The sequence below is a fragment of the Monodelphis domestica genome, chromosome 6 (genome assembly GCF_027887165.1).
Source record: "Monodelphis domestica isolate mMonDom1 chromosome 6, mMonDom1.pri, whole genome shotgun sequence".
In the NCBI taxonomy this organism is placed as follows: domain Eukaryota; kingdom Metazoa; phylum Chordata; class Mammalia; order Didelphimorphia; family Didelphidae; genus Monodelphis; species Monodelphis domestica.
Window position 1 is genome coordinate 191,573,466 of NC_077232.1, and position 132,651 is coordinate 191,706,116.

Here is a 132,651-nt window from a genome sequence, read left to right on the forward strand (position 1 = left end):
AACTCAGTTGATCCCCAGGAATCTAACAATGACGAAGGTTTTTGACTGATTAAATAAACCAACTGTTCTGTATTAAAGTTCTGTGAAATGGAGTAGGCAATTTGGATGCAGTGATCTTTCAGAAAATCAAGTGGCATTATTATTATTTTAATGAATAACACAGAAATCCTTTCAATTGATATGACCAGAGGATGCACTATCTCTGGAATCAAAGGACCTGTGCCCAATTCTCACTTCTGTTCCTTATTTCCTTTGTAACCTTAGACAAATCACTTAGCCTCTCCAAGACTCAATTTCCTTTTCTGTTAAATGAGGGAGTTGAAAAGGGGGAGAGGGATTGGATCAGATAGTCTCTGATTATTGTTTCCAACTTTAGAGCTATGATCTTATCTAGATGGTAGATATAAAGCACTGGTGAGGGACTTAGAAATCCATATAGTTCAACATCTTTATTTTAGCTTTGAGGAAATTTAGGCCCAAGTTTGTTAAGTGACTTGCCTTATAAAGGAAAAAAGTACCAGAAGTGAATTTGGAACCCAGAGGAGTTCAACGATGTGCTCAAGATTACATATTAAAACCAAATTAATTCTTGTTGGTTTGATAGCTTAACTTCGAGTAGACCAAGACCCTAGAGAATAAATTGTGAAAAGTAATGGGAGAAAGGCTCTTCAAATAAGGGAGATGAAAGCATAGAATTACACCCATAGTTGACCCAAGAGTGGGTTACTAGCCGACAACGGCCCTCTTATTTATCCTTGCCAACTGGCCCCCCGCAAAGTATTCCTCCCCGGAAGCAGCAAGTATCCCGAAGTCAGACTTCAGACATTTACTCTATGACTACAACCGCCTCTTCTACAGTTCTTGGCAGCCTAAGACATTAGAGGTGAGGGTGGGAATACTTAAACCAGCTTCGTTTCAGGGCATCCGAATTCCCTCCTCTAGAACGGATTGGTCTAGAGGCAGAGGACGGAGAAAAAGCAGCCCCACGGCCCAACTCTCCATTGGCCACTAGGAGGTGGCAATCAGGGCGGAGCGAGGAGGATCCGCTTGGGCTCTGGCTGCTGCTGTTGCCGCCGCCGCCGCCGCCGCCGCCGCCACTGCTTGGTTGCGCTTTGCCTCTTCCCCTGCCGCCGCTACTGCTGCGGTCCTTGCAGTTTCTGTGACTGCCAGGATCGCTCAATCCACGCAGCTGCTAGGGAAGGCACACCGGAGTGGCCGGCGGGGGAAATCTAAGGCCCGGCTTACACCATGGTAAGTGCAGCTGCGTTGGGGGCCTATGTTTTCTCTCATCTGGCTTTGGGGCGCGAGCACTTCTGGACTGAAACAGTGGCCCGGTCTCAGCTCCCCCTCTGCGTCCTCCCAGGTCTACATTGGAAGGAGAAGCGTATGTCAGGGCATACACGGAGCTCTCTTTGCAGTGAGGATTAAAGGGGTGGACGTAAGTGGGATGGTGGTGGTTTTAAGTGGAAATATGGGAAAGAGAGGGGAAAATGGAAACAAGTAAGCAAGAGATCTAATTCTTCCTCCTCTCCCTTGCCCCATTCCCTTTCTCCTCCCTTGCCTCCCGGGCTTGGGAAAGGATTAGGAATTTGCCCAGCTTGTGCCATAACTGGGGGGTAGGGATGGTACAAGGAAGGATGGGTGCTGCACCGTGGCGGGGGCTGGGATGGGGGGAAGCGTGCTCACCTCCTGCTGCTCTGTGCGGATGCTCAGCTCCGCAGATCGCAGTGGCAGCAGGTGAGCGGAGGAAAATAAGGGAACCCTCTGGCCTGGATGAATTTGGGACCTGGCTTTTGGTGTCCTTGGATGCATCCGGCTCTAGTCGTCTAAGCAAGCCTCCTGTAGAGAACTGTACCCAAGATCCAGTCCGAGGAATCCCACGGGCACAGGCTTGAAAATAGATTAACCCCCGGCGTTCCGGGAAGTGTGAGGGGAGGTTGAAAGAACGGAGAAGATGGTTTCTCCTTACTCTTTTCTGTCTATTGCGTCCTATGGCCCTCTCTCTGTATTTGCAGTACGGATTCGTGAATCACGCCCTAGAGCTCCTGGTAATACGGAATTACGGCCCTGAGGTCTGGGAAGATATCAAGTAAGTGTGGCACTTTTCTCCCCCCATGACCCAGAGAGGGTGGCCGAGGGGAGTGACAGAGAGAGAGAGGGAGAGAGAGAGAGAGAGAGAGAAAGAGAGAGAGAGAGAGAGAGAGAGAGAGAGAGAGAGAGAGAGAGAGAGAGAGAGAGAGAGAGAGAGAGAGAGAGAGAGAGAGAGAGAGAGAGAGAGAGAGAGAGCTGAACAACACCCTAGAGAAACCCCTTCCTTCTGCTCCCAGCTGCTAGCAGTCCAGTCCCAGCAGGGCCTTAGCCCTGGGTTCCCACGCTCCAGAGAGAAGGATGGAGGCAAGGGAGGCAGTGAATGCTGCCGCCGAAAGGACGCAGTTCAAGGCCTGGGCAAGGGAAAGGGAGGGAAAGGGGAGGAAAGAGGTCCTGGGGTCACCACCATCTTCCTACCGAATCTGTTCTACTGTACTTGTGGTCTGGCCGTGGGAAAGAGCTGCTAATGCCCCTGTGACCCTAGAGCTGGTCAGTTCCTTCTTCTCCTATACCGTTGGGAGCCTGAGGGACACCAGCCTTTAGCTAAATCCTGGCAAACTATGGACTCTTTTGCCTCCAAGGAGCTGTTTGTTTTGCTTTTTTTTCCCCCTTAAGGATTTTGCCTAAAGGAAAGCCAAGGCCCACTTAGGGACGGGGAAAGGGGATGACACCATCTTTGTAGAAACAAGAAGAGTCATTTTATTGTGATCCTAGAGCCTAGCACACTTGATGTCTAATTTCTTAAGCAACTCGGATAACATTCATTGCTGATTCTGAAATACTTGAAAGTGAGATATGCAGGAATTTCTGCTTCCTCTTATCAAACTTTTCACAGAATAATTACACAGCTAATAATTTACAGCCTTGACCCTGGTCTCTTCTATAGGACTATCAACCATTCATCCAGGTCCTCAACAAGCATCTATTAAATGGGTCTTCAATGTGCCCAAAGTATTTTGATTCTGCCTCAATCATAGAAATTGGTATACAGCACAGAAATAGTGATTAACCCAGAGGCCTTCTGCTGTGACAACCACCACTTAGTAGAGGCAACAGCAGTCACTAAGACCTTCCTTCAAATGATTCGTGGGGATGGGGGTGGGGGCAACTAAGTGGCTGAGTAAATAAAATGCCAGGCCAGGATACAGGATCTCAGATACTTCCTAGCTGTATGACCCTGGGCAAGTCACTTAACCCTAGCTCTTAGCACTCTTCTGCCTTGGAACTGATACTTACTATTTAAAAAAAAACAAAACATTACTATCCATCACTGTGTATTGGTTCCAAGGCAGAAGAGCAAGTAAAGGTTAGCCATTGGGGATTAAGTGACTTGCTTTGGTCACACAGCTAGGAAGTATCTTTGGCCAGATTTGAACCTTGACTCCTGGCCTGGCTTTCAATCCACTGAGCCACCTAGTTTACTCCACTTAGTATCAATTCTAAGATGGAAGGTAAGGCTTTTTTTTTAATGGATCTTGCAACTTGTGGTTACTGTATAGAATAATTAACCCTTACCAATAATATCAATCATATATTTATAAAACTTTCACAGTTGAACTGAGTTAAATATTAAGATGCTGCCTAGTCCTCTCATAAATTACTCCTGATCTTCTCTGAATGATGTATTTTGAGGATGTTTCTTTATGAAAGATTTTTTTAGTCATTAATACTATGTAATAATTCTGTTGTTTTCCAAGCATTTCCCAGCTATAATTAATTAGTTCTTATCTGATTTAGTATACTGTGAAAGGGTCTTGTGTTCTAACAAATTCTGTTTTCATGGGAATGACTAGGGTTTCCAATTGAGCCTTAGCAAAGGATAATTTTGTAGTTAGAAGGTTTTTTCCTCCCCAGGGTTCTTTCTTTACCATTGCTCCCTGAGTGAAAAAATATTTTATCTTTGAATCATAAAGAAAAAAATAGATTTGGTAATTAATCTTTTGAATCAGCTGGACAAATAAAATCCTTAGGTCTACATTGGACCTAAGCTTCATGAATTTGTTATCTACATTGATAAGTGGATAATTCTCTTCTAGCTTATAACTACAACCATGGAGACATAAGACATTAAAATGTAATTATTTAATAATATGAGACCAGAACATTATTGAAATTATTTCAATATTAGATAAACTAGATAACCTTTATTGAGTAAAGTCACTTCATCTGTAAGATGGGTGTAGAAAAAAAATTTCTTGATTCTGAGGTACAATTAAAGCTAATCATTGTTTGCCTTTTTTTTAACCCCTACCTTCCATCTTACAATCAATACTATATATTGGTTCTAAGGCAGAAGAGCAGTGGGGGTTAGGCAATAAAGGTTAAGTGGCTTGCCCAGGGTCACACAGCTAGAAAATGCCTGAGGCCACATTTGAACCCAGAACTTCCTGTCTCTAGGCCTGGCTCTCAATCCACTGAGCCATCTAGGTGCCTCATCACTGTTTGCTTTTTAAATATCTTCTTGTCACATGGGGCATTCTGTCTCCATACCCTTGCACAGGCTGTCACTTATGTCTGAAATGCCCTTACCTCCTAGAGTCATTTCTTTCTTTTATCGTGCAGTGTAAATGCCACCTACTATGTGAGGTCTTTCCCAATTCCTCCAGATGCGCTTTGTGACCCTACCCCAAGTTATGGTGTAATTAGTTTGTATATGTTTTGTCTATGCCTATAAGTGTACAAATTGCCTCCTCTGATAAAATGTAAGCTTCTCGAGGGCAAGAAATATTTGTTTAAACCATTTTTGTTTTTGAATCCCTAATGCCTCCTACAATCTCCTATATGTTGTAGGCATTTAATAAATGCTTGCTGATTGATATATGAAAGAGCACTTTTATCATCAAAAATACAATATGACCTAAAAACACTGGGCTAGTAGAAAAAGCCCTGGTGTGGTAGTCAGGCAATCTGGGTTCCATGAAATCCCAACTTTGTGGCCTCAGGTAAGCCAGTTTTCAGGACTTGGTGTTCTCAATAAAATTAAGCTTTTGAGTGAGATGATTTCCAATGTTCGTTCCAATACTGACATTCTCTGAGTTTTTTTTTATCTGAATGACGAAAACAGAAGTAAGATTCACACATTTCCAACGGTCAGTTCTGACAGTGATGAAGATGGTGAAAAGACACGTTTTAAATACAATTTGCTTCTAGTTAAATTTTTGGTAAAAAGAAGATTGATATTGCCATTGACCAACATTTAAAGTTTCCCCCTAGAGAATATTAAAAATCTCCAAAAGCAAAAAAAGACTACACATGCAAGACTTTGATTCAATCAGATGAGGCTAAAACCAGCCACACCCCACATCTTTAATAAACTGAAACCTATTTCTCTGTTTCTTTTTTAAAGAGCAAATGGTTTTGAACCCACTAATTCTTGTTACGTTGGTGTTAGTGATATTCTTGCATTCTGCTAAAGAGATTGTGTTTAAACAGCATAAGAAATGCTTTGGATCATGTGAGAAACCACATCAGTATTTTTCATGCATAATTGACTCAAAGATTATGTTGCCTTGGAAAGGAAATACTGTGGCTTAAAATAGAATTCAGAAAATGGTTCAGTTGCTGATTGGTCTTATCATTCCAGAGAAGATCTTCTCTGTTTATGAAAGTTAAAATCTTATTTAAAAAATTAGGCACACATATTGAATAAAAATGTATGAAAATAAAAACATTTCCAACATCTCCTCACCTATACCCTCATATTTAATTAAAGCTTTTCCTTCTCTCTCTGATCTGCTACAAAAGCTTACACAAATGTATATACTATTATAAGGCTTTCATAAAAGCTTACATATTTCTGTTGAATTTAGTAGAATAAAAGCACCAGATATTCAAATATCTCTTGGATCAGAGAGGCTACCAAACATTTAATAACAAATGAAACCTAAGTGACTGGTTCCTGACAGAAAGCTCTAAATGAATAAAAGCTCTCATGTTTTATTCTATTAATTTCTACTTTCTCTCTTGGCCACTGTGTAACCTTTTCACAGTTACTTTTATTGTCCTTTTCTGGGGAAGGGGCCATCTGGGAGTAAGGCAGGAAAAAGTACCTATGCCACCAGGGGCCAATGTAGACAGAATGTAGTTTAGCCTCTGGGTTTTGTTTGTTCCTTCTGTACATTTCACTGTTGCATTGAAAACATCATGGTTTTTCTAGGAGCCATTGTTTCTCTTTGGTAAAAAAACAATGAACCATTATTTATTTTATTTGTGAGGACTTAGGTATAGTAGAAAAAGAAAAATGATTGTTCTTGAAGCCTGTAAGACTTGGGTTCAAATCGCATCTTTGATGATGACTGACTGTGACTCTGGGCATGTCTTTTTAACCTCATTAAGCCCCCATTTCCTTATCTATAAAATGGGGATAATGGTATCTCACAGAGATGTTTGGGAGTTCAAATAAGGTAAGAAATATATAGCTTCTCCACATTTTCTTTCATGGGTTTTCATAGATCAAAGATTGTTTTCTAATGCCCTTCCTGCTTCCATAGGGAGAAGACCAAGCTAGTCATGTCTTATTATGTAATTTAGGAGTTACAAATGTAACTCTAAACTACCAGTCCCAGCTGTCTCTTCCCAAGTATTTTATTTGTAACTTAAAGATAGAATAATTGTCTTAGTTGTCTCTGTGGGAGAACTTAATGAAATAAGTGTTACATATATAAAGAGCTTTAAGAACTTTAAACTGTTACATAAATGTCAGCTAATTTTATTTTCATAAGATCCTACCTTCCGAACTTAAAAGGGCCTTCCTTAGAGGCCATCTAGACCAACACTATCATTTTATGGACTATAAAACCAAGATGGAAAGTGGCTTGCTTATGATTATATACAGATAATAAGTATCAGAGGTGGGATTTAAAGAAAAGCTCTTTCACACCATATTTTCATCCCAGGATGCACAAACAGCATATAAAAGCACAGGAAGTCATCTTAAGAAACAAGGGTTCCCCAAGTAACAAAGTCATTATCTTCCAGAAACTATAGGTTAGGTTTTTAGCAAAGTAATGGGTCTAGTTTGAGATTACAATGTGTAAGTGTACATGGCAGAAAGCTCAAGCAAATTAAAGTGTTGGTGAATCAGAACTTTTAGGAAAACTCAAAGCTTCTGGAATTAGTCTGCAGACTATAAGACTGAGGGATAAACTAAAAATTACTATATATGCAACAATAATCATCTGTTCTCTCTCTCTACAGAGGACAAAGATTTCCTAAATAGAGTTTTGTATGAGGTAGTTAGGTTTGACATAATGAAAGGTCATAGATTTGAAATAGATTGGATTTCTCCCAGTGGTTATAGAATTACCTTAGCTTAAGGCCAAGACTTCTCACGTGTGAAATGGTTTTATGCCTGTTTTTACCTAAAGGCAGCAGAACGCACTACCTTGATTGTACAAGAGCTTATTTAGGCCTATAATTCCAGTTTTTGTGTCCTGTAATTGGCTGGCTGGCTGGCTGGCCATGGAAGCTTCCTGATGAATGAAGCTTGATCTCTCTCTCTCTCTCTCTCTCTCTCTCTCTCTCTCTCTCTCTCTCTCTCTCTCTCTCTCTCTCTCTCTCTCTCTCTCTCTCTCTTTCTCTCTCTCCCTCCCTCCCTCCCTCTCTCTCTCTCTCTTTCTCTCTTTCTCTCTCTCTCTCTCTCTCTCTCTCTCTCTCTCTGTCTCTCTCTCTTTCTCTCTCTCTCTCTCTCTTCCTCTCTCCCTCTCCCTCTCCCTCTCTCTCTCTCTCTCTCCCTCTCCCTCTCTCTCTCTTCCCCTTCTCCCTCTCTTCCTCTCTCTTCCACCCTCTCTTTCTCTCTCTCTTCCCCCTCTCTCCCTATCTCTGTCTGTCTGTCTGTCTGTCTGTCTCTCTCTGTCTCTCTGTCTCTCTCACACACACACACACACACACACACACATCTCTCCTCTTTCCCATATTACCTCTGTCCCTCTCTCTAGTATATTCCTATAATAGCTAACTTTGCTATTCAGGAATAATTTCTATCCTAATAAATGCTATCACTGGGAATTTCTAAACTCTTGCCACTTTGAAGGACATGGATCCCTCTTACCAAAAGAAAAGCAATAATCATCCACCTAAATGTAACCATCACACTTCTTGGGATCTATCAGGTTAAACTAGACTTGACTGTTGTCTTAAGAAACAGATGCTGCTCAAACCACAATTCTGGCCAGAAATCATTGCAAGCTATGCCTAAAAAAACAAATAGCAGAAAATATGTAAGAGGAACAAGATTCCCATTTATTTGTCATCTTAATTAGCCTGGCTTTTACCTATAATATTACTCTTCTTTCAGTCTTTCAAGATAGAAACTGTCTCTAATGAGTTCTTCACCTTTTGGCGAAGAAGGAGCTAGCAATATGGTACATATCTACATAGTAGATATAGTACTAGTCAAGTGGACCAGCACTAGACTTAGAGGACTCAGGTACTTGATGACCCTGAGCAAGTGACAACTTCTGTCTGCCTCAGTTTTCTCCACTTTAAAATGGAGGTAATTACACTTATCTTCTAGGCTTTTGTGAGGACAAAATGAGATGTTTGTAAAAGGCTTTTGTAAAGTGCCATATAATAATATAGGTAACTTTATATGGTACAGACTGCATGGCAGACACTGTTTTAAGCATTTTATATATGTTATCTCATTTTATTCTCATAAGAACCCTGGGGGTAAATGCAATTATATACTCATTTTATAGATGAGGAAACTGAAGTGTTTGAGGCCATATTTGAACTCAGGTCTTCTTGACTTAAGGTTTGACTCTCTACTGTGCTACCTAACTATCTTATATTAAATGCTATAAAAATATAAATGCTAGCTATTATAATTATTTATCCATTCTGACAATCCCTGTGCTATCTTCCTTTTTAAAAATATCCTTACTTTCTGTCCTAGTAACAACTCTTAAGGTAGAAGGGCAAGGGCTAAGTAAATGCCCAGAGTCACTCAGCCAGGAAGTGTCTGAGAGCAGATTTGAATACAGGTTCATATGATATCAAGCCTGGTGCTCTATCCAGTGTACCACCTACCTGCCTTATGTCTTCCTTTGAAATATCTTTTAGATTCACAGTTTCCTTCCTTTTTCCATTGCTACTACCCCACTTTAAACCATCATTGCATCAGTCTTACTATTGCAAGGTGCACTCTTTGTGCCTCTGGGTTCTACCCTATCTAATAAGAAATCATATTACATATAGAAAGAGCACTGGCCTTGGGATCAGGATGTCTGACTATGACATTAGCATGGCTAGACATCTCCCTGAGCAAATTCTTTCATCTATAAAAAAGAGGATGAGGATACTTGTACCACCTACTACTTCACCCAGTGAGTGTTGGGAAATATTTTGCAAATCCTCAAGGGTTATATAAATGTATGTTATTATATCCAGACTGCATGCTATTACTAGAACAAGTTACATAAAATAATACAGTCAGCATGTCACCTCCTTTCTTAACATTCTCTGATTCATTCCCTCCCTCATAAAATCTAAACTCCTCTGCATTTCTTTTAATGTTCTCCATAATCACACCTCATCCTACCTACCTACTTAACCTTATTTTTGCTCTATTCTCTGAGACATCTTCTTTGCTGTAGTTGGGCCACTCCACTCAGCCTCCACAATCTTTTGAATTCTGCCCACTCCCAGCCACTAAAATGCCCTCCATTTCCCCCTCCAACTCTCCAAATCCCATTTATCCTTCAGGGCCCAGCTTAAGTTCCAACTTTCTCCATGAAGCTTTTCCCACGATATCTTTTCTGAACCATGTTGTTCTTCACTGATTTATTTCTCCATTTATTTACAAGTTCCTTGAGGGCAGGAATCTTGCCCTATATCCCAAGGCATGCAGAGTATAGGTCAATAAATACTGATTGGATCAGGATGCATCTTCCTTTATTTTTAAGAGAATAAATTTCAGATGTTTATTTTTCTTCTTGCTGTCAAGTCTTGGAGGAAACCATAAGTCTGGTACCTGAAGAGCAAGAGTCTGCACTGTTCTCAGTTTGTCTGGATAGCTCTCAACCAACATTCATAAGACCCATAGTAGTAGGTATACAAATAAGCTTTTTTCTAACTTGATTATATATATATTTCTTCTTGCCCTGCCCCTTCCCTTCTCCCTTCAAAATAAAATATAAGTTCCTCAGTGCTAGGAGTATTTCTTTATATCACCAGTGCCTTGCCCTAGGCCCTATACACAAGAATCATTTTAAATGAGTCAAAATACCCCCACTGTGTTTGAAATAGCTATTTGTGAGTCTGAGGGCCTGGGTTATTGGAGCAAGCAGATCATCCCAAACGAGTTTTACCCTTAAAAATACTAATGTCTGGGTGCTCATTGGCCAGTATCTCAGGATCACCTGTACATTACTGCAGATATGAAATATTAAGAATTTTAATATGAAAAGATCTTTTATTTCTTCACATTTAATATCACATCTAGGGGTCACAATTTATTCATCAAATGAGAGGTCCTAATACTTTTAAAAGACACTCACAATTACCCTTTTGTTTTATTTTCTCCTTTAAATGATAATTCAGTGATGAGATTACTTGGTGTAGTCAAAAGAGGACCAACCTTGAAGTCAAGGAGACCCAGTTTGAAGTCCTGCCTCTGATGCAAACTTGTTCTCTGTCCATGGACAAATAAATTGTTTAACTTTGAAGTACCTCAGTCTGCTCTCTAACTTTCTGGGTTCTTGACAAGTTGTTGCTCATCATCAGTGGAGGGAGTTTCCAAACTGGGAGGACCCCAAACAAATTTAATCATTGATCTAAACACACTGACACATATACAAGTTAAAAGCAACAGAAACTGAAGCAGTGAGAGGAATTGGCTTTGAAGGCTTTCCTTTTGATTATTGATTTGGGTTTAAATCAATGTATATTTGAGTAGATTCTTATCAGGCATCAATTTCTATTTTTATTCTGTACAATAATACAATTGGATTTTTGCTGATATTCTGGATATAATATTTGTTCAAGCTCAATTCTCACATTATTTTTTACTTGTTTGTTTGGGTCTTTCTTATAAAAATCCACTGATAAAAACAATAATTGATAATGTGTTAGAAAGAATCCTCTCAAAGACAATGAAGCAGTTCTTCCATTTCCCAGGCAAATGATTGTATTTTAGATTTTTCTGTCCTGATCTGTCAACATATTCTTTAAGTGAGGTTTTAGTAGTTCAAAAATACTCACCATAAGGTCCTAATCATCTCAATTCCTTTACCAAATAACCTCTTTCTCTAATGTCCATCCACATCTCCCAGTGTACCTAACAGAAAAGCATGTGGGATCCAGGGCTATCCTCTTTCTTTCTTGCCACTCCCCCCCTTCTCCTTTGTGTGGGAATGCTTAGCTCTCTGATCTCTCAGCTAACTGTGTAGTAAAAAGGAAGCCAGTAAATGACAATCAGCAATGGTAGTCTATCTCTCTTAGTCTATCCAGGGCTGTATTTTGGCTATAATGTGCTAAACCTGAACTTAACAACGGTGCCCAGGACAGTGCCCATGCACTTAATAAATGTTTATTGAATTGTACTGGCCATGTCAACACATGCAAAATGAAATAGGAGATGAAGGCAATTCTTTTCAGAATTTCAGCAGATATGATTTTGAACAGAGATAACCTCCTAAATATGGATAGGGAGAATACTGAAAGTATTCATGGTCTAGGTAAATCTTGCACTTATCTCCTTTTTTCTGAATGAATGAAACCCTTAACATACCATAAGGTTGCCTTTTTTGAAAACATTTCATTGCTTTCATTTATGTAGAGAAACAATGACATATTGTTAATTAGCTGGTTTTTGTTGATGTATAAAAGGGAAGAATACTAGGCTGGGCCAGATCTACCACTTATTAGCTAGCTCATCCTGTTGAATTCATGCAACCTCTTTTTATCTCAGTTTCCTCATCTATGAGCAGGAATAACAACAACTGGCTATTTTATACCTTAGTATTATTAGGTGGGTCCTATGAAATGATGTATGAGAAAGAGCTTTAGGTTCCAGCATGCAAAAGAATAAATCCTACATTTCTCCAGGCTCCAGCTGCTCTTCCCTTGGAGATAACCTCTCATTTACACTGTATGTATGTTGTATATAACTAGTTATTTGAATTCACTCTCTTCTATTACAATATGAGCTTCTTAGCCAAGACCATGAGATACACACACACACACACACACACACACACATGCACACACAAACCCCTATATGTATTGTGTATATATACACACATACACATGAGTATTTAGATATATACACACAGATCTGCATGTATACACACAGATATATATGTGTGTGTGTGTCTGTGTATACACACACACATACATACATACATACATACATATTTAAAATCCCAAGATCTCAGTATGGTTCCTGGCTCATAGTGCCTAAAATGTACCTGTTGTCTGACTGAATTAAGTAGTTCAAACAGTAAATGAAAGAAGAAACTTAAACTTGAATCTTCTAATCCCATTCCAGTGTTCTTTCCACTGTACCATTCCGGATACAGTTTAAATCCTCATAAAATTTTATTAGATGGAATTCTGTCCATATAATTATTCTCTAATCAAATTGTCTTGAAAGAGAAACATAAATATTTTACATAACAGACTACAAGGAAAACCAGGAAGATGTTAGTACCAAGCAAACACTCACAATATAAGAATAAAAATTGATGGAGAAGAAAGGAAGAAAAAGTTATTGATTTATAGAAAGTAAACTAACCTTGGGCTGATGGATGATATGAGAGGTCATCCATTAGATTGTAAACTCTCTGAGAGAATGGACTGTCTTTTGCCTGTTTTGTATTCCCAGTGCTTAGCTTAGCACAGTGCCTCTATGCACCTAGTAGGTACTTAAGAAATGTTTATTGAATTGAATCTGAAGGCTGAACCAAAAGATCATCAATTGGAAGATTTTGTAACTTCCAAGAGCATTTTTTTGTTAGAATTACAATATTCTAGAGTGTGTGCATTTATGCTCCTTTCTGTAAATGCTAGTGTAAAAAGTCATCTAGTATAGTAGTAATGAGAGTCGATTAAGAATCAGGTGATGTGAATCCTAGTGATTACTTTTTCACTCATTAGCTGAATGAACTTAAATCATTTTACCTAGGAGAACTCCTTTTCCTTATCCCTATACTAAGGAAACAGACAAGAAAGATAATCTCCAAAGTCCCTTCCAACTCTTAAAAGCCCAGGTTCCCAGATGGGTCTTTGATGATTTCCTGAAGATAGGTCAGCACTAGCTTCCCCAGTCCAACTCAGATGGCACTAAGTAAGATCCAATAAATGAGTCATGGTTAAATGTATTTGGGAAGGAAAAGATAGAAGGCTTGATTGAAGACCTATTGGACAGATCTGAGCCTTTATCTTTAAAATGAGTTATGTCTGCCTCCATTTTCTCTTGAAATGCTGGCATTTTCTGGAAGGAAAATTCACTAGACTAAGTTTCCTGCTTCTACAAATTAGTGATGAAGGAATGTATAGTAAAAGAGCATTAGCTAGAAGCAGATAGATGGTTCAGCAGATAGAGCCAGGTCAGGAGATGGTAGGTCTTGGGTTCAAATTTAGTCTCAGATACTTCCTAGCTATATGACTTCAGACAAGTCACTTAACCCTAATTGCCTACTCCTTATCACTCTTCTGCCTTGGAATCAATATTCATTGTCAATTCTAAGACAGAAGGTAAGGTCTAAAAAAAAAATAGAACATTGGTTGGAATCAAGAGAACTGAGTTCTAAGCCTCCCTTTGTCATTAAATAACTATACGACCTCAGACAACATAATCTCTTTGGGCTTCAACTCCTTTCTATATAACAGGAGTTGTCAAAGGATTGAGGAAAGTTGGAGCAGATGAACTCTCATGTAGCCTCCAAATCAAAAATTCTGTGGTACTACACTATCATTAAATTAGTCAAGACTGGGATCACTGGTATATGTTTCTTGGAATTCTTGAATTAAAAAACATTTCCTTTGGTATCTTAATTATTAATTACAAATTAGTCTGTTGAGTCAAAAACTTAACAAAACCAAAAAGTTTACTTTAAGTGAATGAGACAAGCATTTCCTAGGTGCCATCTATTAGGTGCCTGGTACCATGTTAAGCTCTTTATAAATATCTTATTTGATCCTTATAATAACTCTGAGAGGTAGGCACTTTTTTGCCCCAATTTTATAGTAGGAGAAACTGAGACAAACATAAGTTAAATGGCTTGCCTAGGATTTTATGGCTACTAAGTGTCTGGGGCTGGATTTGAACATAAGTCTTCCCAACTCCAGGTCCAGTGTTCTATTACTGTACTACCTAGATACCTTAAAGCTTTTGCCATTATTAAGAGAATACCCAGAACAATGTCATTCATTCATTCATAGTCAAGTTTTTTATTATTTAGTTAAATTCAACAAATTTTTAAGCTGCTATCAAATATATGCAACCAATTGCTGTCCTTTGCCACTCCCTCCATTGCTGAAAGAAAAGAATAAGAGAGAAGGAAATATTGAAAGTCTATACTTATGCCTTCCATAAAATAAAAAGAGATTTATTTGGCAATGTTGTTGTGAAGCAGCAAGTGTACTAGTTGGAGGCCCAGATTGGAGTCAGGAAGGTCTAGATTCAAGTTCTGTCTTTGGCATCTACTAACTGTATAATTTTATCACTTTATTCCCCAGTATTCCCCAGGCATAACTCTCAAAGACTCTAAGTTACTGGCCAATTTTTAGAGATTGGTAGAGAGAGTCTGCTGCCGAGACCTATCAGTTTTCCCATAGTCACATCTCTCACTTAAATCCCCTTCTCTATTCTGGTGCTTTAAGGGCTATTGACATCCTGTGCTGGTTGATCTCTATGTCTCAAATCTCTCTTTACTCCAGTTTTTCTTCCCTTCAGATGTCAAACTGATCTTCCTGAGGAGTAGCTATGTAGTTTGATGGATTGAGAGCCAGTCCTAGAGTTGGGAGGTCCTGGATTCAAAACTGACCTCAGAAACTTCCCAGTTGTATGACCCTGGGCAAGTCACTTAACCCCAGATGTCTAGCCCTTACCACTCTTCAGCCTTGGAACCAATACCTAATACCGATTCTAAGACAGAAAGAAGGGTTTAAAAATAATCTTCCTTAAGTGCAAATCTGACCATGTCGTTTTCCTATTGCATAAACTCCAGAGGCTCCTTATCATCTCCAGGATCAAATATAAAATCCTCCATTTGACATCAAAAGTCCTTTATAACCTGGGCCCCTCCACCCTTTCTGGTTTCCTTTTATCTAACTCACCTTATTGTACTATGAGAACAAGTGACATCGCTCTTCCTGCTGTTTCTTGAATAAGACACTCCTCCCAAATCCATGTATTTTATTTTATTTTATCTTTAAATGCAATTTTATTTTATTTGCAAGTCTGAATTCTTCCCCTACCCATGTCTCCCCTCCCTCACAGAGAAAGCAAGAAAAACAAAACCCATTACAAACTGGTATGGTTAAGCAAAACAATTCCTATTCCAGGCATTTTCCCTAACCTTCCCCCCAATGAATTGGATTCCCTCCTTCTTCATCTCTCCTTCCTGGCTTTCCTAGCTTCCTTCAGGTCCCAGCTAACATCACGTCGTCTTCAAGAGGCCTTTCCTCATTCCCTCCAATGCTAATACCTTCTTTCTGTTGATTATCTGCTATTGATCTTGTATCTAGCTTTTTCATAGGTAGACAACATGCATGTTGTCTCTCCCCCCTCCCTCCCCCACCCTGAGATTTTTTGCTCCTGGAGGACAGAAGCTGTTTTTTACTGTGCCTGGCACATAGTAAGTGCTTAATAAATGTTTATTGACTGAAAGAAATAAATTATAAGTACAGAAATCCTAAAAATAATAGAATAGCCTTTATGAACTCCAAAATGGGACGTGAAACTACAGTTTCCCTTAGTTTCAAGGGAATTTTTTTTCTCAATGCAATTGTGGACCCAGTTGAAATTTCTCAGCAGATCGCCATCTAAATGACATCACAACCAAGGCAGAGGCGTAATGGCACAATTTCAAAGGTGAAAGTGCTTCCTTAGTACAACTTAGCCTCCTCTGAGGGTCAAGCACACTCACATCTGTCTCTTCTGCATTCTGGGAAGAGATGATGATGAGAGTCCTTGATGTTGTGCAGTCATGAATAAGAAAATATATTCAAGGAAATAAACACTCAAGAAATATGTAAAATTGGCTCCCATTCAGAAAAGGCCAAGGCTGAAGAAGTACTCCCTAACTTGTATGTTTCCATGCATTTAGCTCATCTCTTTGCCCCTCTGTCATTCTCCAAAGTGCATGCATGTTTCTAAGCATAAGATAGCAGAGATTCAGTGAGCTCTACTAATGCCATTTACAGGTGAAGCTGTTTAGGGATTAGTAGGCTGAAAGACAAGGTCCTTATAATGGTCAGAGAACAATTTACTCATGTTTTCTCATTGGAGATTGTCTTCATTGGTTAAGAAGACAGATAAAGGTGCTGATCCGTAGTTATCTAGGACTCAGACACCAGACCTCTCACTACCCAGTTCCCTGACTTTCTTCACTAGTTTCAGGCTGGAAACAATTATATTATTCTCATTTCCTTATTATGCAATATCATTATGTCTGCTCTACCATTCTGTAAGATTGTAGAATTTTTTTCTTATAAAGATATTTTGCTTTACCAATTACATGTAATAACAAATTTCCATATATGTTTTCCAAAGTTATATGATCCATATTGTCTCCCTCCTTTCTTTCCCTCCCCCTTCCCAGAGCTGGCAAGCAATTCAATCTGGGTTATACCTGTATTATCATGCAAACTATATTTCCAAGTTATTCATTTTTTGTAGTTTTGTTTGCTTTTGATGCCCTTTTTTGCTATTGGTTCACATGAAAAATTAAATTGATTTTAAACTCGAATTAAGTCCTGGTGTTCTCAGTCAAAATCACTTATAGATGGAAACCTATTATCCTTGAACAATTCACAGAACCCCAAAATTTGGAAAGACAGATATCATTTAGATTAATTTCTCTATAAGCAGGAATCCCCTCTCAAGCATTCCTAAAAGGCACTTGAAAACCTTCTATAGACAGAGAACTCACTACTAAATGAAGCAGCTCATTCCACTTGAGGACAATTATAATCATTGGGAAGTTTTTCCTCACATCAAAAGTTAAAATCTTCCTCCCAACAGCTTTCATCTAATTTGTTGTTCAGTCATGTTTTCAGTCATGTCTGACTCTGTGATCCCACTGGGTGTTTTCTTGGCAAAGATACTAGAGTGGTTTGCTATTTCCATCTCCAGCTTATTACACAGATGAAGAAACTGAGACAATCAAGGTTAAGTGAATTGCCCAGGCTCACCTAAATGTCTGAGGCCAGATTTGAACTCTGGAAGATGAGTCCTCTTGACTCCAGAACCAGTACTCTATCAAATGTGTCACACTAGCTACCCTCCCATCACTTGCTCTTCCTTTTACCTTCTGGGATCAAGTAAAGCAAGTCTAATGCTCTTTTATGTGTCAGCCTGCCATGTACTTGAAGAATGCTTTTATACTCTAGCCTCATCACAGGTTTTAAGACTATCAGACTGCAATTTCTCTATTGCACTTCTCAGGGTCCACTTCTTAAGTCATCTTGAACTCCTCTTTATAGGATGTGCTATCATTGTTTTGAAAGGTTACTGTGTATGTGATGTTATTAGCATAGGAAAGAGTGAATGATGAACTCCTCTACCAGTACCTGCTCTTCAATCTGTAGTTTTAGGTATTTATTTGGGGACCCTGAGAGGTTCAGGGGACTTACTCAGAGTCATGGACATCACACACACACACACACACACACACACACACACACACACATGCTTACATTTAAATGAAGGGCTCTGTTCAGGAGTATGTCAATTACACATATGTGTGTATGTATATACCATTAACTCTTCAACATCTCAACTTTCCCCATTGCAGTTTTGATATGTCAGGAGTTGACATAAGAAATTAAATGGGAATTTTTTTAGAGTTTTGCAGAAGTTGTAGATGGCACACAAAAGCAAAAAGACAACACAGAAAAATTTAGAAACTCAGAAATGCATGCTTAACTCCAAATTTATAATAAGACACTGTAAATACTTCATAGAATAAAAAAGAAAAATTCAGACTTCTTTGGTATGAAGGGTGACTAGAAATTTTTACATGGATTTTCCAAATCATAGTAGTGCTGCACCTGTAACCATGGTTTGTATATAGACCCATTGTATGTACAGATATATTTGCATATATACATACATGTTCATATGTGTATATCTACCAAGTATATAGGTATAGCTGTTCCAATGTATGTTATACAGATACAGATATATATTCATAAACATGTACACATATGTATTCAGTGTGCACACATGCATTCAACATTGCCCTGAATAGAACTCTCCTTAGAAATCTGGAGACATTTACTTCATGCTGTCCTATTACTATCATTTTTTTAAAAATATGCTACCAATATTCTGTAAAGACAAATCATTATATTCAAAAGCTGAGTCGGCTAGAAGCCCCTATAAATTGTAGGAGCTTTGTTTTATGCATCTTGATCTTGATCTATATTGTTATCCTTCACCACGATAAGATCTCTTTTTCTAGTCTTGCTTTAAGCTTTTGACCCTCTCTATTTTCAAGAGCACTTAAATTGGCTGAACGTTATCATACAAGGCAAAGGAAGATAAAATAGAACAGAACTCATCACCCAAAAGAAAAAGAAAGAATAAATGTTACCAGGAATGTGAAATGAACCAGTCACTACAATTAGGCTTTCCAATTGGCTCTTGAGTTTTCTGGCAGCTATGACAAAAAAGAAAATGTGTTAGATTACAGAGTGGTGACTTCTGACAAAGAAAATATATCAATTAATTTATGATTTTCTTCAACTAAATCTTAACACATGGGTATTTGTATTCTCAGCATCTACCACTTAGCAAGTGCTTAATGAATAAGTGCCTGTTGAATTGTATAAAAGATATATTATATTCATTTACAGCCAGGATTCTTAACCTGAGGTCCTTCAACTTGTTTTTTTTTAATATGTTGATAACTATGCTAATATCATAGATTTCCTTTTATAATGATTTTTCTCTGCCTTTACTCGCTCAGAGTAAAATTGGCTACATTGCTCCCTTACTGGGATTGTAGGGATGAGAGTAATCCTGAAGATTCATGGTTATCTTTTATCAAACGCTAACAGTTCAAGTTCCTCCTCCCTGTGTCCATCATTAGATACCTGTGACTTGACTTCAGTTCAATAGGACTATTTATTATCACTTAGCTTTTTTTCTTTAAACTCTTAAACCCTGTCTTAGAATCAATACTAAGTATTGGTTCCAAGGCAGAGTAGAGGTAAGTGCTAGACAACTGTGATTGTGATTTGCCCAGAGTCACACAGCGAGAAAGTGTCTGAGGCCAGATTTAAACCCAGCACCTCCCATCTCCAGATCTGACTTTCTAACCACTGAGCCATCTGGCTGCCCCTCACTTAGCTTTTACAAAGGTACATATGTTTTTTCTTCCTCTCCCTTATCCCACCTTGGTCTCTTGGGAGAGCAGAATCAGTTTTTCAATTCAATTTATTAAGTTGAATTATATAAAAGATGTATTCAGATACAACCAGAATTCTTAACCTGGGGTCCTTCAACTTGGTTTTTTAAATATGTTGATAACTATGCTAATATGCTAATATAATAACAATTTATTAATGCATTTATTAAGTTCCTACTATATGCTGAAGACTATGCTAAATGCTGGGGACACAAGTAAGAAAAAGGTAGACAGTTCTTGCCCTCAAGGAGCTTACAATCTAATGGAGGAAGACTATACACAAAAGGAAGCTCAAAAGGGGTAGGGGATGGGACACCAAGGGGCAGCTGGTACTAGAGAAGGAGAAGGGAGCAGTATCTTGTTCTGTGGAATCAAAACCAAGCTGAGCTACACAGTTTCTACCTGGTCTCATAAAATTTATGTCCAGGTATGGCATGACTGTGGATGAGTTCTCATCTGAGCTGGCTCCCAAAGGTCACTCCTAATGGTCATTTCTTGCTCCTCAAAGCATTGATGAGATTTTGCTACAAAAACTTGAATACTTGGGCTTTCATACCCCACTATTCCTTTGCCTAAAATGGAAAAAAAAAAAAGACCAACGCAGGCAAAGAAGCTAAACCTATATTCACAGGGTTATTTTTGAGATCCTCAGGTTTCTCCCCCAACAGTATTGTTTCTGACTGGATACTGTCTAAGAGTCCAAGAGTTCCACCAAGAATGCAATCAAATAGAAAATGGCCAAAGAGAATATGCCAAGGTTGACTGGGATCTTTTTGAATTTTCCCCAGTTCTGGCAGCATAGCAATAAAGGTTTGAAAGAACCTTGGAAGAATCCTTGAAAAAGGCTTCCCCAAACCACATGGTTAGCAGACCAGTTCTAGAATGGTCATTCATGCTTCACAGTTTTTCCAATACATTTACATTTCATATCCATCCTACTCTTTTAGAAAGGGACTCCTTAGCTTCCTTCCTGTGGGGAATTTGTATTACTGAGTACACACTGATGCATTGTTCATGTATGTCAGCCTTTGTTACACTTGCACTCTTATGAATTTTAGTTCATGCGTTCCAAAGTATTATTCTGAGAAAAGATCCATAGGCTTCATCAGACTGACATAGGAGTTCATTATACACCAAAAGGTTAAGAATCATCAATAATATTTTACACTTACCACTTCTGGGCCTATACCAAAAAGGGATCAAAGAAAGAGGAAAAGTACTGATTTATTTAAAAATGATCTAGAGCAGCTGTATTTGTAATGGCAAATTACTTGAAACTGAGGGAATGTCTATCAAATGGGGAATGACTGAACAAATTATGGCATATGAATATGATGAAATACTATTGTACCATAAGAAATGGTGAAAGAGACAGTTTTCAGAGAAATGGAAAGATATATAAGCAAGAAGAGAAATTTCTATATTAATAACATTTTAAAGAGAAATAACTTTAAAAGACTTGAGAATTATCATCAATGCAATAACCAACCATGATCATGGAGAATGAATAATGAAACAGTCTATGAACTCCTAACGGAGAAGTGAGAGATTTGGAAAAAGCATGCATCTTTTGGATATGGCCATTGAATTGGTTGAAAATGATTTTCTGTTGTTTGATTTCATATTTTTACAAGGGTTTGAGTTTTCTTTTTCTCTCTTTTTTTTGGAATTTGGAAAAGAATTTGGAATTTGGAAAAGAATTGGTGAAAGAAGAGAACATTTTTAATAATTGAAATGTAATAAAAGATTTTTATAACTATATTTGTAGTCCCCATCCCCAATTTGGAAATCAATACAATATTATTTTATTTTTCCTGTAAACACAACTTAATGGTATTTTAATAAAACATTTAATGAAACTTTAATGAAAGTTCTCATATTATTTAAAAAATAATAATTAATAGAATTTATTCCCAAGTATCTCAGCTCTTCCCACCCAACCATACAAGATATCACCCAACAAAAAGATATGTATATATAGATTGTGGTTTTTGTGTTTCTGTTTTTCAGTTCATTCTCTGAAGGTGGACATTCACAAACTTATTCAAATATTAATTCTATAGCTCTTTATATAACATGCTTTTGGTTCTATTTATTTAACCATTATTTCATGTAGATCTTTCCAACAAGAATTCAGAAAAATTAACCTGCTCATTGTTTCTTACAGTGCAGTAATATTCCATCACAGTAATATAAAACAGTTTGGCCAGCCATTCCCCAGTTAATGGACGTCCCCTCAATTTCCAGTTCTTTGTTCCAGAAAGAGAGCTAATATAAATATCTTGGAACATACAGTTTCTTTCCTTTTTTCCCTGATCTCATTTTGGGAAACAGACTCAGCAATGATATTGCTGGGTCTGAAGGTAGGCAAACAGTTTTATAACTCTATGGGCATGATTCCAGATTACTCTCCAGAATAGTTGGATCAATTCACAGTATCGCAACAACAATGTTATCAGTGACTGTTTTTCCACATCCCCTTCAAAATTTGTCATTTTGCCCTTTTATCATTTTAACCAATCTCATGGGTGTGAGATGATAATCTCAGAATTGTTTTGGTTTGCATTTTCCCATTAGTAGAGATTTAGAACATTTTTTCACATACCTACATATATATATATATATATATATATATATATATATATATATATATATATGGCTGCAATATTTATTTTTAAAAGTAACAAAAGACATAAATATGTTCAAATGAATAGTTCTTATGTCTGTAAACTCTATAAAGGCATAATATGAAACTAATTGAATGAAGACATTCTTTTGGAGACTGAGATACTATTGTTCAGGTTCTTAGCTTTACAATGATCTAATTTGCCACAAAGCTAGAGCTTAGGAAAGCAACATAAATGGATAGTTCCCATATTTTTGAGCTTGCTTGAAGTGTAGATATTCTGTGTTGCTTGTTAAAATCATTTAATTATTATAGGTTGCTGTTGTGTTGTGAAAGTTTTAGTGCTGGACTTAAAATTTTTGTTAAGAGAGGATAAATCCCTTTAGTGGGAGATAAAGATAGCTGGAGATACCTGCAACAAAAACTTTTTCCCCAGCAAAAAAAAAGGTTTTATATCTTTTTAAATATTTGACTAAGTTCTTGGAAGGAACTGTAAATGTTTTTATCAAGCAATCTGTAATTTGAACATTATTATGATGTAAGTTGCCAGATGATTATTCTATCCATCACAGAATCTGTTTTGTTCCTCTGAATGCCTTTTTAAATTTTTTTTAATGTATTTGTTTGTTAAATTAAAACACCCAGTTAACTCTCTATCCCTCCCCCACCTTAATTATACAGGGCATCATTTGACAAAAAGATATAGATGGACATAAAACTATGTCTTTCTTATTTCTATTTATCCATCTTTTCTCTGTAGATGGACATATATAAGTCATTTTACACCCAGATCTCACCAGAGTGAGACAACTGCCAAATGCAAATCTAAATGTGATGACCAGATGAATGAAATGATTTCGAATTAGTCATTTGGATGTTGCTGAAAGTTTAAAAGTTCACCAATTACATAAATATACAGATATGGGGGGTTGTTATAATTAATTGGAAGTAGCCATTTTGAGAGTTGTACATACATTCTTAAATAATGCATTATTGCTGATGAATATTGACAGTTCAAGTGTCGTGTTAGTCACTTTGGGGGGATCATTTAGTGCAGTGGGAAGAATACTGGTTCTGGAATCATATGAGTTGGGTTCAAATTTTGACTTTAATTTGTATTCTCCATATGATCTCAAACAAGTCTCATCCTCTCTGGGCTCCTGTTTTCTCATCTGTAATATGATACAGGAGCATCTAGGTGACTGAGTGTATTGAGAGCCAGGCCCAGAGATGGGAGATCCTGGGTTCAAATTTGAATTCAGACACTTCCTAGTTGTGTGACCCTGGGCTTACCCCCCCCCCCATTGCCTAGCCCTTACCTCTTTTCTTCCTTTGAAACAAAACATAGTGTTGATTCCAAGACAGAAGGTAAGGGTTAAAAAAATAAAATAAAATGATATAGTTGATTAGATGGCCTCTAAATTCCTTCCAACTTTAAATCTCTGATTCTATGGAAATTCTTCTTTCTGCTTTTCATGGTACCTGAACAAGCCAAATACATGAATTGTATGATCTGTGATGGTAAGGAATCTTAAAATCCATCTAGTCCAGATTCTTCATTTCATGGATCAGGAATTTAGGGACCAAAGCAATGAAAAACCTGCCCATGGTCACACAAATAGCAAGTAACAAGACTTATGCCTTTTTTTTTCAATCTGATGCTTTTTTTATATATCATTGTTATACCCTAGTAGGCCATCCCCCCACTTTCAAAGATTCTTCAATTGTAACAAAAAGAATCATAAAGATAACACTATCACATCAGCCATAACTATGCAACATTTCATATCTATCCTGTATTACCTTTCTTCCAAGAGAATTGTGTATCATCATTGGTTTTTTGGCACTAATTGGTCTTTAGATTTTATCTGAATTCTGATATATTTAAATATTCTTTTATGTATATTATTGTGGTCTTCATGTATTTTGTTCACTTATTTATGCTTTCTTTTCTTTGTATCAAGTGATATTCCCATTCCTCTCTGAATTCCTTCTATTAATTTTTTCATATGGTATGGTAAAATTCCATTATGTGCAAGCATTTCTCAACTATTGCCATACATTTTTGACACTCTAAAAAATAATGATATGGACCCTTTCTGTCTTGCCATCCCTACCTTTTAGATATGATCTTCTAGCACTAAGTCCAGTGTTCTTTCTAATAGATTATGTAATGTATAATGCCTTACACTTGCCAAATGCACACGGGGAGAAATATACAGACTAATAAAGTTGAATTAGGGAGCATTCTTCCTGCCCTGTTCCAAAGTATTATTCAACCCTTGTTTTCCCATGAGATGTTCAGCCTTTATAGGTAAAGTGAATGAATCTTTTTCACAACTAATAGTTCTAATATGACCCAAATAATGGGCTTTTCACTATGCAATCCCTTGCATCCCAGACTGATTCAGGGTCAAATACTAGGTTTCATCTCCCTCCCATATGGTGAAGCATTAGTTTAATCATCATCAAAACTAAGGCTTGGTGCTGATTTACTCTTGCTTACAGTGGAAGCCTGTGCCAATCTAAAATTTCTTGGCTAGCAAATTTTCTCCTCTTCCTCTTGTAATTTTGAGTTGCTGGCTGCCTAAGTCGATCCTCCAGTTTCCTGTTACCAGTCTCCATTATCCTATCCTTATCCACATAAGCCTTATTTCTCCAATGTCCCCACCCCCTTCTGCCTTCCTTCATTTTGTTTTCTAGTATCCCCATCCTATTTTGTTTGTTCACAAACTTTCATTCATAACTTCCATTTCTTTTCATACTTCTTCCACTTCTTTGGAATCCCTGAAACTTGACTTTTTCTGGAAGGCACTGGCATAATTCAAATACTTTATACAGGGATCAGATTTATTCTAGAGCTTGTGACATCAATAGCTAATTACCATACCCATCAGATGTCTCTCTTAAATATCCTCGACCACTTTCTCCAAAACTAAATATTCCTTTTCCCATTACCTCCAATGCTGGGTCAAGAGGAGAAGGAGGCCTATTTCTTAATTACTACCTCCAGAACCTTCCCCTAATACCATAACTTAGGAAATCATCATCTTTTGAGGTTCATAACCACCTGAATTATTACCTTATTCAGATCCAGATCTATGTGACCTCAGCCTTTCTCCTATAACTCAATACCTTCACCTACTTCTTTAATTCCCATTAGCTGTATCTTTTCTCCATACTAGCCACACCAAAAATGACCATAGCTGTGATTTCATGATCATCCTGAAGTATTTTACCTCCACAATTCTATACTGAAATTTCTCTAACCACCATTACTTCTCCTGTGCTTACTCCCTCTTAAACCTATTATTCATCTTTACCATGAGCTCTACTCACTGCATCCCCTCTCTGCTTTCCTGGTCTATTAACTTCTACTCTGGTGTCACTCTCCTTTCTTAGAAGTTGTATTTTTTTAGGAGTGCTACTGCACTGGAAGGACCAGAATTTAAGAATGCTTTGAAGGACCAAAGTTCATCAATTAACATATACTAGAGACATTAGGATAAATAAAATTATAATATTTGCTTGGAGTTCTTTGTATTTATGGTAAATCTGGACATATAGGAGAAATAACAAATTAAAGCAAAATTATTTTTAAAATTTCATCAATTGATTCATTTGATATCTCTAGTCCTTCTGAGTTCAACTTGATATTGTCCGTTGTCTTCAAACTCATTGCCCCCTTGACCCAATCTACTCTATCCAAATTCCTGTCTTGAAATACCACTTCTACTTGCTCTCTCTGCTTCTACTTAGATGTTGCTGATCAGTGATGGAAGAAGTTCACACAACTCTGTTGATCAAATCCAGTACGAAATTATTTTGTCTAATTTTAACTAAGCTCTCCCTGCCACATGCCAATTCCTTTAGAATTCTTTGATTACCCCCTTGTCACATACTTTAGCTCTTTCTGTTCAGATGGGGACTTTACCTAAGACTTTACCAAGGATATTGTGAACATTTATCTTCTTTCCATTTTTATACCTCAGAATTTCTCAAAATAACCCCCTGCCCAATCTGCTTTTCCTGTGTTCCAGTATTAGAGGAAGAGGTGACCCTTCTCCTCAAAAAGGACAACCTGTATGATTGATCCCATCACCTGCACTCTCCTACCAGAAACGCAATCTACTTAATTCTTTGACCATGTCCTTTCATTGTCCACTGACTCCCTTCCTTAATTCCTTCAAATATTCCCAGATCTCCTCCATATCTAAAAGGCTTCACTTGACTTTGACCTCCTTTGAAACTATTTCTTTTTTTTTCTATTGCCAGAAATGCAGAAAAAAACTACCTACACTTGTTACTTTTGTGTCTTCACCTTCTGCTTACTTATCAATCTTTTACAATGTGACTTCCAACCCCAGTACCCTGCTGAAATTGTTATTTTAGTGATTTTTTAACTGGTAGATCTGAGGACTTTTTTCTTATCCTCATCCTCATCTCTGTGTCTTTTAGCATTTTTTATTTCCCCAAAAAATTTCTTCTCTCTCTTCTTTGCAGGATTCTCCTCCATATTCCAGGCCTCTGTTCTGGGTGTTCTCTTTTCATTTTCTCTGTGATACTATCAGATTATATGGATTCAGTTATAACCTTTATTCAGATAACTATCATCGCTATTTTTATTTCTTGTACCACAGTCCTATGTCACCAAATGCTAGCTAAAAATATTTTTGTTTTGCTTTTCAATGCAAAATACATTTCATATTAACCATATATTTTTAAAAAGAAAAGAAAAAGAAAGCAAGAAAACTGGACTTCAATTTGTACTCGAAATTCTTCAATTCCCTTTCTGGAGGTGGTTAGCATTTTTTTTTTATCATGAGGCCTTTGGTATTGTCTTGGATCATGTATTGATCAGAATAGTCATCTTTCATCATCATTACAATATTGCTATTCCTGTGCACAATGATATCCCAGTTCTCCTCATTTCATTTTTCATTAGTTCATATAGTTCTTACCATGTTTTCCTGAAACTGTGCACCTTAACATTTCTCATAACATAATCACAATCCTATCCCACAACTTCTTCAGCCATACTTCAATTAGTGAGTATCCCCTTGATTTCCAATTCTTTTGCCATCACACAAAAAATAGACTTATTATAAATTTTATTTTGGTATTTTCTCCTTGATCTGAGTGCTCTGGAATTTGGCTATAATATTCCTAGGGATTTCCATTTTGGGATTGCTTTCAGAAGAATATCAGTGGATTCTTTCAATTTTAATTTATTCTCTTATTGAAGAATATCAGGGAAGATTTTTATGGTGATTTCTTGAAGTATGATGTCTAGGCTCTTTTTAAAATCATGACGTTCTGGTAGTTCAATAACTCCTAACTTATTTTTTCTCATTTTCCAGGTCAGTAATTTTTCCATTGAGTTATTTAACATTTTCTTTTTTCTTTTTGTCATTTGTTTGACTTTTTGTTTCTTGATGTCTCAAAGAGTCATTAGCTTCTCCTTTCCCAACAATGGATTTTTGTGCTTTTTTTTTTAACCATTTGACTAATTTTCTTTTTTAAGGTGTTATTTTGAATTTTTTGTGCTTCTTTTACAAAATATTATTTTCTTACATAGTTATCCAATTTCATTTCCCAATTTTCCCTTTACTACTCTTTATCTTTTTAAAAAAAAAACTTTTCTAGGAATTCTTATTGGATTTAGGTACAATTAACATTTTTCTTTGAGGATTTTTTGTGGCTGTTTTCACATTTTTATCTTCTGAGTCTATGTCTTGATCTTCCTTATCATTGTAGTAACTAATTTATGGTCCAATTACTTTTTATTAGTATTTGTTCACTTATCCAGATTTATTTTTACTTGATTTAACTTTATGTTAAAATTGCTCTCTACTCACCTGGGGCTGAGGAGGCACTGTCCCAAGCTTTGGGCTTTTTCATGCTGCTCTTTTCAGAACTAGTTATGGGGATCTGAATGTTTTTGATGCTTCCAAGGTGGTGTTATCCTGGGAGAGGTATAGATACTGCTTGCCTTGTCTGTACTTTGGTCTTTGCTCAGGAAGGACCTCTGGTCCCCAGCAGCTACCACTGTTCCTCTTTGCTTTGGAATTGTGACTGGTGCCCAACCTCCTGGTGACAGAAACCTAACCTGCCTCCAAACCCTATAACCATGACCTAGAACTGTTTTTTAAGCAATAAAGTTTCCAATCAGCACCAGCCAGGGCCAGAGAAGGGTTCCTTGTAGTCTTTTTCTGATCAGTTGTCTGACTTTTTTACTGCCTGTGGGCTGAGAGATTCTGAAGCTGCTGCTACAACCATTATTGCTGATTCTTTATGTGTGGGCTCTGGACAGGCCTCCATCCTGGTGATACAGACTTCTCCTGCTAAGCTCTTAAGTCTTCTGAGGCCAGAAAAATGTCTTGTCTCAACCTTTTGTTGGTTGTGCTGCTCCAAAAAATTTTAACGCATTATTTTACAATTCTTTTAGAAGGGGATGTTGAAGAGTTCAGCTGGGTGCCTTGCCCCTAATCTGCCATCTTGTTTGCTAAACATTTCCATTTGAATGTGTCCTAGGCATTTCAAACTCAATTTCAAACAGATCTCAAAAAATGTAAGTCTGAATATGTTACTGCTTAAGATGCTTTAGTGGCTCACTATTCCCAATAATAGGATAAAATATAAACTCTTTTGTCTAACACTTAAAGCCTTTCACAGACTATCCCCAAACTACCTTTCATAGTGCCAAACTCCTATTAAAAACTGCCTGTTCTTATTCCCCTTTGAAAATGTTATAAATCATTCAAACTAATCTCCTTACTGTCCCCCATACATGATGCTTTCTCTCATCATCATGTCTTTGTGTATAGCATGTTCCCCATTCCAGAGTTACCCTTTTTCCTCTCTTTTACTTCAAAGAATTCCGAACTACCATCAAAACACAGCCCTAGTCGTACCTCCTACTGGTAGCCATTCCTAATTGCTCAGTTCTCTTTCCCTGTTATTAGTTCTCTTTCCCCAAAATTACTTTGTATTTATTCTGCATGTACTTTGTATATACTTATCTGTATACATGTCATTTCCCCTATCATTTGAATATAAGCTCCTCAAAGGAAGGAATTCATTTTAGTCATTAGTTGCAGAAAATTCTTGCATAATATCTGATTATAGGTACTTATCCTTTTAAAAATTTTTAATTGATTTGATACTTTGTGAGAGTTCAATGTTCCTAGAATTTTGAAAGTGATTTGAATGTTGACATTGTATCATCTGTAATAAAAAGGTCTTTAATATATTTCAAAGAGATGAATCTTCTTAAGCAAGTTTTTAATTAATTAATTAATTTGTTTAGCAGTCTTTCCTCCTATGCAAAGGAATGAAGACACAAACACTTCTCCCTGGTCTCCTTTTTTGGCTAGTATATTTTTTCATCACTTTCTTGTTCTCCTCTCTTCCCATTATCAGAATACAAGGAAACATATTAGAAGCATTTTATTTTTAATTTTTAAAATATAATTTAATTTAAAAAATATTTTTCCATGCTTACATGATTTTTTGTTTTCTCCCTCCCTTTTTTACTCTCCCCTCCCAGAGCCAATAAGCAATTCCACTGGGTTATACTTATATTATCAATCAAAACCTATTTCCCATTATTCATTTTTGTAATAGAGTAATCTTTTACGCAAATCATATACCCATATAAATAAGTGATAAATCAGATGTTTTTCTTCTGTGTTTCTACTACCACAATTTTTTTTCTAAATGTGGATAGCATTCTTTCTCATAAGTCTCTCAGGATTGTCCTGGATCTTTGATTTGCTATTAGCAGTAAAGTCTATTACATTTGATAATCCCACAATATTTCAGTTACTGTGTGTAAGAAGCATTTTATTTTTTTAAAAAAGGAATTGAAATAACAGAACAAAATTAATTGAAAGATTTAGTTATAAAAAATGATCAAAAGGAAACAAAACAAAATGGTTTCTAATATTTTAATTTTAGCCCTCAATTATCACATATGGCTGTTACGATATTCATTAGGTTTTGCCATAAAAATGTTTTTTTTAGTTCAATTAGTGGGATTCTACCAAGATTCTTTTATACAAATTATAGAGTATACTTATGACAAAGTAAAACATGACTTCTAAATTATCTTAGGTCTTTCTTTTCAGCTTGTCAATTCTTTTTCATAGTATGTGTAGAATTTTAGAGCTGAAAAGAATATTAGAGATAATTTAACTCAATCCCCTAATTTTATAGGTGAGGAAACTAAGGCTAAAAGAGTGTACTTACAAGAGTTAGAGCTAGAAGTCCAATTCAAGTCTTCCCAATGCCTGTATTCAAGTTTACTCATTTAAAGTTTGCTGTAGATAACTAGCTCTTCTATCTATGATTGTGGTAGACCAGCTGCCATTGTTTAAAAAAAATAACAACACTCACTGTGAAAAGCTTGTTTACATTTTTGGGTCTTCACTTATAGTAATTAAGAATGAAATACCTTGCCTTGTTTCTCAAATCCAAATTCATTAATCACTTTACTGTTCTGTTTCTGTTTAACTTGGAAGTTGCTTTCAAAGAACTGCTCCCACATGAAAGCTGGAAGTTTGGATACTATTGTACTTTACTTGTGGGTGTATTAGAGAACTCCGACAATTGCATACTCTTTCTACTCAAGTTCCCTTAATGAGAGAAGAAAGCATCTTTTTTTTTTTGGTGGTATGCACTTTAATAAAGTATCATTAAACATCCCTCTTTAAGCTATGGTATTGTAACAGCATGGCCTCTTTCCCCCTTTTTGAGCAATGTTGATGTTACAGTAGAAAAAGATTACCCTGACAGACAGATTTTGCAGAAGAGGCACAAGTTGTGATAGAATCAGCAAGTTAAGGGAACTGCTGTAAGTCATCCAGGAAACAAAGTCATTATGTCTTCCAGGACACTAGATTTTTTTGGGGGGGTTTATATCTATATCTATACCACCTGAACCCATTTTAAACCAGTTAGCCCAGGAAACTCGATTTGTATCATCCCCAGCCCATTGATTAAAAATAAAAATTTGACATCAATCTTTCCTCCTACCCAGTATGAAATATCCACTTATAATCATTGGCCTTACTGGAAAATTTCTAACAGTGTTATCATAGAAGTCTATCATTTTTTAAACCCTTACTTTCCATCTCAGCATTAATATTGTATATTGGTTCTAATACAGAAGGGCAGTAAGGGCTACACATCTGGAATTAAGTGACTTGCCCAGGGTCACACAGCTAGGAAGTATCTGAGGTCAGATTGGAATCCCATACCTCTCATCTCTAGGCCTGGCTCTCAATCTACTGAGCTACCCAGCTGCCCCAAGCCTACCATTTTTCGTTACACTATGACTATGCAGGCTTATTCTGGGTTATATATGTATTATCACTTGATACCTATTTCCAAGTTAGTAGTCTTTTGAAACCAAAACCCCCTTCATATACCAATATAAACAAGTGAAAAAAGCATGTTTGTTCTTCTGTGTTTCTACTCCCACAGTTCTTTCTCTAGATGTGGATAGCGTTCTTTCTCCTAAGTTCCACTGGGTTGTCCTAGATCAGTACATTGCTATTAGTAGCAAAGTCTGTTACACTTGATCATCCCACAATGTTACAATTTCTGTGTATAATGTTGCCCTGGTTCTGCTCATTTAACTCCACATCAGTTCATATAGAAATCAAGCAGTTCATCATTCCTTCTAACACAATAGTATTTCATCACCATCATATACCACTATTTGTTCAGCCATCCCCCAATCACCAATCCTGAATTGGATTTTACCATCTTTTATTATCTCTTTGGATAAAACAGCATTTCAGAGGCCAGTCTTTTTTAACAGATGTTATACGACTAGAATTTTCTTTCTACAATCTATATCCTTTCCTTAGTGCTTCAGAGGAAAAAAAAATACACATGCTAATTAAAAATGTGTCTTTTTTATTATCTTCCAGAACATTTTCAGCACTATGCTGATCCTGACTAGAAACTAATTAGCTACAGATAAAAACTAGTAATAAATTGAGAGATACTTTGCCTGTTAGGTGTGTTTTTAGCAGCTCAGAAAAAAAAGGGAAATAACAAGTTTTTGACTCAGCTCTTGAGATTTCCCCCTTCCTCTCAATCTATCTCTAGACGACTGTCTAAGGATTGTAGGACATTTTATAATAGCTACCATTTATATTGTGCTTGCTTTGTGCAAAGCACTGTGCCAAGCATGCCACAATTATGTCATTTAATCCTCACAGCAACCCTAGGAGGTAGGTACAAATATTATCCCTCTTTTATAGATGAGGAAACTGAGGCAAACTGAGATTAAGTGAGTGACCCAGGATACTATCAAAGCCCTATCAAAAAAAAAAATTAAAGGCTTATCTTACATTTGTTAAATATGTTGCTTTGGATTGGTAAATGGAATATCCTTCCTTTAATGCTGGTATTTTGTTAACCATTTTATTTAGGAGGTTAGGTTTGCGGTGTTTTTTTTTTAATAGTAGTGAAAATTTAGACTTGAACATTGTACTTTTAAAACTATAAAGAAAAATATTTGTACAGTGATCTTTTTAACATATTTTATTGATACCTTTTGTTTTTATATCACAGTCATTTCCACCTATAACCTGCTTTCCGCATCCAAAATTGATTTCCTCATAAGGAGGAAAAACAGCTAAGCAAAGCCATATGATATATTGATTGTCCCCACATTCTGGATCCATTGTCCCTTACCTTAGTGGTAAGAATAGGGAAGCATGTTTCAACATCTGTTCTCTGTAATCAAATTTACACATTATAATTACACAGAATGCATGATTGTAATCATTGTGTATATTTTTCTCCTGTTTCTCCTTTTATTGTTCTACAGCAATTCATACAAGTCTTTCTGTGGCTCTCTCTTTTTTTTAACATAATATTGTATTACAATGAGATTCTTGTTTAAAAGGACAGAATGGTTTGTGGATAAAAATGAGGATATATTAATTATCATGCTCAGAAATCCAGTGTTTGCAGTTATCATTATCAATAGATACATTTAATGTATATGCTTATATTTTGCCATTATTTATAATGCAATAATCCCCTTAGCCTTAAATTTGTAATGATGAAAGGGAAAAAGGAACATGGATTTATAGGGGAAATTATACTAAGATATTTCTTATGTATACCAGTCTGTTTTCTGTAATTTGACTTAGTTTCTCATTGCTTTCTAGTGTTTCAGTTCCATAATGTTGAGTTTAACAACTTTTTAAAAATTGGGTATGTTTCAGATATTTTAGAACTAGTGCTTATTTTTATAAGTGTAGTACTTTAAACTTTGCCTTGGCTGTACTTATGTTTTCTTTCCTTTTTGTGGTTTTTTTTAAAATTTTCCCCCAGAAAAGAGGCACAGTTGGATGAAGAAGGGCAGTTTCTTGTCAGAATAATATATGATGATTCCAAAACATATGATCTGGTTGCTGCAGCAAGCAAGGTTCTCAGTAAGTACACATCATTTCTTTTTAACTTATTAACTTACCTACTCACCTGGTATATTTGGGGAGAAAAAAATGTCACTATTTCTTTTTTATGCCCACAAGCCCCTTGTACCTATGGAAAATAAGAATTCAATTCAATTCAATTAAGCAAAAGTTTACAAACTGTCTTCTATGTGCAAGACATTATTCTAGACAAAGGAGGTATAAAATGAAAAAGATACTTTCCCTGTCCTCAAGAAGCTTAAAATCTACAAAGTGGGGTTAGAACATAAAAAATAAATATAATACTGGAAGCGTATGATAGTAACACAGGAAGGACATAGACAATATGTGTTGGGAAAATTTCAGGAGAGAGAGAACCCTTTAAGCCAAGGAAGTGGCCTGATGAAAAGATTCATGCATAAGGTTTTTACCTGAGCTGAATTTTGTAAGAAGGAAGGATTCAACAGCTGGAGTTCAAGTGTGTTCTAGAAGTGAGAAGGTACAACAAAATTGAAATCAAAGATAATAGCACAAAATCAAGTAGCTAAGACATTAAGTAATTTTCAAAGGGGAGAATTTAAACCTATGGAATTTGACAATATTGCTAAGATACAGTCTTTAAGAGCCCCAAACAAAGCACTAGCAATTTGTATTACAAACAGGGCTTTACATGTAGTTGTGCTCAAATATCTCCAAAAGGCTTAAGAAAGCTGCAAAAGTTGGCACAGAGTGAAAGAATACCTGCCCAAATGTCCCCAACTTTGTTTCTACCTAATCTTGTGTTACATACACCCCTTTCTGAAAATATTTTGAACCAATCCTTTCATGCATTGGTAAGAACAGTGACTTTCACCACTCCTGTCATCACAGATGTAAGTCTAGTTTTGAAAAGACTAACTGAGAGTACAATAAGAAAATGATTACCTCTGCTCCAATTTTTATTTTTTTAATTTCTTTTTTCATTTTTAAATTTTTATTTAATTAATTAATTTAGAATAGTTTTCCGTATTTATGTGATTCATGTTCTTTTCCTCCCATCCTCCCAACCCCACTTCCATAGCCAACAAGCAAATCCACTGGGTTTTACATGTGTCATTGATCAAGACCTATTTCCATATTATTGATATTTGCACTAGGGTGATCATTTAGAGTCTACATCCCCAATCACATTCCCATCGACTCATGTAATCAAGCAGTTGTTTTTCTTCTGCGTTTCTACTCCCACAGTTCTTCCTCTGAATGTGGATAGCGTTCTTTCTCATAAGTCCCTCAGAATTGTCCTGGGTCATTGCATTGTTGCTAGTAGAAGTCCATTGCATTTGATTGTGCCACAGTGTATCAGTCTCTATGTGCAATGTTCTCCTGGTTCTGTTCCTTTCACTCTGTATCAGTTCCTGGAGGTCTTTCCATTTCATATGGAATTCCTCCAATTCATTATTCCTTTGAGCACAATAGTATCCCATCACCAACATATACCACAATGTGTTCATCCATTCCCCAATCGGAGGGCATCCCCTCATTTTCCAATTTTTTTGCCACCACAAAGAGTGTGACTATACATATTTTTGTACAGGTTAAATTCTTTCCAATAAGAATAAATATGCTAATAATTGAAAAACACTTAGTGGCTGGCACATAGTAGGAACTTGATAAAGGCCTATTACCTTCCCTCCCCACTTCTCTTTCAAAATATGGCTTCTGCAGCATTCAAAATTTCCCTTTATGCAAAAAACCTAGCCAGCACACACAGTATCACTGTATGTAATTTACTTTCTGCATAGATTTTAATTTTTCTAAATAAAACAGCAAGGAATGGAAGGAGATGAAAGTTTAAAACTTTGAAACTTGGTTAGAAAATTTAGTTATATCTGAGTTATTAATTTCCAATTTTTAGATTGAGTAAAACAAAAGAAATTAGGAGGAGACTGGGAAAGGACTGTTTCTGTTCCTTTTTCACTCCTAGACTCTCATGGAGGCTCCTATACCATCACATATCTTACAAGTTCAGTTACAAATTCTCTCCTCCTTATCCTCTGACCCCAGTGTTTCACTACAGAGCTGAAAAACTTTTTTAAAGAGTCAAACTTTGGTGATACTTAGTGGAAACAAGGTCTTAGGCCCCTAAACATCATCTCAGATAGCCCTTTTTACTCATTGAGTGCAAAGACCACTCTACTACTAGGAAAGAAATTAATTCAGACTGACTAAAACTTATTGTTCATTCCTTGTGCAATGTAACTGCTAAGGCACTGAAAGTAGATGAAAAAGACAAATTTTAAAAACAGCTTAGGGGATATAAATTATACCCCCCCCCAAAAAAAAGTCTAAGGCAAGGTATTGTGGTAGAAGCAAACAAGAAGTACAGACGCCATAGGAAGGAAAGAGAAAACTTTCATTTTAGCAGTGTATGTGAGGGTGGGTGGAGGGAAAGGACAGAAGGCTTTGTTGAGGAGGTGAATTCCTGCATAGAGGATGCTATAACCTGTCAGTAAGATACCTCCCAACATCAGGTTGTGGTTTATACCATTCTATATTCAAAGGAAGAGATAGGTTTCGTGTATCTAAAAATCTCACGCTCTTTTATGATATCAGCATTTTTATTGTTAACTTTCAATTCAGAACAGCAGTTAAGCTCTACTGCTTTCTGGATATGTCTTAAAGCACGTTGTCTGCAGTGATCATCTGCAACTTTAAATGACATGATGATGGAACGTGTTTCCCTTCTCTAGGCAAAGAAGCATTGACCTTTTAACATATGGCAATGTTTACTAATTCTCTTTTTTCCCCTCAAGAGAGTTCTATTGGTTCTATAAGCCACTGGGGTTAGTTGTGTAGGAAAGATACACTGTCTTATCTGTATTTAAGAAAATGTACTGTTTCAGTGTATAGAATGAACTGCAGTGGTGAACAAAGGGTCCAGTTAGAGATTTATTTATTGGATGTTAGAGTAGCATTAAAAAGAAAAGATTATCAGTTTAAAATGTTTATTGTTTGTAAAGGAATTTGCATTGGCATGTAGTCACTGAGATTTAAAAAGCCATTGAACCTAAATTATCAACAACCAACCAGCATGACCATTAATAAGAACTTACTAATTTTTACTATATCCCAGGCTGTGCTAAACAATGTATCTACAAGAAAAAACAACCCTTACTCACCAAGACATTATATTTATTAACTTTACATTTTATATAACTTATATAGAGTTAATACACACACACACAGTTGTTAAATATAAGATAGTGTGGCAGGAAGGGCACTAGCATTTAGAGGATCAGAAAAATTTCATGCAGAAAATAATATCTCAGTTACTCGCTTAAAGGAAAACAGGTCTCTTTGAGGCACTGGTGAGGATGGAGTGTGTTCTAGGCATGGGAGGTGGGAAAGACAGTTTGGTTGGATGGCAATGGGAGAAGGAGATTAAGGAATGTCCAATGAGACTATAAAGGTAGGATGGGCTAAGTTGTATGGGACCTTAAAAGATAAGCAGATGTGTTTATATTTTATTCCAAAGGTAATGGGAAGCCATTGGAGTTAGTTGTATTGGAATGCCACATGTTCAGAAAAATTACTTTGTGCTCATTGTGTAGAATGAATTGGATTAGTGAGCAAAGTGTCCAATTAGGAGATTATTGCAATTATCTAAGTGAGAAACGACAAGGCCCTGAACTATAATGGAAGCTATGTGATGGAGAGACATAAAACACAATGGATTTTGAAAAGCAAGAAATGACAAGATTTGACAAATGATTGGATATTTGGGATAAAGAGAAGTGAACAATTGAGGAGAATGCTGAGATAACAAACCTGAGAAACTGGAAGGGTATCGGTGCCTTCAACAAAAATGGGGAAATATAAAAAAATAATTAGTTTCAGACATGTTGAATTTAAATTATTTCCAGTTTGAAATGTCCCACAGGCAATAGATGATATAGGATGAAAGTTTGCTGGAGAGACTGGGACTGAATATGTAGAATGTGGGAGCAATCTGCATATAGATGATAATTAAACTCGGGGGAACTAATTAGAACCCCAGTGGAGTATAGAGGTGGAAAAGAAAAAGAACAGAGCTTTGGGCAACACCCACAGTTAGTGGGAGTGAGGTGGGTGATTCAATTTTTACCCAAGTTCAGGAATAAAAGAATTTTTTAAAAAACAAAACTAAATCCTTTTCTTAACCACCTTATATTCTAACTTCATAGGAGATGTACAAGAAAGAGATAGTAATACAATGGGGGAAATACGACCAAAATAGAGTCATAGATTAAAGAAACTCCAGGAGGAAAAGAGAGCTCTCTAGTGGTCCAAAATGAAATCCAAACAAGCCTGATTTACAATCAGATTGCACTTTGGGAGAGGGAGCAGGTAACTCAATAATTTTTTTTTCAATCTAGCCAGGAAGACAAAGTTATTGAAAAAGCCAAATCTTTGTAAACTTAGTGATTCTTTGATTATGAAGATTACTTCAAAATGGTAGACTTTAAAACAGAATGACTCTTTAAGCAAATCCTGTAGAATAATATTTCCCAATATTCATTCCAAATTTATTCCTTTTAAGTAAAATAAATTCAATGTTAAAATAAAATCAATTAGCAAAAACCAAGATGAGTGTTAGAAAACTTTGATGGGCCAAATGAATTAGAAATGTACTCTTTAAGTACAGGATCATGGATTCTTTTGAAAAAAATACAAACTTTCATTTTGATTTTCTTGTATGACAAATTTGTTCTTAAGTCATATGAATATTGAAGACACTTTAATCCATTTTAGCATTAACCATTTACTATGAAAATTTCCCATGTCAAGACCTCTTCTAAGTAAGTAAAACTTTTCCCCCTAAACCTTTAAATAGATCTCAATGCGGGAGAAATCCTCCAGATGTTTGGGAAGATGTTTTTCGTGTTTTGCCAAGAGTCTGGCTATGATACCATTCTTCGTGTCCTGGGCTCCAATGTCCGAGAATTTCTACAGGTGAGAAATATGTGTCTTCTTTGTACTGTGTTAGTTAACTGCTGATTGATGCAAGATTAGACCTTTTTTTTCCCCCTCAATCTGCTTGACTAGCAAGAAAAGTCGGGGCTCTCTCATTAATATCACTTAGGCAGTTTTTCTAACAAATGGAAGTCTGTACAAGAGGGAACTATTTCTAGGTGGAGTGGGCTATTTTAAGTACCCTCATTTGTGAGAGAAACTCTCTTCTGGAAATGTGTTAGCTTTGAAAGTGATGTGCTTGTTTACAGTTGGTATTTCTGACCTGACTGTTGTAAGATCTTGGTGGAAAGTGATGTCAGTGTGTGACACCAGCGAGCTGAAACCCAGCTTAAGAGAATGTAAACCAGTTCCCATCCAGCCGCATTACTGATTTAACAACCACAGTAAGAACTCGAATGTTTAATCAAAATGGCTTATGTTTACATAGTAACATTTTTTTTCCACTGCTGAGCTTAAAACAGTATTAAATCAGCATGGAAACTGGTTTGCCCTTACCACCGTGGATTTGCCAAGCTACTGGTGTCACAAAGGCTGCTGCTTCTTCGTGAAGTAGCTTCTTGCAGAAATGTAAATTGAAATTAAACATGCCATATCATCAAATGAGTTTGTTTGGAGATTTAGTCTCTGGTAGTATTTTTGGATTTTGAGTAAATATTCTATGTCTTGCTTGTGCAATGACTCTACTGTACTCTCCTTAAACTAATGTCTCCTTGCTTGCCAAGGTGACAGCTTTAATTGTCCACTAAGTCATTGCAGGTCTTGCTGAGTTTGGACCTAGAACTCTGATATATATTTACCATGTATTCATAATACAGAGTACCTAGTTGCATTGTGTTATTTATTGCAAGATTTCTTGTGGTTGCCTTCATGTAATAAAACAGTGAGAGAGTAAACAATCTTGAAGGGTGTATTTATTTATTTTCAATTGAATTATGCTATTCCCCCAACCAATAAAACTTTTATTTAAAAAGTTAAGATAAACATTAACAAGTAATAATAGTCTAAATTTAAATAAGTTTTTTACAGAACACAGTACTTAAGCAAAAAATACCCATAGGAAGGGAAAATGTGATACCTTTCTCACCAATCTTTATCATAAGTAACTACTGAATATAATGATTAATTTTTTAAAAATTTTCTCTTTTTTTTATTTAGAATATTTTTCCATGGTTACATGATTCATGATTCCCCCCACCCACCCTGACTTTTTCCTCCCCCATCCCCAAAAGCTGACAAACAGTTCCACTGGGTTATACATGTAAATGCCTGATTTTCTTAAGGGGGTACATATATAAAACATTGAAGTGTTTGAAGTAGATTCCTTTAAGAGAAATCCTGAAAGTTTTGGCAAGTAACATTTTAAAATGAAATAGAATGATTTTCAGTAATGGTGGAAATAACATTATGAATATTTTATTTTCCACTGAATTATGGTGATTTAACCGCTTACTTACCAACTGTTGGCACTGGAGGGTTATCAAAACTTGTGGGTCATCAAAACTAATCCCTTCACTTTACAGTTGGGGCAACTGAGGACCAATGAAGTGAACAGAGCTGTTTGATGTCACACTTGTATTAGTGAATGGCAGAGCTAAGACTTGAATCTATGCCTCCTAATTCCTAATCATGGTCTTTTTATCAAGCAAGGCATTTTTACTAAATTATGCTCCTTTGTCAAACAAGATTTTTCCATGTTCTTAATAGCTTCTTTTCCTGGCCAGGGCATTTAAATGCATGCAAATGCTATTTCCTTAGTGGCAAAGCATCATGGAGGAAAAAGAGTAGATGCATCTGTTATTGTAGGATTCTTATCGATCTTTGAGTCATGCCTCTTAAAAATGCTTTGTGGGAGTTTGGACAAGTTTCTGGACAGATGAAATAATTCCTTCATTCCTAAAATGTTGGGGTTGGGCTAGATCACAGCAAAGTTATTTTCTAGCCTTAATTTATGTACTCAAGTGGCTGATATACTTATGTTCACAAGCCATGTTCACTGGTTAGAGGAAGTCCAGTGTCCATACAGTATAGCTGTGACTTTAATTAGGATGATTCTCATGCATGGTTTGTAGGACCAGAGTCACACCTCATAAGGGGACATTGATACATTTTCAGAAATCCTGAATTATGAAACTTTAAAAAAATTTTTCAATTTCTTCTGTTTTTGCAGTCCTTGATGCTCTACAATGCTGCTGTCACCTTTGAGGACTTAGAAATTATATTTTAGACTGAACACTTACAGTAGCCACAAATTACCCAGGCCAGGATTGTCACCAAAATTAATTGCTTTTGCAAGACATATTTTAAACATTCAACACTGAAGTCTAACTCCATTGCCTCATCATGACCTGCAGATAGTCCAGGCTTCTGGAAGACTATTCCAGGCAAGTACAGAGCTTAGAAAATCCCACCCAGTTAGAAAAGCTTCAGGTATAGACAGAGAAAACTGACTCTCATGTCTACAGTTTTATGGCCACAGCAACTTATGCTTATTGAGAAAGTGCCACTATCTGTATTGATGGGAGGACTGCCCACATTGGTAAAATTCAGAGATCTTTGAAGTATTAAAATACAAAGGTCTTAAAGTATAGGTGTTTTTGAGAGGAATATTTAAATTGTGTGGCAGTGACAAGGGTGCTAGCCTTAGAATCAGGGATGCCTGGGTTTAAGTTGCATCCTGGGTAAATCCCTTAACCCTCAGTGAAACAGACAAGTATAAGTTAGGGGACAACTTTAAAGAATTCATTAAGACAATGAAATCATACACATGATCAGCAAGACTTGGTATCTAACTGGATATAAGTATGGAAGACTGAGTCAAAGACTTGCACATTTGCAAACCTGCATGACTGGAAGGAGACTGATGCTTGCTACAGAAAGAAATGGGGGAAGGGTCAGTGGACTGAGAACCAGGACTAGAGATAGGAGGTCCTAAGTTCAAATGTGATCTTAGCACTTCTGGCTGTGTGACCCTGGGCAAATTACTTAACCCCTATTGCTTAGCCCTTGCTGCTCTTCTGCCTTGGAACCAATACCGTGCTTTGGTTCTAAAACAGAAGGTAAGGTTGTTTGGGTTTTTTGTTTGTTTGTTTTTAAGAAAAATAATGGAAAAGTTAGTAAAAGTGGTGGGTTTGAGGAGAAATACAATTAGGACACAATAAGGTTAAGAATAATACTAATATATGAACTGATATTTGAATAAAGTTTTAAGATATAGAGAGGGCTTGACATGAGAGTTCAATTAATCTTATAGCTATAATGTGGCATATAGGCTGCAAGTATTTTTATTTTCATTTTACAGAGGCAGCTAATGGTCAAGGAGGTTAAATGGCTTGTTTATAATGAAGTAGCTGTTAAGTGTTAGACACAATATTTGAACACAAGTCTCTAGATTTCAAATTAGTATACTTGAATATCTTATTTTTTCAAATTTTTTTAGACTTTTAATACTAGGTATTACTTCATACTAATGAAAAAAGTGGATATACAAAGGAACTAAACAACTCAGTTATGATTTTTGAGGAACAAAACTGTTTGTAAACTATAGAATTATGCAAAGTGAGTTCTTTTCATTCCATGAAACTTTCTCTCTAGTTTCTCCCTTGGGATTCTTACATTATGTCCGCTGACTTCAGTGATTGAGAGATTGAAATTTTGTCATTGAAAAAGAAACACAAATTGTGAAGATTTTGTTTTCAGCTTTTAAATGGCACATGTTTTATCTAGAGGTGTTCTGTTGTAAACGAGTCTGTAATTCAACAGTTCTGCTTCTATATTGCCATATTTCTTCTCAAATTAGAAAAAATAAGGCAGCCATGCTGTTGCTATAGCAAAACACTATTTGAAACCTCTGGTATATTATTGCTATAAACACCAGAGAGAAAAGTTGGAAGGCTGATACAGAAAAAATACAGCTGGTCAGGAAGGTCTAATATGATAGGGAGACTCCCTTGTGTATCTCAAGCCATGACTACACTAGATAGATGTTTTCCTTTTGTCTTATATTAGTCCCATCCTTCCTCCTCTTATTTTTTTTTTTGGTAAATTTGACAAGGAATCGAAATATTTGAATTAGATAATAAAGCAGGACACCTGGGAATTCTGCTCTTTATAATCCAAACGGGACCTTCCACAGCCTCTCTCAAACACTGAAGGCTTCCAAAAGGATTCTGGTTGAGACAGGTTTGAGTTAAGGAAAGACCTAGGGAATATTTAAGACTTTTCTCTTTGAGGCTTTTTGATTCCTGCATACAACTCCCCTCCCAACTCATCATAATTGTTTACGCCTAATAATATAGCAGAAGTTACTTCCAAAGTGAACCCGGAATATAGTCTCATCACCTAAGTAAAGAAAAAGCCATCCCCATAGTACCCTTGATGTCTATACCTAAGGCCATCTCAAGGGAAAATCTAGGATTGGAACAGAACCCAAGACATGTGGCTTGCCCCTCTCCTCCATCACTGTTTTAAAGCAGGTCAGATAGAATAATATGAAAGTAACACCTGCTTTTCAGGGAGGAAGTCTCTAAAAAGCATGAGATGGCAGTGTGAGGAAAAGGAGAAAGATTTCTTCCTGGTTTGAGGTAAATCCTGGAGACCTTTTTCCCTAAGAAATTCTCTGGCAAACTCGCCATCCTTTTCAGCCAATTTTAATGTGAAAGTGTGATTTGGCCAGGCATACCAAGAGCTGTCTGGAATTGATGACCTCTGTCAGACACAATGCCTAAGTGTTCATGGGAAGTGCTATTTTGGGAAATATGGTCATTTTCCCGAACAGCTGTAAAAATCTGTCACTTTGGATTACTTACGTTCCTTAGAAAAAGGCAACATTCCCCTTACTTTTAACTTGTAAACCTCAAAGGAAACTGCTTTCTCATGACATAGAAAGCCTGCCTTTCAAACCCAGGAGTCCATAAAGGGCAGGAGGAAGCTTAGTCATTGAGAGTACAGGAAAAGGAAACAGTAAACAAGCCAAGCAGAGATCAGTAGCACATGACATGCTTTCTCTCCTCTCTGAACAACTACCCTATGTTTTCCAAGTCTTAAATAGTGTTGAGGACCTTGATTCATTATGAGGTCTGATGAATGTCATCTAGGTTGTTGGAGCCTTTTTTTTTAAATTTGTTTATGTTTTTTAAGGTTGCCTGGGTGAATGTGAAAACACAATGAAATCATCCCCTTTCTTCCCTCACCCTTTGTGTTCCTGAAAAGAATAGCTCGTCCTTAAACATATGACATGGGTCTATAACAACTTTCTTTTCCACTTAAACTTTAGAGAATATTTGCAATGCCTTATAAGCACTGCCATTGTAGTGTTTGGGGTTTTTTTTGGTTTAGTTGGTTGGTTTTCTCCCAAGGGATCCTCTTAAAAGCATGCCTTTATGGTCCCCTCTCTTGAGATCGTACATTTAGGGAGTTTAAAAAAAATTACTGACCCATTGAAGAGAACCCATTTCTTTGATAGTCCCATCACAATGACTAATCTTTATTACTGATGTGTCTCTGGGCTTTTGGTCTTGATATTTCAAGACTGGAAAATACTCCCTCCTTTTTTATCAGGTGAAGGCTTATTGATCTTTTAAAGCCCATAGTATTTTGTTTTGTTACTTTCTAAAGCACTTATCCTTCCATTTTGTATTTTAGAGTTATTATTTCTGCCTCTATCTTAACCCAAGGGGCAGCTAGCTATGTGGTACAGTGCATAGAGTGCCAAACTTGAGCTAAAGAAAACTCATCTCCCCAAATTCAAATCTAACCTCAAACACATATCAGTTATATGACCTTGGACAAATCACTTAACCTCATTTGTCTCAGTTTCCTCATCTGTAAAATGAGCTGGAGAAGGAAATGGCAAATCACTCCAGTATCTCTGGTAAGAAAACACCAAAAAAGGTCATGGAGAGTCAGAAACAACTGAAAAATGACTAAACAGCAAAACGATATCTTAATCCTAGTCATTAGAGTAGGAAATATGCATAATTGTAAGGTTACTGACACAGAAACCATGTCTTTTAGTTGGTGCCCCACCTGCTTGTCCTTTCTCCTCTGGGATTGCCTTTTAGCAACTCTCTCAATATCTTATGAATCTAATTATTTATATGTTTTTCTCCCATGAGAATGCAAACTCCTTGAGGAGAGACTTATTTTTTTGCCTTTCTTTCTATCCCTAGTGCTTTTCCCTATTACTGGCACAATAGTCAATACCTAATTAATACTGATTAGCTGACGGATTGATTTATCTAAACTTTATTTCTCCTCCTGGGTCTATCTAGCGTAGTACTTTTCACCCAGTAGGTTCTACTTGATTGTTTGTTAAATAAGTGTTAAATAGTTAGAATTATAGGAAGAGAGGAAGAAAGGAAGAAAGGAAGAAGAAAGTGACCAAAGGCTCAACGGTTCATTTGACCCTGTTCTTAGTCCTGCTTACTCATACCCAGGCTTCCTTCTGCTGAGGTCTACCACAAAAATGAAAAAGCACAAACAAGAAAGGGAACCAAACCCAGGCAGAACTGAGATGCCATCAAATATAGATCTTGCTAAAGATGGTTACTTGTTTTTAGTTTTAAAGATTTTTTTCTAAGAATCTTAAAGAAAACTTGCTCAACTTTTTAAATGAACTGATACAAAAAAATCTATTTCTTTGTTTCAAAAAAGATTGCAAGCTGAATTCTTGGCATGTATGCATTCTTTAAAAAGGAAAGTGTGCATTGCTAAACATAGAAAAATTAGTTCAAAGAAAGAACTTATAAAAATGAGTGCAATCATTCAGTTTATCATATTCAAGTTTTTATCCATCCTGTGGGGAAAGCCTGAAACTCTGCTTCCATTATGAGACTTTGTGGTACTTTCCTATAAATTTCCTAGATTAGGTGCTAAGCACTCTATTTGACCCTAGTTCTGGGTATTTATTTTTTAAAAACTGTTCTATCTAACCATTCAGTCATGAGTTAATCAATAAGCACTTATTAGGCACCTACTATATACCAGGTATGGTGCTGAGGACAGAAGATAATAAAAAGAGACTAATGAAACAGTCCTTGCCCTCAAAGAACTTGCATTCTATTAGATGATACATTTGCACACATGCATCCTTGTGTGTGTTGGGGTATGCAAACATATGTTCATGTGTACCTATGTAAGAATATACATGCTATTAAGGGCAAGGCCTAGGTGTTTCATTTTTTTAAATTCCCAATGATAACTAGAATGTTTTCCTCATAATCAATATTTAATTATTTTTGTCAAATTCAATTAAAATGAGATGACCCATTATATAATACATTGAGTCTCTTTTGCTCAAGGATTTTAAAATAAGGGCTCATGAATTTATGGATGATGACTTAAATATGTATACCCAGATGACTGGTGTCAGAGAAATGGTCTAGATAATTCTTGGAGATCTCATTTTCTTTTTGGATCTGGACTTATATATAAGCTTACTTTTAGTGTACATGTATAAATAGAGAAACTATTTTTTCCTGGAAATATCCTGAAGGAATTGAAAAACCTGAATCTTTCATGCATTTCCCATGGGCATAAAATACTGTCATTTGGTTGTCCTGCCTTTAAAAATAGTATCCTCTAGAGTGCAGTTTCTCAGGATATGAAAAATAATTCTCATCTATAATTGGTGATCTCCAGGTTAGGTCAGAAATCATACTGAACTCATGGATAACAGTAACCCTGAGTAAAAAATAAATTCATTTGGCTTATGGAAGATGCAAGAAAAATCAGAGCAAGCCATCAAAAACTTTCATAGGAACCCCTAGGCTGACCTCGTGGTTTTCAAAGAATGACAAAAATGAATGTTGTTGCTCTCTATTCCCTAGTTCCAAATTAAAGTAGATGAGAAAACTCCATCAGTTATGAAGTGGGGGAAAAAAAACATCAAAGAGTATTTGCAGCTTAGTTCTTGCTAACTGGTGGTCCATTTGAGCTGCAGTTGCTTAGGTCTGAGTTTATTTCAATACTCATTTGAAAGCATGAATATATGTACATATTTTTTCCTATAAACAAATATTTTGCTGATAAGATTGGGACTTTAAAATTTTAAATTCTGTTTTGATATGAAAGTCTTATTAATCATAATTTTTGAGTAGAACTATTAGTAGCCACTCTAGTGAATAATAAATTATGTTATAGGCAATATTGTAAACATAGAATGGGTTTTTTTCTTTAAGGCTTGATAAAAGAATCCAGGTTAGGATTATAATCTCTTTTTATAATCTTCAAAGTTCCTGAAAACATAATCTAAGGTGGCTCAGTGGATTGAAAGTGTAGAGACGAGAGGTTCTGGGTTGAAATCTGGCCTCATAAACCTCCTAGCTGTGTGACCCTGGGCAAGTCATTTAACCCCCCATTGCCTAACCCTTACCATCTTCTGCCTTAGAACCAATACATAGTATTGACTCTAAGATGGAAGCTAAGGGTCTGAAAAAAAGAAACCCTTTGTGCTCTTCTACCTTGAAGCCAATACACAGTATTGATTCTAGGACAGAAAGTAAAGATTTTAAAAAATACATGATCCTTTCACATCAGTATATTTTGTTTTGGTTACATATGAGTGTGCTCTTACTGCAAGGATCAATATGGAAATGTGTTTTGCATGATAATAAAAATAAAAAATTTAAAAATATGTAATTTAACAGTGATGGTTGCAGAAAGAGGTGGTCAAATGTAATAGAACTGAATTCTTTACTTCTCTTGATAATCATTTCCAAAATATCAAGAGAGAAAGGAGAAGTGAAACTGAGGCAGAGACAGAGAGAGAAGGATGGGGAGAGAGAGAGAGAGAAAAGAGAAAGAGAGAGAGAGATTGGAGAGAGAGTTTAAATGGAAAAAATCTTGAGTGCTTTTATGTGAGGAACTACATAAAGGAAATCAATACTACACTAAAGTGGTGTGTTATTTCTTATGTGCTCCAGGAGATTACTTTATTCATCCACTTAATTAATGGAAAACTCAATGACACATTTGATGTTTTGAGGTTTGGTTTCCTCAGATGACCATACTTAGTACTGTCTGTTGACATCTTGGAGTCATTTACTTTTAGCTGGTAATATAATCCAATGATCCCACAAGCATTTAATAAGTGACTACTATTTGTGAGACACTACTCTAGGCTCAGGGGATACATCTGAATGAAAAATGGGCCTTTCTCTCAAAGATCTTACATTCTATGTCATATATTTCTAATTGTAACAACTAGTAATAATGCTGTCAAATAATGTCTGTGGTTTTGCTATCTGGGGCATAATAGGCGTAATCACCTTGGCTGGCCATTGATTATCCCCTTATTCTGTCCACATATACTCATGACAGGTGAAGCTAATTTCATCAATCCTGAAGATGCCTGATGGGAAATGTTTCTGACATGTCATCTGTCTTATTTGAATATAAACTGTTGGTAGGAAAATATATGTAGGGGCAGGTAGGGGGCTCAGTGAATTGAGAACCAGGACTAGAGACAGGAGGTCCTGGGTTGAAATCTGGGCAAGTCACTTAACCCCCATTGTCTAGCCCTTACCATCTTCTGCCTTAGAACCAATACATAGTACTGATTCTAAGCTGGAAGCTAAGGGTCTAAAAAAAAAGAAATGGGGATCTTGTCCTCAGTCCCTGGGAGAACAGGACTAAGTGATGTCGCTCTGATCCTAAAAGAGGATATATGAGCCTTGGATCCTAGGTGTGAAAAATATATCTAGTGAAGAAGAAGAGCATTTGTATGAAGATAATACTTTTAAAACAATAACAACAACAACAACACCTTGCAGGCAGTGAGATGGCACAGAGCTCTGGACTAGAATAAGGAAGATTTGAGTTCAAATCTGTTCTCAGTCACTTACTAGCTGTATGATCCTGAGCAAGTCACTTACCTGCTGCCTGTCTCAGTTTCCTCATCTTTAGAAGAAGGATAATAATAATAATATTACCTACCCCTCAGGGTTGTTGTGAAGATCAAATGAGATATTTGTAAAGTATTTTGCAAACATTTAAGTGCTATATAAGTGCTAAATAGTGTTAATACTTTGGTATTTCAAAAGGTACATAATTTCATCATTGTGGGTATCCCAATCCCAACATCCCCATATCCCAGTAGGCAGTCTTCATGAGTTGCTCTGTTAAATCTCCCCATCCCCCACATCATTACCTATTGATAGTCTCCTAATGGTGAGCCTCTCTGACTTTAGCCAGGCTAGGACACTCACTCAAAGTCAGAGAAAGCCCCCTGTGGGACTAATGTTTGAGAAGATGGGAGTTTCCTCATGCCATCAGAAGGCAGCTGAGTAGAATTTTACTGGGAAGACTTAGCATAATCGTTTTTGGTACTAGAAGAGCAGGATTGCTTGTCTTTTCTTTTTAATGATGGATCATTTGATGTACCTGATCATTATTTGAGCCATTTCTCTATCCTGTCAGATAGATAATAAGGAATGAAACTGATATAGAATTTTTCCCAGAGCTTTTCTTTGCAGTGATCATGATAGTCTTTGTATTCTGTGTTTTATTTTTATATTTGCATTTATATGTGTATATAAATATCTGTGTGTTTCATACTCCCTCATCACCCAGAGCCTACAAGCTCCTAGATAACTGGACTAGAGCCATGTGTGTCTTTGTATTTTCACTACCCAAATCTGGGAAGGATTTGTGAAATGTAATAGAATCGTACAGTTGCCCCCTCATGGTGATAGGGTTTCTCTATTTTAAAGAAACCCAGCAGCAGCATGAACCTCACTCAGGTCTAGAAAAAAACAACAAAACTACAACTTCCTCACTATTGTTTTCTATATATTGGAAAGAAGAGGAGGAAATAATCTCTGAGTATGATGGCTAATTACCATAACTCATGCCCCAACCCTTCCTCCTTCTAAACATTCCTTCCTGAAGGCAGAGGCTACATAATTCTAAGAACATAGGGTTAAACAGTCATGGGAAAGATTGATTGCCACCCCGCCCCAGTCAAAAGGAATTTTCTGAATACCAGTCAGAGAATAGAAGCTGCCTATTCCAAAACAACAGCATCCTCTAGTGGCAATCGAGAATAAATAAAAGCATTTATTAAAAATCCAGTCTTTTTCATTATGACGAGCAGATATTTTGAGAGCCAAGAAACACTGCCCCTAACTTGAGCAAAAAAGACTGACTCAATCAAATGCTTCTTTGAAATGTTGGCTTTGGGGTTAGTGTGTTGGGATGGTGGAGGAGATGGAAATTACACAACATTACTGGAAATAGCCCAGTTCATCCTTGGGATTACCTAAGATTGTCTTGATATTCTATTCATTGTCTTGAAAAACATACATAATTTTTTAAGGTAATGTCTACTGGTTTGCCTGGAGACACAGCCTTTTAGGTTCAGTCTGTCATATTTCCAGTGATTTGGGGTAGGAGGAAGGGAAGAATCTGACACTTCATAACTGACCCTAGAAAATCAACTTCATCTGTCTGATCTCATTTTCCTTATCTGTAAGGTGGGGAGAAGAATACTGACAATACTTATCTCACAGGGTTGTAGTGATGGAAATGCTTTATAAAACCTTAAAACACCCTATAAATGTGAGCTATTATATATTTGATATCATTGAAGCAGAGGCATCAATCTTAGAGTGGCCATGTTTTGCCAAAATATTTTCTACTCTATTTCACTGTGCATTGCATAGACTGAAATTAGTTTACTTTTTTAAAAAGTGAATCCAATATTAATATATTTGTCTGAGGCAATTGCTACTTGAATTTTGTTTTCTCCAATGTTTATATCTTCATTTCTTTTGAAAAATCCCTACCCAAGGAGAAATGTATGTGCCCAAGAACTGAAGAATGGGTAAACAAATAGTGATATGTGAAATAATGGAATATCATTGAGTCATAAGGAATGGTAACTGGAGCATTCAAAGAAACAGGAGGGCATGAAGTGATCCAGAGTAAAAAATGCAGAGGTAAAAGTATTGTATGATATTAGTTAATGTAGACACTTACACACAAATATGCATATATTGTTAGGCATACTTATGTGATGTATATCCAAGTTTACACAGTTGCATATGCCTTAGGCTATCTTTTTTAATTAAATGTTTCATTAACAAATTTCAAGTTAAATATTAGTATGATATACCAAGTTTACTTAGTAACTATTTACCTTTAAATTAATTTAAATGAATAAAAGTATCATCATAGCTTTTTAGGTATCCCCTGAATATCTATCAAAATTCTTTATTTAAGGATTCAACTTATTCACATTTACTTTTATTGGGTTGAAACCAAGTATGTAATCCAGTCTTGTCATTCTGGGTTTTTTTTGTTTGTTTGTTTGTTTATTTGTTTGTTTTGAGTTACTTAGAGAAGCGTTTCTAAACTTTTGGGGGAGCTCAGGATTACCTTTTTCCAGGTACTCAAGTGGGAAAAACCTTATTTTGCTATTCTCCTATGTAGCTTCTTTTTCCAGGAAACATCCTTGTTTGTTTACCCTGCCTCTTAAATATGCTTCTGTCATATTCATTGTCATGCTTCACTTGTGATTTATTACAAATATCCTTTTGAAGAAAAGAAAAGTTATGCTATGTGACTCTTCATTCTAAAGGTATGCTAAGAAGTCAAATTCCATTCTTGTGTAAATCAAACCTGAGACTTGTATTTGGATATCATTTTCTCTCAAGCTATTTATACTTTCATGGTTCTGATGCTTTCATTCCTCTTTTCCTTCTTTCTATAGAACCTTGATGCTCTCCATGACCACCTTGCTACTATCTACCCAGGTATGCGCGCACCTTCCTTTAGGTGCACTGATGCTGAAAAGGGCAAAGGACTCATTCTGCACTACTACTCAGAGAGAGAAGGACTACAGGACATTGTCATTGGCATCATCAAAACTGTAGCCCAACAGATACATGGCACTGAAATCGACATGAAGGTATATTCAGCCCTAGAATCCATTTTGAATATAGATGGCACTTAGCCTACTAGAATAATAACTGAGTCATGGTAATAAATGGAAGTAATGGCATATATGATACAAAATTCAATATAAAACAATAATCTTGTGTTTTTATCTTTGAAATGCATAAATTTCATTTTTTGGGTAGAAAAAAAGTTATGTTAAGAGCAAGTAAATATATATATAGGAGTAGATAATTTATACTTTTGCTTAGAATTGGTTTAAAGGTAATATCACATTTAATTTTAAGCCCCAAGAATATACTGCCTGAAGAAACTAATCTAGAAGGAGGAATTATCTAAGAAGATGAAATTAAGTGAATTTGTCTCTGCCAATGGATCCCAGAATCAGCGTGCTAGAGATTTAGAACTGGCTGGGATTTTAAAGTTATCGAGTCCAACTCAATATGATAAGTGAAAAGACTTCTTTCTATATAGTCAGATGGTCTAGGATCAAATCCCACTTCAGAGCCTAATATTTTGTGTGACCTTTGGCAAGTCATATGTAATCTCTGTAGGACTTACTTCTTACATCTGTAAAATGAGAATATTAAACTGATAACCTAAAAAACCCTTTCTAGTTCTAGATCTGTGAAACCTCCATTTTATCGATGAGGAAACTGAGATCCACACACAGCTAATCAATGATGATTCAATTCTGTCTTTTTCGTTATGATGAATATTCCTTTTTTGTTCCTTAATAGTAAAGTAGCAGTTCGAAGGTGACATTTTGTAGTCTGACCTGTTTTCTTTCAACATGTAGAGTACTTTTTGGTGAAACAAATTCAAATATGAACCTTGAAAAAGTAGAAATATGGCTACTCTTTCAGTTTGTGTTGTTGCTAATCATAAAGAAAAGCATTAGGATTGAGAAAATAGGTATATTGTCATATTTTTTTCATTTGGCTACATTTTTATTGCAAGTGATTATTACTCAGTGCAATACCAAAAGGTATTTTGATCATCTTAACCTCTCTACTTTAATTGAAGAAATAGCCAACTCAAGGCCAAATAAGAGAAATTAAGACCAAAGAAAGACTTAGCTTTTTTTTTTTAATTGGCTATTCTATCTGTTCCCTGGATTTTCTTGAAAGTTAAATCACAAGAGAATCTCAGCAGTATTCCTCTTGATACCTCAACTAGAGCAGCTACTGCCTGCCAGGATCTCTGCTCTGGTGGAACCGAATGAAGCTTGTTAGCAAAAAACATTTCAACTATATATATGAAAATTTCATATTTTGTTGACTAGCTCAGTCTATTTTTCTAAACGAAATTCAGGTGGCATTGTTTGCTTTCTATGCATAACTTATCCTGAAGACCTCAAGACCAGTGATGTCAAACTCATCAGAAATAGGGACCATTAGACTACATATGTACTTTATACACATCATTCCCTGTAGGTTACATATTGATTTAGGAAATTATATTTTAACATTATTTGTTCCATTGTATTTTATTTATTTTGATAATTATTTCCCAATTACATTTTAATCTAATTTTTGCATACTCTAGTGTTACATGTTTGATACCTCTGCTCTAAGAAATCTAAAAAACTCTTTATTATCTATTTCTTCACTTTCTGGAGTCTTCTCATAAAATAAATAATGATTACAAGAGAGAATTATATTTCCTAGAAGCGGGTATCCAGACTTGTTTCTGCTAAACGTAGACCTGAAGACAAAAATATTTGGGTCTTCTTGGGGCCAGTGGTGCTCAAATGCACCTCTTGTGTTTACCCTTACTTGTTATCCTGTCCACATGTGGAGCCACTTTAGGAAGGTATGACAAAAAAGCTCATCAAGTTCATAGATATCTCTCAGTTACCCTGTGCCTAAGAAGAGTGAAGAAATAGCCTTTTCTTCATAGAAACTCTCATAGATATTGATAAGAAATTTTAGTAATCTGCTCTAGCCTGAATGGAGGGAAGACTAAAACATTATTTAAAAAAGAATGCCTTGGGGGCAGCTAGTGGCTCAGTGGATAGAAACCTATCCTTGGACATGGGAGATCCTGGGTTCAATTTTGGCCTCAGATGCTTCCTAGATATGTGACTCTGGGCAAGTCACTCAATGTCCATTGTCTAACCCTTCCTACTTTTTATATAGTATCTAAGATGGAAATTAAGGGTTTACAAAAAAAAAAAGAATGCCTTTCATTAAAGATCCTTAAAGGTCATGGCATTGGAGCGGAAATGTTTATAGATTCTACCAACCTGGAAAGGTACCATGCATGGACATGAGAACTTGCTATGTGTCTGTTGTCCGGGGAATAACTTCATTAATCATAGAGAGGCTCCTCTCCAGAAGGCTGACCGCCAATACTTGAATGTTTTTGACCACAGCAACTATAGAAAAGCCATCTCTTATAATCTCTGATATCATTAAAGAAGGATGCAATCTTTACTGGTTGAAGTAGAATCTCTATTGATGGGAACTGACAGAACTTTTGAAGTATTAGAGGAAGTAGGAGGATGTGATACATCGGTAGAGCAGGACTGATCAAAAGGTCCTTTGATCACTGGCAAAATCATAGCATGTAAGTAAGCAATGGTTCTGCCAAAACATAAAGTCACTAAAAGCAATGAGTTCTGTAGAAGACAGAGACACTTCTTGTGCAATGGTTTCCTAGCAGTCATTGGTGATGACATTCCAAGGAGGGTCTAGATTTGAATCCTGCCCTAGCTCAGTTTACTCATTTAAAAAATTAAACTAGATGCTTAATTAGGCTTTTTTTTTTTAGTCCTAACTATGAATCAAGATCCCAAGTCTTAACTTGCCTATGGCTTTCTGACGTTGCAGCCTTTGTTCTTTAGCACTAATTTCTATGACTGGTCAAGAATATCAATATGGTAAATCATTAGCAAATCCAGAGATCTGTGAGGCAGTACTCTAATACAAATGACCACTCCTAATGAGCTGGTGGATAGTCCCATATCACAGACATTCATTTATCTCATCCTTTATAGGAGTAAAATTTATTTTTAAAGAGATTACTGCAGCAGCTGGAGCCAAATGAAAAATAGGAGACAGCTCTTGCTATCTGTGTATATCTAAATTAAATAAGTAACAGCATAGGGGCCCAGAATTTCAAATATATAATGTCTAAACTTAGAGTTTCATTGTCTTTTTAAAAATATGTTCAGTTACTGTTATTCTAAAAGCATACATTATTGATTTATAGTTACTGTTTCAATGAGAAACTTACTTAGATAGAGGAAAATATTATCAAGTTTATTTAAAACTCCATCTTGGTAAACCTGGAACTCAATTCTCCTTTTTGGATATAATGGGAAGCTGAATTACACAGCTTCTCTACACTCTGGTGCAGTATGAAAGGATATTCTTGATGGCCATTCCCCTTTTGTCTCCAGCTTGTGTATATTTAGCATAATGTGTAGGGCTGAACATCTTCACCATTATCTAAAGAATGCCCATTTTTTAATCCACAAGAAATGAAAAGACTTTTGTCATAATTGGAACTACATAATTTTAATTTGATTCCAAATACAAAAATATATAAATGAAAGTGCCCAGTAATTATTTGCCAAAATACAAAATGTTGATTCTCATTAGTAGTTTTTTGTGCACCTTTCAATTTGGCCTCACCTTGGAATGTATACACTTGATTCTTGATCATCTGCACAGTGCCTGGAACATAGTAGGTGTTTTATAATTCATTGTTAACTGACTAACTGGGGTAACATAGCGGGGTAGAGATGTAACCAATGTAAAACTTGAAATTGTCCAAAGAATGTGTTTGTAGGGCCCTAGAGCTCCTTCAGGTTAAATGTTGATTTAAACTTAATCCCCCAGTTTAGCCATTGAGCCTCCTGCTTCTTCCTGTCTTCTGAGACTGCCTGACTTCCTGAACTCTGCTCTTCTGACTCCTGATTTCCTCACCCCCTGTGCTGTTTAGTACTTGCTATGACCTGCACTGGACCACCAGAAATATGTTTTTCTAGAGCCGAGTTCTATTGAGGAAGAGAATATAAAAATGTAGAACTAGAAAATATCCAAATTTAGAAACAGCACTTCAAGGTCATTAGAATTGGGAGACACTGTAATGGGAAATCTTGTGCCTTTGAACTACATTTCTCATTAGCCCACTGACTTCCTGTAGTTACATGCTGACATAGACAGGAAGTAAATTGGATGGTCGTCTGTGGCTAGCCCCTTTTCCTTCCTGGGTCAGAACACTGGTGGAACGAGCTGTTTCAACAGGTAGATTAGCCATGGGCATGTGGTTTTGTTACCTTTTTATTTTGCTACTTCTAGTAATTATTAATAAATCTTATAAAATACCAAAAAACAAAGAATTGGGAGACACTGTGGGGTGGTAGAGAATACTGGGTTTGGAATATGATGGTTTGGGTTCAAATCCTGAATCGTTTACTTCTTTTGTGATTTAGGGCAAATCATTTAACCACTCTGGGCTTGAGTTTTATTCTCTATAAAATGAAAGAATTGGACTAGATGACCTCTAAGGTCTCTTCCAATGCTATGATACAATGGCGCTATTAAAGAAAAGCTCATTCTCAACTGTTCAAGATGGCCCTTGATGGTTGGTTTGACTTGTGGTGTGTGCTCTGCCCATATTATTACATATTTTATTAGCTAACAATATCTAATGACCTCTTTTCTCCAACCAAAGAACTTAAAGAAATATGCCGTGTAAAGAGGGCAATTCTCATGCTATCACAATAAAAATTAAACCCATTGAATAGGTATCTCCCAAAATCCACAACACATCTTCCTGCCTTTATAGCATAAACCCTCAGAACATGACAGTGAACTAATATTATTGCTGCCCTGGGGAGGTTTCACATAAAGGCCTTGGAGAAATAATGAGAAAGTTATTTTTTTCAAGTTAAATCCAATTTTAAGATTTTTTTCTTTATTATTGTTCTGACTTTTCAATTACCTAAGCCAAATAGGCCCAGGTGCTTGCACAACACAGCAAGGGGAAAAAATAGCTTGAAATCTCTGAAAGCCAATAATTTATCAAGATTTTCGTAGCTGTTGCTATGGTGATTAGACATGGGAGAATGATGTCATTTGCCTGGGCTACAGAAGAATTCCTCTTGATTCCCAGTTTCATCAGGGCAAATATTGCAGATTTGTTTATTACACATGTGACAATATGTTTGACTTCTAAAATATATCCAAGATAGTGGAATTTTGTACCATAAACATAGAATATTTAAAAGGCAGTTTCCATAGTAGAGTGGAAGGAGGACAGGCTTCAGAGGCAAAAGACCTGGATTCACATCCCATCTCTGCCATTCTTTGTGTGATAGGGTTTGAACCCCAGTTTTCTCATCTGTAATATGAAGGAGTTGGACTCCATGACCTCTGAAGTTGTTTCCAATTCTAGATCTATAAACCTGGTTCTCTGCAAATTTTCTTAACTTCTCATAGAATGATTATCACAAGATGCTGGAGAATTGCTGAGATAATCTGGTGGCAGGAGGGTAGCTAGGTGGCTCAGTGGATAAAGAGTCAGGCTTGGAGATGAAAGGTCCTGGGTTCAACTCTGGCTTCAGACCCTTACTATCTGTGTGACCTCCTTTGCCTAGCCCTAACCTTTCTTCTGTCTTGGAACAAATACTTAATATTCTAAAACAGAAGGTAAGTCTTTGAGACAGACAGATAGACAGACAGAGGGAAACAGACGGACAGAGAATCTGGTTTATTACTTCTCAATTAAGCCTACAGGAATAGAACATTCCCCTTTACTGGGTGATACAAGTGAGATTGGGTCATATAGCTGATAAAATCCTGAGAAGTGAGGATGAGGACTCAAGATCAAATACCAATCCATTTTGCTCCATAGTATGGCCAATTCAAGGCAGAGAGTTAAGCAAGTGAAAATTGACTATGTAAACTATGAATTCACATAAATTAGGTAGCAAATTCAAATAGGAAAAATAAATAAGAAATAGGAAAAATAGAAAAAATAAAAATTGGAACTCTTTTAGGCATGAGTTAACAAGATTGTCACCTATTTGTTGTTTAGTTGTTTCAATTGTGTCAGATTCTTTGTGACCCCATTTGATGGTCACACCACATTTGTGACCACAGATATTAGAGTGGTTTGTCATTTCCTTCTCCAGTTCATTTTTCAGATAAGGAAACTAAGACAAGCAGGGTTAAATGACTTGCCCAGGATCACACAGCTAATAAGTGTCTGAACAGATTTGAACTCAAGAAAATGAATCTTTCTGACCCAGGGTCAATAGTCTATCTACTGTGCCAACTAGCTGCCCCATTACCTGCCTATATCCTTTCTTAAATTTACTAGATCATTATGTACTCTTCCTCTATTTTAGCTGTGTAGATCTGGCTTTAGTTTGATTTTGGAAAACTGGTCTAACCTCTAGCTATCTACTTTAGCTATTTAATGAATAAAGACATCCATTATTTGATATGAGTTAATGGAAGACAATACAAATCATTTTTCACATGTTCTTTTTTCATAGTTGACATCTTACTGATGATATTGAGACCTGGGATCAATCGTAAGGCATTTCAGTGAGATCAATGGCTATTTAAAAGAGAATGAGCTACCAATCTACATGGGGAAAAAAGACCCAAGACTAGAAAATGTTCATTGCCCAGGACTATGGCATGCATTTGAATGGAAAGTCCAGTGCATGTGTGTGCGTGTGTGTGCGTGTGTGTGTGTGTGTGTGTGTGTGTGTAAACATGTTGCAGATAAATAATGACTGAGTCCAAAATTGAATAAGAAGAAAAGATTTGGGAAATCTCATTAACCTTTTGAGGATTCCAAGCTCTTCCGTCATAGAAGTGTGCATTTTAATGACAGCATCCCCTTCAGTGCATATTATATAACTAAGAATCAAGAATATTTCAGAAGAATCAAAACTGTAGGTGAATTAAATGGTAGCAGATGGCAGCGGATTTCCAGGGATGTGAAAAGTGGTGTATGAGTCATTTTGAATGGCATCTATGTCCAGAAAAGGAGATTAAGCTGGTTATTTTGCTAAAATAGGAGAAAATTGAGTCTTGAATAGGAGATCTTGTATCTTTCCTTATTACTTCCCCAGTTATTACATAAACAAAGAGTAAGTCCTCCATCATGGAAAGGACAGATTCTCTATGGAAATTTTACAGGAGGAAAAAATACACAAGAATTACACAGAATAATAAGCATGGAAAATAGCAGAAGCTTAAGGCGAAAACATATAGGCAAGCCAGTAAATCTGACCCATGAACCTATTTATTCACTAGAATAAGTAAATGACCCAAATGAGATATTGCTAAAGCACTTTGCAAATCTTGAAGGGGTATATAAAGTGCTTTTATTTATTAACTAGTTCTCATTCATTTAAGTAACATTCATTATCAAGATGCAAATAATTTCATAATGAATAATTAATAATACTCATTAGAGTTCTTTTCCAAAGTCATATTTATGTCCATAATTTCAGAACAATTAAATGATATTAAGAAAATTATTTAAGCTTTCTACAGATTATTTCTCTAGGATAGTAGCAACTTATAAATATTCATTATTAATCAAGAATTTTTAAAATAGGTAATGAATTCCTGTATTGATCATATTCCAAACAAAACATACTAAGATCATTCCCGAGCCTATAGTGGCCCTTTCAAGTAAACAGAGAATGTAGAAATAGCTGTTTTTCATTTGGAGATCTAGATATTTGTAAATGTAGGTTTTCCTCAAAATTGCAATTATAGTTTGAATGTAATTATTTAATTAAATGTATTTATTCTACCCCTCATTGGTTGTCTATAGAGGGGGGAAAGCAAATACCTATTTGCTTGAATTTGAACAAATTTCTTGTTTCAAGCATTATCAAATTTACACACATTGAGCTATACATTTTATAAGCATTTTAATTCATATGCAAAATCTTATTATCATCTTTATGTTCCAGAAAATTTGTAAGTGTTTTAACTATGCCACTGAAAAGCAGATTGCCAGTACTGTCTATCCATCTAGCTAGCTCTATCTATCCATCTATCAACTTTCTTTTTTCTGTTGAATAGGTTATTCAGCAAAGAAATGAAGAATGTGACCACACGCAATTTTTAATTGAAGAAAAGGAATCTAAAGAAGAGGATTTTTATGAAGATCTTGACAGATTTGAAGAAAATGGTACCCAGGAATCCCGCATCAGCCCTTATACTTTCTGCAAAGCTTTTCCTTTTCATATAATATTTGACAGGGATCTAGTAGTAACTCAATGTGGAAATGCCATATACAGAGTACTTCCCCAGGTAAAATTATATAATTCTTTCACAGTGCCAGAGGATCTAAAAATCAAATGTTTCCTTCTAACATTTCTTTTCTTGGTCAAATTTTGTGGTGCTTTATGACATGTATTTTTTTTATAAATACATAAGGCATGTATTTTGAAGTACACTGTTATTCTCCCTTGTCAATTTATTCTCACTTAACAATTCCTCCCCAATATCTATTTAACTTTTCCATTTGAATGGTCTGTTAAGACAATGAAAAAGTGAAGCAATAGTGGATAATTTTAATTATTAGAGAGAATGATACTTCTATAACAAATCCCTTTGAGACAGATGATTTAAAACAAAATCTCAGGCTATTCTAGCAAGAGAATGAAAAATATTGAGGAAAGTAGTATGAAATAACAAGAGCAAAGTATGAATTACTTCGAGTAGTGTGGAAACAGAAGCTAATCTAACAGCTTGCTGAAAGCTTTCTTCAGGGCACCATTTCCAGTTTTTGGATTTCTTCTTGCCCTGGTTTCCTGTAGATTCATTGGCATTGGTAAAATCTCAGCTCATCCACTGTAAAAACTGGTTGCCATAATTGGATACCAAACTGTTCAATTTGCTAAACAATCAAAGTCAGTGTTGATTACAGATAAGAAAGATTAGTGCTTCCCCAACTCTGTTATTTTCATTAGAGATCCAAGGATAATTAACATAGTCAAGAAAGGGATCATCTAAAATTTGTTACAGTGTATTGTTAAAATTTTGTTAAAATCTAGCTTAAAATGGTAAGCACTAAAACCCCCAGCTCACTCATTAAAAGACCAAGTTTTCTCTCCTCTTAGGTTCATTTTGAAGTCAATTATATTTTTAATTTAATAGAAATGATCCCAATTTCATTTGGTTCAAAACATTCTGACTCCATGCTTATATTATTGTGTTGATTCAGACTCCGACCCAGAGTTGAGTTTTTTTGGTTTGGGTTTTTAATTTCAGGACAATCTAGCCTATGAGTGATAATGTGGCTAAGAACTAATATACTATAGGTTAAGTAATATGATGATTTCTGATTATAGAAAATGTTTCTCTTAAATTACTTGAGTACCATTTTCTTTCCCTCCTCCATTTTAGCTTCAGCCTGGAAATTGCAGTCTATTATCTGTCTTCTCTCTGGTTCGTCCTCATATTGACATCAGTTTCCATGGGATCCTCTCACATATCAACACTGTATTTGTCTTGAGAAGCAAGGTAATCAAAATATCGTATTGGTTAAAGTAAAGAAGTTTGATAAATAATAAACTAAAAGTTGTTGGAAAGGGAAAACAGAAGTCATTATATGCTAGGAAATGGGTACTATAGTTGCAAAAACAATACCCAACAGTAATAGATTTGTATTGGTATTGTTCATCCACATGATAGATACAAATCCCATTGGCAAGAAACCTTCTCTACTCTCAGATAAACTTCATTTATAAAAAGTAAATTCTGTTAGAACTTAACAGTTTTTGTCACAGCTACTTTTCTTCAAAATGAATATTGGACAGGAATTTTTTCTGTGTGCAGGTTGTATCATTCCCTTGCTTCCTTCTCTCCCCTGCAACCCTAAGTAGAAATTAAGCCCCTTGATGGCTGTTCTTCTATTTGTTTTTGTATCCCATTATCCAGTACAATGCCCCTCGTATAATGAATATTAAATAAACCTTGGTGTATAACATCACAGGATCATAGATTTTAGAACTAGAAAAGACCTCAAAGTTAGTTTAATCTACTCTTTCTTCAAGAAATTAAGGCCCAGAGAAGTTGAACTGAACTGAATTGAACTGAATTGAATTGAATTTTTTTCGTGGCATTCTGGTTTTGCTTTTTATAAAAACAAATTGATTTTAAAAATCAATTCGCCTCTTATTTTCCTAACTGGATTATTTGTTATCAATTTCTTTTTGGAAACAAGACAGGGAAAGTACTGAAACTTCCAGTCTGTTTACAAGATACAATATAACATTCAGTTTCTCTTCCCAGAAGGGGTTGATTTTCCCAAATACCTATTCTAGTGTTCTAATGCACACTTACATATAGGAAGAACATATACTCCCTCTCTTTTCCATAGTATCCCTCCAAATGCACTGATGAATGGCCATTAGTTATGAATTTGGGACTTATAGGCATGTAGCCCCCAAAAGAGGTATAATGAAGATGCGAGGAGCCAGAGTTGAACAAAATGCTTGTTTTCTATTGCATACTCTTATTTCTCTCTCGTCTAGCCAAAAACTTTCATCAGAGGTCTTTAGCAATGTATGCTTTAGGTACATACAGCTGGTCCCATTTCTGATTGCCCATATGAAATGAAGAAGGCTGCTGGCTTGCTCTGTGGTGTAGCCTGGCATGAATCTAGTTGTATTAACGAATGAGTGCAAGTGGAGGGAAGAATTTAGTCTTTCTTATCTGACAGATAGCAGAACTAAATTATCTTGCACTCATGAAAGAGAAAGTTAACCAAATCACCTTCAAAATTTGTCTAGTAGCATGGTGGTTAGTCGAATGCAAAATTTAAAAATGCAAAACCAAAAAGCAAACTTCGAAACCCTCACCTAACTAATATTCTTTTAAACATTATACATTTATATGAGAAATGCTCTATTTGGGATCTTCTAAAAGAATGGTTAAATATAGGTGCCCCAAGGACAGTTGGATTGATGTAAACTAATAGTCCTGGTTTGTTTACTGAAGGAAGGATTGTTGGATGTGGAGAAGTTGGAGTGTGAAGATGAGCTGACTGGGACTGAGATCAGTTGCTTACGTCTAAAGGGGCAAATGATCTACTTACCCGAAGCAGAGAGCATTCTATTCCTGTGTTCTCCAAGGTATTGCAACAAATAATTGTCATTAAAGCAAAGTTGGACTCTCCTCCTTTTATCCAGTTCAATAGAATTTCATCAGCATGTGGCCTCACACTCCGAAATTGCTATTACATATTTATGACTTTAAAGCCAGGACCCTCCACCTACAATTAGGAAACTCGATGTCTAAATTTACTGAACTAAAAAGAAATCATTTTAAATATGTTTTGTTTTCTATATCCTAATAGTTGTGCAATGGGACTTAGATTTTTAGATTTGTGAAAAACGCAGTCCCCCACATGAGAGCAGCATCAGGAAAGTAAGCTTAAAGAAAAGTAGTCACAAAACAATTATGGTGTTTGTGTTATATATACATATGCCTATACTGGAGCAAATGCAAGGAACTTGAATGCCCAACAGACAAAGATTTCTTGCTGGGAATATGTTAGTTTAGCTTCCAGTAGTTCAGTCATTTTTCAGTCATGTCCACTCTTTGTGTCCCCATTTGGAATTCTCTTAGCAAAGATACAAGAGTTAGGTACCATTTCTTTCTCCAGGTCATTTAACAGAGGAGGAAACTGAGGAAAACAGGATTCAGTGACTTGTCCAAGGTCACATAGCTAGTAAATGTCTTGAGGCCAGATTGGAACTCAGGAAATTGACTGCCTGACACCTAGCTCGGCACTCTGTCCACTGTACCACCTAGCTCCCTATTAAAATATCTAGGCCTATTTTAATACACAGTATTTCAGAAAACAAATAGTTTTAAATTTAAAAAAAGAGCAGTACCTGATACAGCATCAAAGTTTCCATAGAATTGAAATTCAGTTAAAATAATGTATTTGGGATAGGTATTTGTGATACATCTAATTTGTTTACAAATATCAATGGGAGATATGTCAGTTATTTTAAAGTTTACTTTCTTAGTTAATGTGGAGGGATCTATGAAACTTTCCTAATAAAAATAATGACTATGTAGCAGTATTTATGTTTTCCTTTCTTTTTTTGCCATTAAGTTTATTAGGGAATACTTAATGCAAATATAATCATTTTACTCAGTAAAAATCTGTACAACTTAATGTAAAACAGGTGAAAATATTTGGGGGAAAGAGGTTTAAAGACATGATTTTTAAATGACTTTTTGGCTAATAAAACATTCTTTTATATAAGGTTCCTTATAATGGTCATAGTAAATATTATAATTTATGTAATATATCATTTTTAAATTACTTTTAATTTTTTGAACTTGAAGATACTAAATTGGCTTTCTCATCTTTTGTCTAAACTTGTGGTAAAAACATATAACATATAACCAAAACTCTTTGGAAAAGTAAGCATTAAAAAAAAAACATAATATATCCAAACTAGCAAAGATAATTTCTCTTCAATAAAATTTTCTAAATAGACAACATATCTTTAGGAAAATTTGACCAAATAACAGAAGAATCCACTTTCTTCTTGATGATGGCTCCGAAAAGTCCATAGGGACTTGGGGATGCTTCTAAGCCATAATGTTTTTAAAATAAAGATACATGAAAATAAAATATGGCCCTCCTCAAAATGTGACAAAAGTTTGATTTTGTATTAAATGTGGCAAAACTTTTGCTTTTTGATTTATTACTATAATAAATTTTTTTAAACCTTACCTTCTGTGTATTGATTGGTTCAATCCTAAGTCAGAAGAGAGGTAAGGATAGTCAATCAGGGTTAAGTAACTTGTCCAGGATCACACAACTAGGAAGTATCTGAGATCAGATTTAAACCTAGAATATCCCATCTCTAAGCTTAGCTTTCCATGCATTGAGCCATCTAGTTGCCCCTAATAAATACTTTTATAGTTTTTTTTTTCCTATGGTAGCACACCAGTCCTTGTAGTGAAAATCTGGTTTTAGTGTAACTCCACAGTTAAAATAAAGCCCAGTTAAATTAAACACAAATATTCTCATCCTGTAATCAAACAGATTGTTCATGAATAAGTTTGATGCCCACTTTGAGCTTGAGGCTCAGCTGAAATTGTCCTCCAGCATTTAGTTAAGAACCTTCACGTAGAAGATGTTTAATAAATCTTTGTTTATTTGGATTGGCAATGACCTTTGATATCCTTCCCTTTAAGATCTTCCTTTCCCACATCTGAGGTAGGAATTCCAGTTGGTTAATTTGGAACTAATCTATGATGCTTTCCTTTTGTGATAGTGTGATGAATCTGGATGACCTAACAAGGAGAGGTCTCTATTTGAGTGACATCCCCCTGCATGATGCCACCCGTGATCTGGTACTTTTGGGAGAACAGTTCCGAGAGGAGTATAAGCTGACACAAGAACTGGAAATCCTCACAGACAGACTACAGCTCACTCTGAGAGCTCTGGAAGATGAAAAGAAAAAGACAGACACGTAAGAAAGAATTCATGTTTGGGGGCAGCTAGGTAGATCAATGGATGGAGAACCAAGCCTGGTGATGGGACATCTGGGGTTGAAATCTGTTCTCTGACATGTCCTAGATGGGTGACCCTGGGCAAATCACTTCGCCCCCATTGCCTAGTTCTTACCACTCTTCTGCCTTGTAACCAATACACAGTATGGATTCTAAGACAGAAGGTAAATGTTAAAAAAAAAAGTGGGGAAGACATAACCATTATACATTACAGGTGTTGCCTGTGTTAGATTAAAATTATTTATCTCCAAGTAGAAAAGATAGATAAGCATAGATTTAAAGTCTCTTTCTTACTCTAAGTCTGACCATGTGTAGCTCACCCTGCAGGATTCTCCGTCTGTCTCGCCTGCCTGCTCAGGGAAGTAGAGCAACCGGTAGGGTCCAACCACACCCTTTTATTTATGTTCATGGATGCAATGCTGGCATGTAAAAAATGGGATGAACTGGGTTGGCAATCCAGGGGGGAGGGGATGAAATTCCCTCTACATGCCTGTATCATATTACCTGCCTTCTTGGGAGGAGTAGAAGGGAGGGATAAAATGAAGGAGGAGTAAAAATGCAAATTAAATTTTTAAGAAAATTAACTGATTTGAGAGGTACATAACTTTAAAGTGTCCCCCTTAAAATGAGATGAAATTTTCTAATTTTCATTTACAGAGTTAGAACATATATGGAATAATGCTGAAGACAGTTGTTTGTTTGTTTTTTAAGTGAACACATTTCTTTAGGAATAGTGTTAAAAGGAGGATAACTGGCAAAAACATCAGCCAGAAGATTCATTAGACTGAAAAAGATACAGGCACCTGGAGTCTGGAAGTGTGAGAGTTTCATTTTCTGTGGAATATTTGTAGATATTCAACAGTCTAAAACAGTGAGAGATAGTAAGGCATTGTTAAGGACAACTAGGTGGTACAATGGATAGAGTGCCTGATTTGGAATCCAGAAGACTCCTTTTCCTGAATTCAAATCTTGCCTCAGATACTTATAAGCTATGTTGTCATGGGACAATCACTTCACCTTTTTGCTTCACTTTCCTCATCTCTCAGATGAGCTGGAGAAGGAAATACCAAAGCACTGTACTATCTTTGCCAAGAAACCCCAAATGGGTCACAAAGAATTAGACATGACTGCTATAACTGAACAACAATAAATGGCATTGTATAGAGAGAAAGTTGGTATTAGAGTCAGAAAGTAGTAGGTTCATGTCCCTCTCTACCATATCCTGCCAACGTAACCCTCAGGAAATCACTGACGGTCTCAGGGGCCCGGGCAAATCATTAAGGCTACAAGTTACAGAAATAGTTCTCAGTGGAGGGAGTTTTACTCATCAGGAGTTCCCTATCCCAATTAAATTCTAGTTCCTGATCAAAAAACTGAAGAAAAATATTAAATAGATCAAGAAAATTCTAAGAGAGTGAAAGGAGCAGAACCAGGAGAACAGTATACACAGAGACTGATACACTGTGGCACAATCAAATGTAATGAACTTCTCTACTAGCAGCAATGCAATCATCCAGGACAATTCTGAGGGACTTATAAGAAAGAACACCATCCACATCCAGAGAAAGAACTGTGGGAGCAGAAATGCAGAAGAAAAATATATGCTCAATTACATAGTACAATAGGATTGTGATTAAAGGATCACTCTATCGCATATATGAATAACATAGAAATAGGTTTTGAACAATGATACATGTATAACCCAGTGGAACTGTTTATTGGCTTTGGGAGGGGGAAGGAGAGAGAGCAGGGGAGGGGGGGATTATGAGTCATGTAACCATGGAAAAATATTCTAAATAAAAATTAAAACATTAAAAAAAAAACACCTTACTTTCTGCCTTAGAATCTGTATCTTTCCCAAGGCAGAAGAGTGGTAAGGACTAGACAATAGAGGTTAAGTGACTTGCCCAGGGTTACACATCTAGGAAGTACTTTGAGTCTAGATTAGAACCCATGTCCTCTGGAACTCCAGGGCTGGCTCTCTTAACTACTGTGCTACTTATCTGCCCTAAGCATATTGATTGAAACCATTATATCACATTGATATTCTCAAGAAAATTAACTGGTTATTTTTTATATAAAGCTTTTAATCAAGAACAGTTGCTTTTTGGGGTTTCATTGAAACACTTGAGTCTAATTCTTGAAAGCAATGCTGAAATTAGGAGTTCTCAGCAGGTTTTGCTGTAAGGTAACTCATAACAATATATGACTCAGATCATAGTCAGTGGAGCTAATGGATAATTAATAAATCTGTGAAATTTTCTCTGAAAAATAGAGAGTGCCTTTAAAGAGTCTCAGAAATATCTTAAATAATCACTTTCCACTGGAACAGAGTATTTTGCCTCCTATGAGACTGACTGAGAAAAATATTTATTTTTTCCTTTATTTTTTAAAAACCCTTCCCTTCCATCTAGAAGTAATACCAGTTCTAAGGCAGAAGAGCAATAGAAGCTGGGCCATTGAAGTTAAGTGACTCACTCAGAGTCATATAGCTATGAAATGTCTGAGGCCAGATTTGAACCCAAGGTTCTCCCAACTCCAGGCCTGGCTCTCTTGCCATTGAACCACTTACCTGCCCCCTTAGCAAAACATTCAATAGATGATAGTAAGTAAAAAACATCTTTTTGGTGATTTGAGATGGCTAAATCTTACTGAGCAGAAAGAAGTATCAAGGAAGAAATTATTTTCATATGCTTCATTTTGCCAACATGGAAACTAGCTATTATGCCTCTTATCAGCTATTTACTCATTTCTTTCTATAAGTTTTTTAAAAAATTGGAAAAATGAGAAATCTAAACCATGCGGAAGCATGAGCTATCTAATACTTTTAGCATCTCACTTTTTGTGGGGTTCATTAACTCGATCAAACATTGTGTTAATGAGAGTAAAATCTTGTGTTAAGTATCTGTGTGCATCAGTTGAGGTGATTCGTATAGATCAGGACAAATTTGACACCTTATTGGGAAAAAAAATCATGCCTTACTGGTTATATGTCAAATTCATGAGCGAAATGGCCCATTATTATGCCACTAGTAGGATGTGCCAAGGACTAACGCTCAAAAATTATGAAGAGTAAGTTCCAACTAGTAAATACTCTACTCATGTCACAAAATAAGAAGATATCCATCCGTGCCTCACTTTGGTGAATGTTACTATCAGACCATGCAGAAAGAGCATGCAATTTTGCTCATCAGTCCAAAATAAAAATACTAGCAGTGCCCCTCTTAGATGGTAGATACATCCATAAAGTGTCCATGCTGTCTATGATGGGAAGTCTCCTAATTCTCCTTCTGCCATTTTGTCTTCTCAGGCTGAACGTCTGCTTTTATAGTGGGCAGAAAAACCCAGAAGGTGGCTTTATAGTCTGGACCTAAATCTGTTGGACCCTCATCTTTATATTTTTCCTTGAGGTTGCTTCTCGAGGGAGGATGTGGGTTTTTTTTTTCCTTTTTGTTCAAAGCATTTGTGAAAGTAAATAAAATGTACTCCTTAAAATCACTTTCCTCTACACTCCTCATACTTTATATAACTACAATATTATGAAAACTAAAAATATTTCTCTAGATGATAATTCCATTCCCTTAATCTACTCTTTAACAATTAAAATACTGTCAGGAATTCTAAATATTTCTTCCAATTTACCATGATTAAAATATGTCCAGTTAAATAGGAATGAAGCAACCTTGAAAACTCAATTTCTCCTTTTAGGTTTTTAATCCAATTGGACAATTGCTTTTGCATATAGAACAACAAAAGTAAGAAAGTGTCACATTTTCTTCAGAATCAGAGCTAAGATTATTATGTATTGCATATCCTTAATCCAGGGATTAGTAAGCTTTTTTGTATCATGGATCCCTTTGGCAGTCTGGTCACGCCTGTGGACCCCTTCTTAAACTAATGTTTTTAAATGCTTAAAAGAAAATACATAGGACTACAAAGGAAATCAATTGTTTGGAAATGCAATTCTTAAGTTTTTTTTTTTTAAGTTCACAGACCACAGGCCAAGAATCCCTGCCTTAACATGTCTTTCTTTTGTCACTAGTCCAGATTGGTTTTAGCAGTTCCTATGCTGTTCCTGCCCCAAATCCCTCACAGTGGCACTTTCCTGTTCTACTTCTGGATATCTCTACAAATAAAATAGCATTTCCTCCAAATTATCCCCCTCATTTCATCCACTTTTTCTTTGTAATGGAGAAGTATAACTAAGGGAATTATTAGTGCCTTTGATATCACTGAGATATTGATAGTTGAAAAACTGGTTACAAGAGGTTTGTTTGTTTTGTTTTGTTTGTATTATAACATCACAGCAGAGTTGTGGTTTCCATTTGTTGTCTTTACCATAAAATGTGTGGTCAAAAGTAATCAAATGGCTGAATCTGAAGATTTTTTTTCTTTGTTCTTACCTAAAAATGTGTGTAAGATAACTAGGTAAGGCACTTGTAAAAACAAACTCTTAGCTACTGTCTTAGAATCAAGACTAAATAACAGTTCCAAGGCAGAAAAATGGTAAGGGCTAGGCAGTAGGGGTTAAGTGACTTGCCCAAGGTCACATAGCTAGGAAGTGTCTGAGGCCAGGACCATTTTTTAATGGTCTTGTAAGAGAATCAGACTTTGAAGGGTCTTTGATCAAATAGACTGTAGAGATGAATTGGCATAGTTGTATGGTTTCTTCAGCTCTCATTCACATTCTGGCTTTGTTTCCTTATACATACAGGTTATTATATTCTGTCCTTCCACCTTCAGTTGCTAATGAGCTGAGACATAAACGCCCAGTACCTGCCAAGAGGTATGACAATGTCACTATCCTATTCAGTGGAATTGTAGGATTCAATGCATTCTGCAGCAAGCATGCATCTGGAGAAGGAGCAATGAAGATTGTCAATCTTCTAAATGACCTCTACACCAGATTCGATATACTGACTGATTCTCGAAAAAATCCATTTGTCTATAAGGTAAATAAATTGCATTTCAGATTTTAGACTTTGAGAAGTTTTTATTCCATGAAATTTCTCAGCAGTCTTCTTCATCACCATCATCATTATCATCATCACCACAAATTCATGAGCATTTAGCCTTATGTTTTGAAACTGTTCCTTCCTTGTAACCCAAAATGAATGTTTTGCCATGTGATTTCACTGAAAGAATTATCATTTCATTGAGAGCAATGTGATTTCAATGAAAACAGCATGAAGCCATTGAATCATTTCCTTAGTTGAAATGGTAATGTTCACTCACTCTTAGGGGTAGGGAGCTATGTAAGGTGTTGATTACATTTGAGATAAACACAGCATCCATCCTGGAGAATTCACAAAGACATTTTTACTCAGCTTTTCTCACTAAGAGAGCCCCAGAGCAGGGGAGGGGATGATAGAAGGCTCACATTTGCCTTCAGATAACATCAGCTTGAGCATAAATATTTTTGTATTCCTGTACTCTATTACGACTAGAAACAAATATAATGTTGGAAAAAATTAAGTCAGCCGGATCTTTCTCCATAAAGTCAGGAATGTTAACCAAAGAATTCTCAGACCTTTGGTTTAATGTAAGCTCTTCAAAAACTGTTTACTTTACATGATCTGTTTGGGTTTACAAAGCTTAGCACCTGGTGGCCACATTATTAAAAAAAAAAAGATTAATGACAGTGATAAACCATATACCAAACCACTATTCGGTAACTAACATGCCCTCCTTCTCACCCTGAGATTCTCTGCCTTTGATTCAGAAAGGAGTACATGGATGGTAGATTTTGCTGCAATTGTATTGAGAGTTAGCAAAGTAATTTTTTGACATTGTTTTACACTCTTATTCATATAACCATTTCTCACTATTGCTCAATGACATCCTAAAAGAACTCCCATTGTAACAAAGAAAAGTGGTTAAACAAATCCAAACAGCACAATATCTGCACTTACTGTAAATGATAAACGTAGTCCCAATGGAGAATGAAGGAGTGTTTCATTATGTGTTTTCTGGAACCAACAATTGGTCATTTAGTTCTGAGATCATCTGATTCTTCGTAATTTTCTTTTTAACACATTATGACAGTCACTTGGGTGTTATTCTCCTAAGTTGGCTTCTTTTTTTAATTCTGCATTTATTCATACAAGCCTTTGCAAGTTTTTCTGAATTCCTCAATGCAAAGTTTCTCAAAGTACATAAACACTCCATACTAAAGTTGATTCAGCTATTCCTCAATCAGTAGACACCACCGAGGTGTTTCTTGAAAAAAATTATCATTGCTGTTGGGCTACCTGTAACAGCAACGTAAATGATGCTTCTGGTATGTGTGAATGTCACATAATCACAGCAAAGATTCAGCCTATTAATGTTTGCCTGTCTCAGAATTTTCAGCAAAATTAGGACAGAAAAAAACTTCAAGCCACTAGAGAACTTGGAGGCTAGTTTACAGGAAGTGGAGACAACAGCAATGGTAATTTTCCATGGTGCCAATAATGCTCTATGTTCTCTATTAGGTGGAGACTGTCGGTGATAAGTATATGACTGTGAGTGGTTTGCCAGAGCCTTGTATCCACCATGCCCGCTCCATTTGCCACTTGGCCCTTGACATGATGGAAATAGCTGGCCAGGTTCAGGTAGATGGAGAATCTGTGCAGGTCAGTAAATACTGGACAGACTTAGCAATGGGCATATACAAGCATGTAAATGGATTTTGAGATTTGAGTCATATTTTGTGCCTTTATCTTAATATACTACATTGTATGAAAGTGAAAATTTCTAGAACTAACTCTCTCCCCTGAAGGTATGATGGATATTTCCTTGATGGAATACACATTTAACACTCTATGAAAGATTATATACAGACTAGGTGAGCCTTTTTTTTTTTGCTGGAAGGAGAGGTTGGATTTCTTATTTTTATTTTTTTTTAATTTGGTCAATTTCAAACATTATCCCTTGGTTACAAAAATCATATTCTATCCCTCCTTCCCGTCCCCTTTCCCTTCTCGTAGCTGATGCTCAATTCCACTGACCTGGATCAGAACCTATTTCCATGTTGTTTGTGTTTGCACTGGGATGTTCATTTAGAGTCTACATCCCCAATCATATTCCTTTGACCCATGTATTCAAGCAGTTGTTTTTCTTCAGTGTTTCTACTCCCACAGTTTTTCCTCTGAATGTGGATAGTGTTCTTTCTCATAGATCCCTCCGGGTTGTTCAGGATCACTGCATGTATTTCTTAATCAATTGCCGTAGAGAACTCTCGGTATGGAAACTTCTACTATGGTATAACTCAAAAGTATATTGCTAATTTTTGGTCTTGGTGGGGTTTCCTGATGCCCTGAGACTTCTCCATGGTCACTTAGCTAAAATGTATCAAAGGCTAAACTTGAATCCAACTCTTACTAATTCAAAGCTGGCACTCTACCCACCATATTCTATTGCCTCTTGGATGAGACCTTATCCCTCATTTTTTCTAGCAGTTCCATGACTATTCTCTTTCAACCTGAGCCACTATGATCCCATCCCAATTTTTTCTGTGCTTGTTAACTGACATTCTATCACTGATTTAAATAACTTTATAAGTAAATAACTTTGCAAGTAAAAATAATTTAGCAAGTTACACTTTACAAGTAAATACCAACATCATGGATGCCTAGCATATGGATAGCCTGACATAGTAGACAAGAGATTTGCAACTGGAGTCAGAGAGTTTTGAATTCCTAGACTAGTCACTTAATTTTTTGAGCCTCATGTTTTTCACTTATAAAATGTGTGTGGTAAGAATGTCTGCCTCATAGCAGGTTGTGAAGACCAACTCAGGTAAGGAACATATATATTATTAGTCAGACAAGGATGAGTTTCTTTTTTTTTTTTAGAAGAGATCATGAGTAGAACTATAGGCTTTAGCTCTCATTTACTAGATGAGACACTATTTAATGTGTGCTGTGGCTATTACCAACTAATGAGTTAGAGGCATGCTACATTTTCAGAAAAAATTGCATGGGCATATAAAGTACATATACTTTAAAAGAAGTATATGTACATATTTTAATATATAATTTAGACATACACACATCAATATTTTTGTAGATAATGGAGCAGGATAATTATAATATTGTCCCACTTGTATATGACTCCTGTACTTTGTTTATTTCTTGACATTTAAAAAAGTATACAACAGAAGGTGCTTAAAATGTAGATACTAACATCACTAAACATAGAATTTTACATTTGTAAGGGGCCTTAGAGCTTATCATATTTGGACGATGAGGAGACTGAGGCCCGATGAGGTCAGTGGCTTACTTCTTCCATGACTAGTAGAGTAGAAGCAGATGGGAACCACTTTCTTGGGATGCCTGCTTCAGAACTTTCAGCTATATTGGGTTATGTGACCAATTTTACTTTAACTTTGCAATAGAAACAAAGAATGACCCCCAAGACTCCACTAGAAACCTACTAGTGTGTGTTTTTATGTTTCATTCAAGTCACTGAGCAAACTCTTGTTTTTTCAGTTTAAGAACAACAAAATAGCACTTCTGGTGAGGTTTCCATAGGAACGCAAGATTTAGAGCTGGAGAGATGTTAGAATAATCATCATCAGTTTCAAATGTTACAAATAGAGGGACTGAGACCCAGAGGGAAAGGTTGATGGCTTGTTGATGGTCCTTTGTGCAGCAAGGAGCAGAATCAAGATTCCAACCCCCTTCCTCTAATTCCAAATGCAGAACCATTTCCACTATAAAAAGCTTCCTCTCTGGCATCCCCTGTTTTCAGCCCTCTGAAATATAAATATAAACAATTTTTTAAAGACTTTGGTTGATCCAGGGAATTCAGAATCTGTTGTCCTATAATTTTCAGGGAAAGGATTTGCTCCAACCAGTAATTGCATCATGAAAACATTATTAAAACTTGAGTATAAGCATGCACGCTATGCAAACAGCACATCAATTCAGAGGGTATTGGTGTCACCGAGTTACTATTATTAAAATTATTAGAGAGTCACTTTATTTCTGCAGATAACAATCGGAATCCATACTGGAGAAGTAGTGACTGGTGTCATAGGGCAGAGGATGCCTCGGTACTGCCTCTTTGGGAACACTGTTAACCTTACAAGCCGGACAGAAACCACAGGAGAAAAGGGGAAGATAAATGTGTCTGAGTACACCTATAGGTAAGGGAAAATTGTTTGTTTGTTTTTTTTACCAGAATTAAAGAAAAAAAACAGCTCTCCCTGAACCTGCCTCAAAAAATGCAAGTTTCACAAAATTAAGTAATGTCCATTTCATCATGCCCTGGCATTTGTTATGGTCTCTTGCTCTGAGAAGGTTTGAGCTTTATTTTCATTCAAGATTCACCCCATGGCCATGGTAATGTCCAGGATGGCCAGAGCACTGTGACCCTGAGTGGTCTTCTACAATGGTATTTAATGTATACTGTGGATGGTACCAATTAATGGGTCAGAGGCATGCCATATTTTCAGGAAAAAATTGTATGTGCATTTTATCCTCCTCTATTCCAGATGTCTTATGACACCAGATAATTCAGACCCACAGTTTCATCTGGAACACAGAGGACCAGTATCCATGAAGGGTAAAAAAGAGCCAATGCAAGTTTGGTTTCTATCCAGAAAAAGTACAGAGGATGAGGTAAGAAAGATATTAGCCATTAAATAAGTAAAACAAGGGGTAATTAAAATGCAGGGCTAACCTAATCAAATGGTACTTCCCAAAGGCTCCATTCTAGGGCTAGTTGCTTTTGCCTAGCAATGAAAATCAAAGTTGAAGGCATCTACACTTTCAGTACCTGCCCCATTTCAATCTTGCTCCTTTCCCTTTCTGGACTCTGGCCGGGGACCTCTCACCTCACTTGTGAGTAGTGGTCCTCTGACATGCTCATATTAATTTTTCTGCCATTAGTTTTCTTGATTCAAATCAATGTCCAGGGTTGAGAGGCAGGAGTGAATTTTAGTTAACTTTGAGTGCCTTTTTGAGAAAGAAATTATTCCCACTTTGGTTCAGACTCTTTAGAAATCTCTTAAAAGATAACCAGAATCTCTAGTTCTGGAATTGCCTTACCTTTTCTTTTTTTAGACCCTTACCTTCTGTCTTTAAATCGATACTAAGTATTGGTTCCAAAGCAGAAGAGTAATAAAGACTAGGCAGTAGGGCTGTAGTGACTTGCCTTTACACAGCTAGGAAATGTCTGAATTCAGATTTGATCCCAGGACCTCCCATCTCTAGACCTGCCACTATGTCCACTGAGTCACCTAGCTGCCCCTACTTTACCTTCTTAGAGTCCTAGAATATCCCAGTGGTCTCAGGCTAAGAGGATTCTCTAGAGCAGGTCTATCTACCATCCCAAGGATGATCCTTTGAGCCCCGAGTTTCCAGAATAGGTATAAGATTTATCAGTTGCATTCTGATAAATGTTTAACAACTAACTACCTGGAAAAAAAACCAATGTGTGTGTGTGTGTGTGTGTGTGTGTGTGTGTGTGTGTGTGGTTTTTTAATATATTTTTAAAGATTTTTATATAAACAATAATGTTTTAACATATATCATATTAGTAATATTTATTAGTACATATATGTGTGGTCTATGTGAACATACACAAAACACCTTTTAAAATTTAATCTACAGGGGGCAGCTGGGTAGCTCAGTGGATTGAGAGCTAGGCCTAGAGACGGGAGGTCCTAGGTTCAAATCTGGCCTCAGACACTTCCCAGCTGTGTGACCCTGAGCAAGTCACTTGACCCCCATTGCCTAGCTCTTACCACTCTTCTGCCTTGGAGCCAATACACAGTATTGACTCCAAGATGGAAGGTAAGGGTTTAAAAAAAAATCTACATTATTAATCTTTTCTCCATCACTTTCTTAAGTCCAGTCAACCAAACACTGTTAAATTTAATTGTGGGTTGGACTTGAATATATTATTAATCATGTGGTCACCAGGGATTTAATTTCTAAATCCCAAAATGAATTGCTAAAATAAATGGAATTTATAGTAGTTTATTTACAATATTTTCAATAGAAGGAAGATATTAAGGAATTAGAGAGAGAGAAAACTCTGGCTTCTTCTGATACCAGTTAGAATCTTTTAGCCCCAGCCAGGGGAAGAGAGTCTCAAGAAGTTGGGCCTTCCTGGAGGCTTCACACCTCCAGAAAGGCGGGGTCACTAAGTCAACTTTTCACTCACCAACGGAAACGGTCTTAAAGAAGTCTGAGTGTCTGCCTTCTGGTCACTCCTCTGAGTCAGTGTCCAAATGTCCGAATGTCTGAATGTCCATCTTCCCATTAAGCTCTGAGTGACTGAACCTTCACTCCAAGCCCAGGTGATTGACCATCCTCTTCAGTCTTTTTTCTCTCTATTTACAGACCTTTTTCTCTTGTGTCTAAATTTCTAAATTGTGTCTCCTCTAAATTTTTACATTTACCAATCAAAGCATACACTTTTCTCCAGAACTGCCCATTCTTTAGTTCTCCCCTTCTCTGGTTAGATTACATCTTTTTGGGTTACTTAACATCTCTTTTGGTAAATTCACCTTTTGTAGTTACTTAACACCTTTTTGTAGTTAAAATCTAACAATATATTATAGCTTACAATTCTAGCTTCACTATAAAGGAAGAGCTAAGTACCTTCATTGTTACAATCAGGAAAATTTTATCTTCACTGTAAAGGAAGAGCTAAGTATCTTCATTGTTACAATCAGGAGATAGCTAAATCCAATCTTCATAACACTAAATCAAGCCCTGATTTATAGCATTTCCTAATTTCCAACATATGAATGCTCATACTGAAAATTTCACTATCAGTTCTTTTGAGCCAAATTGAACTGAGCCCAGCATATTTCCAAGCTGCTTACTTCACTGTCTGTATACCCACTAAGGCATATACATGCCAAGTCTATTGCTAAGCCAGGAATGCTTTCAAAAGCATATTGGATATGCTGTGCCCCCTTTGATGTATTAGCTTTTGGACTGTGGGTTAAACTCTTTGATTATATTTCTTGTGTGTTTATGCATTCTCTCCAAAAAATGCTTTTAGTATTTAAATCTAGGAGAGAATGGATACCAAGTTAAAAAATATTTATCTATATCTTTTTTTGCTGCTTTATTAATAAAGCTGTGGGGTAAACATGCATGTTGGTTTTCTTCTGAAAACAAGTAGAACTAGTGAATAGTGCTGGAATTGGAGTCAGGAGGATCTGGAGTTGAATTCCATTTTGGACATTTAATAGCTGTATATTTAAGCCTTGGTTTTCTCAGTTTAAAATGAGGAATCTGTGTGACTCTGGGCAAATCACTTAACCTCTCTTTGCCTTAATCCACTGGAGAAGGAAATGGCAAAACACAGCAATATCTTTGCTGAGAAAACCTCAGGGGCAGTGTGGTTCAAGGGGCACAAAGAGCAGGGAGTGATGCAACAACAAGCATTTTTCTGGAACGACTTTATATGTCAGACTAAAAAAGGCTTTAAAATTATGGGCTGTGATCATATTTTTCCATAAAAATACTGTATGATAATTGGAGTTGTTCATCACTATGATTGTCGTGATAAACAGCTGAACTGATTAGTTTGATCAAAAGTTAGGAGAAGCAGAATCCTAGAGTGGAAGGACCACTAGATTTGAAGTCCACAGACCTTGCACTGGAATCTAAAACCAAAGTCCAGTTTTGGTTTGGTTTTTGTTCTGCAATTTATTGTGTGTTTGGGGGTAAGTAAGAACCTTTCTGAGATTGATTTAAGTTTCTTCATTTGTCTAAATTTAGAGGGCTGGTAGAGACTCATGATGAAATATGCCATCTGCCTTCAGAAAAAGATAAGAGTCTCTGAATGCAGACCAAAACCTATTATATTTCACTTTCTACTTTTTTTCTTCGAGATTCTTCTACAATATGACTAATATGAAAAAAAAATGTTTACATGCTTGCACATAAAAAATTTATATCAGATTGCCTGTCATCTCAGGGAAGCAAGAAGGGTGGCAGAGTACAAAGGAGGGAAAAGATTTGGAACTCAAAATTTTTTTTAAAAATGTAAAAAATCATTTATATGTACAATTGGGGAAAAATCAAATATCATTTTTAAACAATTAGAGAGTTAGATTTGTTCATTTCTAAGGTTCTTTCCACTTTTAAATATAAAAATCTGTGATGTACCTGCCTGAATCTTTTAGCTATGCATGTTCTTCATTTTTATGTTCATACTTAAACCCATGAAATTTTTAAAAATACAAAATGTTCTTCAGTCTTTACTGTTAATAAGAAGGAAAAAAAAATAGAGGCTTATTCCTATTTAAACCAAACTATCCAAACAAATTTGTTTACTGCCATAAACTAAGGCTTTCTCTCTTTAATTTTATTTTAAGGAAACAAAACAAGATGAGAGCTGAAGTAAGGGGCAAGAAGAAAGTCAGAAGAGGAGGGTCTTCTGTCCCTTGATACCAACCCAGCCCAGTAGCAGTGATTCTATGTGGCTATATATTTTGCTTCATCTCTTTCAATGACTCCATTCCTTGTCCACAGGTGTATATATACATACATACACATGTATATGTATGTATATATATACATATATATATAGTCTTTTGTTTGCCTCTAGCCTCTCTAAGCTCATATGTCAGTTCTGCTTTGAAGATTGCTGTGCTTTCAGTGTGGATATATTCTTAGCTCCTGCTCTGTGGATGATGTGAACTTTTCTGCATTCTAAACCTCATGACCTGCTGAATAGCATTGGGCAATATGTCTGTGTACCAAAGTTGATCATTTCCATTTGGTGCTTTGCACACATATTTTTTCAGCAAGATCTACTAAATGTAGTTCTTTGTCATGCTGAGATTTATCATTATAGAATCCATTCGACCACTGTCTAGATTTTAACTGGTAGACGAAATCACAGCACTGGTGCATTCTGGGTGGCAAGATTTAGGGACCAAGCTATAGAGTCATTTTATTTGTGTAACTGACTTTTCTCATCTAGGTCCTCAGAAAACATTAGTTTCCCAGAGTAAGATTTAATAAACTATGCTAAGAAAATAACAGCTATATCAAAGTAAGATAACCATTTCCCTTTGTTGAACTAGGAGGGGAAAATAAGAAACAAACCATTTTCTATGGTGAAAAAGTATATCACCACTGCCATCATGTGGCATCTGCAATTCCGTGTTTCCTTTACATTGCATCTCTCAGATTCCATTATTTCTGTCAGATTAAATATAGTTAGTTACATACAGCTGTAGTACAATGCTGTACAATTTTTCATTGAGTTTTTATTTTAGATTGGAGTGAATGTCTGGATGTTTTCAAAATATCCAAGAACAAAGTTGGGAACTTCCTTCCAGGACTCTTGGTGTTAGAGTCTTTGCTTGATCTTGATAATGCTGAGTAATTGGTTTCTTTTGCTTTCTGTAGAAGAATGGGATAATATTCAGGATTTGGGATCCAGAATAATTAGCTTGAGCTCTACAGAGAGTGTGTTCCTCTTGCAAGAAAATGCCTGTATTCTTAATTCTCTCCCTGATATTTTCTGAATATGTCTTTATAAAGTATTACAGAACAGTACAGTGCAATTAATTTTGTGTAAAAAAAGTTTGTCTTTATATTTAGTATATTGTATCAACACATAAATATATGTATAAATGTTTCATGTTTATGTGTAAAAGAACCGGCAATAAATTATTTTTTCCACTGGTCTTGAGACAATTTGTATTTCAATAAAAAATTAAAGTTGATTTTTATTTGTGATTGATTCCACGCTCTTTTACAGAAACACATTTATCCAAGTGTTCACAAAGTACAGAAGTACAAAAGGAATGAACTTTTCTTTGACACCTTTGAACATTATTAATATTTTTTCAAAAGTAGAATCTTAAATATTACTAATTTTGATCTCATTATAAACTGGCAAGTGAGTAATTTTAATGAATACGAACTGTATTCATCCTGAAAATAACCAATAACAAGAACTGAGCACAAAAGTTGGGTATTATTGCCTTTTAAGATAGGAGACAATAAAAATAATGAATTTTTCTTTCCTGCTTCACAATCTGATGACTTCTAATTATAGTCAGAATTCAGAGTTGAAATTTGAACTTAACTAATTTTGAAACAAAACTAACGGACAAATTTCCAGAACACCAAACTTTTTAAAAGCTTCATTTTTAAACTGAATCTTACAGGTCTGCCTCTATCTAGTCTTAGAGATTGCACGGCCTGGGACAAATTGCTCGATTCTGCAGAGCCGCAATATTCTGGGAATAATAATGCCTGTAACATTTACTTCACAGGGTTATTATGAATGAAGATCAAAGGAGATAATATGTATAAAGTTTTTTATTACCCAAATTCTAAACCTTTATATAAATGTATTATAATTATATAATGACAATTTATTTGAACAGAAAACATAGTTTTTAATTTGCTAAAACTCAATAAAAAGGAACAAAATTAGAAAATTATAATAGTCCTGTTACCAGATCTGAATTTCTGTGGTTGGAGTCCCCAGTCTTAGCCTCAGATGACATTAATGGCTTTCTGAGATTCTTCTAAATATCAAATGTTCTTAAATTTTTAAAAAATCAACAGTAAAAACATTTTAAAGCCACTGTTCCTATGATAGTGCTTTTCAAATCTTGTTAAATGTAAAAATATAGTCTTGGTAAAATATAATATTTTACAAATAGATTAATACTATGTTCTATGAGGCTCATCTCTTCATTTGTAAATGAAGGTCTCTAATGTCTCTTTGAAGTCTCTTTGATGACTCTTGTACCAGTTCATGTAACCATAGTTTTTCTTGGTCTAACATTAGCTTGCATTAGCACAAACAGTAGAATATTAGAAGATATAATTTATCACACTTAATTTCTATTAATATATCTAGTTTTGCTTTACCATGAATATGAAAGAAATCCTGCATCTAGTCTTGTGCAGGTTGGATCAGGGTTACAAGGGAGGAACAGAGAAATGAAGCTTCTTCAGGTACAGGGATCTCTCTGCAAATAACCATGAATGTCTTCATTTCTCCAGAGCCATTTCTGTTTTAACTAGAATGTGAACTCACAAATGCAATAAATGGGAGTAGATTGTGATATTTGAATATAATGGATTGTATTCTATTATTAGAAATAACAAATATTGGAAATATAAGGAAAATAAGGGAAATATATGAAGAGATAAAAAAAGACTGTGAATTTTAAAATTATTCCACCCTAATCAGACCGTACTTTAGAAGATCTGATTTAGCTATTTCCTAATCAATAACAATAGAGATACTTGGACTAACAGAATCAGGTCTTGGGAACCCTGTATTTCTCCACCCTCCTTAGTTTAACAAGATTAGGAAGGTCTGCACCAAACTCAAGGTTTTATTATCTGAGGAAATGACCTTCAACAGACCTGTGCAGAAAAAGGGGACAGACCCCTGGGCTGTCCTAAGTCAAGCTAAGCTATCATTGGTACAGAGGAGAAGCAGGAAAGTGATGTAAAACCTTCTATATAAGGCACGTCACTTCCTCTCTCTTCCTCTTTCCCTGGAGAGGCAACTCTGGCTGGCAGCTTGCTAGGTATTCCAACAGTCTTGCAGTGGTAGCAGTTATTTTGTCTGGGTTTGGTGGTGAGTTTGCCCTGGAGCTGATTTCAGGTTCGGGCATCTTGGCTTAGCCCTTTCCTTTTTGGAGTTCAAGCTGACTCCCTCCTTCATACTCCAAAAACCTTATCTCCTAATCTCCCTGCTTGATACTAGCCAGATGGGGGGGGGGGGGGGACCTACTCCTTTCCTTCTTCCTTCTCCTTTATCTCCTCCACTATCAATTAAATCACCATAAAATTTCCAGCTAACTTGGGTGTTTCATTAGGATTTTATAAATAAAATCCTTGGTGACCAAAATAATTATTACATTCAATCTCAACCATAATTTTAACCTTTACAAGACTAAGGCTATTCATACTATTATTATATTTTTTAAAAAGAAAAAAGTATCAAAGTGAAACAAATTCAAAAGGAACTCAAAAGCAAAGGCAATTTATATTAGCACACTTATAATTTACATATTTTAAGCAAATTGTAAACAATGTAGAGTTTTTGGTTTTGCAAGTGATTTTTATGCATTTAAAAAATTGGGGGGGGGGTATTTATTTATTTAGAATATTTTTCCATGGTTACATGATTCATGTTCTTTCCCACTCCTCTCCCCTCTCCTGGAGCAGACAAGTTGTTCCACTGGGGTATACATGTGTCATTATTCAAGACCTATTTCCATATTAATGATATTTGTAATAGAGTGTTCTTCCTAAGTCAAAACCCCAGTCTATGTCCATTGAACCACATAATCAATCATATGTTTTTCTTCTGTGTTTCTACTCCCACAGTTCTTATGCACTTCTTTTAAACAAGTGGTTCTTAGGTATATAACTTTTAATAAATAAAAAAAGAAAATGAACTCTTACTGTAGGTAAATCTATTGTCTATTCCCAGCTTTCTTCTAGTTATAATATTAAATACACAGACACTTAATGCCATAGTAGAGAATTACTCCTATCATCTATCTTCACCTAATTGTGGAATATATTTGGACTCCAAAGGAACTTAAGGGTCAAATATCGGTTGGAATGGCAAAAGAAAGACCCAACTAGTTTTACTGAGAGAGTTTTCTCTTGGCAAGTCATTACTTTTTTAGTATATTGCCCTACTTTATGAATAGTCAATGAAAGGAATTTAGTAGGGAGGGGCATTTGTTAAGAGGGTATTTTGTGCCAGTCACTATACCAGGCTCAGGATACAGACAAAAATAAAAAGAAAGAAAAAAAAAAGAAATGGTCTCTGCTCTCAAGGAACAAGATTGGCAGAATTTCTTCTTTACAGTACCTCTGCATTTTCTGCAGTCCCACAGCTCATTCCTTCATTAATCTAGCTTTTTTTTAAAATCATCTTTTATCAATAGGATTCTGTTCTGGCTTGTTGGTATATAAAATACTCACTGCCTATTATAAGAAACACTGGGCAATATAAATCAATTGTCAGATTACAGTAGTCAGTCCTGTAGAATATAATTTAGGAATTAAAAATATAACAGGAAAATTTCATCTTTAAATAGATTTAATTAGTTTAGTTAATAAACTTTAGATTTAATTACTTAGATTACATGAATCCTTAATCTGCATCCTTTAAATATGTTAGCTGCCTGCTAATAGACTACATTTTAAGCTAAATCAGGTGCTCAGTAGTGTGAATTTTAGATTTTCTCCACATTGATTAGTCTTTAAAATCCTAGCAACTAGGAATGTATACAGCCCTACTTAAGAATTAAGTGTTGAGTAGGATGGCCTATGACAGACATGTGCTAGCAAGTGATAAATAAGAAACAACTTCCAGACACCCTGCACTGTCCTAAGTCAAGCTTAAGCTACCATTGGTACATGTGAGATGCAGGAAGTGATGTAAAGAATGGTCTATATATTTCACATCACTTCTCTCTGGCCTCTCTTGTGTAAAGATTAAAATTTAGGAAACTGAGGCAGGTAGAAATTAGTTTCTCTCTGCAAGGAGTATTATATTTTTATGAGGTTTATTAAAGGTTAAGGATTAAAGAAAATACAGGATAAGAAAACATGTGTCAAGGCCACAGAGAGGCCTAGACACAACCTCACCTACATTATGAAAAGAGCCACATCTGCTCCAAAACGGAAGTCCAAAAGCCCACAAAAGACTTTGCAATCAGGTTAAATATCTTCTCAATCTCGGCCCATGTGAGAATTCAAAGCATTCTGGGGAAGTGGAGCAAGGGCTTCTGGGGATTGAAGTCCAGAGTTTGAGTCTATTTTTATATTCCCCCGTTTGATCCTCTGGGGAGGACTTCCCCAAAGGATCATAAAAAACAATCAATTTAAAGATTACAATAATTTGAGGATAAGAGAAAAATAAAAAACAAAACCAATAATTACTGGACACATTGACAAAAAGCCATTAGGGGGCAGTCCCCTTTGGCATGAAAGTATACAAACAAATAAATGTTCAATCAACCACACCCAAAGTTCATTTTTGTGCAGCTTGTGGTCTGGAGGCTTCTTCATTGTGTCTTCTCCAACAGTTCAGTTCTGGATTCAGAGAAGTATCATCTTTCTTTACCTAAAATTATTCTCAAAAGGAATTTAAACTTTACAATTTAAATAATGGTATTTTTTACATTCCCCCCATTAAGAGGGTGATTTAAAAAAATGATCACTTAGGGATGCATGGCTGAGGTATGAGGTATATGAATCAATTGGCAAGAGATATTAAAAAGATATCAGAAAAATCCAAATAAAAAGAAAAAACTCTGGATGAAAATGTAGACTATCAAAGTCTTATGTGTAAAAATTCCAAGTAAAAAGAAAAATAAATCTATAACAGGTCCTTGAATCAGGGCCCAATTAGAATGATCTAAGCAATGATGCATTTACCCAGTCAGTAGCCAGGACTACAGAAAGGCACCACACTATGAAAGGCAGAAAAGGGGACCAGATTATAGGAGCCAAGGTTTCCGGGATACTTGTCTGTGAGTATTTTCAGAGTGAGTGTGGACACAAGGAAAGCCTATGTCTTAACAACATGTTAAACACAGTAACCTCGAGTCTTCACACTAGGTGCAAGACCTTTGTATTGGCCTAGAAGTGCATCAATCCATCCTGGATTGGCTTTTCTTTGGCCCTGTGCAATGGCTTTTTTGTGTATATCTTGTCCTGGAATCAGACCAAATCATTAAGCAAAGTCCCATAATTTCTTTTAAATAATTAGTGGCATCATTTTTATAGTCACAAGCTTTTTGGGTATACATTAGCAAATGTATTTTAAACTTATAGTACTACAAAATCAAAAAGTTAAAGAAAATCTTAATACTGGTGACATGTGCTTCAAATATAAAAAAGAGAGAAAAAAAATAGTATATTGCACATGCAAGAAAAACATAATAATAAAAGAGCTTTAAAATTCAAAAATGTAGCTTATAATCATTGACACTCTGTATCAGCTAAGAAAATATAGCATATAAGGCTTTCTCACGAAAAATGAGATCCATTTCCTCTTCATGAGGCCATGATCCGCTGTATGAGCAAATGAATGTTACAAGGTTTTTTTTTTTCATTTTTAAAGAACAGTAGTACAAATATGAAGATATCAATATCCCCAAAATTCTCAATAGCCCAATTAATTACAATAGCAAACAAACACACTATCATATTTCACATAAGTTGCTATATGGCATTTTTAAAACCTACGAATTGATGGATATTTGTCACAATTTTTTTACAAACAGCAATCTTTCAACCTTGGTAATTTAAACATATTTTTAAACAAAGTAAAACTCATCTTAGGTTAAGAACATTATCAAGAAATCTATATATCATTCTGGTGGAAGTTAAGTAGTGAGCTGAAGAGTATAAATAAAGGGGTGCTCCTTTTTTGGAGGCTTTTTAGGGGTACAAATGCCCTGAGATTAACTGCCCCAACTTTCATTCACATATTTAGAAATTTGGGAAGGTTGTGGGTTGTAAGATTTATTTCACTTCAGCTACTAGAGTGAGCCTTACACCTCATGCTAGGGGCAGGCAAAATAACCAGAAATTGTTAAAAAAAAATCCAAAAATCATGTTTAAAAAACCCTTAAAATCATTTAAGATATTTAGCACATTAAATTTTCCAAAGGTTGTTATACAATTACAACCCGTTCTGATGAAGTCCATTTATCCTCTATGTGACAATTTACAAAGGCAAAAATAGAAAGGCTGTTTTTTCATATATGGGCTTATTCAATAATGTTTGTTCAGCACAGTTATAGGGGGAAAACAACAGAATTTTTAAAACTCAGTACATTAAATGAACAGTATAATAGAATAATATTGAATCCAGTAATATATGAACTTAAAATCACAAAGTTAAACCTTAAACAAAACAATCAGGAAAAATGCAATAGAAATACAGAGATTTTTTATAAACCATTGGAGTCTGAAATGCCTTTGAACCTCCAGTCTTTAAGTTTCTTAGGTGTGTTTTTTTTAAATTATTAATTATCCATTTAAATGTCTATTATCCAAAGGCAGAGTTGTAAGGGCTAAGCAATGGGGGTTAAAGAATCTGTTCAGAGCCCCACAGCTGAGAAGTACCTGAGGCCAGATTTTAACCCAGGACTGCATGTCTTTAGGCCTGGCTCTCAGTTCGCTGAGCCACCAATTTGCCCCTTCAAAGTTGAATCTTTGGGCTGAATCTTTTTTTCTGGCACACAGGTGAAATCAATGAAATTACCAGAACAGTCAAAAGGTATCCTTTTAAATAGCCCATTGCTTTTTAAGTTCCTGTTTGAAAAGTCTGTTTCTTCTCCTCTCCCTTTCTCTCTCCCCTCCTATACTCCAAATAGTTACCAGCTGGTAGAAATGAGTCCTGATCGATCTCCTCTAAGGATCTGGGCTTGTTGGGCAGGCAGGTCATCAGGTGATTGCAATTGTGGTTGAATCAGGTGGGCCAGGTGAGGGAGAGAAAGACCGCCAGGGTGGGCAGGGCCGGGACCAGGTGAGGATGGAGAGAGGTCAGGATCTTGTACTGCAAGCAGGAGCTGATCAAGATGGTTTTCTAAAAAAGCATCTTGGAGAAACATGGCTTAAAAAGAATTATCTAGGATATCCTTCTTTAAAAAAAATTGAGTCTTTTCTCCCATTAGGTCACCAACTGTAAAGATTAAAATTTAGGGGAGACTGAGGCAGGTAGAAATTAGTTTATCTCTGCAAGGAGTATTATATTTTTATGAGGTTTATTAAAGATTAAAAATTAAAGAAAATACAGGATAAGAAAGCACGTAACTATAAAAAATAGACTCGAACTCTGGACTTCAATCCCCACAAGCCCTTGCTCCACTTCCCCAAAATGCTTTGTAATCTCACGGGAATTTGGAGGTGGGCCGAGATCAAGAAGGGATTTAACCTGATTGCAAAGGCTTTTGTGGGCTCTTTTGGACTTCCATTTTGGAGCAGAGACGTGGCTCTTTCCATAATGTTGGTGAGGTCTTGTATAGACCTCTGGCCTAGGCACATGTTTTTTTCTTATTCTGTATTTTCTTTAATCCTTAATCTTCAATAAACCTTTAAAAATATAATACTCCTTGCAGAGAGAAACTAATTTCTACCTGCCTCAGTCTCCTCAGCCTCCCCTAAATTTTAATCTTTACATGACTAGGCCAGAGAGAGGCCTAGACACAACCTCACCTACATTATGAAAATTGCCACATCTGCTTGCAAACGGAAACAGGAAAGAAAAAAAGAGACCAAAAGGGCCTTTCCAGTAATTAGACCTTTGTCAGAGGTTTTTGTTATGAAGATTGTTTCCCAATTTGTTGCTTTCCTTCTAATTTTAGTTACATTGGTTTTGTTTGTCCAAAAACTTTTTAATTTGATGTAGTCAAAATTATTTATTTTGCATTTTGTGGCTCTTTCTAAATCTTGCTTGGTTTTAAAATCTTTCCCTTCCCAAAGGTCTGACATGTATACTATTCTGTGTTCACCTAATTTATTTATAGTTTCCTTCTTTATATTCAAGTCATTCACCCATTCTGAAAAACCGCCACTTTAAACTGTCCAGGAAATCCAAAGTTCATATAATTACAGGAAAAATTTTTCAATGACTGTTGGAGGCCATCAGTCCATGATACCTTGACAGAGTCATGTGTGGTAGCTGGGGAGACCACAGAGTGGACCTTGGTGAGATGTGACTGCCCACTCTATCCCCCTTGCATGACTTCTTTCATCAATGCCCCTTACCTATGAATTGACATGATTATTATTCCCCCTAGTCTCAAAAGAAATAATGTAAGAGCAAAACACATGTACCCTTATTCCCCAAAACATCACCAAAAGATCAGACCCTTAAGCCCAATCCCAAAAAGACTATCATGGGTTAACTTTTACTTAGGTACATAATTCCCAGCAAAACCGCAAATACAGGCCAAGCCCAAAACTTTCTCATGAAGCCAGCACACAAATCAATCATAGAGGCCCATACAATACATACAGGTACACTAAGCTTCAATATGTCTCAGTGACTCAATTATACAAATCAGTAACTCAAACTCCCTAGTAAACCACCTGTGATGAAATCATTTATCTTGTGTTCTATCTGTAATCACAATACAAAAATATAGAATGTTAATCAAGTGATTTGTTAAAAGTTAATGTATCACTTTTCCAATTATCTCTCTTTGATTTTGTGTATTTGCATGCCAATAATATGGATATAAAATAAATCCCAAGCCTGGGAATGTCAGAGCAGCTGTCAGATGCAAAGAAATCCCATGGCTGTTATGATTAAGCTGTCTTCTGTTTGTTATTTTGTTGACTGACTGTTCGCCACCAGTCAGGAACCCTGGAGTTGCAAGTGGGGCTGGACCCTGACTGTGGCAAATGACTATTTTTTCCCTTTAATTAACAATAATGGTAAAAGCCAACTTAAGCAAAAGAAATTATCACATACTTGCGAGCCTTACCCTTTTCTATTTGCAATAATGGATAGAGTCAGATTAGCTAAAATAAATTATGGTTAAATTTTTGCAGAATTATGTCATATGTTTATATATATATATATATATATATATATATATATATATATATATATATATATATATATGTCTATAACAAGCAAAAGATAAAATAACTGAGGGAAGGGGGACAGAGCCAAGATGTCAGCATAGTAGCTGGAAAATCTTGGAGCTTTTGAGAACTGTCCAGCAGTCTCTCTGAGGGTCCAGGTTTACTCTGTCCAGGTGTGACAATTTCAGTCGAATAATAGAGTGAGAAGCACTATGTGTTCAGTCCCACATGTGTAGGCCTCACATAGTGTTCTGCCATGGCACATAGATTCATTTATTATATAGGTTAGTGAGTACATAGTTCTTTGGCACACAATCAATTTTCTATGTACATGATCTTCTACATTTAATAGGATATGTCACACATTAACAAATCACTTAATCAACAATCTTGTGATGTTACTACAATGGATTCTGTGATCATTTACCATGTTACTACAACAGAAACTTTGTGATGGAGATGAATGACATGGATATCTGGGAGGATCACTGTGCTTTTGATCAGCTTTCACAATCACAATTACTTAGGAGATGAATAACAAAACATTTCATATCTAAGTACAGGGTTAAAAGGTAACATAAAGCAGAGCAGATTTACGGTTTTCCTCAATTGACAAGTTCTGGTTTTCTTCTATTACTTTAAAGCTCCTGGCAATGTTGCCTGGTTTCTGTCCACCAACAAATTCATCGGAATGTGCTAACTGTAGAGAAAGATTTATTACGTGCTCAAGCATTTGGCCAGTGTTGATTGTGGGGCCTTGAAGAGTATCTCTGCTTGAGAGAGAAAGGTAATGATCTTTAGGCTTTAATTCTGTGAATGCAATCATTTAAGGGTAATAATCTAGGGATATTAAAGTGGGATATGTGTATGTTAACCCTATAAATGTTTGTTCTCATGTTATTTCTCCTGTATTAGAGAGGGAACAATAATCAGAACAAGTCCATTAGTCAGGGAAGTTGGAGAGAGAGAGAAGTCACAGAAAGGGAGCAGTGGGGGCCTCATTTTCAGGGGTCCAAAGTGTGACTTTGTCAACAAGTGGGGATTTGTCAGCTTCCAACATGGAGCCATTCAGAATTTTATTTGAAACCAATCATTATAAAGTGTATCAAAAGGACAGAAGTCAAAACAGGACAAGAAAAGGGACTCTTCTACTGGACACACTGTGAAAGGTAGGTAGTGAGATAGGATTCCCACGCTATAATATAAGGGGACAACTCTGCACAAGGAAAAGTATATGCTGACCACCTCTCCCCCTCACCTACTGCAACAGAGTCAGAGCCAGGGCCAGGGAAATCTCCAAATTCTAGGGGACTGGCTGAAAGCACTACAGACTCACCCCTGAGGACTGTGCCAGTCCTTGGGAGTGAGACTCCAGGCTTAATAGCACAGAGCTCAGACCTGGAAGCTGGGACAACAGAGTGGCCATAGTGATGGCAGCAGGGGCTCGAAAGATAACTTCAGGGCAGAGTTCTACACCACAGACCCACCCTTAAATTTATAAACCAGTGGAGGTGGGGCACAGAGCTGCAGCAGTAGTAATGGGTAGCAGGAGCAGTATGGACAACAGGAGTAGCAGAACCTGAGGAAGATAGCCTCAGGACAAAAACTCTCTGAAGCCAACTACACAAAAAGCACCAAAGATCTATCTGCCCTCACTCAGGCCTCTGACAAGGAAGGGAAGATAATTCCAAGGCAAAGCCCTTCAAGTCAGAAACAAAGATAGCAATGACCACCAACATGCAGGAATCTCAATCATTCAGCAGGAAAAGGAGTAAATGACAGCAAAAAAAAAATCTTGATCCTGGAAAATTTCTATGGAGAAAAAAGAGCAAAATACAGAAACAACAAAAGGGTGAGAAACAAGCAGATACATTGAAAACTTCCCTGCAAAAATGGAAACAGGCCACAAGCTCTGGAGGAACTCAAAAGGAGTTACTGAACCACGTAAGAAAGATAGAAGAAAAAAACAGGAAGAAAAATGGGAAAAAGAAATGAAAGTAATACAAAAAGAAAATAACAAGTTAAAAAAGACAAAATTGCTCAAATGGAAAAAAGAGGCACAGAAATCAAATGAAGTAATGAGCAAACTGGAAACCAGAATTGACATGCTGGAAGCCCTGAAAAAGCAGGATAGTCCAAACCCAAAAGGAAAATAAAAAATCTTAGTTGAAAATCAGTATTTAAAGACTAGAATTAGGCAAGTACAAGATAAGTATTTCACAAGACAGCAAAAAAATAATAAAAATGAAATCAAAGGAATGAAAAATTAGAAGGAAACATGAAATATCTCATTGAAAAACTGACATAGAAAACAGATCCAGGAGAGACAATTTGAGCATTATTGGACTACTTGAAAGCCATGACTGGGGGGAAAAGTCTGGATATCATATTACAATACATTATCCAAGAAAACTGCCCTGATACTCTTGAACAAGAAGAGCAAATAGACATTGAAAGGATCCACAGATCACCCCCTACATTAAATCCCCAATTCACAGCTCCCAGGAATGTTTAGCCAAATTCAAGAATTTCTAGGTCAAGGAGAAAATACTGCATGCAAGCTGCCAGAAAGAAACAATTCAGATATCATGGAATCCCAGTCAGGATTACACATGGTCTGATAGCTTCCACACTAAAGGACCACAAAGCTAGGAAATCAGGAACGCAAGAGAACTGGGTATACAACCATGAATCACTTACCCATCAAAACTGACTACATAGTTTCAGGGGAAAATATAGGCATTTAATAAAATAGAAGATTTCCAAGCATTCCTAAAGAAAAGACCAGAATTAAATGTAAAATTTGATATACAAATACAAAATTCCAGAAAACCATAAAAAGGTAAACAAGAAAGACAAAAATAATTTAAGGGCTTCAATGAGGTCAAATTGATTATATTCCCATATGGAAAATGATATCCATAACTTTTATTTTTAAAATTTTATTTAGAATATTTTTCCATGATTACATGATTCATGAGCCCCTGTCCCCACACACTCTCCTCCCACCCCTTCCAAAACCAACAAACAGTTCCACTGGGTTATACAGTTTTCATTGTCCAAAAACTATTTCCATGTTATTCATATATGCAATAGAGTGATCTTTTAACATCAAAACCTTAATCACATCCCTATCACATTATGTGGTCAATCATATTTTTTCTAATGCATTTCTGGTTCCACAGTTCTTTCTCTGGATGTGGATAGAGTTCTTTCTCCTAAGTTCCTCTGGGTTGTCCTGGGTCCTTACATTGCTCCTGGTAGAGAAATCCATTACATTCTAGTGTGACATTATGTATCAGTCTCTGTATACAATATGTTCTGGTTCTACTCTTTTCTCTCTGCATCAAGTCCTAGAGATCATTCCAGTTCACATGTATTCCCCCATTTCATTATTCCTTTCAGCATAATAATATGCTATCACCAACAAATGTTACAATTTGTTCAGCCATTTAACAATTGAAGACCTCCTTCCATTTTCCAATTTTTTGCAACCACAAAGAACTCAGTGAAAAATATTTTTCTTTGAGACTTTTTCCTTATTATCTCTTTGTAGTACAAATCCAGCAGTGGTTGTTACTAATCCACAACTCCAACAGCAATGAATTGCTGTCCCAATTTTGCCACATGCCCTCTAATATTTATCACTTACCTTTGCTGTCACATGGGCCAATCTGCTAGGTGGAAGTTGTTTTTCAGAGTTTCAGAGTTGTTTTAATTTGCATTTCTTTAATCAGGAGGAATTTAGAACACTTTTTCATGTGCTTATTGATAGATTTTATTTCATCCTGTGAAAAGTACCTATTCATGTCCCTTGACCATTTGTCTACTGGGGAAATATCTGTAACTCTTAAAAATTGTTTTTATTACCGGAGTAGATTATACATAAACAGAAGTTGTGGTATGAAGCTGTACAGGAGGATATGTAAAATAAAAATTAGGGTAAAAAGAGGATTGTACTTAGAGAAATGCAAAGGAATAGGTAAAATGGGGTAAATTATACCACATAAACCGGTGCATGGGTTTGGGGGGAGAATACTATTATAAAAGGGGAAGGAAAAGAATGGTGACAGGTAATACATAAACCTTAATTTCAGTGGAATCAGCTCTGAGAGGGAAGAACAGCCAGATTCATTGGGGTATACAATTCTATCTTGCCCTATAGAGAAGTAGAAAGGGAACAAGGAAGGAGGGGTTTGGGTAGAGGAGTATTGCAATAACTGAGAAACAGAGGTTTAATCTGTATATATCAATTTATTAGGGCTGGGCCCTAAATACAGGAAAAGCAGACTTTTTTATACATTCAACCCAATTAATCAAAACTAATTAATCAAAAGGAAACAATACAACATTGAATAATCTTATTTTTAATTAGATGAAATATTAGAGACATCCCAAGTTCAGAGGGGGAATGTGAACAGGGATAATTCCCTAAATTTAGGGAAAAGGGTATCCCAATACTCCCAAAGTATTTTTAAACAATCAAAAGAAAATGGAAATAAACCGACTGATAAATGTGGGGCCAGTTTTCAAATAAGACATGGATTGTTTGAAAAGAAATATTGTGAGAAAACTTTCCCGGAAACTTAGGTTCTGATGGTATTTCTGGTCACCATGACTGAGGTCCTTGGTAAAGGGACTCTAAACAGCAGAAAGAGGTGGTCTACTTTCCCAGCCATGCAGGGATAGTTTCAAGCAATACAATAAGGTTTCCTCTCAATTTCCAAAATAAATAATTTTCTCACAGAACATAACTTGGCCTAAGCCCATAAGTGAATAAAAGGGGAACCAAACTAGTTCCACAACTGAGTCAGTGTGGTTTCCTCAGTTATCCTAATGCCCTCCATTTTCTTAGAATATTTTTATAACTGCAAACCCTCCTCTTTCACATTAACTTGAGGGACACTGGACAGTCTTTCCATTGGCTCCTCCTTTCCACAAGCACTGGTCACCACATTGCCCTCTTACAATGGGAGCTCTGACAAGTCCCTGGCTGCAAAGTTATTTATGGCCAAGGTCATGCCAATGACATGGGGGTTGTACCCTCGAGACCAGGTAGAGGCTTTTGAGCATGAATGTAATGGAAATTTATATGGGGATTCCAATGTGGTGTCCAGGTCTTCAGAATCCTCTTTCAGTGAGTGGCATTGGTAGTATTCCAACAAATCCAAGAGACTTTCAAACATTTTAGATTCTGTGACGTAAAATGAGTTGGCTTTCTTTACCACTTTAATGTGTTTCATTTCATACTTGAACTTTATATTAAGGAAAATGGCTCAGCTTACTCGGGTCTTTCTCTGATTAAGTATGTCCCACTTTGACGAGATTGCAAGACTTTTTCATTTTCTCTTCTCGCTCCATCTTACCGGCAAAGCAAGGCTATCTTGAATAGTCTGTTTCTCTAGATAGGACCCTACTGCTTGGAGACGGGCTCTCACAGACCAGGGCTTCACAGATGAACTAGGAAAAGAACCAGATTCCTGGGTTTGCATTAACCTTCCTTCCTCCCACTGAGAGTCAGGGGGACCTCTCAGAAGTTCAAACACATCACCTCCTTGGCATGTTAACCCTGACTTGCCAGGTGGAGATGGAATGTCATGGTAACTCTGCACTGTCCCCAACTTAGGAAGCACTCTCATACTTAGTGTGTCCAGGTATTCAGGAGATCTAATGTTACAGGATGGAAATGCTTCTAAGCAGTCCTTATGTGCTCCCACCCCACATTTAGTGCAAAGGTAGCCTTGATAGAAAGTCCCCTTTAAGAGCATCTTGCATGCTTCACAGTTGGTTGTCTTGTCAAATGTGTTCATCTGGAAGTTGTGATGGTTTGCATTGGCCTTCTCTGGTTTAAGGTTGGACATTGCCCTTTCAAACTGCTCCATCCACATTCTTTTCATGTCTTCGGTCTTGCAGAAAATCTGGAAACCCTGCTTTCCTTGCAGGTGAATTAAGGAGAATCCATAAGACCATTTCCTAGGCTCCTTATTATTCACTGGATCATCTGTCATCTTGTGAAAGAGCAGATCAAGCACTCTTGTAGCTTGTACTTGGTGCCTTTTCTCTTACAGACAAGCACCACTTTATCAAACAAAAATAAACACCTATCCTGTTTGTTATGGTTTCCAGAGATGCATCTCACTTTTAATTCCCCATGAATCTTTGGCTTCCCAAATTCTACCAGTTTCACTTGCAGGTTTTCTATGGAACTCTGAAATTCACTGATTTTCTTTAAGATTTCTTTGTCCCTTTTGACTTCATTTGTGTGCATTGCCAGGTCCTGCATGGCCTCTAGGGCATGCTGGAGCTGCTGTCTCTCCTCAGGGTCTGCAGAGTGTTTGAGGAGTTCCTTCAGAAGGAGGTGATATTTCAGAATCCGTTGCATTGGCACAGCTAGCAGATCTTGCAAGGTAAAATGCCCATGGTGGACCTTCAAGCTGCATTCCTTGACTTTTTGCCTCAAATCTTCACGATTGGCAAGAAGATGACTCAGAGTCTTTTGGGCAGACTCCATGTTGCTGCAGTATTCCACGTAGACCAGTAGCTGTTCTTTGAATTCTAGAAAGACTTTAGCCAGGCTGCTCCCTCCAGCCATCACTGATGCATCAATGGCTCTTAGAAAGCTCTCCTGCACTTTAATTAGCTCCTCCAGGTTAATAAAGATAGCTGTCCTTTCCAGAGGGCTCAGCAACAGCTTCAGAGGATTCATACAATTCTTTTCTATGTCTTTAAGAGTCTCATAGTATTTGCCTTCTGTTAAATGAATCTCTAGTAAGCAGCAATTTCTTTTCTCATCTTCTGTCATACCCTTTTTCAAAGGCTGTTGATCTATCAATGCAGCCACATTCTCATAGATATGCTCACCTTCATCTTCACCTGAGACACAGTCACAGATCTGCTGTTGGTCTTTCAATGCAATCACATCATCATAGATACACTCACCTTCATCGTCACATGGGACACAGTCATTGATAAGCTCACCCAGACCATGTGCATCAGTCAGTTCATGAAAGTTCTGACATATATAATCATCATCATATGGGGTCTCTTCTGAGAGGCAGTGTTCTAAGGAGTTAATCTCCAAGATTCTTCTGCACTCAGGACAGGGGTAGAGTCGGTCAACTTCTACCAAGCTCCACATCAGGCATTTTTGACAAAAGCTTTGACCACAGGACAAAGTCACTTGTTGGTTGAAGTGCTTCAGGCACACAGGGCAGGTGAGTGTTACCTTGAGGATGTTTTTCGGTGAATTAGCCACATCCATATTCCTCAGGGGGATCAAAGGTGTTCAGGACTTCTCTGTTTGAATTTGTTTACTTCCCAAGATCCTCTGTCCACTTTTAGCTTTTCACCACTGAAAAGAGAAATATAATTTTGTTAAGAATAAAGAGTGGAAAAGTTAATGGCAGTCTAATTTTCTAGAGAATAATAGACCAACACTTTATGCCAATCTAATCAATAACTCGACATTACTACAATCCTACAAAAAAACTGTATTGGCATAGTAGTGAATTGAAGAAGGCAATGTGGACTTAAGACAAAGTCTTCAGCCTTCTGTGTTTGAAAAACATAAGGTCTCTTCCCTGAACCCAATAAAAATTACTAAAAGTCATTGTGGTCAACCTGGAAACATGTCCCTACATTTTTTTCCAACGCCCTACCTTGGGTTGTCTATTCTACTTCTATTCCTCTCCTCCAAACACAACATCTAATTCCTGTCTGGGTTCTCTTGGAAGTAATGAATCAAAGGAAGAAAGGAGGCATCTGCTCAGATATCCTCGGATATTCAAAAATTAAAACTCTCCAAAGAAATAAAAAATTATTTCCAAATATGAAAGTCAAAATTGCTGTTAACAAGCATTTAATGGCCATTTAGTAACACAATATAATCTTTGATCAATTTTGTGAACTGAGCTTAAAACTTCAAGTTATCTTAGGATCATATCTACGTTATGACCTAATTATTTATGTACAAAGATGCATAATTAATGGCCTCTCAGAAATCAGTGCAAGAGAGCAAGGAAAGAAAAAGCATGGTAGTCAACTCCATTTTATATTTATGACTTGGAGGTCTAGAAAATCATAAATCTATTCAAAGCCTAATTTCAAACTAAGTAGTTAGCCCTCAGATCAATAAAAACAAAACTAAGTGAAATTTTGTGAGCAAATCTGCTTCTAGAAATTAACATATCTTTCCTATAATCTGATTCAAAGTGGACCTATCATTAGGTAACTTAATACTCTAAAGAGAGTGTCTCTGCTTTGTTATTTATCTTCTCTTCCTGAGAGAGCTGGCATCTTCACACTCTTTTTCAACTTGGAATAAATAACTTTCATGGCTTTTTTTTTTAATAGTAGTTACTGGCTGAAAGTTAGGGGAAAAAAAATTCCTAAATGAGAAACTTACCTTTAGTACTGCAGATTTAGGTATCCTTTGGGACTTGAAGCTCAGTTGAACTTCCAAGAATCAAATTTGATGTCTGATGGATCATTCCATTTGACTGGCCCTTTTATATCTATCTAAACTCCTTGGATCCACCTCTCTGGCTCATACCTAGAAGGTGTGAACTCCTTCAAACTTGTTGACCTACGTTCTGATTTAGCTAGATGTTTCAGGACTGAATTCACACCTTGTTTAATTGAACAAATTAACTGAACACAGTTTAATTGAGCAAAGCCTTCTTAAAATTATACTAGTTCAGTATAATGTTCTAAGAAGTACTGAGGATATTAGGATGAAAGATTATTTTTAAAATTATCCTTAAAAATGGCATTCCAAAGTACTTTATCATTTGCATTTTTACAAGTAAGAAACATTTTTAAAATTAATCTGTTTCATATGGGATCAACATCTCACACCCTATACCAAGATAAACCCAGAATGGGTGAATGACTTGAATATAAAGAAGGAAACTATAAGTAAATTAGGTGAACACAGAATAGTATACATGTCAGACCTTTGGGAAAGGAAAGATTTTACGACCAAGCAAGAGATAGGAAAAAAAAATCATAAAATGTAAAATAAATCATTTTGATTACACCAAATTAAAAAGGGCTTGTACAAACATAACCAAAGCAACCAAAATTAGAAGGGAAACAACAAATTGGGGGAAAATATTCATAACAAAAACCTCTGACAAAGGTCTCATTACTCAAATTTATAAAGAGCCAAATCAATTGTACCAAAAAAATCAAGCCATTCTCCAGTTGATAAATGGGCAAGGGACATGAATAGACAATTTTCAGTTAAAGAAATCAAGACTATTAATAAGCACATGAAAAAGTGTTCTAAATCTCTCATCATCAGAGAGATGCGAATCAAAACAACTCTGAATTGTTCACCTCACACAAATTAACAGCATCAAGGATGAAAAGGGGGATCTCACCTCCAATGAAGAGGAAATTAAGGCAATCATTAAAAACTACTTTGCCCAACTATATGGCAATAAATATACCAACTTAGGTGATATGGATGAATATTTACAAAAATACAAACTGCCTAGACTAACAGAAGAAGAAATAGTTTTCTTAAATAATCCCATATCAGAAAAAGAAATCCAATAGGCCATCAAAGAACTTCCTAAGAAAAAGTCCCCAGGGCCTGATGGATTCACCTGTGAATTCTATCAAACATTCAGAGAACAGTTAATCCCAATACTATACAAACTATTTGACATAATAAGCAAAGAGGGAATTCTACCAAAGTCCTTTTATGACACAAGCATGGTACTGATTCCAAAACCAGGCAGGCCAAAAACAGAGAAAGAAAATTATAGACCAATCTCCCTAATGAATATAGATGCAAAAATCTTAAATAGGATACTAGCAAAAAGACTCCAGCAAGTGATCAGAAGGGTCATCCACCATGATCAAGTAGGATTCATACCAGGGATGCAGGGCTGGTTCAATATTAGGAAAACCATCCACATAATTGACCACATCAACAAGCAAACCAACAAGAACCACATGATTATCTCAATAGATGCAGAAAAAGCCTTTGATAAAATACAACACCCATTCCTACTAAAAACACTAGAAAGCATAGGAATAGAAGGGTCATTCCTAAAAATGATAAACAGTATATATCTAAAACCATCAGCTAATACCATCTGCAATGGGGATAAACTAAATCCATTCCCATTAAGATCAGGAGTGAAACAAGGATGCCCATTATCACCTCTACTATTTGACATTGTACTAGAAACACTAGCAGTAGCAATTAGAGAAGAAAAAGAAATTAAAGGCATTAAAATAGGCAAGGAGGAGACCAAATTATGGCTCATTGCAGATGACATGATGGTCTACTTAAAGAATCCTAGAGATTCAACCAAAAAGCTAATCAAAATAATCAACAACTTTAGCAAAGTTGCAGGATACAAAATAAACCCACATAAGTCATCAGCTTTTCTATATAATTCCAACACAGCTCAGCAGCAAGAACTAGAAAGAGAAATCCCATTCAAAATCACCTTAGACAAAATAAAATACCTAGGAATATACCTCCCGAGACAAACACAGGAACTATATGAACACAACTACAAAACACTCGCCACACAACTAAAACTAGACTTGAGCAATTGGAAAAACATTAACTGCTCATGGATAGGACGAGCCAATATAATAAAAATGACCATCCTACCCAAACTTATTTATCTATTTAGTGCCATACCCATGGAACTCCCAAAAAATTTCTTTACTGATTTGGAAAAAACCATAACAAAGTTCATTTGGAATAACAAAAGATCAAGGATATCCAGGGAAATAATGAAAAAAACAATAATGAGGGGGGCCTAGCAGTCCCAGACCTCAAACTGTATTACAAAGCAGCAGTCATCAAAACAATTTGGTACTGGCTAAGAGACAGAAAGGAGGATCAGTGGAACAGACTGGGGGCAAGTGACCTCAGCCAGATAGTATACGATAAACCCAAAGATCCCAGGTCTTGGGACAAAAATCCACTATTTGATAAGAACTGCTGGGAAAATTGGAAGACAGTATGGGAGAGATTAGGAATTGATCAACACCTGACACCCTACACCAAGATAAATTCAAAATGGGTGAAAGACTTAAACATAAAGAAGGAAACCATAAGAAAATTAGGCGAACACAGAATAGTATACATGTCAGACCTTTGGGAAGGGAAAGACTTTAAAACCAAGCAAGACATAGAAAGAATCACAAAATGTAAAATAAATAATTTCGACTACATCAAATTAAAAGGCTTTTGTACAAACAAAACCAATGTAACTAAAATCAGAAGGAAAACAACAAATTGGGGAAAAATCTTCATAAAAACCTCTGACAAAGGTTTAATTACTCAAATTTATAAAGAGCTAAATCAATTGTACAAAAAATCAAGCCATTCCCCAATTGATAAATGGGCAAGGGACATGGATAGGCAGTTTTCAGATAAAGAAATCAAAACTATTAATAAGCACATGAAGAAGTGCTCCACATCTCTTATAATCAGAGAGATGCAAATCAAAACAACTCTGAGGTATCACCTCACACCTAGCAGATTGGCTAACATGACAGTTATGGAAAATAATGAATGCTGGAGGGGATGTGGCAAAGTAGGGACATTAATTCATTGCTGGTGGAGTTGTGAACTGATCCAACCATTCTGGAGGGCAATTTGGAACTATGCACAAAGGGCGATAAAAGAATGTATACCCTTTGATCCAGCCATAGCACTGCTGGGTCTGTACCCCAAAGAGATAATGGACAAAAAGACTTGTACAAAAATATTCATAGCTGCGCTCTTTGTGGTGGCCAAAAATTGGAAAACGCGGGGATGCCCATCAATTGGGGAATGGCTGAACAAATTGTGGTATATGTTGGTGATGGAATATTATTGTGCAAAAATGAATAATAAAGTGGAGGAGTTCCATGGAGACTGGAACAACCTCCAGGAAGTCATGCAGAGTGAGAGGAGCAGAACCAGGAGAACATTGTACACAGAGACAAACACACTGTGGTATAATCGAACGTAATGGACTTCTCCATTAGTGGCAGTGTAATGCCCCTGCACAATCTGCAGGGATCAAGGAGAAAAAAACACTATCCATAAGCAGAGGACAAACTGAGGGAGTAGAAACACCGAGGAAAAGCAACTGCCTGACTACAATGGCTGAGGGGACATGACAGAGGAAAGACTCTGAGCGAACACGCTGATGCAAATCCTAACAACATGGCAATGGTTTCGAGTCAAGAACACATATGATACCAGTGGAATCACACGTTGGCCACGGGGGGTGGGAGGGAGGAAAAGAAAATGATCTTTGTCTTTAATGAAAAATGCATGGAAATGATCAAATAAAATACTATAAAATTTAAAAAAAATTACCTTAGACAAAATAAAATACTTAGGAATCTATCTCCCAAGACCATCCTACCCAAACTCATCTATCTATTTAGTGCCACACCCATGGAACTTCCAAAAATGTTTTTTACTGATTTAGAAAAAACCATAACAAAGTTCATTTGGAAGAACAAAAGATCAAGGATATCCAGGGAAATAATGAAAAAAAAAATACAAAGGAAGGGGGTCTTGCAGCGCCAGATCTCAGACTATATTACAAAGCAGCAGTCATCAAAACAATTTGGTACTGGCTAAGAGACAGAAAGGAGGATCAGTGGAATAGACTGGGGGCAAGCAACCTCAGCAAGACAGTATATGACAAACCAAAGATCCCAGCTTTTGGGACAAAAATCCACTATTTCATAAAAACTGCTGTGAAAATTGGAGGACAGTGTGGGAAAGATTAGGCTTAGATCAACACCTCACACCCTACACCAAGATAAATTCAAAATGGGTGAATGACTTGAACATAAAGAAGGAAACTATAAGAAAATTAGGCGAACACAGAATAGTATACATGTCAGACCTTTGGGAAGGGAAATACTTCAAAACCAAGCAAGAATTAGAAAGAGTTACAAAATGCAAAATAAATAATTTTGACTACATCAAATTAAAAGGCTTTTGTACAAACAAAACCAATGTAACCAAAATCAGAAGGGTAGCAACAAATCGGGAAAAAATCTTCATAAAAACCTCTGACAAAGGTTTAATTACTCAAATTTATAAAGAACTAAATGAATTGTATGAAAAATCAAGCCATTCTCCAATTGACAAATGGGCAAGGGACATGAACAGGCAGTGCTCAGCCAAAGAAATCAAAACTATTAATAAGCACATGAAAAAGTGCTCTATATCTCTTATAATCAGAGAGATGCAAATCAAAACAACTCTGAGGTATCACCTCACACCTAGCAGATTGGCTAACATGACAGCTATGGAAAGTAATGAATGCTGGAGGGGATGCGGCAAAGTAGGGACATTAATTCATTGCTGGTGGAGTTGTGAATTGATCCAACCATTCTGGAGGGCAATTTGGAACTATGCCCAAAGGGCGATAAAAGAATGTCTACCCTTTGATCCAGCCATAGCACTGCTAGGCTTGTACCCCAAAGAGATAATGGACAAAAAGACTTGTACAAAAATATTCATAGCTGCGCTCTTTGTGGTGGCCAAAAATTGGAAAACGAGGGGATGCCCTTCAATTGGGGAATGGCTGAACAAATTGTGGTATATGTTGGTGATGGAATACTATTGTGCTAAAAGGAATAATAAAGTGGAGGAATTCCATGGAGACTGGAACAACCTCCAGGAAGTGATGCAGAGCGAAAGGAGCAGAACCAGGAAAACCTTATACACATACACTGATACATTGTGGTACAATCGAAGGTGATGGACTTCTCCATTAGTATCAATGCAATTTCCCTGAACAATCTGCAGGGATCTAAAAAAAATACTACCTACAAGCAGAGGATAAACTGTGGGAGTAAAAACACAGATGAAAAGCAACTGCTTGACTACAGGGTTGGAGGGGATAAGACTGAGGAGAGACTCTAAATGAACACTCTAATGCAAATTCCAACAACAGGGAAATGGGTTCGAGTCAAGAACACATATGATAACCAGTGGAATCATGTGTCGGCTATGGGAGAGGGAAAGGTGGGGGGTTGGGGGGGAATGGGAGGAAAAGAAAATGATCTTTGTTTCCAGTGAATAATGTATGAAAACGACCAAATAAAATAATGTTTAAAAAAAAAAAGAAATAGTATTGTGCTCAAAGGAATAATAAAGTGGAGGAATTCCATGTGAACTGGAGCAACCTCCAGGAAATGATGCAGAGTGAGAGGAGCAGAACCAGGAGAACATTATACACATAGACTGACACACTATGGTACGATCGAATGTAATGGACTTCTCCTTTAGTGGCAATGAAGTGATCCTGAACAACTCAGAGGCATTTATGAGAAAGAACACTATCCATATTCAGAGGAAAAATGTTGGGAGTAGAAAAACAGAAGAAAAAACAACAGCTTGATTACATGGGTTGAGGGGAATATGATTGGGGATTTAGACCCTAAATGATCATCCTAGTACAAACATCAATAATATGGAAATAGGCTTTGATCAAGGCCACATGTTCCTAATGGAATTGCAAGTCAGCTACAGGAAAGGGTGGTAGAGAGGGGAGGGAGGGAAAGAATATGATTCTTGTAACCAAGGAATAATGTTTTAAATTTACTAAGTAACATTTTCAAAAAAATATTAATCTGTTTCTCTCACTCTCCCACTTTCTCCTTCTTGGCTCCATCTCTCTGGTTCACACCTGAAGGTCTAAACTCCTTAAAATTGTTGACCTGGGTTCTGATTTAGCTAGAAGTTTCAGGACTGAATTCACACCTTGTTTAATTGAACAAATTAACTGAACACAGTTTAATTGAAAAAAGTCTTCTTAAAATTATACTAGTTCAGTATAATGTTCTAAGAAGTACTGAGGATATTAGGATGAAAGATTATTTTTAAAATTATCCTTAAAAATGGCATTCCAAAGTACTTTATCATTTGCATTTTTACAAATAAGAAACATTTTAAAAATTAATCTTTTTCATATGGGATCAGCCTCTCACACCCTACACCAAGATAAACTCAGAATGGGTGTATGACTTGAATATAAAGAAGGAAACTATAAGTAAATTAGGTGAACACAGAAATACATGTCAGATCTTTGGGAAAGGAAAGAGTAAGACCAAGCAAGAGATAGGAAGAAAAAATCATAAAATGTAAAATAAATCATTTTGATTACAATAAATTAAAAAGGTTTTGTACAAACATAACCAAAGCAACCAAAATTAGAAGGGAAGCAACAAATTGGGGAAAAAATCTGCATAACAAAAACCTCTGAAAAAGGTCTAATAACTCAAATTTATAAAGAGCTAAATCAATTTTACAAAAAAATCAAGCCATTCTCCAGTTGATAAATGGACAAGGGATATGAATAAGCAATTTTCAGTTAAAGAAATCAAGAGTATTAAAAAGCACATGAAAGTGTTCTAAATCTCTCATCATCAGAGAGATGCAAATCAAAACAACTCTGAGTTATCACCTCACACCTAGCAAATTGCTAACATGATAGCAAAGGAAAGTAATGAATGCTTGAGGGGATGTGGCAAAGTCAGGACAATAATGCACTGCTGGTAGAGTTGTGAATTGATCCAACCATTCTGGAGGGCAATTTGGTACTATGTCCAAAGGGCGCTAAAAGACTGTTTGTCCTTTGAACCATCAATAGCACTGCTGGGTTTGTACCCCAAAGAGACAATAAAGAAAAAGACTTGTACAGGAATATTCATAGCTATGCTCTTTGTGGTAGCCAAAAATTGAAAAATGAGGGGATACCCTTCAAATGGGGAATGGCTGAACAAATTGAGGTATCTGTTGGTGGTGAAATACTATTGTGCTCAAAGGAATGATAAAGTGGAGGAATTCCATGTGAACTGGAATGAACTCAAGGAATTGATGCAGAGTGAGAGGAGCAGAACCAGGAGAATATTATACACATAGATTGATACACTGTCGGACAATGGAATGTAATGGACTTCTCCTTCAGTGGCAATGAAGTGATCCTGAACAACTCAGAGGGATTGATGAAAAAGAACACTATCCACATTCAGAGGGGAAATGGTGGGAATAAAACACAGAAGAAAAACAACTGCTTGATTACATGGGTCGAGAGGAATATGATTGGGGATTTAGACTCTAAATGATCATCCTAATACAAATATCAATAATATGGAAACAGGGTTTGATCAGGGACACATGTAAAACACATGTAAAAAATGAATTGCAAGTCAGCCACAGGAAGGGGTAGTAGAGAGGGGAGGGAGGGAAACAATATGATTCTTGTAACCAAGGAATAATGTTCTAAATTGACTAAATAAATTTTAAAAAAATTAATCTGTTTCTCTCACTCTCCCACTTTCTCCTTCTTGGCTCCATCTCTCTGGTTCACACCTGAAGGTATAAACTCCTTAAAACTTGTTGATCTGGTCTTTGATTTAGCTAGAAGTTTCAGGTCTGAATTCACACCTTGACTTGAGTTTCCAGGCCAGAGTTTCACAGGCCACTGAGTTTTATTGAACAAATCCTTCTTAAATTTATACTAGTTCAGTATAATATTCTAAGAAGTATTGAGGATATTACAATGAGAGATTCTCTTAATGACACTGATCAAGAGATTTATGCAATAAAAAAACTAGAGAAAAGGAATTTTGAATTACTTTAAATGATTAATCAAATAAATGATAAACCACTACTCCAAATTAATGAAAATGAAAGACAACATTCATCTCCTAAGAGAAGTGATCCATTCAAATGCAGAAATAAACATATTTTTAGACAACTAATAGCAGAATTTGTCTTATGGAACAGTGTAGATATGTATTGAAGGATTTTGTTTGCATGATTATTATTCTTTACTCAACGGAGGAGAGGGTGGGAGAGTAAGAGAACAATATTAAATTTTTAAAATAATCCTTAAAAATGGCATTCCAAAATACTTTTTTTTTATTTTTACAAGTAAAAAGCATTTTTAAAATTAATCTGTTTCTCTCATTTTCCCTCCCGCTCCTCTTTGGTTCCATCTCTCTGGTTCATATCTAGAAGCTGTAAACTCCTTAAAACTTGTTGATCTGGGCTCAGATTTAGCTAGAAGTTTCAGGACTGAATTCACACCTTGGCTTGAGTTTCCAGGCTAGAGTTTCACAGGTCACTGAGTTTAATTGAACAAATCCTTCTTAAATTTATACTAGTTCAGTGTAATGCTCTAAGAAATACTAAGGATATTAGGATGAGGGATTCTTTTTTTAAAAATTTTATTTAAGTAGTCAATTTAGAATATTTTCCCCTGGTTACAAGAATCATGTTCCTTCCTTGCCTTCCCTCAACCCCCTCCCTTGCCAATTCACAATTCCACTGGGTTTTACATGTGTCCTTGAGCAAAACTTATTTCCATGTTTTTGATATTTGTACTAGGGTGAGCATTTAGAGTCTATATCCCAATCATATCGCCATCGTCCCATGTGATCAAACAGGTGTTTTTCTTCTATGCTTCTATTCCCACTGTTCTTCCTCTGAATGTGGATAGTGTTTTTTCTCATAAATCCCTCAGAATTGTCCTGGATCATTGTATTGCTACTAATAGAAAAGTCCCTACATTTGATTGTACCACAATGTATCCGTCTCTGTGTACAATGTTTTCCTGGTTCTGCTTCTCTCACTGTGCATCAATTCATGGACGTTGTTCCAGTTCACATGTAATTCCTCCAGTTCATTATTCCTTCACCATGATATACCACAATTTGTTCAGCCATTCCCCAATTGAAGGGCATCCCCTCATTTTCCAATTTTTTGCCACCACAAAGAGTGGAGCTATGAATATTCTTATACAAGTCTTTTTTTTTTCTCCTTATTGTCTCTTTATGTTATAAACCCAGCTGTGGTATGGCTGAATCAAAGGGTTGACAGTCTTTTAGTGCCCTTTGGACATAGTTCCAAATTGTCATCCAGAAAGTTTGGATCAATTCATAACTCCACCAGCAATGCTTTAATGTCCCAACTGTAGCAGTCCACCCCTAGCTATGGGCAAGTGCAACAGTTAGTATGTACAGAGTGGCTTACAAGAGAGCATTCTCAGTCTTGAGCATGGCTAGGAAAGCCTCTTACCCTTGACCCCAGCTTCTCCCAGGTTAGGCGGGAAAACAGGTTTCTTTGTGCTCACCTGGCTAAGAGAAACCACACCTATACCTTGTCATTAACCAATGATAATCATCCCTATGTATTGTGTCATATCAAAGAGATTAAATACTGGGACACAGCAAGCTCCACCTCTCTTCCCTCTCTTTCACTTGGATCTCAGCTCTCACTGATGCCTGTCCTTGTTGGAGCTTGGCCTCTCTCTGATTGCTTTCCTTATCTACCTCTCCCACCTGGGACCTGGCCTTTGGCCAGGCACTTTCTTTTCTCTATCATGTCTCCAACCTGTGTGGTATTAAATTTGGGTCACTGGACAGGTATAAGCCTTCTGAGTAGTCCACTGATCAGCGTTTCTGCTGTGGCTCCTTGATAATTAATAAGGCCTGGATTTCTGACTCATTCCTGCCACCTCATATCTCTAACTTGACTCCGCCATCCCCCTCGTGGCATACAGAACTTCTATCCTTCCTCTATCTTCCTATCTTGAGGCTTCTTGCTGGATCGAGGAAGCTTCACCAACTTTGCCACATCCCCTCCAATATTCATTACTTTCCTTTGCTTAAGTAGAGCTGTCCAGTGGTCTCTCTGAGGGTCTGAGTATTTTTCTCCGACTAAGTGTGATGATCCAGTTGAATTATGGAGCTGAGAGTCACTAGGTGTTCAAACTCAAGTACTGTATTAGTGGGGAAATTGAAGAAGGAACCAAAGATCCAACTACTTGGGGAATAAATATAAAGTAACACTTCCTTCCTTCCTTCCTCCTTTCCCCCAAGTAAGGCTATTAACAAATGGAGTCAGTTCTGACTGGACTAAAAGGGTAAGTTAGATTTCCCCTCAGCCCTCCTTCTTGAAATGATGTTCTTTGAAGTTCCCTTTCTTATCTTAGTGACTAATTTAGAAATTAGAAATTTTAATGAAAATGAAACTGAAGTTACATTTGATAATAATAATCATACTCAAAGTAACGGAATTGGAATAGCAGTTAAATTTGCAAACATGAATAGAGTGCAAAACTTAGGAACTGATAGAATAGCCAAGGACTCAAATGACAGGCATGAAGCCAACATTCCAAATGTTTGGAGGAGGTCTGACCATGAAGAAATATATCATATTAACAATAGCTATGATTTAAAGTCATTTTCCAATGAAGTAGAGGATATAATAGAATCAAACTTAGATAAAGATCACATAGGAAATGATTTAAGTCGAGAAGATTTAACTAGTTCAAACAAACAACTGGCAGAAGGTACCAAAGCAGTGCAGATGATGCAATAACAATAAATTCTATATCTACACAAAATCTAGAACCATATGTATGGATTAAAGTGGTAAAGAAAAAGTACAATGTTCTCATAGATACTGGTTCTTCAAAATCGGTCCTAAAAACATGTCCAGGGGATACCAACATAAGGGGTATGGTTTCTGTAGGTGGAGCTATGGGACAAATACAACAGGTCCCTGAGCTCAAAAGCACAATGGTCAACTTGGGTCCTCTCACCATAGATCATACTTTCCTATTGATTCCCTCATGTCCAGATAACCTTTTAGGATGAGATTGTTTGTGTAAGATCCAAGCAACTTTGCAATGTGAAAGATCTGGGAAAATATACTTGCATTTGCCCAAAAATTCACTAAAGCACTACCCATTGTTATATCTGGAGCAATTAGAAGAAGAACGTGAGAAAAATCCAAATTTTAACATCTATGTATGAAATACCTAAAGATATTCCACAAGGAGTGTTTGGAAAACATCAAAATGACACGGGTAGGATCAAGTCAGTGACACCAATCAGAATTGAAGTCAGGGATGGAATACTGCCCAAGACAACACAGTATAAATTAAGTAAAGAAGCAAAAGAAGGAATAACACCAATCATAAACAGCTTGCTAGAAGAAGGCATATTATGACCTACAGTGTCTGAATTTAATAGTCCAATTCTAGCTATTAAAAAGAACAAGCTTAATGAACATGGCACTTCAGCTTGGAGATTTGTAATGGATCTTAGGGCAGTAAATAACTTCATAAGAAAGAACCACACTGTCATACCTTCTCTGAATGATATAATAGCACAAATACCTTCAGAAGCAATGTGGTACTCAGTGTTGTACTTGAGCAATGCCTACTTTACCATACCATTGCACCCTGACTCTCAAAATATTTTTGTTTTCCAATGGTGACAAACTCAGCTGTGCTACACCAGACTAGTGCAAGGATGTTGTGAGTCAGCTTCAATATTTTGTGAACTTTTACAGAGAGACCTAGCCACCATCACTTTCAAATGTAGCAGATTAATGCATTATGTAGATGACTTGTTGCTAGCATCATAAACATGTTTGAAAGATTCAAAGAAGTTATTGATAGAACTTCATAAAAGAGGACATAAAGTTTCAAAAAAGAAAATCCAGTGGGTTCTCCCAAATGTCGAGTATCTTGGATTTGTCATGGAGGGGGGCACCAGGAAAATCTCTAATAAAAGAATAGCAGACATACAGAAGCTAGGCATCCCCAGGACCAAGAAAAAACTTACAGCATTTCTAGGGGTTGCTGGTTTCTCAAGACAGTACATAGTAGGATATTCCCATATTTCGAAATGTTTAACTGACTTGACAAAGAAATTAAAGAACCATTGCAATTAAACAAAGAACACTTGCATGCTTTGTCACAGTTGAAAGGAGCCATTCTATCAGTTCTAGCTTTGGGAATACCAGATTATAAGAAGGAGTTCTATTTATATGTCCATGAAGCTAAAGGCATTGCTTCTGGAATGTTAGCACAGTATTTTGGGCTGAATTTAAGGGCTATTGAGTTTTATAGTTCTATGCTCAATTCTGTCACACAAGGAATGGTGCATTGCCTCAGGAACATGGTGTGGAAAGGAAACTAGACTAACAGTTGGTGGGGGAAGTTCAGTCATTCAAAGACAAACAGAACTCATTGGACCCCTGCTGCTTCCTCTCAGCAGGGGGCATATCTCTCTCCCTTGCCTCACCAAGAAATATACCCTCTCTCCCTCACCTCCTCCATACCCCTGCTACAAACCTCCCAAATCCCCATTTTTCCAATCCTATTTCCTTTCCCAATAAATATTACAATGGTAACCACAGCTCTTGTGGCCAAGAAATCATATGATATAGTACTGGGATGCAAATTGCACGTGTATTCTGCACACCAAATAGAAAAACTGCTAAGGTTGCGGAATATGCATTCATTCACTGATGCAAGAATATCCCAGTATGAAATCATTTTGTTAGGCAATAACAACATCACTATTCATAGATGTACACCATTCAACCCAGTGACTCTGATTCCAGATTTTCCACTAGGTGAAGAACAATTGTATGATTGCAATCAAGTAGTAGAAATGATGCACAAACCCAATGAACAACTTAAAGACACATCTCTTATCAATCCAGAAATAGAATTATACATGGATGGTTCCTCATATATTCACAATGGGCGGAGAGTCACAGGGGCAGCTGTAGTTGATAATGACAAAACACTTTGGCATGCATCATTGCCAAATCATGTTAGCACCCAAGGAGCCAAGCTGAAGGCTCTGCTCATTGCCCTGGAGTTAGCTAAAGGAAAAAGGGTTAACATTTACATGGACTCACATTATGCTTTCTTCACCTTGCATTCATCTGCATACATATGTAAAAACAGATGGTTTCCAATTGAATATGGCAAATTAACAGACCATCTTATAAAAGCTGTAGAACTTCCAAAGGAGGTGACTGTAATCCATTGCAAGGCACATACTCATGGAAAGGACAGAATATCCCTAGGGAATGACAGAGCAGCTGTAACCTCAAAATATGCTGTAAGGTTCGGACCCCACTGTGTGCTAAACTTCTCTCTGATTGAAAGGCACAATCTCACCGAAGCTTACAACAGAGAAGAAATACAGTCATGGCAGGAGCAGCAAGGTGTTAAACTAATCAAAGGCATCTGTATTGTTCAAGGGGGCAAATCAATTCTCCCTAAAAAACTATATCAACATCTATGCACCATACTTCATGCAAAAGGACATTATGGGATTCTGGATACAATACAGAGGTTTTGAATGGCACCAGGAATAACAACAAATGCCATTAGAACTTGTCAGGCATGTAAAAAATGCAGAAAATATAATCAAGGACATTTTAAGAACATAGCATTAGGAGGCAGACCACTCAGCTACATGCCTTTCCAATGTCTTCAAATTGATTATATTAACATGCCAAAGACAAGGGATACAAATATGCATTGGTGATTGTGGATAGACTAACAAGATGGGTTGAAGCATGTTCAGCCAAGAAAAATGACACAGCAACAGTAATGAGATTTCTTTTTTTTTAAATAATATTTTATTTAATCATTTCCAAGCATTAATCATTAAAGACAAAGATCATTTTCTTTTCCTCCACCCCCAACCCCCATAGCTGACGCGTGATTCCACTGGGTATCACATGTGTTCTTGATTCGAACCCATTGTCATGTTGTTAGTATTTGCATTAGAGTGTTCGTTTAGAGTCTCTCCTCTGTCATGTCCCCTCAACCGCTGTAGTTGGGCAGTTGCTTTTCCTCGGTGTTTCTACTCCCACAGTTTGTCCTCTGCTTATGAATAGTGTTTTTTCTCCTAGATCCCTGCAGATTGTTCAGGGACATTACACTGCTACTAATGGAGAAGTGCATATATTAACAAATTAGGGAGGACAGAGATCAAGGAATTGGAAATGCAAATCAAAAAACTTGAGAATGAACAAATTAAAAATCCCCAGAATAAAACCATACTAGAGATCCTAAAAATTAAGGGAGAAACTAATAAAATCGAAAGTGACAGAACTATTAAGCTAATAAACAAGACTAGAAGCTGGTACTTTGAAAAAACAAACAAAAAAGACAAAGTTTTGGTTAATCTAATTTAAAAAAGGAAAGAAGAAAGGCAAATTAACAGCATCAAGGATGAAAATTTTTTTAGATCCCTGCAGATTGTTCAGGGACATTGCATTGATACTAATGGAGAAGTCCATCACCTTCGATTGTACCACAATGTATCAGTGTATGTGTATAAGGTTTTCCTGGTTCTGCTCCTTTCGCTCTGCATCACTTCCTGGAGGTTGTTCCAGTCTCCATGGAATTCCTCCACTTTATTATTCCTTTTAGCACAATAGTATTCCATCACCAACATATACCACAATTTGTTCAGCCATTCCCCAATTGAAAGGCATCCCCTCATTTTCCAATTTTTGGCCACCACAAAGAGCGCAGCTATGAATATTCTTGTACAAGTCTTTTTCCTTATTATTTCTTTGGAGTACAAGCCCAGCAGTGCTATGGCTGGATCAAAGGGCAGACAATCTTTTATCACCCTTTGGGCATAGTTCCAAATTGCCCTCCAGCACCCAAATTTCTAATGGAGAAACTAGGAGAATTGAAGGAAGAAATAGACAGTAAAACCAAATTAGTGGGAGACTTGAACCAACCATTATCAAATTTAGATAAATCAAATCAAAAAATAAATAAGAAAGAGGTAAAAGAAGTGAATGAAATCTTAGAAAAATTAGAATTAATAGACATATGGAGAAAAATAAATAGGGACAAAAAGGAATACACCTTCTTCTCAGCACCACATGGCACATTCACAAAGATTGACCATACACTAGGTCACAGAAACATGGCATACAAATGCAGAAAAGCAGAAATAATAAATGCAGCCTTTTCAGATCACAAGGCAATAAAAATAACAATCAGTAATGGTACATGGAAAAACAAATCAAAAACTAATTGGAAATTAAACAATGATACTCCAAAATCATTTAGTTAGAGAAGAAATCATAGAAACAATTAATAATTTCATCGAGGAAAATGACAATGGCGAGACATCTTTTCAAACCTTTTGGGATGCAGCCAAAGCAGTAATCAGAGGTAAATTCATATTCCTGAGTACATATATTAACAAACTAGGGAGAGCAGAGATCAATCAATTGGAAATGCAAATAAAAAAACTTGAAAGCAATCAAATTAAAACCCCCCAGCAGAAAACGAAACAAGAAATCCTAAAAATTACGGGAGAAATTAATAAAATCTATTATTTTATTGATTTATTTTTTTGATTTAATTGATTTAATAAATAACTATAAATATTATAAATAAAATTAATTAATTAATTAATAATAAATATCAATAAATAACTATAAATATATAAATAACTATAAATATAAATATAACTATTGATTTAATAAATAAGACAAGAAGCTGGTACTTTGAAAAAACAAACATAATAGACAAAATACTGGTCAATCTAATTAAAAAAAGGAAAGAAGAAAATCAAATTAACAGCTCAAAGATGAAAAGGGGGACATCACCTCCGTTGAAGAAGAAATTAAGGCAATCATTAAAAATTACTTTGCCCAATTATACGGCAATAAATACAATAATTTAGGTGATATGGATGAACATATACAAAAATACAAACTGCCTACACTAACAGAAGAAGAAATAGGTCTTAAATAATCCATATCAGAAAATGAAATCCAACAGGTCATCATAGAACTCCCTAAGAAAAAAATCCCCAGGGCCTGATGGATTCACCAGTGAATTCTATCAAACATTCAGAGAACGGTTAACCCCAATACTATACAAACTATTTGACATAATAAGCAAAGAGGGAGTTCTACCAAAGTCCTTTTATGACACAAACATGGTACTGATTCCAAAACCGGGCAGCTCAAAAACAGAGAAAGAAAATTATAGACCAATCTCCCTAATGAATATAGATGCAAAAATCTTAAATAGGATACTAGCAAAAAGACTCCAGCAAGTGATCAGAAGGGTCATCCACCATGATCAAGTAGGATTTATACCAGGGATGCAGGGCTGGTTCAATATTAGGAAAACCATCCCCATTATTGACCATATTAACAAGCAAACCAACAAAAATCACATGATTATCTCAATAGATGCAGAAAAAGCCTTTGATAAAATACAACACCCATTCCTACTAAAAACACTAGAAAGCATAGGAATAGAAGGGTTGTTCCTAAAAATAATAAACAGTATATATCTAAAACCATCAGCTAATATCATCTGCAATGGGGATAAACTAGCTGCATTCCCAATAAGATCAGGAGTGAAACAAGGATGCCCATTATCACCTCTACTATTTTACATTGTACTAGAAACACTAGCAGTAGCAATTAGAGAAGAAAAAGAAACTGAAAGCATCAAAATAGGCAAGGAGACCAAGTTATAGCTCTTTGCAGATGACATGATGGTCTACTTAAACAATCCTAGAGATACAACCAAAAAGCTAATTGAAATAATCAACAACTTTAGCAAAGTTGCAGGATACAAAATAAACCCGCATAAGTCATCAGCATTTCTATATATCTCCAACACAGCTCAGCAGCAAAAACTAGAAAAAGAAATTCCATTCAAAATCACCTTAGACAAAATAAAATACCTTGGAATCTATCTCCCGAGACAAACAAAGGATCTATATGAACACAACTACAAAACACTCTCCACACAACTAAAACTAGACTTGAGCAATTGGAAAAACATTAACTGCTCATGGATAGGACGAGCAAATATAATAAAAATGAACATCCTACCCAAACTTATTTATCTATTTAATGCCATACCCATTGAACTCCCAAAAATGTCTTTACTGATTTAGAAAAAACCATAACAAAGTTCATTTGGAATAACAAAGGATCATGGATATCCAGGGAAATAATGAAAAAAACACACAAATGAGGTGGGCCTTGCAGTCCCAGACCTCAAACTATATTACAAAGCAGCAGTCATCAAAACAATTTGGTACTGGCTAAGAGACAGAAAGGAGGATCAGTGGAATAGACTGGGGGCAAGCAACCTCAGCAAGACAGTATACAATAAATCCAAAGATCACAGCTTTTGGGACAAAAATCCACCATTCGACAAAAACTGCTGGGAAAATTGGAAGACACTGTGGGAAAGATTAGGAATTGATCAACACCTCACACCCTACACCAAGATAAATTCAAAATGGGTGAATGACTTAAACATAAAGAAGGAAACCACCATAAGTAAATTGGGTAAACACCGAATACTATACATGTCAGACCTTTGGGAGGGGAAAGACTTTAAAACCAAGCAAGACATAGAAAGAATCACAAAATGTAAAATAAATAATTTCGACTACATCAAATTAAAAAGCTTTTGTACAAACAAAACCAATGTAACTAAAATCAGAAGGGAAACAACAAATTGGGAAAAAAATCTTCACAGAAATCTCTGATAAAGGTTTAATTACTCAAATTTATAAAGAGCTAAATCAATTGTACAAAAAATCAAGCTATTCTCCAATTGATAAATGGGCAAGGGACATGGATAGGCAGTTTTCAGATAAAGAAATCAAAACTATTAATAAGCACATGAAGAAGTGCTCCACATCTCTTATAATCAAAGAGATGCAAATCAAAACAACTCTGAGGTATCACCTCACACCTAGCAGATTGGCTAACATGATAGCAAAGGAAAGCAGTGAATGCTGGAGGGAATGTGGCAAATTAGGGACATTAATTCATTGCTGGTGGAGTTGTGAACTGATCCAACCATTCTGGAGGACAATTTGGAACTATGCCCAAAGGACAATCAGAGAATGTCTACCCTTTCATCCAGCCATAGCACTGCTGGGTTTGTACCCCAAAGAGATAATGGACAAAAAGACTTGTACAAAAATATTCATAGCTGCGCTCTTTGTGGTGGCCAAAAATTAGAAAACAGGGGGATGCCCTTCAATTGGGGAATGGCTGAATAAATTGTGGTATATGTTGGTAATGAAATACTATTGTGCTCAAAGGAATAATAAAGTGGAGGAATTCCATGGAGACTGGAATGACCTCCAGGAAGTGATGCAGAGCGAAAAGAGCAGAACCAGGAGAACATTGTACACAGAGACTAATACACTGTGGTATAATTGAACGTAATGGACTTCTCCATTAGTGGCGGTGTAATGTCCCTGAACAATCTGCAGGGATCTAGGAGAAAAACCCTATCCACAAGCAGAAGATAAACTGTGGGAGTAGAAACACTGAGGAAAAACAACTGCCTGACTACTGTGGTTGAGGGGATATGACAGAGGAGAGACTCTAAACAAATACTCTAATGCAAATACTAACAACATGGCAATGGGTTCGAATCAAGAACACATGTGATACCCAGTGGAATCACACATCGGCTATGGGGGTTTGGGGGGGAAGGAAAAGAAAATGATCTTTGTCTTTAATGAATAATGCTTGGAAATGATCAAGTAAAATATCATTTTTTAAAAAACCAAAAACTAAAAAAAAATGTTAGTGTATCACTTTCATAATTATCTCTACTTAGATATGTGTTTTAGGTAATGTATCTATGTGCCAAGAAAATGGGTATAAGAATATCAGGCCTGGGGATGGCGGAGCAGCTATAAGATGCAAAGCATGCCCAATGGCCATAAAATATACAGCTGTCTTCCATTTGTTATTTTCTTGACTGACCATTCATCACCTTTTGGGAACCCTTGGAGTTGGGCGTGAGACTGGACCTTGCCCATGGCATGTTGGCAGAAGATAGATGCACTTTCCAAACAGGCCTGGACTAAACAAGTTCAGCAGAGCTCAATTCATCCCCACGAGAAAGCAAAAATGTTCTGGGAGTCAGGGTGCAATGGAATTGTAAAGTATGCATTGCTCAGATCAATCATGGTGTACCACCAGGCATGGGAGGAATTTGTGTAATAATGTCATTTGGTGAAGGTGTCTTCTTTATAAAGTTGTTTATTGCCTAAAAATCCTCCACAAATCTCAATGAAAATATACCATCAGCATTTGGTTTGGTCTTCTTGATGGCTAATATTGAACTATTCAATTTAGACACCGTAGGTCTTAAAATGCCTTGCTCCAGGAAACTGTTGATAATAGGAGTTATGCCTTGACTAGCTTCCTTACTAAGCTTATTTTGAGGTATCTTAAGAGGTATAACATCCCTGACTTCTATCTTTACTGGTGTCGCTGATTTTATTCTATCCACATCTTTCTGATGTTTTGCAAATGCCCCTTGTGGAATGTCATCAGGAATTTCATACATTGATGTTAATGCATGTAGTTGTTCAGGTTTTTCCTCTAATTGCTCCAGGTATAACAAAGAATACTGTTTGAATGCTTGCTTGGGTAGATGTAAATATATGTTCCCAGACTGTTCACACTGCAAGGTTGCCCTGATTTTACATTAAACAAATCACATCCCAGAAAGTTATCTGGACATCCAGGAATTAGGAGGAATGTATGATCAATGGTGATAGGACCTAATTTAACTATTGTGCTTTTGAGCTCTGGGACCTGTTGTATTTCCCCAGCACCTGCCACTGAAACCATACCCCCTATTGTAGTATCTCCTGGGAATGACTTTAGAACAGATTTGGAAGCACCAGTATCAATGAGAGGCTTATATTCTTTCTTTCCCACTGTAATCCATACATATGGTTCAGCTGTATTAGTTCTTAATGAACCAGTTGTCATGTTGGTGATTTGCACTTCTGTATGGTTGGACTAATTAAAATTTCTTGGTTTAAATCATTTCCTGACTATTCTCCATTAATTATATGTTCTTTAAGATGTTTCATTGAATGGGAATTTGAATCAAGACCATGGACAGCTGCCTGCTGTTTCTCCAGCAGAGGGTCAGAAACTTCCCCTACTCTCAGAATTATCAGAATCATGCTTGCTATTTAAACACTAAGCCAACTTTGGCAGTTGATATTTTCTGCATTCTATCCATATTTTCAAATATATCTGTTGTATATTCTGGTAATGAGGTTAACATCCCATGATTTTGAATTTGACTGTTCCTGTCAACCCCTTTCCCAATTGTACAATCACTTAGATTTGAATATTCTTTGTTACACAGTAAAGGATGAAATGTTTCAGCTTCGGGATTCAAACTAGTCCCTTTTTTCCACAGGAGTAGTCCCTAAATAGTCTTTGATCATTTCAGTTAGTCCAAGTGGAAATTTGTCTAGTTCTGTAAGAGTATTAACTTTGTTCAGTTACAGATTTCTTTATAACTATTTTCTCTGCTTTTATATTATTGAAATGGTTTAGAGAATTTTGCTTTTGTTTTTTTTTTACTGATGTAAACTGATGTTGTTGTTGTAAGTTCTTATAACTTTTCCTTCTCTTATCAATCCCTAAACCAAATCTGCACTCAAAGAAATTCTCTAGATATCCTTTAACTTGTTCTCTGGTTTTCTCTTGTCCAGTTACTATGCTCCCTGTATTTGAATCATCTATATCTTGTTTCATCTCTGCTATTATATTTCTGATCTCTGTTTCCATCTCCACAACTTCTTTCTGCTTTTTACTAATATTTTGTTTTATCCCTTTAGGTAAAACTCTCACAGAACCTATAATTTCATTTGCAGGTACCACCCTTGGAATCCCATCACCCCGTTTATATTTTCTTTTCAATTCCTTTTCCCTCTTCTTTTTAACAATAGTTCATTCATTTCTCCCATACACCGTCTCTTGCTTTAACAATTCTGGATCCTGGCTTCATGCTATATATCTCCCTTTTGCCAAAACATCTGAATAACATGGTTTTTCCCCTTTTTATATAACCTCCTGCATTGATTTCAAATTGGGTGTGACTGATTCCTTTAGTTTACAATGTTCACAACAGCTCTTGGTATTCTTATAATAACTTTTGCTCTGGGTCTTTGTCTGATGTCTTGTGTTTCTGTTGTGCCCCTGCTCATATCTTTGTTTCATATAACAATCTTTAACTATGTGCCTGATCTTATTGCACAGAAAACATTTCCTAGTTTCTCTCTGACCCCTTTGAGTTTGGTAAGTAGGCCTAGAGTAAGTTTTCTGATGTTATTTTAGTTTTCCACACCTTCAATTTCTTCTAATATGTCTTTGGTCTCTTGCAATTTCTGTTTTGGCTCATCCTCCCTTTCTGATTCTCATAGAGGTATGTGGATGTGTCCCTAAGTTCAGAGATTATGATGGAGTCATATTTAGGGGAAAATTTTCTAAGGAAATTTCTCATCTGATGATTATATCCCTTTAGAAACTGCCTATGGATATGGGTAACCGATTCCTATGAGTCCTGGCTAATTCCCATTATTGATTCAATACTCTTAGTCAGCCTGTCAATATCACTAGCAGGGTGTTCATTTTTATCTTAGACCATCCTGTCAAACTTGCTTCAAGCGTTTGGTCTAACGTAAAATGATCTAATCGCTTATAGGAGGTCTTCCCTGCATCTTTTGAGATATGTGAAATTAGCCAGTCTTACAAAATCAAAATCCTCACATTCATGTGCCCTAGACCAGTCAATCAATCTCTCATCCTGTCTGGTCTTTTCTGCAAATTGTTTCTATTCATGGGGGCCAAAAACTTCTCCCATGATTAATTCAATATCTTCAAAATCGAGTTCATAAACTTTGAATGACCTTTTCAGCTCCTTTAAACATTTGTATAGCTCAGAGACAAATTTTGGAAGCCATTTCTTCAGCAACTCCAAGTCTTGGGTGGTAAAAGACTTGTGCACCTTTGTGTGTAAAACACCAGATCCGTTGGTGAGTCATGCCATGTCAGAGAGTGATTTGTCACAGACATGATTTTGTGAGCTCCTGTGACCTCTGTTGTTGTGTGGTCTAGTTTGCTACCTTCCTTAGTAGTGCTAGAAACATTGTCTACAACCATTGTCATTGCTTTTGTCTTTGTCATTGCCTGGTTTTACTTTATCCTCAACTTTATTCTTATTTGTGTCAGCAGTCCCCATCTCACTAACATCGTCCTTATCTTTATTTGCCAAATAGACATTGCAAATCTTTTTCACAAGGTCCTCAAGTTTGTGGTCTAGAATAAGGATTTGTGCTAGCTTTCTTGATCCTCAAAACAGATTTCACATAAGATAGGGTTTGAATGATAGCCATAAGGATCACATAAATTTGGGCCACCACCTGCCACACTACTGAGTTAGAGAACACTATCATCATTAGAAAAGACATAGTGTTTGCAATCAATTCCCCTGAGTCCATCATTACAGATGTCATGGTTTTATAAATGATACAGTATGTCCAGTAAATTCCTTTTACCATGACTACAGAAGCCCACGAAAGTATCTGCCATATCCTATTTTTCTTTTATAAACTCCTCTGTCCTGAACCACCCAAAATGGCTACCCTTGTTTAGGGGTTTCAACTGTCAACCCCCATTTCAGTTGCCTGGGATGGATTGTTTTTACGCTGGGGTGCCAAAATTGTATTAGTGGGGAAATTGAAGAAGAAACCAAAGATCCAGCTATTTGGGGAATAAATATAAAGTAACACTTTCTTCCTTCCTTCCTCCCTTTCCCCCAAGTAGGGCTGTTAACAAATGGAGTCAGTTCTGACTGGACTAAAAGGGTAAGTTGGATTTCCCCTCAGCCCTCCTTCTTGAAATGATGTTCTTTGAAGTTCCCCTCCTAATACATTGAATCTGATTGAAGTCTCTATTAAATCAAATGTCTATTTATTTAGGTATAAAGGATTGAAAGGGTAATGAGGGAGGGCAGCTGGGTAGCTCAATAGACTAAGAGCCAAAGCTAGAGACGGGAGGTCCTAGGTTCAAATCTGGCCTTAGACACTTCCCAGCTGTGTGACCCTGGGCAAGTCACTTGACCCCCATTGCTTAGCCCTTACCAATCTTCTGCCTTGGAACCAATACCCAGTATTGATTCCAAGATGGAAGGTAAGGGTTTAAAAAAAAAAAGAAAGGGTAATGAGGGCAGAGGGAAAAGGAAATCCCTAGCTATTTCATATACAAATCTGGGGGGTTTGAACCAGGGTCTTTATTCAGGATAAACTCTGAAGTTCCCCTAAGGGACACAAGTCTTTATCCTAAAAGTGTCACCAGTTGAAAGATAAGATCTTCTATGACTCTGGCACAAGGATTGAGAAAATGGGTATCTTCACAGCAAAGGGTCAGTTTCTCCTCCCCTCAACTCCAGGAGCAAAGAACCTCTTCCATTTTTCTAACTGCCCCCTCCTGAGCTTGACTGCAAAGTTCCATACCATCCCCTGAAGTCAGCTGGGGTTCCATTTCCTCTTCTTCTGAGATAGGTTATCAAAATTCAAAAATTTCCATTGCTTCTGTCCTTTCCCTCTTATATAGTATGCAGGCATCACACACAATGCTCTGCCACAGTACAGTGGATTCATTTATTATAGAGGTTTTCAAGTACATACTTCTTTGACACATAATCAATTTTCTATATATGTGACATTCTGCAATTTGGAACTATGACCAAAGGGCACTAAAAGACTATCTGCCCTTTGATCCATCCATAGCACTGCTGGGTTTGTACCCAAAAGAGATAATAAGGAAAAATACAGACAAGAATATTCATAGCTGCTCTCTTTGTGGTGGCAAAAAATTGGAAAATGAGGGGATGCCCTTCAATTGGGGAATGGCTGAACAAATTGTAGTATATGTTGGTGGTGGAATACTATTGTGCCCAAATAAATAATGAACAGGAGGAAATCCATGGGAATTGGAACAACCTCCAGGAAGTGATGCAGAGCGAAAGGAGCAGAACCAGGAGAATGTTGTACACAGAGACTGATACACTGTGGTACAATCGAATGTAATGGACTTCTCCATTAGTGGCAATGCAGTGATCCTGAACAACCTGGAGGGATCTATGAGAAAGAACACTATCCACATTCAGAGGAAAAACTGTGGGAGTAGAAACACAGAAGAAAAACAACTGCTTGATTACATGGGTCAAGGGGGATATGATTGGGGATATAGACTCTAAATGATCATCCTAGTGCAAACATCAAGAACATAAAAATAGGTTTTGATCAAGGACACATGTAATACCCAGTAGAATTGTGCTTAGCTTATGGGAAGGGGTGGGGGAGGGAGGGAAAGAATATGATTCTTGTAACCAAGGAATAATATTCTAAATTGACTAATTAAATAAAATTTAAAAAAATAATTTCAAAAATTCTGCCTCAATATGAAGATTGAAATTGTTCTGTATAACAAGCATTTAATGAACATTTAGCAACAGTTAATATTAATTTTTGACCCATTTTAAGATATGAGTTTTAAACTTCCAGTTTTCTTAGTATTATATCTAGTATATGATTTTATTCTTCATGTACAAAGATGTACAATTAATGGCCTCTCAGATATCAGTGCAGGAACAACTTAGAGAAAGAAAACATGTTGTACACAGAGACTGATACACTGTGGTACAATCATAGTCAACTGCAGTTTATATTTTGGGCTTGGAGGTCTAGAAAATCTTAAATCTCTCCAAAGTCCACTTTCAAGTTATGGAATCAACCAGCAGTTCAGTGCAAAACAAAACTAAATGACATTTTGTGACCAAATCTGGGATTAGAAATGACATTTTAAAAAATGATATATGTTTCGTATAATTTTAATCAAAATGGTCCTAACCTTAGGTAACCTAAAATACTCTAGAGATACTCTCTGCTTTGTTATCTACTATTTCTCATTGAGCTAGTACTCCTTCATATGACTTCATCTTCAGAAAAATAACCTTCATGGCTTTTCTTGAATATAAATTACTAGCTGAAATTCATAAAAAAACATAATTCTCAAGTGACTTACCTTTACTGCCACAGATCTGGGTTTCTTTGGTGCCTATAACTCTTGAGCTGACCTTCCAAGAACCAAACTTTGACTCTAGATGGATTTTCTGATTGACCCTGTCCTTTTATATCTATCTAGACCCCTTATTTCACCTCTTTTTTTTATACCCAGAAAGTATCATCTCCTTAAAGCTTGGTGATCTGAACTCTGCCTTAGTTGGAAGTTCCAGGACTGAATTCACAACTGAATTTGAGTCTCCAAGTTAGAACATCAACAAAACCTTCTTGAATTCACACTCTTTTAAGGCACCACTTTAAGTAGAGGCTATAAAGGTGAGAACTTCTCTTAATGGCCCTAATAGAGAGATTTATAGAGTAAGAATATTTTAGAGAAAAATAATTTTGAATGACAATAGATGATTTATTAATTTAATGACAAACCACTACACTTAAGACAGGTGATGAAGTTGAATGCAGGAAGCAATATATATTTGTAGACATAGCTAATATAGGAATTTGTCTTATGGAAAGATTTATTTATTTACACAACTGCTTAACTGGAATATTCTCCCAAATGCTAAGTATAGAAAAGCTAAAGAACAAAGGTTATATAGGGTCTATAGATACAAGGGGAGTGGGGGGACTTAGTAAGTTGAATGACAGGCCTGATGTAGTTAGACTAAAGGCAGTTGTCTGTTCTTGTTTATAGTCCAAGGTTGCACCAAAAGGGAGGGGTGAGTCTCAGACTCAGGGCTGCTTTGTCATCAGAAAGTAGTCAGGAGGGGAAATTCATTCATTCATTCATTTATTCACTCACTCATTCATTTTACTTTTTATTTAATTAGTCAACTTAGAACATTATTCCTTGGTTACAAGAATCAGATTCTTTCCCTCCCTCCCGTTCCCCACCCCTTCCCATACCCTAAGCACAATTTCATTGGGTATTACATGTGTTCTTGATCAGAACCTATTTCCATGTTGTTGATATTTGCACTAGGATGTATAAACTTTAGATTACTCCACCCTACTTAGTCTAACAAAAACAGGAATGTCAACATCCATACTTAAGGATTGAGCATTTAGGAGGGTGGCCTATGAAAGACATGTGCTGGCAAATGACAAATCAGAAACAGCTGACAAACCCCTGGGCTGTCCTAAGTCAAGCTTAAGCTACCATTGGTACATGTGAGATGCAGGAAAGTGATGTAAAACTGTCTATATATTTTGTTTCACTTCTTTTCTCCAGCCTCTTTTGGCGATGGAGAGGTGGCTGGTGGCAGCATGCTGAGCGTTTCAACATCTTGGCGTGGTGGCAGCTATTGTCTGGGTTTAGAGGTGAGTTTTCCTTGATACCATACTGGAAGAAGCCTAGTAACCTAGTTCAGGTGAGGTGTCTTCTCTGAGTTCCCTCGGAGTTTAGGCTGATTCTTTTTCCCTTACCTTCCAAACACTATCCTCTTAAAAGCCACTAATCTTCTTCAAAAAACCTCATGGCAGAGGACTTTGAACTCCCCTGGCACAGGCCAGGCAGGAGAAATCCTATACCCTTTTCCTTTCTCTTCTCCTTAATTCCTTCCCTCTATATTAATTAGACCACCATAAATTTCCAAACTGATTTGGTATTTCATTTGAGATATTCCCTGGCAACCAAGAATTAATTTAGATTCAGTCACAACACTAAAATTATCATTACAGTAGATCATTTAGAGTCTACATCCCCAGTCATATCCTCATTGACCCATGTAATCAAGCAGTTGTTTTTCTTCAGTGTTTCTGCTGCCACACAGTTTTTCCTCTGGATGTGGATAGTGTTCTTTCTCGTAGATCCCTGGGAGGGGAAATTTAAAGAAACAGCAAAGTTTGAAAGCCTACCTCGACAACCTCACCATGAAGTCCCTCCCCATGACATTCCTAGACATCTCTGATGCTAAATAGCTACTAATAGGGTGAACATAGCAACCCCAACTCTTCCCTCATTACTTCATCACAAAAAAAGAAGAGTCTTAAGGACACAATAAGAATTCTTTCCTCCCTCACACACGGCCAGGTCACTGTAATCCACAATGGTGGCTAGAGCTTGCTGACTGAATTAACTAAGAGAGCTCATCTAATTTTTTCAACTGGGTCAAGTGACTATTCAACCATGCCCTTAATCCTGTTATCTTGTTATGATCTAAACAAAAGAAGGAAGTACCATTCCTGGGTACTTCCCTGGGTAAGAAATTGTTTTCAACCTTAAAATCAATGCTACAGGGGGATTTATTTCATAAAATAATCATAATTCAATATTAATTTTCCACATAATGTCCAAAGTACAATGCTAAGTCCTGGGTTATAGTTAGAAAAACATTATTTGCTTTCAGGGATGTTTCAACTTTAATTCAGTTGACTAGCAGCAATAAGAGAGATAATAATAATATATCCTCTTCAGGTCATATATGTTAATAAAGGTGGTTTTTGTTTTTTTGTTGTTTTTTTTTGTCCCCTGAGGTTGAGTCATCTGACAATCTCAGGGACTTATAAAGTAAGAAGTTCCACCCACCCACTCTGTCCCTATGGTTGTTGAGGGAATAAGGGTATAGCATATGAAAATGAGATCCATTAGAATCTGGAATGGTGTTCTCAGGAAACATAACTTTTTTCCAGTTCTCTTTGACTTGCTGGCCATTGGTATTGGTGGTGACAGAAATGATGAGCCTCTTTTCCATGAGTCTTGCTCCTCTGGATGATAGCTGTGAGGTTTAGACTGATGGAAATCTGGTGGCATTTAGCTATTCTGTGAAATAGGTGGATCTTCTTGATGATTGTTTTGGTAAGGGTGAGATAGCAAGGGTGTGAGGATTTCTTGGTAACCCACAGGCCTAAAAGCCTCTTCACAGGGTCAACACACTTCTCAGACTCTCTGAGGACAGATGTAAAAAACAGATCAAGGGTTTATTTTAACCAGGGTAAGTTGAAAGGGAGGATTAAGGATAGGATACCCTTGTACTAAGGATTCTAGCTAAAATTCCCACCCCTACAACTCCTGCAAAGGCATTTCTTCTGCTCTTCAAGCTGCTTAATGCCCTACTCTGACTGTCTAAAATTCCCCTGCTATCTGACTCCCTGACACTAATAATCTGCTCAGAGAACTTTAGTTTGATATATAGTTCATCAGAGTAGTTTTAGGTTGACCCCTTTTGGGAGGGCTGAACCCTATCCCGGACCAGCTCACATGACTTCAGGCCTTCCCCACAGAGAGTTTACTGGCTTGCGGGCAGAGACCTTCTCAGCAGTTGGGAACATTCTCCCAGTAGGCTGGAAACTTGAGTGGATGACAAGGTAAGCAGGATTTATCCAAACAGGTACTCCAGAGCTGATAACTTCAGCTTCAAGGGATAGTAACCCAAACCCCTCTTAGGCTTGCACAGATTGAAAGTAGGAGGAAGTATAAGCTTCAGGCTCTCTGTATCTACTTTATCATTTCCCCACCCTCCAGAACACAGCCTCTGCAGTTTCAGAGCATGCAGCAGGTCCAGCACACTCTTTTGCAAACTTTCCTTTCTGTTACCTGTTTGCAACTCATCTCCTTCACTCATAACAGCTGATAATCCTAGATTGTTGGCTACAGCATCCTGGATATGCTCTTCGATGCTCTGAAGGGAAGCCATTATAGATGGTAGTTTGACACTCTTGGCACACTGACATTTGCCAAATTTCCTTGTGTCCCTTGATGCTTTAGCTAGATCTTTTTGACTACCTCCAGGGTAGCACTTGAAGACTTTGGTGGAAACATCACACCTCTCATTATATGAATTCCAGTGACAGAAAAGAAAGTCTCATCTATAATAAAGTATTTAAAATATTTTTATATTAGACTACAACCTTATTGCATTAATTATTGATTATAGATAGAAAAATGGGACTTCTTTGTGTCTCAGATGGCTCTGTTCAAGTAGAAACTTACAAACTTTTCCATGGAATTTAGAGCACTTTCACTCTATTGTCGTTCAACTACAGGTCGGGTAGCCTAGCACAGCAAAATCCTGAATAGAAAGAGAGATCAGGAGGAAATTTGGGATTGAATGATAATTGAACAAGAAAAAATTTGAGCTTTGAGGTATAAGAGTACACGGCATTGATGCTGAGTGGTGGGGGATTTCAAATAGAGTGTTAACAACATAGCTAAGTTCTGGAAAATTATTACCTTTAAAGGCTTCATTCATTTGTTCTGTCAGCAAACACCTCTTAAGAACCTATTATGGACACTACTTCCTTTTACACGAGGGCAAGGCAAGAAGTTTAAATAATATGCTTTCAGTACAGTCATAGGGAGGATTTCATAAATGTAAATAAGGAATTTGCCAAGAACAAGGGAGACCTGCAAAGGTTGAAGAAAATGTGTCTGGAGCCAGTGGGGGAAGAGAAAAGTTCATGGAAGATTCAAAAGAAGAAACTGTTGACCAGAGGGAGTTTCTGGTCAGTCTCTTATCTAAGACACTGGGAAAGAGCTAGTTAGGAGAATTTCTCTTCTAATACCCTTTTGACTGGCTGAGCTGAATGAAAGTTTCTTGCCCTAAACTGAAGATCACCTTGGATTAAAATTCCCTTAGGGGAAATATATTCCTTGAAAGACAGTTTTGATCCCACCATCAAAAAGTGACCATAGGAAATAGTTAGCAGGGATCTCCATTTGTGTCCCTCTACCCTCTAATCTCACTCTCTTTCCTTTTCAAGAAATAAATTAGATAATTTAGATTACAGAACTGTCTCAAAATTTGTGTAACAGGAGGAGGATTTTCAAATCAAAGAAGAAGGCTGGGAGGGGTTGACTCACCCTCTAATGAGGACAGGACTGACTCCATTAAAAGTTGTCCAGCTTAGTGGAGGAAGAGGGAAGGTGCTACTCAGAAATCAGCCCTCAACAGCAGCTGGTTTTCTGGTCCCAACATCTTTCAAGTCCCCTCCTTTTCTCTCTCTATTACAGAAAAAGGGATAATTATGATATGCCACATTACATTAAAAGTGTATCTGAATGTTGCAGGAAAAAAAATCTGTAATAATTAATGTAGAATAATGAATGAAGTAATGAACTTGGATTCTGGAAAGAAGGTAGTCAATGCCAGAGGTGTCAAGCACATGGTCATTTGTGGCTCACAAACTCTTGGTACCAAAATAAAATTGCTTATTTTATAATAAGGGAATAAATAATAGTAATATATAATAAAGTATAATTTGGGGGGGACTCACACTCCTTAGATGGAGAAATGAGGGTTGAAGGCAGTGAGGAAAGGGTTGATGAAAATGGCTTCCCTCACTACTCCCTCCCTGAGTCCCTGATTTACTTGAGGGAGACAAAATGGAGATCTCCCCTCAATGAAGATTTGCTCCTTGATGGCCATGCTGGTCCTCAAGGGCAGTGGGGAAGTCTTTTCTACAAGGAGAGGTATGAGGGACCTTAATCCAGATATACGCTGCCTTGGGGAGCTCACAAGCCTCCCCTTCATGTCTTCTTGAAACCTGGAAACAAGATGGAGTCTGACAATGGGCTTACTTTCTAGATATAAATTAATGAGATTGAATCTGCTATCTGACTGCTTGTTTAGATTTCATCGTTCATTGGGGCAAAGGGTCGAGGTTAGAGGGGTTCTGGTTGCCCTAAATCTCTTTTCTAAATAAAACTAATTACTGAAGTACCAGGTTTTCTCATACCCAGGGGAGAGGTAGAATAGTGGAGAGTACTACTTACCAATTTGAGTCCAGTATCTCAATAGTTCATGGAATTGAAAGTCTTGGAAGAAATTCGGTTTTCTTGACAGGAACCCATGATACTTTAAACAAGAACCCTCTATATTAGGACTTCTCTCACTGACAGAAATCTCCACAGGTGTCTTGAATGGCCCCAAGAAAACAGCTCCTTCTTCCACTTCCTTCTATGTCTCAGCCCTCAAGACCCTGCTTCTCAGGAGAATTTCCCAGAAGTCTTTGTTCAGTTCCTAATTGCCGTTCTTGCCTCATGCAAAGGTTTATTCTCAGCATTTCATTCGCCCACAATGGTTCTCTTTCCTACTCCCATCATTACAAAAGTATAATAAAATTATAGAGATATCATTTACTAGAAACATAAACTATATATAGTAATAGTATATAATAATGCCAATAAAATTGATACTTGGGAAAAATGTAAATGGGAAATATTTGGCAATTAAAGATACAATTAAAAAGATATTACATTTTTGAATAAAATCAATGTGTGCCTTGAGTAATCCTTATATATGTTCTAGTTGCCCCAGTTTCTATAGGAATGACATCAAAAGGTATATACTGTCTCCTTTATTTACTAGTTGTATGTTTATGGACAAGTCATATATTCTCTTTCCAAGTCTGTAAAAAGGAGATGATGCCTACATAAAAAATTCAATGTGAGGAAAGAAGTTTTTTTTCCCCTGACAATTTAATTTTTCCTTAATTACATGTAAAAAGTTTCTAACATTCTTTCACATCATTTTTTAAAGAATATTTTTTCACGGATACATGATGTTCTCTCCCTCCCCCTCTTTCCTCCCACCTCCCAAAGCTGACAATTCCACTGGTTTATACATGTCTTATTACTCAAAACCTATTTCCATATTATTCATATTTTAATAGAGTAATCTTTTAAAAACCATAACCCCAAATCACATACCCATATAGCCAAGGGATGAATCATGTTTTTCTTCTGTGTTTCTACTCCCATAATTCTTTGTCTAAAAGTGGATAGCATTCTTTCTCATAAGGTCCACAGGATTTTTCTTGATCAGTACATTGCTATCAGTAGCAAAGTTGATTACATATGATCATCTCACAATATTTCACTTTCTGTGTACAATATTCTCTTGGTACTGCTCATTTTACTCCACATCAGTTCATGGAGGTTTTCCAGCTTTCATATAAAAATCAAGCAGTTCATCATTCCTTAAAGCACCATCATATAACACAATTGGTTCAGACATTCCCAAACCAAAGGACACCCCCACATTTTCCAATTTTTTTTGCCACCACAAAAAGTACACCTATAAATATTATTGTATGAACATTATATTTTTATATCTGGGGTACAAACCCAGTAGTGGTATGGCTGAATCAAAGGGCATGCAATCTTTCAAAGTCCTTTGGGCATAATTCCAAATTGCCTTCCAGAATGGTTGGATCAATTTACAACTCCACTAGTAATGCATTATTTTTTCCCAATTTTGCCACATCCCCTCCAACATTTATTATTCTGTTAGATGGGAGATAGTACCTCAGAGTTGTTTTTATTTGCATTTCTCAAATCAGAAGGGATGTTGTTTCAAATGTTTTATTTTATTTGTTTATTCTTTTTTTTATTTAGAATATTTTTCCATGGTTACATGATTTATGATTTCCCTTCCCAGAGCTGACAAGCAGGTTCACTGGGTTATATATGTACCATCGTTCAAGGCCTATTTCCATGTTATTCACATTTGCAGTAGAGTGACCTTTTACTATTAAAACCCACATCATATCCCTATCAAACCATGTGATGGATCACATGTTTTTCTTCTGTGTTTCTCCTCCCACAGTTCTTTCTCTGGATGTGGATAACATTCTTTCTCATAAGTTACTCTGGATGGTCCTAGATCATTGCATTGCTGATGGTAGAAAAGTATCACATTCAATTGTGCCATAATTTATCAGTCTCTGTGTACAATGTTCTCCTGGTTCTGCTCCTTTCATTTTGTATCAAATCCTAGAGGTCATTCCAGTTCACATGGAATTCCTCCAGTTCATTATTCCTTTAGGCACAATAATATTCCATCACCATCATATACCACAATTTCTTTAGTCATTCTCCAATTGATGTACAACGCCTCATTTTCCAACTTTTGCCACCATAAAGGTTGCAGCTACAAGTATTTTTGTTTGAGACTTGTTCCTAATTATCTCTTTGGGGTACAAACCCAGCAGTACTATGGCTGAGTCAAAGGGTATGCATTCATTTAAACTCCCTGTCCCTAAGTCTAACCCTAACCCTCCAGAATGGTTGGACCAATTAACAACTCCATCAGCAGTGTATTGGCGTTCCAATTTTGCCACATCCACTCCAACATTTATTACTTTCCTTTACTGTCATATTGGCCAATCTGCTAGGAATGAAGTGGTACCTCAGAATTGTTTTAATATGCTTTTCGCTAATCAGGGGAGATTTAGAACATTTTTTCATGAGTTTATTGATAGTTTTGATTTCATCCTGTGAAAACTGCCTATTCATGTCCCTTGACTATTTGTCTACTGGGGAAATATGTGTAACTCTTAAAAATTGTTTTTATTACCAGAGTAGATTATACATAAACAGAAGTTGTGGTATGAAGCTGTACAGGAGGATATGTAAAATAAAAATAGGGGAAAAAGAGGATTGTACTTAGAGAAACACTAGGGAAGAGGTAAAATGGGGTAAATTATACCACATAAACAGGTACATGGGTTTGGGGGAGAATACTATTATAAAAGGGGAAGGAAGAGTGTGGTGAAAGGTAATACATAAACCTTAATCTCAGTGGAATAATTTCAGAGAGGGAAGAACAGCCAGATTCATTGGGGTATAGAATTCTATCTTGCCTTATAGAGAAGTAGAAAGGGAACAAGGAAGGAGGGGTTTGGGTAGAGGAGTATTGCAATAACTGAGAAACAGAGGTTTAATCTGTATATATCAATTTATTAGGGCTGGGCCCTAAATACAGGAAAAGCAGACTTTTTTATACATTCAAACCAATTAATCAAAACTAATTAATCAAAAGGAAACAGTACAACATTAAATAATCTCATTTTTAATTAGATGAAACATTAGGGACTTCCCAAGTTCTGAGGGGGAAAGTGAACAGGGATAATTCCCTAAATTTAGGGAAAAGAGTGTCCCAATACTCCCAAAGTATTTTTAAACAATCAAAAGAAAATGGAAATAAACTGACTGATAAATGTGGGGTCAGTTTTCAAATAAGACAAGGACTTTTTCATTTTCTCTTCTCGCTCCATCTTACTGGCAAAGCAAGGCTATCTTGAATAGTCTGTTTCTCTAGATAGGACCCTACTGCTTGGAGAGGGGCTCTCACAGACCAGGGCTTCACAGATGAACTAGGAAAAGAACCTGATTCCTGGGTTTGCATTAACCTTCCTTCTTCCCACTGAGAGTCAGGGGGACCTCTCAGAAGTTCAAACACATCACCTCCTTGGCATGTTAACCCTGACTTACCAGGTGGAGATGGAATGTCATGGTAACTCTGCACTTTCCCCAACTTAGGAAGCACTCTCATACTTAGTGTGTCCAGGTATTCAGGAGATCTAATGTTACAGGATGGAAATGCTTCTAAGCAGTCCTTATGTGCTCCCACCCCACATTTAGTGCAAAGGTAGCCTTGATAGAAAGTCCCCTTTAAGAACATCTTGCATGCTTCACAGTTGGTTGTCTTGTCAAATGTGTTCATCTGGAAGTTGTGATGGTTTGCATTGGCCTTCTCTGGTTTAAGGTTGGACATTGCCCTTTCAAACTGCTCCATCCACTTTCTTTTCATGTCTTCGGTCTTGCAGAAAATCTGGAAACCCTGCTTTCCTTGCAGGTGAATTAAGGAGAATCCATAAGACCATTTCCTAGGGTCCTTATTATTCACTGGATCATCTGTCATCTTGTGAAAGAGCAGATCAAGCATCTCTTGTAGCTTGTACTTGGTGCCTTTTCTCTTACAGACAAGCACCACTTTATCAAACAAAAATAAACACCTATCCTGTTTGTTATGGTTTCCAGAGATGCATCTGACTTTTAATTCCCCGTGAATCTTTGGCTTCCCAAATTCTACCAGTTTCACTTGCAGGTTTTCTATGGAACTCTGAAATTCACTGATTTTCTTTAAGATTTCTTTGTCCCTTTTGACTTCATTTATGTGCATTGCCAGGTCCTGCATGGCCTCTAGGGCTTGCTGGAGCTGCTGTCTCTCCTCAGGGTCTGCAGAGTGTTTGAGGAGTTCCTTCAGAAGGAGGTGATATTTTAGAATCCGTTGCATTGGCACAACTAGCAGATCTTGTAAGGTAAAATGCCCATGGTGGACCTTCAAGCTGCATTCCTTGACTTTTTGCCTCAAATCTTCACGATTGGCAAGAAGATGACTCAGAGTCTTTTGGGCAGACTCCATGTTGCTGCAGTATTCCACGTAGACCAGTAGCTGTTCTTTGAATTCTAGA

General features: G+C 36.6%; 1 protein-coding gene and 1 pseudogene across 1 annotated transcript; one reads left to right on the forward strand and one right to left on the reverse strand.

Moving 5' to 3' along the window:
* Positions 1 to 941: 941 nt before the first annotated feature.
* GUCY1B1 (guanylate cyclase 1 soluble subunit beta 1) lies at positions 942 to 79,841 on the forward strand. Its single transcript, XM_016423156.2, has 14 exons — positions 942 to 1,251; positions 2,016 to 2,089; positions 33,652 to 33,752; positions 38,584 to 38,702; positions 51,433 to 51,630; positions 59,687 to 59,917; positions 61,016 to 61,132; positions 62,612 to 62,745; positions 64,915 to 65,112; positions 69,867 to 70,104; positions 71,626 to 71,766; positions 74,128 to 74,282; positions 74,631 to 74,757; positions 78,480 to 79,841. Exons 1-14 carry the CDS (start codon positions 1,249 to 1,251, stop codon positions 78,501 to 78,503), a joined length of 1,860 nt encoding a protein of 619 aa, XP_016278642.2. The 5' UTR covers positions 942 to 1,248; the 3' UTR covers positions 78,504 to 79,841.
* A 13,737-nt stretch (positions 79,842 to 93,578) lies between these two features.
* Positions 93,579 to 95,977, reverse strand: LOC100023979 (guanine nucleotide exchange factor VAV2-like; annotated as a pseudogene).
* Positions 95,978 to 132,651: the final 36,674 nt, after the last annotated feature.

Bases quoted from the DNA above. Each gene is read 5' to 3' on its own strand.
- GUCY1B1 (XM_016423156.2), top strand. The intron at 2,090-33,651 runs GTAAGTGTGGCA...ATTTTCCCCCAG, and splicing joins GAGGTCTGGGAAGATATCAA to AAAAGAGGCACAGTTGGATG. The intron at 74,283-74,630 runs GTAAGGGAAAAT...CCTCTATTCCAG, and splicing joins GTGTCTGAGTACACCTATAG to ATGTCTTATGACACCAGATA.